At 29.5% G+C, this 143,539-nt stretch overlaps 3 protein-coding genes and 1 long non-coding RNA gene across 4 annotated transcripts; all 4 read left to right on the top strand.

Moving 5' to 3' along the window:
* Positions 1-41,779: 41,779 nt before the first annotated feature.
* On the top strand, positions 41,780-43,520 carry LOC136985660 (uncharacterized). Its single transcript, XM_067282984.1, has 3 exons — positions 41,780-41,842; positions 42,347-43,461; positions 43,514-43,520. Exons 1-3 carry the CDS (start codon positions 41,780-41,782, stop codon positions 43,518-43,520), a joined length of 1,185 nt encoding a protein of 394 aa, XP_067139085.1.
* Positions 43,521-71,710: 28,190 nt separating this feature from the next.
* Positions 71,711-94,753, top strand: LOC136985689 (GPN-loop GTPase 1). Its single transcript, XM_067283019.1, has 13 exons — positions 71,711-71,793; positions 76,405-76,604; positions 78,520-78,613; positions 79,987-80,030; positions 82,584-82,646; positions 84,437-84,474; positions 85,619-85,697; positions 88,848-88,988; positions 89,714-89,943; positions 91,479-91,518; positions 91,626-91,710; positions 91,794-91,892; positions 94,604-94,753. Exons 2-13 carry the CDS (start codon positions 76,431-76,433, stop codon positions 94,675-94,677), a joined length of 1,161 nt encoding a protein of 386 aa, XP_067139120.1. The 5' UTR covers positions 71,711-71,793; positions 76,405-76,430; the 3' UTR covers positions 94,678-94,753.
* Positions 94,754-99,700: 4,947 nt separating this feature from the next.
* Positions 99,701-101,282, top strand: LOC136985692 (uncharacterized). The gene is made up of 3 exons (XR_010882371.1): positions 99,701-99,800; positions 100,039-101,032; positions 101,106-101,282. It is a non-coding gene; the product is annotated as an uncharacterized lncRNA (long non-coding RNA).
* A 12,386-nt stretch (positions 101,283-113,668) lies between these two features.
* Positions 113,669-142,235, top strand: LOC136985701 (S-adenosylmethionine synthase-like). Its single transcript, XM_067283033.1, has 9 exons — positions 113,669-113,948; positions 126,803-126,880; positions 133,629-133,751; positions 133,825-133,937; positions 136,584-136,727; positions 138,162-138,380; positions 139,199-139,381; positions 140,313-140,446; positions 141,407-142,235. The coding sequence occupies exons 1-9, from the start codon at positions 113,843-113,845 to the stop codon at positions 141,507-141,509; spliced, it is 1,203 nt and encodes a 400-aa protein (XP_067139134.1). The 5' UTR covers positions 113,669-113,842; the 3' UTR covers positions 141,510-142,235.
* Positions 142,236-143,539: the final 1,304 nt, after the last annotated feature.

The following is a 143,539-nucleotide window of genomic DNA, read 5'->3' as shown; positions in this document are numbered from 1 at the left end:
GGTTGATCCAGAAGACAATCGTGTTTTATGCAATGAAAACAGTAATCTCTTCCAGAAAATTATTAACATCTTAAAATGTGTCCAAGGCTTGTAATTTCTTCTTCGAGAACTGAACAAGAAGAACCATTTTTTCCATTTTTACAGTTTCTAATAATTACGTATTTGAATAAAACAGCAATATACTCTTTATAATGGTTAACTGACTCGGGCTAAACAATAGATATAATATATTTTCTATTCTAAAAATAATATATATAGATGATATAACGTAATTAGAATATTAATATCAATTTATTTGTTTTAAAAAGAATTTTATTAATTTTTTCTTTTTGGATTTTGCCAAAAAATTAAATGGATATTTTGTGGTGTTTACATCTATAAAAATTTCTTGAGAAATAAATTAAGAAATATTTTTTTTATTTAAAAATCATTTTAAAATTTAAAAAATAATTGTGAAATAAACTTTCATAAATGTTTAAGGGGCCACATTTCGTAATTTTTATTAGTTAAAAAAATTTGTTTAATTATCTCTATAATATTCAATTAAAAATATTTTTATATAATTATTAATAAAAATTACAAGTAATGTTATTATAATTGTGAAACCGTATTTAAGTGAATTTTTAAAATTTTATTTTATGAAAAATTATTTATTTCAAAAAAAAAAAAATAATAATAATAATTAACATAAATATACGGAATTTATTTTAATATTTATCTTTATATTTTTAAAATAAAATAAATGTTTTAAATTTTATTAAATTAAACTAATTTTTTAATTTATTACAAATAAAACAAGTTAATAATAAAAGGTAGCTAAAATAAAATTTTATATCCCAATTTATCATGCATATAAAAGAATATATATTATTATTTTTTAATATATTGAAATAGCATCTTTATAATAAAATACATTAAAATTACTTTTATAATATATTTAATTAAATTTTAATATATTATTATTAATTATATATGTAGAGAGGAATCCAAAAGTTCGTTAACCTGTTTTGTTAGGCGTGTAGAAATTGTGTTTGGTGTGGGTAGAAATATAATTATAATAAAAAACACAATTGAATTAATTGTGTTTTTTTAATTAATTTAGTTAATTAATTGCAATCTAATCATTGAAGCTGTTAATTGATTTCTAAACCATTCTGTATATATGAAAATTATATTTTCTATATTAAAAATAAATAAATAAACTCTTTAGTATAATTAAACTTAATTATTTAATTTTTTCACTATATAATTTATTAGAAGATATCATGTATTAAAATTCTAAAAAATTTAAAAGCTTATACTCAAAACATTATAATTTTTTAATAAATTATATATATATATATATATAACTATTTACATAATTAACTAATTTATAACTGAAACATATTTTATATCATTTAAATATTTTGATGATCTTGCCATAAAAGTAATGGAATTTACATTCATTCCTTTGCTTTTATGGCAAGATCATCAACAAAGTTATTGACACCAATGCATTTTGTTTATATCTAATGTTAAATATCAATAAAATGCATCTAAATAAATTTTAAGAGTTGAAATTTCGTGAAAATTTTTTAAAATTACAAAAATATTAAAGAAATCAATTATTTATTCAAATGTAATCTAAAATTTATATTTTTCTACTTATAAAGTAACTGAAAATACTTGTTTGTACAGAAGAATAACTTGAATATATTATTTAAATTAATTCATTTGTAAATAAATAATTTATAAATTAGAAAAATGTAAAATAATTTGCATTTTTTAAGAAAATTTTCTTGAAATTTGTAAGTTTCTTACATTAAAAAAAATCAATTTTCGTGACCAAATGCATTATTAATTCGTAATTTTGTTACAAATGTGTCGGATTTTGGAATGATTTCATTATATATATCAAATTTTATATTAAAAAAATGTACTAAAATTAAAGTTTTTCTTCTTTCAGAAAAATATTTATTAAGTAGTGAACTTGTTTGTACCCCACACGCATTTACCTCTACCTTCAGTTGAATGACATTACAGAAAATATGTTAGTTAAGTGTCGCCATCTCTTGAATTGAAATATAATTTATTTTTACAAATAAAAATTTAATAAATTTTCAAATAAAACGGTACATGCATCTACAACTCACATTTTATATGCGACTTTTAAATCATTTATTAAATATTTAATAAAATATTAAATTCACTTTGTATCACATCATAAATTTAAAAGACTTTTTAAACGCTGTTTACAGTTTCATTGGTTTTTTTTTTATTATTATTATTATTTAAAATTTATTAATTCTTTTAAAAAAGTTAAAGATAAAATTATTTTATTGATTTCATCATATAAATTAATACTGTAAAAATAACATTAGTACTGTATATTAAACTGTGTTAATTAAATGGAATAAACAATAAAATCGCGCCTCCCATCGGGCTGATCACGTAGTTAATCAAGCTTTCTTCACCTGTCTAACGTCTAAATAGGGCCACTTTCTCATAGAAAACATCCCTTCAGAATGCACTTGTGATATGTTACCATACCCATCAATACTATATCAAGTAATAAAATTATATTAATTTTTTAAACTATTTATTTGCTCTTTTTAAAAGTAAATGATTAATTATATTAAATTTTATGAGAATTTTTCTATATTTTAAAGAATTTTTAATTTCCACTGCTTAATTAGTCCATATTGAAATTTTGTAATTTATAAATATTTGTAATAAAAGATATAGTTCATCACAATGTAAATTTCTTTCTAATGATAACAACATTGTACGTAATCCTATATTAAATTGTTTTAATGTCAAATTTACGTGAAAAAATTGAAAATATCTTGGCATCTTCTCACAAATTCGTTATAGAAATTGTGATTCTTTAATCAGAAAACGTTTGTTGCACGTCTTAATGTATGCAAACAGATGGTGAAGTGCAACATGATCCTCAGGTGTGGTTTAACTATATCATAAATAATGTCACGGTCTTCTAGAATGCTAAAAGGAAAATACCAGTTTACAAAAATATTGAGAAATATTATTATATGTTATAGATAAGGAAACGTTTGAATGAATAGTAATAAAAAAAATAGTTTATTTAAATGAAGATTCCATTGTTAGATGAGCAAGAATGCATAGATATTAATATAAAGAATAGAGTAATTTGCATATTTAAAAAGAGCTTGTGCGGTTTCCGGAACCAAAGCGGATCGAATCAATTTGTTAAGGTCGAACAAAATTCTAAGACTAACATTAGGGTCAGAAAACAAGCTAAATAGTAAATACGTAATTTTCGTGGTTTGAAATTGTCTTCTGGGTTACTGTTTATATAAATATGTAATTTTCTCTTTTATTTATTCTATACGCATATATTGTGCTAAAGTATTTACATAAGTGTTAAAGTGTATATTGTGTTACAGTATTTACATATACATACATTATGAATTAAGGAACGGCCGGATGGCCGAGGCGGTAAGATATCAGACTATCACTCTGGGGAATCCGGGATCAAATTCGAGCGGTCGAAAGGTTAGGAAATTTTCACAAATTCTCTGTCCTAAATGTGTTAGATCCCCTCCCTCATCACCCGGTCTCTCCATTGTGAATCTGACCGATTCCACGGTGGGCTTGATAAAAGAAATAAGTCTTCTTAGTGTCCACAGAGCAGAAAAAGTAATAAAAAAAAAATATATATATATATATATATTAATTTTAATTTAAAATTTATGAAATATATATTATTTAAAAATCATTTGTGGTTGAAAATATGCGAAATATCAACATACACTCATTGACAAAAAAATTACGCATCAAGAAGAAGGCATTGGAATCTAATGTAGCTATTAGTGCAACCTAATGACAAGGATAATTAGGGATTACAATATCATAACATAGGCGCAATTTCCCGTGGAACAATAAAACAAGTTAAAAGAACTTTTAGTAGGCCTACTTTGTCAAATTCCTCTTTCTTGTCTGGATGCATGCTGCGATACGTTTGGTCATAGAGACACGCATGCACCATATGCTATCTTGTGACAGATTTGCCCATATATGTTGCAAATACCCATTTCTCATACTTTAGAATGCCAAAGTTGGAGTCCCATCTGGTCCCACAAATGTTCGTGGGCGACAAACCTGTAGACTAAATAAGCTAAGGATGTGTAGCAACGAGACAGAGGCATTTCTGGGAAACTCTAGCTGTGTGTGACCAAGCATTTTCTTACTGGAAATGGTTGTTTACATTCTTACCACGAAACACAGAGGATAGGATTTCCTGTATATATTCATGGCGCATATATATATTATATATGCGCCAGAATAAAGACGAAAAGGGTGACACCTAAGGCTTCGTAAATTTGGTAGTATATTTTGATATTTTGATAGGTAGGCCTAAATAATCAAGTTAGCAATTATTGAAACTATAATTCTACCGACATCCATTGCATTTTTAGGATTATTTTAACGATCAACGATCATCAGAACGATCATTTTCAAAGTTAAACTTGAACTAAGTGTACCGATCAACAATGTGTCAAGTGAGATGAGACTTTTCACTTTTGGTCACGTCCATTGAAAGAGATATTTCTGCAGATTGGACTTTTTCTGTGGAATTAATGAATTCAGTGTTGCTAAAATCAGGAGCAGTTTTATAGGTGAATTTATATATACATATTAAATTTTTCAATTCATTGTAAAACTATTGTACACATTTTTATTAACTTTATTGCGTGATTATACTGTCTACTTCTATATTTATAATATTCATATTATTGTAGATCTAAATAAGTCTAATCGCTGTCTCTATCGCTCTTTCAATGGGCTTCAAAAATAAATTTTTCTTAGGGCCTCCTATAGATGATACTGCTTTCGTGCCACTATTGGAGATGGCCCTGAATCATACGAGATGACTTCACAGTCTAGTATACAAGTATTTAAAGAAATGTACAGCTCAAAAAGTCGAGATTGGCGCTTTCACTAGTGGCCCTGCACGTGGTAACGTGGTGTTTGTCCGTTTCCAAATAGAACCAGATTTCGCCGGTAAAGATAATACGATGTTAGTTCGTAGCAGTCCGTGCTTCTCTGTCACGATATTTTTTATAACTTTTTTCACCGTGTAGTCATTAATTAAGAGATATTTTTAATCAACACATCATGGGTTTCGCAATAGGGCGGCCGGGAGAGGAACGGAGCGTACATATCCGGGACGGACCACCCCTTTAGTCCATTGTTAAGGCTTTTATTAAACCCCGTCAGCTGTGCTTAATGCATTTGACTGCGTCGTGCAGGCCTGTCTGGCATCCGAATGCCTCCAAACTAGTATACTGAAAATTGTGAACGTAACCAGTCTACGAGCCCTTTTATAGAATATTGGGATCAGGGACGGATTTACATAGGGACTAATAGGGCTTAAGCCCTGGGCCCCGAGAGGCAAGGGCCGAGAAAAATTGAAGTGTTATCATAAATTTTTAATACTTTTTCATCAACAATGAGCACTTATCGTATAGTAAAAATAATTAATAGGTTAGGTTAGGTTAGGCTTGGTAAAAATGGGGTCCCATTGGACTTCAGTAAGCCCTATGCCCCGAAAAATCTAGATCCGCTCCTGATTGGGATAGCAATTTTAAGATATTCTGGTGGCATTTCTTGGTGCACAATTGGACCATAAGTATAATCATTTACATATCTGTTTAAGACATTGTTGCAAGTCGAGTTTTTTCAATAATCGGACAATTCTATTTTGGTGCGTAATTTTTTGTCAATGAGTGAACATTGATTATAACCATTGTTATACTTGTAGAGAAACTTATTTGGTTTCGACTATATTATGGTGTAACTCTTAAAATATAATAAAATTGTTTTTACTTATTGATAAATCTGATAAGTCAACAAATAATCTCATATTTTGAATTATTCATATTGATTAAATCATTTCTTATATTTTATAAATTTGAATTTCATCGTTTGTATTCAAGAAATTTCAATATAAACGATAATTTTGATCCATCATTATAAGTAATAAATGGAAAAGCTATACCTATGTTGTAATTGTATGATAAATTATTGATATTCTGCATCAGATTGGAATCTGGATTCCTTAAGTTGACTAGAAAAATGAATGTTTAACTGAATAACTATTTGTCCAAGCAAATTTATTGATTTATACTCTAAATTATGCACATGAAAATTTTTAAATTCATTTGAAAATGTCTAAAAATGAAGCAAAATACCTTAATGAAATCTTTCAATTATTAATTTGAATGAATTTTACTTTCTTCAATAAACATTTCTTTTTTTCTCTATTTATTAAACATAATTTATAAACTTCTTGAAAATTACTAAGAACTAAAATCAAAATAAGATTTTAAAAAGCAAGAAGACATCTAAATAATTTTATTTTAAGAATTAACGTGAAAAGTTAGTTTAAATTTAAATACAAAAGACAAAATTTAAAATCCTGTTAAACGTGTTCTTTATGGTAACATTAGGAAGTTAAATTACTATTATTTTCCCAATTAAATTCAGAAATATTCGTGTTATTTTGATGACACAAACCATAAAATAAATTCGAACTTAAAGACGTAAAGTGGTTCAAGATTTTATGAGTTTCCATTGTGCTGTAGTCATTAATGCTTGTAATAAGGAAACTCATAAAGCTCATTTTATTATGTAGTATCAAATATCCTAAATGTCAAACAAAATTTTAAGGTTATATTACTTTATTTACGTATAAAATTACTTAGTAATCTGAAATTTCTTACGATTTATTTATGATTTTAGAATCTATTTTATATATTTATTCAAGAATAAAACTCCTCTAAGCATAACTTTTTAAAATATAATCATCACCTGTAGCTTTGTAGAGTATAAAATTTTTCCGAAATTAAATTAATATTTATTTCTTAAACATCTCAATATAATCACATAATCAAATATCTTTATTTAATACGATAAGTCAACGAATTTGCTGTTTAATTTTTTGAAAAATAAGACGGTTGTTCATTTAAATACTAATATATACAGTCTTCCTTTTTTATAGAATTGATTAATTATATTTTAATTATAGATATTTGTATCCTTTCTTCTAAATGATGTAGGTGAGATACTGGATTCTACACTTGAAACAAAGTAATTGAGATACTAGATTCCTCGTGTATTCCACAAAAATATGCTGAAATTAATCCCTGTAATTATACTAAAGAACATTCTTAGTTTTTAAATAAAAGAACAGCATGCATTTCTCAAGACACTTTAAAACATGGCGTCAAACACGCAACAATAGCAATATGTGAAGGATTTTAACAACGTACTAATGGTAGAATACAAGTTTCTGCCGTTAGTAGATTTCCTTTAAAGAAATCCTATTAGAAAAGTTTGAATTCAAACTGGCGTAGTAATTGCAATGAGAACTTAAATATGTAGTTGACAGAAAGTTTAAATAAGCCACCTTGATTTCATTCTTAAAACGTGTATTGATATACAGCCTATATATTTTTTTCATTCATGGTTTATGCTCAATTGATTTTATTATACTATAAAATGTCAATTATTGCGATAATGTTATTATTTGGTATCAAATGTTTGAATGCTCTCAATTATTTATTTTTAACATTAAAAACGATAATCAAATTTCAAAAATTTTAATTTTACGGCCATGTTCTATTGAGATTTTATGTACTCTTGTATTTTATGTATGTAATCGTTTTGAGCATTCGGTATATAAAAACACTGTTAAAATTTATTACATATTTTATAATAAAATTTGATTTAAAAATAATACTTTTTTCTTAGCATACAAGATATGCAATTTGTAATAAATGTTATTGAAACTTCCGCCAAAGTGAGGGTCTGGCTAAAAAAGCCCTGCTAGGCCGCCTTGTGATAAATTTGCTTAAAATTCATTAGTTGATAATTTAAGCAGAATTATTTTCTTAATATAAAAAATTCGAATTACATATAATTCATTTCTCGTGCTATAAAACCACCAAAAGTTTCGCGTAGTGCAATACAATGCAACATATAAATAATATATAACATATACACATCAATATTTATTATAATAGCAGACCGCTGATGCTAATTGATATTAATGTTTAAAGTAGTTTAATATTATAATATATTATACATTTACAGTAGTAGTATAACATATTATATTATATTAATGTTATATTATGCTATTTCCAATGTTAAGAACAACTACCGTTTACACTATTCTTTTTATAATAAATTTAGAACATCTCAAGACAATATTTTTCTCAAATTCCGGAATTCTACTTAATGAAGAATGTAAATAAATATTTTACATTTCGAAATGAAGCAATAATCACAAAATCTTTCGTCTCGGTCCATCAGATATGAAGAAACGTGTTACACTTGTTTTGTATTGTGGACGAGTACAAGTTACAACTGGATACATTTCTACAAATTATGGTCATGACAAAATCATAAAACCAAACATCTTGATTTATAGAGTATGAAAATCATCAAATTATTTCATATTCTCTTTATATTCTTCGTGGTAACAAAATTCAAATAACGAGGTGGCAGGGGAAAAGAAGCTTGCCCTCTCAAATTAGAGCCAAACAGTGCGAAAAATTCGGTCAAAAATGAGAGAAAAAGAAAATTCGGACAGAAAAAGCAAAAGGATTAGCAAATAATCAGTAAATTAAAAGTTGGTACAGTAAAAACCGTTCAAAACGGAACTCGAATAAATCGGAAACGTCCTACGGAAAAAAATTCTTCAAAACGGAGCGATTTTTTTGTGCTTTTTAAAAAGAAAAAAAAAACTGTTTAAAACGGAAACCTGCCAAACCGGTACTGTGCGATTCCGGTTTATGCAGATTTTACTGTACTTTTATTTTTATTTAGGTAAAATTTCGAGAAAATCAATCCTTTCTTCTTTTTCTTAACCAGTGTTCTACCATTATGCCCAGTGTTCTTAGTAATTTAAAATGTTTTAAAAAGTAGATTTAACCACTTTAATTGATTATTTCTTTTATTATAGAGCTAAAACAGACAAAATTAAATTCATAATTTGTTAAAATTAATATTTTGGTTTATAATATTTTAATTGTTAAAATTGCTAAAAGATGGCAGCACCGACGAATTTTACGTTATGTATATTATTTAAGATTTTTTATAGAGCATAATCAGGGCCTCTCAGAGGTTGAGAACGGTCAGGGTCACTTACCCTTTTGAGGCCTCCGGTACATTAAAAGAAACAAAACGACTTTAAGAACTGTATTATATTTTTAAATAATAAAATTTGTCAAAAAATGAAGATTAAAGAAATATAATGAAATAAATCATTTTAACGAATATTTTTGAGGTCCTCGTAAATTTAAAGCTCTCTTTCTTTTATTATAAAACTGAACAGGCGCTATCACATGATCTTGTCTTTCTGTGGAAGAACATGATTCTGCGATAAGACCTGATCGTGATTACTCTGTATGCATTGAATCAAATTATTTATTGCTGCTATAAATAATTTTTAAAATAATTCCTTGCTTAATTGAAGATTTATAGAATAATAAAAACGTGTGTAAAACTAGATTTAAATTGTTTAGTAAATTATAACGGAGATATCTTTTTGACAAGTGCTACAGCTTGACAACTGATGAGTAAGTGTCTTACTTATACCTGATATTTAGTAAATAGGAAGTAACGCCTTCTCTGTCTAAATTGAATGCTGTATGACATATGTTTACATCAGTTATTAATATTTATTACAGTGGGTGATCGGTTAACGAAAATAATCCATTCCAAGACTTTGTTCGCTATCCGAATTGCTCGTTAACCGATTATCGATTTACCATAGGTTTTTATGGGAATTTAATTAATTCGTTCTGGAGACCCCCAAAAATAAAAAGCATTTACTTTCTTACTACGTTTATTTATATGTAATAATAAAAATGCATATACACACAGTCTTGCATTTTTATTAGTCGTGTTCTTTCCGTTTGTGGGGTTTAAAAAATCTGTCTAATGTCGATTGCTTTTCTTTTCTTCAGGATTTTTCAGAAGTAATTAATAGCATTGTAATTGTAGAGATCCCTAAGCCTATTAACCTCAACCTGGTTTGGATACCATTCTAAGACTGTTGTTCTGACATCCTCCCATTTCAAAAGATCTTTAATAGCAGATATCGGCATTAATCCTCTTTTTCAGAAGAAAACATATCTCGCCGAATTTCTTGGCGTTCTTCATTCAAGAGTTCTTGGTGTTCTTCTGTTATCAGATCAGTTTCAGACTCCATTATGAGCTCTTCAATGTTCTTTATTTCTCAGATATAATTTTTGTTACTCCTTAAGCTGCTTCAGTCTTCTTGATTATATTGTATCTTTCTTAGATAAGATTGAACTGCGGCCTACTGTAGACATGTTCAAGCCATACTACCCAGCAACATCAGACATCTGCCCACTTTCTACCTTTGCTGTTACACCCTCACCTTTCGAAAATAAAAACCGACGCAAAACTTAACGAGTGCCCGCCCGACAGTTTCGCGAATACTATAAAAGAATTGTTTCTGTCAGAAAAATAAAAGGCTGGAACTACAAGGGAGAGTTTCAAAGTTCGGAGGAATACTATCCGATCAGTATTTACCGGGTTAAGCGTCGATATCGACGTCTCCCGCGCTCCGAAAAGTTTCGAATTACTGCCTGAAGACAAGGGAAGACCATTCGATATTCATTATTTTACGTCGCTTCTACTTGTGTTTGTTCTGTGAGGTGTTAGTTATCCGAACATAAAAAGCTTTCGCAAAAGTGTTCTTTATCCGATTTGCTCGTTAACCGAATTGTACGTTAACTGATCACCCACTGTAAATATATATGTACTGTACAGTACCTGTAACAAACATTTATTGTGACAACAAAATGTTTAGATTAGCATCAATATACACTATAACGTGGGCTTGGCTAATCCCTGATAGGCCCTGAAATTTAAAAAATATATATGTAAAACGGTTATATGAAGTGTTATAAGATTAATTTTTATTGTCTCTATTCATTTTATTCATTTTCATTACATTTTTATGACTTTCGGAGAGAGTAAGCTCCATATTTGTAACAAGCCCAAGAGCTGAAAGAAGGGAGATGGGGCCCAGTCCTTTTTTCACTTCTTTCAATTCATGATTGTTAATAAGATATGGGATTATAATATTTTTAGAAAGTTAAATTTTTGAAATACATTCTCTTGCTTTATGAAATCTGTGCAAGAATTAAGTGAGAGCCAAAAGAAGGATAGTATTTAGTCATAAATTAAAGTGAATCCACGAGTATTTTAGCTTGTCGAATATATCGCTAGACCCTACTATAGGAGGACCAATAAGGCCATTTGATTCGGACTTCGTATTTACGGAGGCCTCAAAAACATTTGTTATAAATTAGTCATTCCGTCGCATTTCTTGTGCATTAAGGAAAATACGAGGGTTATTTTTTTTCAACCTCCACCGACCCAGAATAAAGAAACAAGAATGAAGAACAAAATCACTTTATTTGTAGAAGGTAGTAACAGTCTTCAGCTATTTTTTTACATAATTGTCTTTTCGATTCAGACAGACATGGTACCATGACACCAGCTTTTGTATACTCATGTCGACAAAAAAGTTTTCATCAGGCCATTCAGCCAACCTTTAACACTGTCAGTCAGCGGTGTATAGCGGGACTTTGAAATTTGAGGAAAGTCCACAGACTTTCCTCAAATTTCAAAGTCCACACTGTACACCGCTGACTGACGGTGTTAGGTTGGCTGAATGGCCTGATGAAAATGTTTATCGACATGGGTATACAAAAGCTGGTGTCATGGTACCATGTCTGTCTGAATCGAAAAGGCAATTATGTGGAAAAATAGCTGAAGACTGTGACTACCCTCTACAAATAAAATGGTTTTCTTCTTCATTCTTATGTTTTTTTTTTTTTTTTTTATTCTGGATCGGCGGAGATTGAAAAAAATAACCCTCGTACATTTCCTTTTTTGTCAAATTTTATTGTTAAAAATTTAGTATGGTTTTTTAACGATGTTTAATGTACAGGGGCCTCAAAAAGGTAAATAGCTTGGCCTTTTCTGACCTCTCGGAGGCCCTGTACCTTCCTCTCCAAGTTCATTTTGTAAAACACGGTTCATAGTTTAGATGTTTGTTAACGAAATCCCCTACTCATTTTATTCGTGAAGTAATGGACAAGCATGAAAAGTAGCAGATTTTTTTCTTTTTATTTCATAAATATCTGATAGAGATTTACAGATTACTAAATCTGAACGTTTGATTTGTAAAACATAATTTATAGAAAATATAAATTGTATATTTTCTGCGTCTCTCCCGATATATAACAATAAAAGGATCCTCTAAATAGAAACAATTACACCACATTAAAAAGTAATAAAATGCAATAAATAAACAGTAAAATTAACATTACGGGAGTCGAGCTTTTTTCTTTTTAGGTTGTTTTTTTGTCCACAGAAATACTTCATCATTCATTTTCTAATTTATATTGATATTTTAATAAAAAATATTCTTGAAGAATTCAGCACTTGAAGGGCTTTTAATCGTTTTTACATCCGTTTCTTTTCTTTCGAAGACACAATGTAGTGACGTAAACTTAAACACTGGGCGAATTTTTCATCCTTTTTATTCGGTTGGTTTTTCGTTTTTACATATTAGTAAGCGGAGAAGAACTAAAAAGAAAGGTTGGCTCCATTGTGAAGATCTTTATAATTGACTTCAATGCATATTTATGTCATTGTTATTAATTTTTTATTGAACATAATGAATGTTACTGGTGATTAAATAACACGTTATTAATCAAAATTACATTCGTGTTATATCAACGGGTAAGCCGATAGTGAAGATCACTATTTTCACGTCTCCCGGAAAAAAGTGAATAAACACTAAAATAACAACACAAATGGATTCTCTTATCTTAATTTATTAATACATCGTAATTTAATAGTTATAATTATGGAATCATCAGACATTTGTGGAAATGAAATACACAAATCATAAATTTTTCTTAGTTTAACTTTAACAAGGTTTTAGAATTAACATTTTCCTTTATATTTGGCTCCAAAATAGTCGAGTAAACCGTAGATCGATACGTTATACTTTGTAAAGGATTTGTCAGATTTATAAAGTGTGTATATATACATAAATTTTCGATTCTTTGAAAAAAGTTTTCTGAATACTTAAAAGATGCCAAATAATAATATGCTCCCAAAAATTTCGGTTGACACGTGAGAAAATTTTGCTTTATATATTGGCAATTTTGGCCATCCACATTTAAAATGGTTGCCCACTCCTACTAAAGGTCATCTGTTATATTTTAATTCACATAGCGTGGGATAAAATCATTTCTTATGGAAAGATTTAACGAAGTACGAACATATGGATTTTGTATTATTTTTACATGTTTTCTATGCATTTTTTAACCGCCTTCCATAATTCAATTCCGCAAAGTAAATTATAATGGCATAAAGTTATATATACATATTTGCGTAATCGTTACTCAATAAGCATCTAATAAACTTTAAATTATGCAAACATAATCAGTCAATTCTAGTCAAGTTCAACTTATTATCAATAATCAATCTTAAAAATTCGATGTTTTAATTGCTATTGTAGAGTTATCAATATGAATGAATATTCGATCAGATAATATTAATTGATTTTTATTTTTATAAATTATCCCGTAAATTTTACTACAGTATATTAATTAGCAGAGCATGGGAGTTTATATATTTTTGTATATTAACTAATAATTTCTGATGCAAGTAATCTAGTTAATAATATTTGGAGAGGCTGTAGTTATAATAGCGTCATAGGCGTAAATAATTATATTTCTATTTTTCTACCAGAAAACATATCATTAACATATATCAAACAATTTGTTCCAGGATAGAACCTTGTAGCGCGCTCCATTTTATTTTAATACTCTGTGAAAAACAATTATTGTTACCATATAGATTCTATTATAATGCATTCATAGTTAAGTTTCGAGCTTTCAAGCTTGAAACAAGTCCAGAGAGACAGTTAATATAATATTTGATTTATTTAATTGTTGTCTTTAATAGTATATTAATGTGTTTTTAGTTCCTGCTTTTGGGATAAATCCAAATATTAAAGAGGAGAACGTCTTAGACCATATGCGATGAAAGTTACGTTCGTCGCATCTGAACAAAACATGTTATATAATAGTGAAAATATATTTAATTATTATACCTTAAGAAATTTTCGTGACGTTCTATCTAACAAAGTTTTGAAGTGAAAAACAATACAGATTAGTGTAAAACCGTAATTTATATTGACAAAACCCTGAAAGATATTGCAAAAAGAAACTCTATACAATCAGAAGCTTTCAAATCAATTTAAACAGACGTTTTGATTGAATAAGCCATTATTCATTATGAAATGCTTCACTTCGCGACAAGTAAACAAAATGTCTGATGTTTCAATTTCTCTTACTTAAGCCGAAAGTAAGTCGTTTGCCGTCTAAAATCATTTATCTTCGTGATAAATAGTTTGGGATTCTGATAAACATTCATTTTAAAGATAAATTGTATTCAGAAAAATTGGTAAATCTTCAATTTCGTAATGCCAAGATAGATTTTTTTTTCTATATCTACATTACGTGAACAATATTGACTTTAATGAGAATCTGTAAAAAGGCCGAGCGGTATATAATAGTGAATATTTAATTCTCGATTAGATATTTATGATTACAAGAGATTACGGATTTAAGTATAATTTGTTTATTCCTTTAACTTTACTCACCACATTCTGGAAGTAATCAGTCCAGTAGGTCATGATAAAATTTTATGTCAAGACCACTAACCCGTTTAGTAAAAACTGATCACTAGATGATACTTGACCATATCAACAGTATTAATTAAAATTAAGTAAATCTCTGGTATTGAAACTTGCATATTTCTCTTAAGTCTATCTTATTCCCAATTATTTACATGGTATAAATCTAGATTACTGGCATGTTTTTCTCAGCATCAAAAGTAAATTTAACTTCTCAAATAACTTTTTTAAAGATTCAAAAAACCAAAATTTTAATTTATAAAGTTGACATCTTTTTAAAATTATATTGTCAAAAATAGGATTATCGAAAGCTTGTATGGCGCTTTGCTGAGAAAAATTTAATAAACAACAAACGTTTTCAGCCAAATCTGTTGGCCATCATCAGGTTAAACAAATTCGAATGCGAATGCAAACATAAAATGGAACAAAAAATTTAAATACAAATAAATAAAATAACGGATAAAAATATACATATAAGAAAGTAAAAATTAAATATAAATAACAAAAATATATAAAAAATATGTATAGGTTAAATAATAAACTACACGAAACTCTAATAAATGCAAGAAGTGCATTTATCAATAAAATTATATGAAATTCTGACATATACAAGATATGCAGTGATAACAAAATCAAGGCATTAAATTAAGAGGTATCAAACCTCTTAATTAAATATTTCCATGCCGAAGGCAACCCTTCAGCATCCCTGGCATTAATGCAGGCATTATGTAATCTGCTCTTAAATATTTCAATTTTTTCGGCGCAAAGCGCTAAAGTCGGTGAGTGTACAGGTTTAATGATGTCTGCTTCACCCCACTTGACTACCGAGCCTTCAACCTGTGCCATCTGAGATAGAATTGTGGCGTTAGATCTTTTGCTGATGTTGTATTTGTGCTCCCTCAATCTAATCCCTAAGCTTCTATTAGTAACTCCAATGTAGTTTTTATTAATGCCTAGTTCTTGGTTTTCATAAGGAATTTTGTACACTCCAGCCATTCTTTCTTTATCAATACGGTCTTTGTCGTTCCTTAATAATTTGTACAAGTTGGGAGCCCTCTTGAAAATTAACTTGGTATTTTTGCGGGCTGAGATTTCCTTCATGATAGCTTCTTTCTTTCTGTCATACGTGAACTTTGTGAATTTGCGGAAATCCCCTCCTTGAGCTTTTGTTTTGTTATTCTTGTAGTTTTTGATTAGTGTGGTTAACATATCCGCCCTGTACCCTAGAGTTCTAGCGATATGCGATATCCTGTAGATTTCTTTTTGTCTATCAACCACACTACTGCAGTAGAGAAAAGCCCTGCGAACAAGGGCACGGAAAGCAGCCATTTTGTATTGGTAAGGATCATTCGAACGCGATGGAATGTACAAAGGGCTATGCGTTGGTTTTACGTACACTTTAGTAATCAAATGTCCTTCCTTGAATTCGATGTCAATGTCTAAAAAATGTATCCGTGAGGAACACGTCTGTTCAATCTTTAGCATGAGGCCGTCATCGTTGTTGTTGATTCTATTAATAAATTCCTCGATTTTCCGGTCATTCTTCCATATTACAAGGACATCGTCCACGTATCTTTTAAAATACATAATGTCATTTATGAAGCCACAAATAACACTCTTTTCTAACCTTCTCAATACAAGTTCACACAACAATCCTGACATAGGACTTCCCATTGGGACTCCCCTTTTTTGTTTGTATTGACGGCCATTAAAAGCGAAAAAAGATTCATAGCAGACAAGGTTAGCTAGCTCTATCAAATCATTACTGTAATTTGCCAAATCTGGGCTTTTGCTGCGCATGAAATCCAAAAGCGCTACCTTGCATGACTCAATTTTTATAGAGGGGTATAAGCTCTCGTAGTCCATTACGGTTCCAACCTCATTATCCATTAAAATTAGATCTTGTATCTCATTAACCACATCCCTTGGATCCTTTGCCACATATACGTTATTTTCGAGCTGAGAGGTGAGAAACCTATGTAATTTCTTTTCAAGAAAAAAGGTTGGTCCTCTGCATCTTTCAACTATGGGTCTTACTTCCTTGCCCTCTTTATGGGTTTTGGCAAACGCAAATAATCTCGGCATACCTGGCCTAGGATTCCGACAATTTTTGAGAAAAGGTAATAAACTAGTGATTTTAGCTTTTTCAAGTTTCTTAACTCTTCTGTCGACGCTATCAATAATTTGCGTTTGCCATAACCCAAAAGGGCAAGGAAGTAAGACCCATAGTTGAAAGATGCAGAGGACCAACCTTTTTTCTTGAAAAGAAATTACATAGGTTTCTCACCTCTCAGCTCGAAAATAACGTATATGTGGCAAAGGATCCAAGGGATGTGGTTAATGAGATACAAGATCTAATTTTAATGGATAATGAGGTTGGAACCGTAATGGACTACGAGAGCTTATACCCCTCTATAAAAATTGAGTCATGCAAGGTAGCGCTTTTGGATTTCATGCGCAGCAAAAGCCCAGATTTGGCAAATTACAGTAATGATTTGATAGAGCTAGCTAACCTTGTCTGCTATGAATCTTTTTTCGCTTTTAATGGCCGTCAATACAAACAAAAAAGGGGAGTCCCAATGGGAAGTCCTATGTCAGGATTGTTGTGTGAACTTGTATTGAGAAGGTTAGAAAAGAGTGTTATTTGTGGCTTCATAAATGACATTATGTATTTTAAAAGATACGTGGACGATGTCCTTGTAATATGGAAGAATGACCGGAAAATCGAGGAATTTATTAATAGAATCAACAACAACGATGACGGCCTCATGCTAAAGATTGAACAGACGTGTTCCTCACGGATACATTTTTTAGACATTGACATCGAATTCAAGGAAGGACATTTGATTACTAAAGTGTACGTAAAACCAACGCATAGCCCTTTGTACATTCCATCGCGTTCGAATGATCCTTACCAATACAAAATGGCTGCTTTCCGTGCCCTTGTTCGCAGGGCTTTTCTCTACTGCAGTAGTGTGGTTGATAGACAAAAAGAAATCTACAGGATATCGCATATCGCTAGAACTCTAGGGTACAGGGCGGATATGTTAACCACACTAATCAAAAACTACAAGAATAACAAAACAAAAGCTCAAGGAGGGGATTTCCGCAAATTCACAAAGTTCACGTATGACAGAAAGAAAGAAGCTATCATGAAGGAAATCTCAGCCCGCAAAAATACCAAGTTAATTTTCAAGAGGGCTCCCAACTTGTACAAATTATTAAGGAACGACAAAGACCGTATTGATAAAGAAAGAATGGCTGGAGTGTACAAAATTCCTTATGAAAACCAAGAACTAGGCATTAATAAAAACTACATTGGAGTTACTAATAGAAGCTTAGGGATTAGATTGAGGGAGCACAAATACAACATCAGCAAAAGATCTAACGCCACAATTCTATCTCAGATGGCACAGGTTGAAGGCTCGGTAGTCAAGTGGGGTGAAGCAGACATCATTAAACCTGTACACTCACCGACTTTAGCGCTTTGCGCCGAAAAAATTGAAATATTTAAGAGCAGATTACATAATGCCTGCATTAATGCCAGGGATGCTGAAGGGTTGCCTTCGGCATGGAAATATTTAATTAAGAGGTTTGATACCTCTTAATTTAATGCCTTGATTTTGTTATCACTGCATATCTTGTATATGTCAGAATTTCATATAATTTTATTGATAAATGCACTTCTTGCATTTATTAGAGTTTCGTGTAGTTTATTATTTAACCTATACATATTTTTTTATATATTTTTGTTATTTATATTTAATTTTTACTTTCTTATATGTATATTTTTATCCGTTATTTTATTTATTTGTATTTAAATTTTTTGTTCCATTTTATGTTTGCATTCGCATTCGAATTTGTTTAACCTGATGATGGCCAACAGATTTGGCTGAAAACGTTTGTTGTTTATTAAATTTTTCTCAGCAACTTAAGGTGTTTGGCTTTTTTAAAGATTCAAAAAACCAAAATTTTAATTTATAAAGTTGACATCTTTTTAAAATTATATTGTCAAAAATAGGATTATCGAAAGCTTGTATGGCGCTTTGCTAATGAACAAATTAAATATGTACAGGTACAATGTTTTTTTTTATCAATAAAAACAGGCTTAAAGATATTTTTTGTTTAAGTCTTGAAAAAAAAACCAGTCTTATTTTTTATTAGTAAAAATAACATTAATTTACAGAGATAGGAACCAGTACGGGAGCTTTAAAATAATTGTCTAGTTCATAAATTTTTGTAATATTTTAAATAAACTTTTTGTGTAATTAAAAAATGATTTAAGTATACTATTTAAACAAAAGTAATTTATTTGGAAGAACAATCGTATCCGCGATCTTCATCTTTCAAGATTTAGCACTTTAATTTTAATTAAAATATCATTTATATTTTATTATAATTACTTTTAGTATACTAATATATATTTTATTGGAGTTTCAGAATAATAAAAAAATAAATGGTTATTTTCCAGTCACGTTTATTTCGTAACTGTTTCAAAGATAAAGAAAAGCTATCAGATTCTATTCTTGATGATGACACCTTTCATTTGCTTCAGGTAATTTTTTTGATTTAAAAATTCTTTATACATTCGCTTCGCTTCACTCTATATTCACTTAACTATTCACAATAACAAATAATATCTCAATTCACGTATCGATTTTATAAAAAATAAAAATAAGAAAACCGAAAAATAACTAAAAATAAAATTAATATGAATTATTTTTCCTCGTATACGGATTTCTTAATCTTGATATACATGTACTTCAAATCCTAATAATTACATATAAATATAATATTTCAAAATTTCTTAATTAAAATTTTTAAAGTTTATTTTTTAAAATAACGAATAAATTATATGTAATTCTATGTAAATTAGGTGGTAGTGAACAAAATAAATTCTACAGAAAGCTGTGAAGTCAAATCTCGATTTAGCGCGGGTCGTTCGTTTGACATTGGCACTAAATCGAGTATGGTGCTAAATTGAAAAACTTCAAATAATAAGAATTGCATACAGTAATATTGTGGCATACAGTAATGAGGTAATAAGGAGTTTAAAAATTTGAAAGTCACATGGTAACAATGCAAATTCTCAGTTCGATGTTACTTCCTTCACGAGTATTCCTTGATGGTTTTCCAGGGTGCACCATTTAAGAGGGTGCTATAACATAAAGTAATTTTAATATATTTTCATGTTCAATAATAGAAATTCAGTAATAATTAAATTTTTTTAAGTCAAAGTTATTAAAGATTTGAAAGTTTAAAATTAAATCTTTCAAGAAGATTCAAACGTTCAACTACAGTATTCGTATAATAAGATTGACATTTTAAACATAGAAAGAAATAAGAATTTTTAAGAATTAAGAAACATTTCAAGAAAAATAAGAATATTTATTCTTTTTTTAAGCTAGATGACATTAAACATAGCTTAAAACTAAATATTTTAGTTTTACTTTTTGTAATAATATTAGTAAATTTTTATTAAAGTTTTTTAAAATTACAAATTATGTTTAAATTATTTTAAAATTATTTAAAATATTTGAATTAACTGAATAGATTTTTATTCTCGTAATTTTTTAAATATATAAACGTGTATATATTATAAGAAAATATTTTTAAATAAAATTTTTAAATTGATATACGAGGTAATAAATTATCCCAACGATTTTTATTTCATTTTTATGGATTATACAGTTAATATCTGTTAAAATTATATTTAAAAAATTCAAAATTAGGTTATAGTTATGTATATATAACATTTATAATTTCAAATTTACAAGTTGTAACTGATAACTGACAAAAGTGACTTCCGTCGTTTGCTTCCAGCTCAATTAGATTTTTAACTTTAAATCATATTAAATTTTGAAGAATTTTTTATTTAATAAGTAAGCAACATATCTTATGTTTATATTAAAATAAAAAGTTAATAATAAGTAGGTATTTAAAATATAACTTTAACCTTTATTTACATCTTCAGTTACAATCTTGAAGTATGATTTCAAACTGAAAACATTTAAGTTAATTTTTACAAAATTTTTAATATAACAAAAAATGTAATCTTTAACTTATATTAATTTTGACTTTTAGATGATTCTTTTCATAGTATTTATATAAATAGACTTCCGCTTCACGACAGATTACTTCACAGCCCTCGCATTTATGTTTCGTAAATTTTCTATTATAACTTATTAATATTCTTTCTTATTATGTCCTTGTGATATTACATATTTAAAACTCTACCTCTAGTAACATAATCACAATTTACGACACTAATACTATATCTTGCTTTACGATAGATCGCTTAAAATCTGCTTTTCTAAGAACTAAGTCGTAAAAGGTAAAATCTATTATAATTATTTTCAAACTTTGTTTAAAATTGTGCTTTTAATTCCTATTTTAAATAATATATAAACTTATTAACAGCGAAATATAATTAATATTTAAATTTTATATTATTCTTTTACATATTTTACATTGGAATGCCATACTTGACAATTTCGTAGAATTGTTCTAAGAATGAATACCAGATGTCAGAGTGACAAAGGTCAAACATTGTTATTTCTATATTATATATCGCATGAATGTGCATTGCATAAGTGATTGAACAGAAATGTTAAAGTATGCTAAAGCTTTACTTGCTTGAAATTTTGCGATTTTCAAATGCTATATAAGCGCTCAAAAAAGGTCAAAATTCTTTGTTTCTACAGATTACAAGTTAACAAAATAGAATTGTTCGTTTAAATTTATTTTTTCTTCATATATATTTTAATAAATTACGTTAAAATAATTTAATTTTATTGAGTTAAATTTTGAACTTATCTAGAAGAGCGAACATAACTTTGGCCACGTTTGATCTATAATAAATTTGCTTAAATGATTTAAGTTCTAGGTCAATGGGTATTATTGTTATTCAGCACATCACTTAATTTGTGGAGACTAGTTATTTTTGATGTTATATGAAAAAATATTCAATAAAATTACTATTATTTACTGTTTAAAGTTACATAAATCAATGTTTATATGGGTTAAATCATTAAATCAACTTTTTTTTTGTCTCGTGGTCTTTTTTTGGTTCATAAGAACTCAGCTCTATGTTCCCGTCATTCGAAAAGTTAATTTTTACTGAACGGTAAGCAAGAATTGGATTGTAAACTCTAAAATGATAACTAAACTAGAAGATAATGAAACTAAAAATTTAATTTTCAAGTCGATGAATTCGCTTTAGGAATATTCAGTTCATTTAAAATTTAATAAAAATCACAATTTTATAGGACTTAAAATGCAAAAAAAGAAATGAATAATTATAAACTAGAAAGAATTTTGTAAAAATCGTATTAAGTGTTATTAAAATAAAATCAATTTTCAAATAGATAAATGTTTAAAAAGTCTTAATTTTGAACTAAGACATAAAAGTCTTACGTTAAAGTTAAAAACTGTGTGTCTTGCGGCTGACGTCAAGAAGCAAGTTTTTACATGTTTAACTAATTTCCAGCTACATAATAGATCTTCCTGTTCTCAATATTTAATCTGTTTCGAGCTTTTGATATCAGACACTACTAAAACCGATTCAATCAAATAGAAACTTGGAAAACCCATAGAAAAAGAGATATTTTTGCCTTGTCTTAAAGATAAAGATTTTTTGTTTTTCAATTTTTGCACTAATTCAGAAATTATCTCCGTATTTCCTGAATCTTACTTGAAGTGCTGAATCGCTATACAGATTTACAAGACATTCTTGTAGTCCCAGATTTCTATTAGCCATATTTACTCAAAATAGATCCACCACCCATTCTGAGACTTCTATTTTGGATTTCTAAACATTAGTTTCATTTCATCACATAGGCCTATGCTAAATTTTCTTTCCAAACTGTGTTTTCTTTGCTATTGAATTTTCAATTAAAACTCTTGTAATGTGACAGAATTAATTTGCATAAAATAAAAAATAAATTTTTGTATTTTAGTTTGTAAATTAGTATGACTCCCTTAGAGCTCCATGGCCTACTTGACAGTTCCTGTGTTACCCTCTCCATCTTTTATATTTTTTCTGTGGTTTCTCTGAAATGTTTCCGTTGAGAATCACTGGGTTAGATAGTCTTTAATTCAGTTTTTAGTTCTTAATCCCTTATAGAATTTTTTAGTCTAATTACTAATCCTTAATACTCATTAATTGAAGTATATCACATTAGTTTGTTACTTCGAACAAAGTTACTCAACATTAGTTTTAGCATAAAGGAATAAATTAATTAATAAAAATCTTACTATTTGAATCATATAAGAAAACCATTACTTTATTTTAATAACATTTTTAAAATAAGAAAAATAATCAAATATTGCTAACATCAGCATAATGTTAAATACAACCGTATAAATAGTAAACATCATAAATTACACAAATGACATTGTTATACAAATTGCCTATTTCATTTTGAATATTTTATGAGTTATAAATTTGAAAAATTTCACTCTTCTTATAAAACAGTAGCGAGTATCTTTTGAAGAGGGAGTTGTTTTTTTAATGTTCAGTTGAGATATTCTGTCAAAATGCAACTGTATGCTGGCATCTTTCGAGTGATATTTGGCATCCCTTTATTTTTCGAAAAACACGATAAAACTTGCAAAACAGGACCACCCGCAGCTTGCGAAAAACAATTTTTTTCAGATTATGTAAGCCAGTTGAATAGAAATCTCCAAATTAAGAACATCAAAAGTGTTTACCCTACAGAATTACAATTATAAAAATATCTTTTAAACAGTTCTTATTCTTCACTTTTGCTTCTTGATGCTTACTTTATTCTTTAGTTCTTTAATTTAATTTTAAAGCCAAAGTTAACTTTTTAAAATGTTTTAATGAATATAGAATTTTTTTTTAATTCTCTAATTCATAAAACTGTTAAGATGCAAATAAATTATGAAAAACTAATTAAAAATCAGTTAAGTTTGTGTATTTTTTAATTATTTGTTTACATAACGTCTATAATTTATGATGATAAATAGTAAAATTCAAAGGCAAGTTTTTCTAATTCAAGTTTTAAACTTGCTTATAATAATAAATCTTCAGCTTGAGAGAGAAAATTTGTTTTTAAGTTTGTGTGGTATTTATAATATCATAAAATTATAAAGTAAATGAACTACTTTAATTATTATAATCTTCATTAAGATTACTATAATGAGTGATAATTACAATCAAGTAGTATTAAGTTATAATTATTTCAAATATTAAAGAACTTCTGTAATGAAATTCTAAACGTGTTTCTTATATGATTTTCATTTTCATATTCGAAGATTTATAGAGGAAATTTCTGATCTACAAGAATTTACAGAGGAAATTTTTAAACTAGAAAATGTATACAGGGGAATTTACTGATCCAGAAGATTGTGCAGATAAATGTTTTGATCCAGAGAAGAAAAAATTTTGATCCTTCTCTACGTCTTGAGATTTGTATGATTGTTTCTATAAATAGCATCATAAAACTTTTAACATTTTAGATAAAAATTATATTCAATAGATAAAAACCTTCCCTTTTATATTACTCATTTCTATTTATTTAGTAAAGTTTAACAGGAAAAATGTATACAGTACATTATTATAACATATTTTTTATAAGTTTAATAACTACTTGATAGTGATATTATGAATAAAAGAATTCATTGTGGTGTAACTTATAAAAATTAATAATTAAATGTAATTAATGTTATCTTTTAAATATATTTATAAACTTAATTAGATAATATCTTAATTAGTGTTATTAATTTTAGTGTTTCTTTAAAATTAAAAAAAAATTATTGTTTTTGTGTTAAATTTAATAATAATAAAAAAATAGTTAATTATGTTCTTGTAAAGCTATTTTAAAACATATTAAAAGAATCTTTTGTGTTGTTATAAATATAGGCCTATTTGAATTTCTTTATGCATTATCTACGGTCTGTACCATACTTTAAGTGTGATAAAATAAAAAGTATTAAATATCATGGGTTTTTTCATGAAAAAGTAATTAATGTGTTTACAACATAGAAAATATGCCAAAAAATAGAAAAAAAAATTTATTTTATATTAAATAAATCTCTGTAAAGTTGAAACAGTAAAATGAACTTGACAGAGAATTTTAAAAAGGAAAACATGCAAAACAATACTAAGAATGCATTGTTTGAAGCTATGTTCTGAGCTGTGTAGGAAGAGGATAAGTTGTTGAATACTAAAAATATAGGTTGGGTGTAGGAATCAAGGGTAAGATAAGACAATATGAAGATCCCTTGATACCTACTTTATAGAGTGAGAGGTATACTAAAACAATGAGAGTATGTAAGCCTTAATAGCAAACATGAAATGAATGTAAGAATATTAAAATAAATATCAAATTGTTTATTGGTTTATAACAAGATAATAGATATACTTACATCATGGAAATTATGTCAGACAATAGAAAAAAATTAATTTTCTGTTATATGTATCTCTATAAAGTTGAAGCATTGAGGATCACTTGACAGATAAGTGACAGAAAAGTTAAAAAGGAAAACATGCAAAACAATACAGAATATATTTTCTGCGATATAAAGGTGAAGGATAAGTCGTTAAGCACTAGAATATAGGTTGGATGTAGGAGTGACAAGGATGGGTAGGATCAAGGATTAAGTGAACAAGCGATTGTAAAGACTCTCTTGTACAGTACCTGACTTATAGACCGAGGGAAGTATACTAAGGTAATGGGGGCATGTACGTAGCAGAAATGAAACGCACTTAGTATTGAAAATTATTGGATGTAGTTGAGGGGAAGAAGATGCGAAACAAACAAAAAACAAAATAGCGGAGAATTGAAGAGGATACGAAGGAGGCGGTACTGACGCTGCGGGAAATCGTGGATAAAACAACAAACAGGCGGAAGAGTCATGTTTCTGACCCCAAATAATTGAGAAAACATCAAGAGAAAATATATGCTTCTACAGAACTAAAGACTAAGTCAACGTTATTAAACATAGACGTAACATATAGAATGTACTTCTGGTTTATGTGTTTTTTAACTTTGACTTTTATATATTTGTAAACACAAAATCCTAAATATTTACTGGATTTATATGTAATTTAATTATTTTATCATTTACAATAAATGCTATTCCCAATTCTTTTCCAACACTCTGAATTATTTTCTAATTATTTTTATTCAATAAAATACTTAAAAATTTCAAAGAAAAATTTTCCAACAGCTTAAATGTTCTATTGTTAAATTCGACTACCAATGGGTTGGAACATTTGTGTCCACACCTTATAATTACTACATCTCCGTTTGTTCAGTATCTTATTGAATACGTACAGTACGAGATGATAATGTTCATATGTCAAGAAGAGTGACAAGAATTGACAAGATAAGGAAGAGCGCTCACACTACGAAGCGTCACTCCCTTATCATCTAGTATAACATTATGACAGATAAAATTCAACTGCTAAAAGTATAAGAGATAGTGAGATCGAATATAATTCGTGTATTCTTTAAATAAAAGCTGAAAATAAGAAGAGATAAAGTATAAATTTAGGGATTTGTAGAGATTTAATGTTCAACTGTGCATAGAAAATTTATTTTATTATGTATATAAGTATGTAGGCGCATAAAACATTAATTAATTAATACAAAACACAATAAGTTAAACAAGTCTTCTTGAACTCACGAGAATCATTCAGTTATTGTGTATCATGTTTAATTATCAATACATTCAGTATGGCCCAAAAGCTAGTTAAGCCGTGTTTTTGAAAGAAATTTAGCAAGTTTTCCAAGAAAGTCATCAAGCTATACAGATGTCAAAATGTCGAATTTATGTATTAACAACGAGGATTTCATTTTCAGTAACTTTTATAACCTAAGTAATGAAGTACTGTACTTAAGTCTTTTAGGTCATCCTGTATTTAAATAAATTATCGACATTTTACGAAGTTCTAAATACAGAAATATCTCTTATTATTTTTTAATGAAATTTATCAAATAATTCAGAAAAATAAGTGAAAAAATCATGTTCTTAAATCAATTATTATTTTATTAAATAATAAATTGTTTAACAAAAAAGTTAAATGTTATTTTACAAAATAAATAACAAAAATCTTCAATTTTCTTCACGTTAAAAATAAAAAAAATAAAAAATAACCAGTTTAGCAATTTTACTAAAAATATTTGAAATTCGTATGCAGTTGAATATTTATTTACGAGGAAAATCGAAAATAATCATAATAATATACCTTGAAATTTATTCGTGACCTTTTTTTGTCATTAGGTTCAAAATATTATTTTTCAAACAGCATGAAAATGCTTAAATCAGATTAAAACTTGATCCTGTTTATCAAATAAAAGTTCACTTGTTTGACATGATTTTTTTTAGTTTATCGCTTTTTTCTAATCTCTTATTATGTGTAAACAAATTAAATCATAATTATTTAGCTTAATACACTATTAATCTAATAAAGAATAATTTATGTTTATTTTTGTTTACGTTAAATATAAAATTAATATTTTATAGTTTTTCTTCTTTCATTGAAATACATATTATTTTTATTATTATATGTAATCATTTTCACGTCTGTTTGTCTGTCTTGTTTTCTTTCTTAGAACTAAATTTTTCGTATATTGTATACTAATTTTGATAAGAGTATAAGTATTAAGTATTTTAAAAATATTTATTATTAATTTAATCAATTATCACACATTATAATATTAACTCGAAAATAATAAAGAATCAATTGGGCTATTAAATTAAAAAATATATTGTGATAAAAATACATTTTTTTAATGTTTAATTACAATTATTAATTTCTATTTTATAATGTGAAAAACATATATAAACATAACAAAATAAACATTATATATTTATGTATATGACACAGAAGACATTTGTAAACATACAAAAACATTCATGTGTGTCTTATAATTGTGTTGTATATCATGTATTACATATAAAACATAATACTATAAATACACATCTCGTATTACGTGTTTACGTGTTATTATGTTTATTGTGCTATGTTCTATACGAGATGTACAGTACAACACACAATACAAGATTTTAGTGTGTTACATTTGTATAGTCAAAATTGCTGATTTGTCAGTTAAAAATTTCATTATAAATTATAAATTTGATCTTAATTAATTAATTAATAATAATTAAATGAAAAATAAGACAAACTTAAATAAGTTAGTTGAATTTTCTCATTTAATAGTTTTAGATACGTGAATAAAATTGTGGAATCGCAATAAAAAATTGTGTCATTTTTTTGTATCATTTGATAAACTTAGGTTAAAGGTTGCTCATAATTTCTCCGAGTTTTTCTTTCCTCTTTGTTTTAATTCTTGGATTATATAAAATAACATAATTTAATTTTAACTAATAAAAAATAATAATAAATTTAGTTCTAGAGAAAACTTGGATGACAGACAAACAGACAAGCAAATGACCTTACCTATGAAACATTACTATATTAATATAATTTTGAATTTTACATAAAATTAATAGCGATTGGGGTAACATTTTAAATTTCCTTAAACATTAATGTATATTTTTAAAAAATTAATCTACTTTTTCTTCCTTCACCCATTTCCAGTTATAAACGGGTCGGATAATGTCTTTCACCCTTATTTATTTTCTATATTATTTCTGAATTAACAAAAAATCCAGCAATTTAATTATATAATTACGGATAAACAACAACAGAAGTATATTTATTGCATTTAATAATTAATTAGTGAACATATTGCTGCAATATAACCTGTAAATTTCCATAATAATTTTGTTTTCATTAAATTATCTCCATTATAGATTTATCTGTAACAATAAAAGTGATAGGACATTTGAAAGTTTTCCCCATTCATTAAGGAAAATTAATGTTTTTTTAAATGATTTTCTACAATTGATTAATTACTAATTATTATTGCTTTTTTCCTGGTTAAAGGCGTGCTTCGAATGTTACAAACAGTTTTATTTTATTTTAAATTCTTGAGAAATATCATAAATTTTTATTATTTCTTTATTCATTTTATCGACATGAGCAATTTACACTAATTTTCGTAAGGGGAAATTAAATATTTTCGTATGAAATAAGTAATTTACATAACTTTTCTTCACTAAAAGTCATTGTCAATTGAATATTTTACCGTTAAAAAAGGTACAACTTACTCAATTTCTTTAATAAAAACTAATATAAATAGAATATTTACATAGAAAATAAACAATTTTCACTCATTTTCTTGAATGAAAATTGGTGTCAATTGTTCATTTTCTGTATAAGTATCGAACTGGAATTGTTTCTAAAGGTGAAAAAACCTATTTGAAAATATAGGTGATAGAAAGAATAATTTTTAATGTGTTACATTTCTACAAGTATTACGAATTGCATATATTAATATAAAAGTTATCATTTATATTTAAAAAATAAATAAATAAATTCTAGTTCTGGAGGAATTCAAAAATTGAAGGTCAATCCTTAAAGTAGAGGGTGGATATTGAAAACGTGTAAGAAGCTTTACTATTGGCTACAATACGTAGTATAAATGCAAGGTTAAACGAAAGGTCAATTATAACATTAGAAAGAAGGAAATATTGGTGGAGTAACGCTGACATAATTCGGTCACTGGATCAAGATCAAGTAAATTTCCTCTACTCATTGCGTGAATCAATTTAGGTCTAGGTTCAAGGTAGAGCTTTGTCCTTCTCACTCATCTTGTCAACAACCTTAATCATTTTACAGTAAAATTTTTGAAAATTATTATATAAATTTATTCAGCAATGATTACATTATATAATGAACAGCCTTAAAAGTCTTTCGAATAGGAGGAAGCTCAAATATTCTCTATTTTGTTACGTCAAATCTTAAAAATTCTAAGTTTTAGAGACTTTAAATTACTATTTTCTTTGATAAAATATAAATTATATTTTGTATAATTTAATGCATTTATTTTTAAAAAAAATGATGCATTATTTGCATAAAAATCTCATCGTTTATTAAATAAATAGCGTATTTTAATATAATTCGTCACGCACATACGTGAAAAAAATGGCCTGGTTCCGTGAAATTTTGAGTAAAATTTAAAGTTGACGATAACTCCGGCCAGGTCATCACACTATTAACATAATTATGATTTACACGGTAATTGTCATCATGTAATTTATTTAAATTCAGTAAAGTTCTTCATAAAATATTCATCTTTTTAATTACGGTCGTCTTCTCCACACGATGCTGCATTTCTTTAAATATTCAAATAATTTTAATGTTTTTATACTTTATTTATAAATAAATAAACTTATTAATAGTTGAATAACCTTAAAACTTACTTTAAAAGTGCTTATATAGTGATTTAAAGTAGTTATTTTACTTTAAAAACTAATTTAAAATAATATATCGTCACATTTACATTTAAATTTAAATTATAATTAAACTATCCATTCCAATACAAGAATTTATTAAGAAGATTGCTCAATTTACTTTTATTAACGGCTAAAAATTGAAATAATCGTTTATTCAGCATAAATTATGGCTCAGATTCGCCTTCATGTCAGTTGCAACTACTTAATTCCTTCATTTTTCATGAAATTACATCTAGAACTTGCAGAAGTTCTAGCATTGCATTCAACTACTTGACTACTTTATTTTTTAGTAATTTAACAGGGTGTTCACCAGATTACATTATTTTATTTCATAAAAAACGGATCGTGAGTGTGTTCATAACGATTGATTCTTTTACGGTCATATGTCAAACAACCGTATTCTTCCTGAATATGCATATCGCAATATTTTTAGTCGTTCGACAACTGTAATTTGTAAGCTATTAGAAGGAGGAGAGATCACGAATCAGGAAATTTTCTATTCGTATTGCTCGTTTAACCAGTTTTTGACTTTTTTATATTCAAGAATTAAAAAAATTAAGAGCATTGAAAAGAGAAACAATGACATTTTAAGTGTCATCAGTCATTAGAATAATTATTTATTTCAGTTCTTATAGGCTTATTTTTTTAAATTTTATTCTTTAATTCTCCCTCCAAGTTGTTAATTTATAATATCATGGAAAAGTGCAATTAAATGCTCTTAATTTCTTAATCGAGAAGATGTAATAGATTGGAAGTTATAAGATTTGAAGCAATCGAATGAAGATAACTTGAAGATAAAGGATGAAGCGATTAAAGGAAGAAGGTAGTGTATAATCTGAAGTAATTGAATGCAGAAGATATAAGATGAAACAATTGAATGTCAGGGCCTCTCAAAGGTCAAGACAGGCCCAAGCTACTTACCTTTTTAAAGGCCTCAGTATATTACAAAATAATAATAAAAGAGCGTTGAAAAATTATATTATATTTAAATAATACAATTTAATTTAGAAAAGGGTTGTACAGTACACTTGAAATATAAATGAAATGAATAAATTGTAACATATTTTTACGTTCATTTAAATATGAAACCAAGACCAAATAATCTTGCGAAGGTTATTCAACTTTAAGAATTGTCAAATTGTGTTTTCTGAAACCAATAAGCTCTGTTGCAGTGCCTCTTCAATGAGAGAGACACAGTGTGAAAGCAAGATGTAAAATAAAACAATTAAATTTTAAAAATATACGATTAAGTGCAGAAAATATAATTAGACAGGAAAATACAATTGAAAAAGAAATACAATTTAATGATTTTTTCATGGATTATGTCTTTTCACAAGGAACTAAAAGTGGAGGAAGAAACTTCATTACCCCCTGTAGTATTAGACATACGGAGAATGACATGTTATGAATTATACATTCCTTCCTTACATAATCTTCAGAAAACTACAATCAATCAAACATGCCCAGATTTTACTTTATTTAACACCCGCATGTGAATAGTTTTTTCCGATGTCACGATGAATATGTAAAGTACATGAAAACTTTTTCTCTTTGTCAACGTTAACATCATTAATAACAATATTCTTCGTTAATGTACGTGCAGAAAACTAATTAATATTTTGTTAGTTCATCTTTATTTATATCTTAGTTAATCTATAAAGCTTCGTTAAAGATGGATTATTTGTAATAAATTTTTCTCTTCAAACGATGGTTTATATCAGTTTTATGCAGCATTATTGTGAATGTATTATTTTAAATAAAATATTTTTGTAATTAAATTTTTAGTTAAATTTATCAATTTTTTAAACTTTAAAAAAAAAATAAATATATTAAGTTATAAATATTCTACCTTATTAAACAATAAAAATCCAACACCCGAATCGTTCGCAAAACGTCACATAATCATATTTAATCCGCTTGTTAAAATAATAAATTTATTTAATTTATATAGATGTTTCTTAATAAAGTAAATATTACTTTTAAAAAATAACAAATACGTTAGTTTAATTAAATACATTTTATCAGTTAACTGTGTTTGTGTATCCCAGGCATACACGTGAATATAAATCGTAAATTGAATTATAACATGTTTTTCATTTATTAAATTCATAAAAACACGATAAAATACAATCAAATTAATTGTATTTAAAGTTAATTAATAGCAATTTAATCTTTATAATGATTAACTGACTTTTGAATCACACTGTATATAGGATTATGTTATAAAATAATGTTTTTTTTTAACTGTTTAAACTTAATATTGTTTTAAAAATTCGATTAGAAAATAAAAATATGTAATTAAATATATAACTAAAATTTATAATGTAAATAAACTTTTAAACTTATTAATATGGATGTTTAGTAACGATTTTCGTAACGTTTAAGGTTATTCAACTTTAAATATTGTTATTATATATTAATTTTTCTTTCCTCCCTTTTTTTATAAATCTTTGTTCTAAATTAAATATGAATAACATATCAATTCGTGTTTTTTCTTTTTTAAAACTTATATCACCTATTGAAATGTTAATTATAATGAATTTCGTGCCGAAGTTTGATGTATTTTTCTAAACTAAAAATAAAACAGTAGTTTGATGAATATGACCTAAAATTAAAACTTAATAAATAATATTCTTTTAAAAAAATTCATTAAAATAAAATAAATAAGTCATTATCTGATTTTCATTTATTTATTTTAAATATTTAACAATTTATATACTAATTAACAATACAAAGGAAATATCACAAGTACCAAACAAAATAACTTATTTATAATTAATTTTTATTATTTATAAATTTATAATTCAAAAAATACTTTTATATCACATGCAAAACAACAATAATAAATGTTGGTTTAATATTTTAAAAATGCTTAAACATTTGATTTATTATTATTATTTATTTATTTATAAAATTCGAGGTTTTTTTATATATGAAAACGTTAATATAAACGTTAAAGTAACGACAGGACAATTATTTTTATTAAATTGTGCGACTCGTGTTTAAATTTGTGTTCATTTCACATCAATTCTCGTGTTAATTTATGTGGAAATATATATAAATTTACATAAATTAATCCGAAAAACAATTGTTTTCAGGTTGAAAAATTTGTCAGTAGTGTTAAATGATTAAAGAAATTTCATTGGAAATGTTGAAGAAGACAACTTGACACGTGTTTTTCTTATTGTTATTATTCATTTTTTTTTTGTTTGTTTGACAGTTAATAAATTGCAAAGGGATTAATTTAATCCAATAAAAAAATGAATATTTATAGAATTATTTTTAAGATATTTATAAAAATATACTAAAATAATTCATGGAATATTCTTAAAAACGGGACAAAATTTATGTATTTTTGTGAAATAAATATTAAATTATTACGAGTGAATCTTGCCGTAATTCGGTTTTAAAGTTTATTTATTTATTTAAGTATTTAAGCAAAATAATAATAATTTATACACAGTGACCCGTTGTAAAGACTAAATTGAATAAGTCAGCTATCTAGCTTTTACAAACGGTTAATTGACTGTTGAACCATCCTGTATATAAATTATTATTACTTATAAGTAATAAAGTTTTTCATTTATTACTCAAACACTTTGCAAACATTGTTCAGATTGATATCCTTCTTGTTTAATACGCAAATTACAATGCATTGACACCCTGCCACGAAATTCTGAATTTCTTAAAAAACACGGTTAACCATCCTGTATATTAAAGTAAAACTATTAAGTAATTTTGTGTCACTTTTAGGAAAAATGGTGAAAGTAGTGTTACAAAAACCGAATTATTTTCTAAATTATAATATATTTTTATGCTTTGCAGGATGCAAAACATAATATTTTAACTTCCCTATTATAATTCATGCAATCTTCACGATAAGGTTTTCAGATTAAGTTTTCAGCATATAAACTAAAATAAAATTTTAAAAAAGTATATTTATATCACCGAATTTTGGATCACTATATAAACAGTGTGGCCCAAAATACTATGTAATTTTATAATTATGAAAACATTCGTTAAAACTCATAATCAAAAGTACTGTACTTATTATAGTAGAGATTCACTAATAAGTGATAATTTTTAATTAAAGAAATCAATTTATATCAATATTTAAATAGAAATTTTTATATTTAATTTTATTATGTAATTTATCTTAAAATAATATTTAAACAAAGCAGAAGTGTTTACAAGAATCTGATACGTAGATTTATCATTACCTTTTTCAAAAACTTGTTTTAGCTGTAAAATAATTCTAAGTTTGACTTTAAGTAAACCTCTTAAAGAAGGAACCACCCGCAGTTCTTTAGAAGACAAGTTTACATACTTCCTGCAGATTTCAGTTTATCCCTTGACCATTTAAAACCTAATTTTAAACATAATCAACAGGATAATGACAAAATTATCATTAATTAAATTTATTAAAGCCATAAATCAAGTTAATTTACAGTTTTATTTTTGTCTTCTTGTTTAATATAATATTAAATTTTTTGTAATATGTAGTTTTTCTATTCAAATTACATTTTAATCGCTTTCTTTTCTTTTCCTGCTTTTAGAAATGTCAAACTTAATTAATCTAATATGAATTTTTTACATATTTTAAGGGAAAAAATAGGGATTAATAAAAATATTGTACTGTTGTCTAATAGCAGTAATGTTTTTGCATAATTTATTTAACTTTACTCGCTTACTTACATTAAAATTTTTCTCATAAGGTTAAATAAAGTATAAAACACATTTGAAGAATAAATTGCTGGTTATAGTTGTTTCCTCATCTACGATTGTTGTTCTTTTCTTTTGCCTTAAGATAGAAAACAATTATCCCTTAATGGATCTAGAAATTATAATAGAATTATCAGGTACATGATAAATAAAACAGTTTTTTTTTCTATCGAATGGAGCAGAATATTAATCTCTATTTATATATTATAATGTTTATATTGAACATTAACATAAAGCTAAGTTCAGCTATTAAAACTATAATATTATGCTTTAATTTTTAAAAAATTGCTTAAACTTGAACAAATTAAGCATTTCTATATATTTTAAATGTTCAGTTAAGAAATTAAAGTGATTATTCCATATTAATTAAAAATTAAAGTTTTAGAAATTAAATTGTTAATTATATTAATAGCTCTCTGGTTTAATAATTTGGAGATAATTTAATACAAAGGATCAACAATAAATTTGGCAGAAATCAACAATAAGATAGTTTAATTCTTTAATAATCAACAACTCTTCAATTCGGCAAAGCGCAATAAAGATTTAAATCTGTAGAGATTAACAATAGCTTAATTGGCAAAGAGCAAATATAGCTTAATGCTGTAGTTATCAAACAGTGATTTTATTCCGCGGAGATTAACAATAGTTCAATTGTGCAATGATCAATAATGACTCAATTGGGTGAAGTTCAATAACGATTTAATTTGCAGAGATCAGCTATATTTCCATTGTGCAGAGATAAACAATAAATTCCTTTTCCTTTAATTTATCCTTAAAGTATTTTTAAAATGTATCATCCTTTAATTATATCATTCATTTTTATGTAGTTCATATATAAAGATGGATTAAATGTCAGCAACATTCTGAATGCTATGAAGATCAACGCTGATTCAAAACTGTAGTACCGTAAAATTCTACAAGATTAACAATAGTTTAATCCGACAAACAACAATTTAACACTTTTCAATAATATATAGAGTGATTATATTTACTTAGGGATGTATATTAAACTTATAAGTAATGATTACAACTCCAACTTTTATAAAGATTTGCCAATAAAACTTTAAATATGGTTTTAGATAGTGTTTTGTACTTCCAAATAAACAAAATATTATTCAATTTTCTATTAACATATTTAAAAAAAAATCTAATTATGAAAAAGTTTTATTTGGAATTGTTTTAGTCTTATGCTGCATTATTTATTTATAAAAATAAAATTAACGAAGAGGGAAAATTGTATCTATTTTTTAAGAAATATTCTAAAATAAACTAAAATTTAAAAAGTATTTTTATTACTTTAAACTTTATAAGCATATATTTAAATTTCAAGTTATTTTCATCGTTCGTCTAGTATTACAAGTTCTTCCCTTCCTTTTCCATTATAAATAAAGAAAAAGATGAAATTCGTACAACTCGAATTTATATTCCCCTTGTAATACTTTGTTTAGTATCTTATTTTTTACTTTTTCATTATAAATTATGAGAAGATACATAATTTGTAGTACTTTAGTTTTACAGTACTTTATAGTGTCTTACTTATCTTGTTTAATACTTCATCTCTTATTTTTCCATTATAAAGAATGCCATTTATAGTATTTTTTAGTGTGTTGCTGTAGCTTTTTAAGTGTCTCGGCTCTTCCGTTTTCCATTAGAAATAACGTAAAAGATATAATACTCGATAGTATTTAGTAATAGTCAAGTTTACAATACTGTACTTCCTACAACTGTATAATACAGAATTCTTTTCCTCCTTTTCTATTATTTATAACGGAAAATATGAAATTTGTAATACCCTAAATTACAGCATCTTGTAGTATATTTTCTAGTGTTTCAAGCCCAATTTTTCTGTTATTTATAATGAAAAACATAAGAATTAAAGTACAGGATACTGTAAACAATTTTTATAAAAATTGTAATTGTAATGTAATAATTGCAAGCTCTTATAGATATGTACAGATCAATATATATTTATAATGTAAAGATGTTAAATATAGTACCTTATGGGAATATATTAAGTCATTTAGCGAAACGTTTTCTGATAGTGATGAGTATATTTGTAATAGAGTGGGACAATTAACAAACAATGAGATTTTAAACTTTATTAAAAGCCCCCCTATCGCGAATAAGGAAATATCTGTTAATTTTATATCATTATAGGTCAAACATTAATTATTCTAACGATATTATCTATATTAAACAAGAGTTATTGTTAGTCGGTCTGTATGTCTGATAACATAAAAAGAAACGATAACGAATTATTGTTTCCCGTGAAAAATCTATTAGTTATATCTGCTTTGTATTAAATTATAATGAAAATTTTATATGATTTATGTAAATTATAGCCTATATTTGTAATAAATGATATAAAGTATACAATATATGACCATTTCGAAGTTTCGTTTCATTTATTAAATTAGTTATCTAATACCGTAATGGAAATAATCATGCTAAAATGTTTAAAAAAATAATATATTTTATAATTTAATGATGTTTAAATCTTTATTTTTTATAAAATAAATTTAATTTAATGTTTAATATTAGTTATTAAACCTTTAAAATATTAAATAAGTTTATGTAGTTTTATATATACTTTAATTATGTTTTATTTAAGAAAATTATTTATATTAAATATAAAATTTCATTTAAAAAGCTTCAAAAAATTTATTTATAATTAGTTTATAAATGAAAATTTATTTAAATAATTTTCATTTATTTAATAACCTACTCTCGGTACTTTAATTTATAATTTTAATTTCCTATAAACTATTTTATAACATTTCCTATAAATTTTAAGAGTTTTTCCTATTTGTAATATATGGAACTAGGTTTTTTAATAACACTTTTCTCAATTTTTTAAAGATTTTATACATGTTATTTTTATAAAATTTTATAATTTAATACGTTGTACATAGAAAAATATAAAATTTTATTATTTAATATATTAAAACATTAATTATATTCATTTAATTCTTAGTATTTACAATAATTATAATAAAAACTATGCAAATTTATTTAATAAATATAATAGAAATATTTTATATTTTAAAATTTTGCATTTCTTTGTCCTGCATCATCTTTCTCACTCCTTTCTTATACTTTAAAAACTTCAAATAAACATTTAACAGGATTATTTAGATTATTAATTATAAAAATAGGACTTACATTTAATAATTTCTAATTTTATAATTAATTATTTACTTAAAAAGAAACTATATATTTTTTTAATTTTTTAATAATAAAACAGAAACGGTAGTTTTCACCAATGAGGCGAGTATCTGTAAAGAAGCAGTACGATTGGGGAAGATGCGAACCAATGTTCTACTAACCTGTGTTCTTTTATCTACACCCGTTACTTCGTATAGGTCAAGGGTGATCTCTGTTGGAAAAAAAGACCATGATGTTTCTTTCCCTTTCTGGGTCGGTCCTTTAGGCGAAATCCCAAAGGAGAAGCAGACACTATTTAAAGATGCTGTGAGAAAGAAGTTTCAGTTGTATCACTCGTTTTGTTAGTTGTATTGGAGTTCCGGATAAGACACTGAGATGGTGAGTATCTCCCTCAATAATTACCATTTTATACCATTAATAATACACTAATTCAAGTTACTATTAATTTAAAGACTACTATAGAAAGTAATTTGTGCATTTAACATTTAAATACTCTTTTCTAATTTAATTAAAATTAACTTAATATTTATTTAAACTCGCTGTATAATTAATTAATATAAATAAATTTATTTTTAGGAAATTAAATTTATAATTATTTTAAATGTAAATAAAAAATTTTACCTTCTTAATAGAAAATTTTAGTGTAAATGTTCAAAATTTTCAAAATTATTTTTCATATTTAAATAATTATAATAATTGATAAAAGTGTATAAAATTTGCTTAACATTTTTTTAAAATAAAATATTTTAAGTTATTTTTTAAACGGGAAATAAATATTCATATATAAATACAAATTATTTAAAGAATTATTTAAATTAAATATAAATTTTAAAAATTAATAAAAATTGTATTAAAAATAATTGTAAATACTTTACTATTAATTAAAATCCAATTATTGGATCCTAAAAGAAAACAAACATCAATTACTACTTAAGTTCTATATGCAGAGTGATTAACTGTGTTTTGTATTTTAGAGACTTAAAAACTTAGTATTTAATTTGTTAAAGCGTTGTAATTTGGGTATCGAACAATAAAGATCTCTTATTCTTTAAACAATTTTTAAAGTTTATAAATGATAAAGTTTTCAAATAAAATAGAAAACTCCAATGAAAACTTGATATATTTATTCTTCAGTGATAGAAGCATCTAATTCTTTCTCCTCGCAATTTAAATATATTTGCTGTTTATAAAATTAAATAAATAATTTTTAATTTATTTAATTATATTTTAAAAATTACATAAATTACAGTAAACTGTTAAAAAAAACTTATATAAAATTGTTATATAAAGTTTGATTTTAAAAGGCGAAAAATTATCGATTTGCTTCAATAAAACAACATCAATAGGGCTAAATTAAATTTGTTTCATTTATAAATTTAAATTTTTACAAATAAAACAAAATAAATATAATATACTTATTTTAAAAAATGTAATTTATAAATATTATTATTTTTAAATAAATTGCCAATGTAGAAATTAAATGAATTAAAACAATTAATTGTTTCAGTTAACTTTAATAAAACATTTAATTTCTTTAATATTTAAAAAAATCCAAAACTTAATTAATAGATTTAATTAAATTTTAAATTAAGTTTTCTTTATATTAATTTCGTTTTCTTAATGGCAATTTATTATAAAGTATCTTAATGATGTTACTCATTATATTTAAATCTTTAAAGTTAAATATATTCAAAAAATTATTATAATAAATATTTTTTTAATATTATAATTAATTTTAAATAAACTAAAAATAACATTTTTAAGCAACTATGAAAATTGCAACACAATTTAATTTTAACATGAAAACTGAGTTACATTACTTCTAATTCAGTTTACAAGTAGTAAAATTCTGTAATTAGCTTATTTAAAATTAATTAATTATTATTAATTTAGTACGAAATTATAATATACTTATTTCTTTTGTAAAATTTTTAAATATATATATTTATTTCTTGAAATTATTGAATTATTCATTTTAAACCCTTGCATTAAAGGAAAATATATTTTTTATTTAAAACTTAGCCTAATAAAAATATATATTTTTCATATTTAAGCGCTTTATTTTTGTATTTTACACCATTTTTATCACTTTATGTATTTGTTTAACATGTAAAAATACTTGTGTAAAAAATTACATGTGTAAAAATACTTGCAAGACATAAAACTGTTAGAATTTTAGAGCATTTTAACATTTTATTATGTAATAAATCATCTCATAAAAAGCTAAATAACGTCTAAAAATTGATAAAAAATTTGGCCTAATATATAAAATCCAAGAAACTTTTCGATAAAATTTAACGAAAAACAGTACTATACTGCCATTTTGTATTATCATAAGTAAGGGGAAAAGATAAACTTATTGTTAATTATATTTTTTTAAATTTAAGCAAATAAATATTTATCTTGATAAACAAGGCAAGACAAAAAGCAAAGTAAATTCTATGCGCTCGTAGCTGGGCAATAAACAATCAACTTGCGTGTTTAGAGGGAACAAAAAAAAAACAAAAATAAAAAAACTAAAGAATATATTTGAAATTTTGAACGGGTCACGCACTAAAGCAGTCAAGTAAACCACTCACGAAACCCTGTTTGAGAGATTTGAATTTAGTTATAAAATTAAATTCAAAACCTCTTTAAAAATTAAAGAAAAAATTATATAAAATTTAAATTAAATAATTCAAAAAATTAATTAAGATACTTAATATATTTTTTTAATTTCTAAGCAATTTTTTGTTAATAAAATTCAAAAAGGGAAAAAGTAAATTTCTCAACATGCGTCCTTTTTTTAAAATGTTACTTTCTTAAATGCGGTGTTTGTAATTGTTTTTTTATGATTTATTGTTGTTAATAAAGAATGTCATCGTTTGAAGAGGAACATAATACAAACAATGGAGTCTTTTTTTCCTTAAAATGTCTCGAACAAAGAGGCCTCGAGTTAGATTCTTTAAACAACTTTTATCTGTTACAAATAGCTTTAACATAAATAAATATAGTGAAATTTATTGCAGTTTTCTTTAAATTGTAAAAATGACAATTTGATGATTATAAAATTGTGTAAAAATTGATAATTTTTAACGCAATATTTTACTGCTTTTACTGCTATTTATAACTTAAATGCTAACTTATGCTATTTACTAGCATTTTTATATTGTCTGCTGATGTTATTAATGTATAATGAGTTAAATAGATAATTAAGCATTAAAACTGGAGAATTTATATATATTAAACGTGATTAAAAGCATTATTTCTTAATATCTAATTAATCTATTTTTCGATATTGCTGATTTATTATAAAATAAGTAAAAACTTCAAATGTTAATTTTCACATTCCGAATCTAGTAAAATCTTGACAAAGAGCTGTGATCAAAATTACAAAATTGTTTGCATTAATATTAAAATTCTGCTTATTTTATTAAAAATCTTAAAGTTTAAATACCATTTTCAATAATATTAAAACGATAAGTTTGTTTACATAATAAATATTCAAAATTACATAAAGAACTTTAAGAATCTGGTTGATAAACAGTAATCAGGCTAGTAAGCAAGCTTTCATAGGTCCTTTATGGTTGATGGTCATTCTGATAAAATACCCGCATATATAAGAATAATCATGTAGTAAAGAGCATCTGGTGTGTTATTTACATTACTGCGAATAAAAAATAGAGAACTTTACTTCTTGTATTATTATTAATATTTAAATTGGTACTCTTTTGGGCATATCAAACATATTTAGACTTAAAACTACAGAAAAATTCTGTAAAAATTGTAATAACCTTTGTAATGACCTTTGTTACTTCCTGTCCTCCTGTTCCATTTCCGGGATTACTAGGACGATCCTTACTGGTGCAAAAATTTATCTTCGTGTTTCCTTCACCTCTATCACAAATGAAACCCGAATACTTTTTGACCTTGGGTTCATTGCGGTAATCATTTCGTGACCAGAAATGAGATCAGAATATTTCGTGATTCCAGCGAAATTTAATTGGTTATGCTTAGATATTTACGACATTTAATATTAAAGATGATGAATAAAATGCTTCCAAAATATTTTTATTGAGATCGATTTAAAAATAGATAAATCGATGGTAATATTAATTATTTCCTTCTGTACTACTTTAAAGGATCGCTTACTTTACTTATTCCACTTGTTGTTTTTGTCTACATAACGTTAAAATGACCGTTACGTTGTTAAGGAAAACCATAAAAATTTAAATTGTGATTCACCTTTTTTAATTCTACATAAAAATATTGTTGCTGTAATTGGTTTACATTAATTAATTTAGTTATACTTAATTTTATATTGTTTAGGTATATCAAATGAATTAACTTCTTTTAATTTATTTTCAGAGATTATTGCTGCTTACGCTCTTCGTGAGCTGCACATATGCAGTTTGGCCGAATGATAATCAAAAGCATAAAATAATTGTACGAACAGTGTACATACCTTTATACAAAGGAGGTTCTGGTACAACATCTACCGGAACGCCGTACGTGAAAAGCTCATCTTCAAGTCGTACAAAATCTACTAATATACTATCAAATAGTATTCTATCCAATGATAATCGATATAATTATCAAACAAATACAAATAAATATTATGGACAAAATGAGCAAGACGATGGTTTGTCATCAATTATTGGTTCCCTGTATTCGAAAAAGAATTATGGAATTAAAGACCCCTATTCTTATCAAGTACCACAACCTCAAAGTTATGCACTTCCACCATCTCATGCTGAAGATAATCAAGATTTTTCTATAAATTCGAAGCCAATGACAAATTCTTATTCTCAAACGCAACAACATGATCACGGTCTTCAAAATACGTATCAAACTCCACCTCCAACAAGTAGTTACGTAGAACCACCGAATTTTCAATCACCTATCCAATCTTATCCGCAACAATCTTACTCTCAAACATCTGATCAAAATTATCCAACGCAAACATCCTATTCTTCACCACAATCCTATAATCAGCAATCTATTCAACAACCATCTCAACAAACTTATTTTCCCGAATCAATTCAACAACCATATTCTCAATCGTTCTCTCAACAATCTCAACAATCTTATACTCAACCACCGCAGCAAGCTTACTCTCAACAACCATCCCAACAAAGTTACTCTCCATCTACTCAGCAATTGTATCCTCAATCCTACTCACAACCGAATCAGCAATCTTATTCTCAACAATCGCAGCAGTCTTATTCACAACCATCGCAGCAACCTTATTCTCAACAATCGCAACCAACATATTCCCAACCAACTCAACAAATCTATTCACAACCATCTCAACAATCCTACTCACAATCATCTCAACAAACCTACTCACAACCATCTCAACAAACCTACTCACAACAACAACAACAACAACAATCGTATCCTCAACACTCTCAACAATCCTACGTTCAGATGCCTCAAACATCTTCCCAATCATATTCCCAACAATCCTACCCAACTGAAATGCAACAAGGATTTTCTCCTACAAGTGGGCAGAACTCTTACGCAAACCAACAGCAACTAACCACTCAACAAACAAACAACAGTCCTTACAACTACAATCCCACAACACAGAATAATCCTAATTATCAAGCAAACTCTGTACCCAACGTACAATACGATCAAGTCCAAGAGGGATACCAGCAACAACCAAACAGTTATCAATCTTCTGGTCAGCAGATGTATCCAGCATCTCAAGACAGTATCAGTAACTATAATTACCCCTCTACATCGACACAAACTAGTCAACAGAGTTATAAACCAAGTGCTGAATATGGAAGACCATCAGTAGCTGAAGCAGGTTACCAGCAACCACCAACGCAATCATCAAGTTACCAGCAACCATCTTATAGTCTGTACCAAACTCCCTATCAGAGCAACACGAATCAAAATTATCCTATAAACTATTCATTAAACTATAGACCGTCACAAGAACAAAAATATTCGTTTAGATATTAATTTTATTCTGTAAAATATTACAAACTTGTAATAACTCAGGCAAAAACTTTTTTGTATTCGACTCTTGAATATATGTTAAAGTATTTTTTATATTATAAAAAATATGTTTAAAATATTAATAAACAAATAAAGATATATTATTTTTTTTCCATGGATTAAAGCGTTAAAGTTTATTTACAATTATAATAAATTAATTTTAAGAAGAGACTTTGAAAGTTTTAATTGTAAAGTATTATATGAAAGTTCTTTTTTATTAAAACAAAGTACATGTTATTTTAATAATTGATAAATAAATAATTTTATTTAGTTAAATGTTGAAATTTTGTTTAGTTGTTTTAATTTTATAATTAAAATTTAATTAAACGTCATAAGCATGTTTAAGTGTCTAAAAATATAAAAAATATATCTACAAAATTTTAATGTAAAGTTTATTAAAATAAAATATTTTTTACTGCTATTTTATGAAAAATTGATGTTCTTATACAAAGCTCTAATTAAAATAAATTAAAAAAACTAAAAATAACTAAATAAAAAAACTAAATTAATACTAAAAATAATATATTTTTAGTATTAATATTAATATTAAATAAGTAGAATATTAATTGTTTAAAAAATAATTATACGATACAATAAGCTATTCTTTCGTATGTACTGTGACTGCAGTACATGCACATTTTAAAAATTTCATTTAAATTAATAAAAATAAATAAAATTCATCATCAATCAAATACGTAAAAACGTAAAAAAATGAACAATTCAATTCGTAAAAATGTCACCAATTATTATTTACCATCAATTAAATTCGTGTAAATGTATGAAAAAATCATTAATATTGTAGAAGCGTATGAAAAAAAATCGTTTAAATTAGTAAAATTTCAAAAAAATTTGTAAAAATTGGATATAATGTAATTTATTTTTCTATATATTTTACAATTTTTCAAATTAGAAGTAAATATTTTTACGTTTTGTATTATTCTATAATTTGATTTTCCTGACTTCCATTTATTCGTGACTTACAATTTGTTCCATATGTTTTCACGTTAACTAAATTATATATTGGTAAAAGAGTTGAGAGGGCTGTCCTTCTTGTGAACCGAAGGACTTAGCCCTAGAGTGTGAAGTGGAAGGAAGAGGGAAGAAGGTTAGGGAATAAGAGGGAAGAAGAAATAAAGCAAGACAGGAGAGTGTGAAGAGAAGCTGCCAAAGGGTCCTATGGGACCCCAGGGTCATCTGCCTGGCCTTTATTGAATTAAAAAGCAGAACACATTTAGATACATTTGAAAAAGTAATCAGTATACAAAACAAAATTGCTTTTGATGGGAGTACTTGTCCCTCACAATAAAACAAGGTTCGCACAGTAAGAATTGTAAAAGTGTGTGAAACAAGAAAACAATTTTTTTTTTCGTTTTACAAAAGTAGCATTAATGCTAACAAGTTTTTTTTAAATACAATAACAGTAATACTCTATTTACATTTATATACATTATTTACAATGGTCTTCTCAATCGGCTACAGATTATGTGAATCTTGCGCCTAGATCACTTGTTTTCGTCTTCCGATGTTTCCTAGGCGGATGTTTGATCGGCGTCTTCTTCCTCGCTTGTTTCGTCACTGTAATTATGATTGCTGCTTTTTTGTGTGTCGTTGAGAGACGTTTGGTTTGCTGCTTGCCGGTACGGGTTGATGAGAATTTTTGTGTCTTTGATGTATTGATTGAGAGCAATAAAGAGGGTTTTATTACCCACAATGTCTTTTTCGTCCGGGGCCAGTTGAATCCTGCGTAGAGTGTTTTCATTTGGAAGTTCTCCAGTTCTGTCGTGAATTTCGTGCACTCAAATAGGTTAACTAAATTATAGTAATAAATGTTTTAAAAATATTTTATATAGAAATAAAATCAAATTTGCATAATTACTTTTATACATTTTCTTTTCTAAATAACTATAATTATTTACTAATTCGATTTCTCGTTAAATCAGAGAAAAACTTTTGTAAACAGCAATTTTGTAAGTAAATTTATATTAAAAGAAAAGTATTTGTATGAATTATCGAGTAAATAATTATCTAAAAGTTATAGGAAGAATATAAAAACCAACAAATTTAAATTCTCTTTATAAATGAAAGACATTTTCTCGTGTTATTAGACTAAAATGCGTGTACTGACGAGGTTGTAGCTGCATTAGAAAGCGCATCTTCAAGAGAAGGAAGACACTATCGAGTCTTAAATTTGTATACAAAGTAAGTATTTTAATAAATATGTTTAAATACAATTAAAATTGTATTTATAAAGGGAATTTTAATACATTTTTAGGTCATTTACAATTATTTTCTAACGTAAATCTCGAAGATGGGTCGAAAATTTCAAGTTACTATCATCCCTGTAATTACTTATTTTTAGTTGTTTTTGGATAATTTAATACTTAATTACTCGTATAATTAATACGTAAATTTATTGTTTTAGTTTCAACGTTTTTTTATAAATTATTTTTTCTTCAAAAATTCTCCTCATTATACCAGAGATCCTGAGTTTAACTTGTTAGAAACTTTCAGAGAAAGATTAAATTTTAGGTATTTATATTATATCATTATTTATTAATAGTTAAATAATTTTATACGAATAATTTTTTAAATATTTAATAATTTGATAAATATAAATAACTTTAGAATTATGAATTTCAAATATATCTACTAGTAAATATTCAAGAATATTTTTAAGCATTTATGATAATTGTAAGTTAGACATTTACTAAGCTTTATCATAGAATTTTATTGTAAAGTTTTAATTCAATCAGATACGGAGAAAAGAGCTTAGTTAAGTCACATGAATATGCAATATGAACACGTTAAATTAAATTATTGATAGGTTAGTTTATTGAATCTCATCAATTAATAAACTTTATATCTAAATATTTATTTAATTACACGATAAATTACAATTTAAACCGAATGGAAAGAATCTTTATCTATGACAGATAATGGACATATATATAGAGTTCGCTTCTCTATAAATCCATCTGTTTGCAAAATACACTCAGATAAATTTCTCAGACTTCAAAACCAACATGGAAATTCATTAACGATTCCTTCATATAAAATTCCATCTAAGGTAGTAAAAAAAATGTTCAAAAATTCCATTTATCTTCGTCTGAATTTAAGACCGTTAACGTCGAGTATCAAAGTAAACGTATCCGGAAGCCATAGAAATTTATTAAAAATCACGCAAATAGTTAATGATACACATATTTTGATTCTTGAAATCAGGAATTTCCTTACTCAAAGCATCGCATAAGCTAAATTTTAGAAAGTCAAAATACTGTATAAACATTTAACCGGATGTAGTCTCAGAGTATCACATGAACCGGATTAACTTCATCTTTTACATCGTCGATGTAACCCTTTATGACAAGTTTAGCTACTTGGATAATGCTTCATCCGGTTTGAATCTCTAAACTGGTCCTAGACGAAGGTTGTTGATAATTTATAATCTATTCTATACATTTACAAAAAATCAGAATATTACTAATTGCATACTTCTTTATGATTATTATAATTTTCATGATTAACAAATATCGAATTTGATCAATTCTTAAAAATCATTTTTTGAATGATTTCTTATAAAATTGTTAGAAATCATGTTCAAGAACGTGTTTAATTTTATATTATTTGCAAATAAACGTGCTTTCTAGCATGTAATCCTTTGTAGAAATGTATGCAAGATTGTTGAAATTCGATTTTAATTGTAATTGTAAATTTATTGAAAAAATTATATAAAAGATAATTGGTTCGAATAATTACATAAAAGAAACTTATCCTAATATTTAGATTTAGTACACTGCAATAAGCTTGGATATTGACATCGCAGCTTCCCTCGCAATACATATATTATTAATTTAAATTTATTATGAATTATTAATTATTATGCTTATTCTTTAAAATTTAAGTGACAAAATAATATATTTATTACATTTTAATTATTAAAGTTTCTTGTTTCTTTGTTAAAATAAAAACTAAAACTATATACAGTATTGTTAATGAGATTGTGTTACAAAGGAAATTTAACTTTTTCAAATAGAAATAATATAAATATTAATAATTTTTTGAATAATTTTTGTTAAAGAGCGCATGTTCCATTTATCAGAATCAATATCGATGTTTTTGAACCAAATAACTGTGACATGAATAAATATGAACATTACATAGAAGTGTGTTTAAAGTGAGAACATACATAGACCGCTGATATGAGAGAAATGCGCATTAGCTCATTTCCTTCAATTATTCAACGAATTAAACAATATACAATTAGGCAACGCAGAATCATTGGATGCGTCTAGGTGATAAGCGGCTTAGCCTATGACGTGGTCTGTTTCGCATGGAACGAATCGTGTCATTGGCTTATCTGCTTGATTGTTTATTACTTTTAAGGGGCATTCGTTTTGTCAGAATAGTGCACACCCGTACTTTGGGCACTTGGGGCACGTACTGCACCTCTCCCTTTGTCGTCGGGTTGGCCTTTTCTTAATTAATTTTCAAGGAGCTCTAAGGTTTCATTTTATTTTTAGTTACTCATTTTTTATCACAGAAAACTTTTTTTACTGATGACGAAATTAAAATAAAAATACTTGTTATTAACCGAAAATTTGTTCTAGCGGGTTGTGATTGTTCGGTCGAGTACCGAGGTGCCACGATATTTGATTAACGCAATTTTCATATATGCGGTAGCATCTAAGGATTAATTAACTGCTTTAATCAAAGGATATATATATATATATATATATATTATATATGGGATATATATATAAATGGGATATATATATTCCATTATATATCCTGAATAGATATATATAACGTACGATAGCCTTTTTTATAGTCTGCGGGCGCCGCTGGCACACACCTTTTACGACAGTTTGAAGTCATTTATAAGTTATATATTTGTAACGCGAAAGTGTAAAATGAATCAAATTCATGTAATAGTAGCCTACAGGTCTACGCTATTTTAACAAAACGAATGCATCTGTAGACAAGTATGACCGTGCAACCAGCAAATATGCAAATTTCTATACGGCATAATCAAACTGCGGGAAGTAATGGTTTCGTTTTCGAATAAAACAATTGATTTTAATCGAATTATTTAATATTTTTCTCAAGTGAGAATTATTATTTTTGCAAATCCAGCCAATTCAATTCTAAACATCAGAATTATTGATGTTAGTCGTATACATTTGCCAATTTTTAAATTTTAAATGGATAATGCTTATATTCAAATTTAAATATTTTAAACTGAATTTTTAATTAACGTTCTTTTAGGCCTGTAGTTTTAAACAAAGTATAATTGGAAATTTACAAGTTCTGCAAAATGCCGTTGATGATATAATTCTGAATAATGCTGGAATGATTGAAACAACGACTTTTTAAAAATATTTTCTAGAGTTAATATTATACAGATATAAGAAAAACAGAAAGTATATCATTTATATAATTTAAACATTACATTTGATTTATTTTAAGCAGTTATTTGTTAACTATATATATATATATTTATATCAGATTGTAACTTTAAACATCTCCTCATCCATTCTTCAAAATGCAAACCATTAAAGAATCGCGATTTCTCCAAATATAAAATTTACAGAATTTATATTTATTTTATAAAATGTAAATGTATTAATTTTGTAGATTAAATTTTTTAAATTATTTTTTTCTGTAATTTTATCGTAACGAAACATATTCAATAATGATAATGATTTTAAACCATTGGTAATTTTTAAATCAATTTTAATAAAATGAATTATAACTTGCAGTAAAAAGTTATAAAATTATAAATTAATCTCAATTAAGTTTTAATTTTTTAGATACATTAGTTTCTAATTAATAATTAAAATGAAGACGTATCAAATAAAAGCCATTTATAAGCCAAAATCTAAATTATATATATTTATATAATTTATCTATTTATTAGATGGCCTAATAAATAGGATTTTAACAATTTGGAGGGCTTATCACACCAAGTCCGACTAAAAAATAGACCAAATGTTTATTAAAGACTAAACTTTTTTGTAAAACATTTAGTCTATTTTTCAGTCAGACTTGGTGATAAGCCCTCCAAATTGTTAAAATCCTATTTATTACGCTATCTAACTATCTAAATTAAAGTCGTGGGTTAAAAGCGTCGTTTATTGTTATTAGTCAAAATCTACATGATATTTTAAAGAATAATATCAATACTTTTAAATTATAATATTCAGAAATGGTTATTATCAGTTCAATCTAAAATGAGTAAATTCGTAAAGAATAATTTTAAAAAATCCGAAAAGAATTTTTTTCTATTATAAAGAAATTAAAGAATTCAATAATCATTTATAGCATTTTCGATTCTAGTGCCTGAAATATCATACAGATTTTAAAGATTTCAGATAAACTCGTAAAATTCCATATTGTTAATCTTCAATTCTTAAAACTCTTGATTTGGCTATTGTTGTTAACAATAAGTGAATTTCATTGTTATAATTGTTTTTATGGAAAAATCAATTTTAAATAATGAAAAATGCTATTTTTATGATAAATTTTTAATTTGAATAATGAAAAATAAACATTTTATGCTAGAGTTTTATTTTGAATGCTTAAAAATGTGATATTTCATTCAGAGCCGGATTTTAGGCGATTGGAGCGATTGGTGCCAATCGGGCCCCGCGCTTGAAGGAGCCCCTCATCACGTCAAAATTTATATATTTAAAAATAGTACATGTTACAAAAATAAATATCTAGGTATATTATTATTAAAAATAAAACAACATATTTCAATATGTAAATTAACAGTTAATTAATTTTGTTATTTAAAGTTTGAGGGGCCCCGCAAAAAAAAAATTCAATCGGGCCTCGCACCTATTGGATCCGGCGCTGATTTCATCATAAAAAAGGAGTAATAACCTTTCCAATATTTCGTATTTCTGCACACGTTTGTTAGTGCTGCTATCTGGTGAGAATAAATAAAAACTATTTTGGAGAAAAAATTTTCTGTAGCCAACAGTTTAAGAACTTATTACTCCACTATTAATGCCTATGTCTGAATAAAATATTTTTAATTTTGCCTATTAATGCGCCGAGCTTTCGCGAGTACTTTAATATTATTATTCTACTTGTACTGTAATTATAAATTAGAAAATTTTGTATTATTAAAATAGCAAAATTTGTAATAAATTATCAAACACTTAAATTGATTTTTATTCTAATTATTACTATTTTATATTCAAAATAGTGCAAATATTCGTGCCAAAGATAGTTTTAATAATTTTTGAAACATTTTGTACGAAAAATTGCTTATATCTTTAAAAAAAAATAACTAAAATTTTTCAATTTACCATTTTTTTAAACATAGTTTTCCTTTTCTGGAGTTTTTTAAATTAAATTTTTAGATTCCGCTTTACATTTCCGATGGACGATACTTGGGGAAGTTTAGATGAAGATGGTAAGTGGGGCGGTATGGTTGGTCAACTGATCGAACAAGTAAGTTTGCAAAATTGTAATATTTAATAATTTAATACTGTAGAATAATTAAAAGAAATTCTAGTTTCTCTTCTATTGTGTATTTCCTATTTGGAAAATGTCTACGTAATTTAAAAATTTTAGAATAAAATAAGCAAATCAATATTGTCGTGTTACATTATGATTAACTAAGGACCTTATGCTGAAACTAACTGAGCACGTTTGGTTCGGATCTCACATTTAAGGGGGCAAAGCGTAATTTATAATGATGTTTTGTTTCTCTAATGTAATGAGACATCAAAATGTTAAATAGTTCGATCTTTCTTTATATCTACAAGGTCCTATAATGACATTTGTTAAAATTTTTATTATTTTTTTAAAATTAAAAACATTTAAAGGTAAATGAAAATTAATTTTTAAAATTATTTCTTCTATATCTACCATACGTAATAAGTATTTCGACATCAGATATATAGCCTACATAAAGAAAAAGATCAAATTCAAGCAGAAAAATCTTATTTTTCCCTTTTGGCTTTGATCTTTCACGTGTACCAATCGACATGAAAAACACCGGTAGGATCGCTATATGGTCAAGCGGTTATGGTGGCAGCTTACTACTGTGGAAGACTCGGCCTCAAATGCAGACGGAGCAAAGAAACCAAGCAATTTTTCGGGAGTGGTCCGTTACTTCCCACAAGACAGAAAGAATTAAAGAAAATCACTCGGCAGTCATAGTTTCTACAAACTGATCCAGAATTATATTTATACGAATTTATGCTGGTTCAGAATCTAAATGTTATGAATTTAAATTATATCCTCTAATAGTAAATACAGTATCATAATTACATTTATAAGAGATGATCAATAAACATGTAGGCGACAATAATAAAAAAGTATTGTATGAGTATTATTTTACACGTAATCTCCCTGATTGTGAAAAGTTTGAATTACATTGCGAACTTTGCGATGGAAGCTTTAACGTACACGTTCACTGCACTTGGATCTTACTGCTTGTGGCCTGTCCTCATGCAACATTCATGTCAGATGAGCTAAAAAAAAAAAAAAAAAAAAAAAAACACTGAATGGAAGACGATTTCAATTCGACCAAGATACAGTACCTTCTGCACATGAATTCCCTGGTGTCTCGTAACATTTTTATTTTTCCTGCTTTTATATGTAACAGAGGGAAAGTATGATAATGAGTCAAAAATGACCCCGCCTCAAGATTTTCACATTTTGGACTTGGGTCCTTGAAGCGTCGAGAAATGAAAAAAAAAGTCAACGTAAAAAGCTGATTTTTTCTATCCATACAGAAAAGTATGTCAAGAATCGTGCACCCCATACACACACTAATATGTGTAGGCCTATATGTGGAGCACGATTTTGTTCATCTACGTTGAAGCTTAAAAACTTCTGTGACTTTTATCAAATTTCTGAAATTTTTAGGAAGTTTGTGTATTAGGGAATTAATTTATTAAATTTTGATGGTTAAAGATTAAGGGATGGAAATATAGACAAGGTCGTGTGTCATATCTCGAGTGAGATCGGAGTTTATGAATATTTTACGCGTTATTAACATTTTCAATTATTGTATTTATAAAACTCATCTCTATCCTCAAAATTAAGCTTCTTGCCATTTTACAATAATTAATAATATAAAAAGTTTATAAAATAAAATCTCATAACAGATAGCGTCATATACAATTTTAAAGTTCGGCCGGCAAAGTTACTCCACTCGTTGTTGAATTTTTTGTCGGAATCATGAGGTTGGTGAAACAATAGGATAATGTCTCAATAACCAGAGTGATTACGTGTAAAATAAAATCGATTGAATACATCTTGTTGTCGGCTGGTTATTTATTAATCAATTTTATATATTTGGTTTAAAAGTTAGGATAACAGATACCATTTTTTGTTTTTCTTTAAATTTAGGAAGCAGATTTCGGAATTAGTTATCTTACCTTAACATATGATAGGTTTTCTGCTGTAAATTTTACAAAACCATACTTTAGCAGTAGATTAACATTCTTTACCAAAGCCGCAACATATAATCCTCCCGATTTAAATACCATAATACGCCCATTTTCTCTGAAGGTAAATCATCGTTGCATTTTTATATTTATGTATTGAATCTATAAATCATTTCTAAACGTGTTTACTTTTTTAGATATGGTTAGCAATTATAATATCATTCGGAATGCTTAGTTTATTCGTTTATTTTTTGGCAAAATATCGAGCTCCTCCTAGAGATACTCCTTTTCTTAATGATATCATTTGGTTTCTCTTCGGATTAACTATTTATCAAAGTAAGTAACTTTTATTTATCTGATAATATAATCACAAACTTCTTTTTTTTCGTGAAGCATTTCACAATCGATTCTCCCTTAAAGCAAAATGTATGATTTTACAGGTGGAAATATTCTTCAAATTGATAAAACAAGATGCCGAATTTTAATTTCTGGCTGGTTATTGGCAATTTTGGTGTTAACACCAACATATAGTGGCATTTTAACCTCATTGTTAACCATACCAATACCTTCGTTAGTGGCTGAAAACATAAAAGAATTAAACGAAGCCGTCAGATTAGGGAAAGTTAAAGTAGGAACAGCAATATCATCGACTTACTATGACATTATAGCTGTAAATATCTTGTGAATTTTATAGGCTATTCATTACTTAATTACATTAACAAATATTAATTCACTATACAGCACTCTGAAGTGGAGCAATGGAAGTACATCAGGGAATCAGTCATAAAGGAGAAAAATGAATTTGATGATGGAATGGAAAGAGTTCTAACTGATGACAATTATGTCTTTATATGTTCTGAAGAACATGGTATATATTTTGCAACTAAAAATGGTTTAGAAAATTATTTTATTTCCAAAGATACGTTTTTAGAGACACATAATGCCATAGCCGTAGCTAAAGATTTTCCTCTTACTGCAGAATTTAATAAAATGTAAGGATTCTTTTTAATTCTTCTGTTTCATTTCTGAATTATTTTATTAAATTTTCTCTTTACTTCCAAAGTATTTCTAGACTTTCTCAAGGAGGTTTCTTCAACATCTGGTATCGACAATTAATGGAGAGAGAATATTTTGTAGAATTATGTAAATCAGGGATGAAAGGCTCTGAAAAAATAAAAGAAGACGGATTTGGTGTCATGAAAGGTCCTTTTATTATCCTAATTTCAGGTCATATACTTGCTACAACTGTATTTTTTATGGAAATAATTCTTTCGCGATTTATTAAAACTTCGTGACTTTATTCAGCACATAAAATTTAAGTAAGATTATTCAAATCTCCAATGTATCTAGATTAATTTTGATTAAATAATTAGAGAAAATAATGTATTATGCTGCTTTTAAATGTTTTTTTCGCTACTTCGGCTTGTCCAAAATTCAGTTAACCGATATATATATATATATTAAAAACAGTTAGAATTGGTTTACAACAGCTGTACACTATTATTTATAATTCATCAGCTCTTCTTTTAGCCATTCTAAAAATAAGCTGTCATATGTCGGTTAATTGACTTTTAAACCATATTACAGTAGAGCGTCGTTTATCCGAATCAATTTGCATCTGGGGGTTGTTCGGATAACCGGTTATGTACGAAAAATATATTAATCTATCCGATGTTGAAATTTTTCTTCGTTGCGTGTCGCTTCGTGTTGAATTTTCGTCGATTTTAAGCCTAACAAAAATTTTTATATAATTGTATCGTTAAAAATTATTTCTTTATTTTGTACAAACAAAATAAATGTATTGAAAAATATAAAAACAAAAAAATTATACTTTAGAAGTTAATCAAAAAATCTTTCGGTTAACCGGCTTTCGGATAAACGACACTCTACTGTATATATGTTGGTCGTATATAAGTTACCTTATATGTATATGAAACAACTTGTTTCATAATTCTACAATATTAAAAAATGAATTACTAAAATAAAAATAAATTCAAAATCCATAAAATTGGGAGATGCAGCAGCAATTAATACTAATATATTCTTAATTCTAATCAAATTATGTAGTTAGATGCATTTAACGTGATGTATATTATGCGTATATATGTGCGTAGAAGATGGCTGTTTTAGTATATAGTGTATCTGTACACAGAAGATGGAGTATTTATATCAAACATTAACTACAAAATGCAAAAGGAATTCTCTACATTTTCCCTCAATTTTCTCAATAGAATGCGACAAATCTCACTTCCTTCAATAATATTGAGCAACACTTCAATCATCTCATTGCCTATTAAGTTTTAAAAGGCCTTTGTGAAATTTAGTCGAGATCCAAAAAGTTCGTATGTATGTATTTTTATATGTAATAGTTTTAAATTTGTATAATGTACAGAGAAAACTGTGTTGCATTGTTTAAGGCTACTTTAAATTGATACTATAACTATCATAAACGTTTTTGGTAGAATTTGTCTAAAACTCTTCTTTATCTTTATATCTATGTCTTCAAAGCAGTTTGAAAAAATTAACTTATAAAGCATTGTTTTGTCTATATATTGCAATATTCTGGCATTAACTAATGAACGTTTTCTTAATGAAAATAAAAAATATTTAAATCCTGCAAGTTTTTAATTTTTTATGTAATTTCACATAACTTTATATGGTGGGCTTCTCAGAACATTCATGACCAATGAGAGGAGCGGCTGTAGCTCTGATTCCCGGCTTATAGAGGATTTCAGACTGGAATATGTATAAAAAAAAACTTTGATTTTGACGTCTAGAAAATAAATTTGTATAGTTTCAAGTGCATAAAAGAGAGGAAAAGAAAATATAAACTGAGAGCGAGAAGATTGTAGAGATACATGGTCTCTACAATCTCCTGTGAATAATATACGTTTATATCATAGTATAATCTTTGTAATTTGTGAATATTCGTAAATTTGGTCTCACGTTTCAAATACAGAGTGGTTATATCAATAATTAAACAGCTATTTAGAGCTCGGTGTAGGAAGGATTAATGGATCAATGCAATTAAATTTGTTGTTCCTACTTGTCTGAACATTGAACTTCGATTTCGAGAGTAAAAAATCAAGCAAAGGGTGGCTTAATTTTCCAGGAACATTTAAAATTTTGGTGGCGCCATCTGTTATGATATTTTATTCAAAAACTTTTATATTTTTAATTATTATAAAATGGCGTTTAATTTTGACGGTAGGAATGGGTTTTATAAAAAAAAAAAAACTGTAAATATGCTAATAACGAGTAAAGTCGTCATTAAATCCGACCCTACTGGAGATATGACACACGACCCCTTTTATCTTTCCACTCCTTCGATCTTTAACCACCAAAATTTAATAGCATCAATCCGCTAATACGCAAACCTCCCTGGAAATGTTCAGAAATTTTCGACAAAAAGCACAGGAGCTATTACGCTTCAAACAGGATGAACAAAATTGTCCCACATAAATATCCACACACAAAGAAAAATCCCCGAATAGTTTTTTTTATTGTTTTTTGCATTTCCCGACGTTTTTGAGTCAGAAAATGTAAAAATCTAGGAGAGGGTTATTTTTTGGCCGATCGTTACACTTTCCCTTTGAGCCAGAAAAGTAAAAGTTTGGTTTATAAATCTTCCGATTGAGAAAATTTGGCACTAATGTCAACGCAAATGTATGTTAAATAGGCTGTCAAAGAAACTCCGGCAATACAGAGAAGTTGAGACACAAGATGCGATGATTTATTGCAATTTATTAGGACAATTACAGATTTCATGAATTGTAACTCTCCATTGGTTGCTATGTCGTGTATAGTAATTTTACACGTGTTTTTGAATTGTACACATGGAATTGTTGAAGTATCCAATAAATCAGACATGGTTCTAAAGCCCTCCATCTCTCATTTGTAAAATATACATTCTATTAACAACGTATCGACAGATAAACTTACTGACTTGGGTAACTGGCGGCTAATTACAGAACGATTCCGTAGCCATAGTTCTGGTTTTTACCACGAGATGCCGCTAGAGTCGTGACGTTCAGGTAGCGTATACTTCGTACTGTACGGCGTGCTTGGAATTTTGTCGATATTTTAGCTTTAAAACCATACTTTATCATTGATAATTGATTTTCTGCTACGTTTCCAAGAAATCGTTATGGAGAATATTGCATCAGAAAATACTTGTTATTGCGATAAGCACTTCTCCTCAAAAGGAAATATTAACAAGATTGTAAGATTAGTACAGCACATAAGCAAGTCTTGGTGGAGGAAAAGACTATATTCTGTCGTGAGACTTCTTGTTATGAAAGATTTTCTACTCCCCTTCGATTACGAGAACATTTGGAGAAAGTACATGGATTCGCCTGTGAAATAGAAAAGCTGGAATTCAAAAATATAAATTCTGTTCTGAAATTTTAAAAATGGTGTATTTACCGTATTTTACGGACTATAAGACGCTACGGACTATAAGACGCACCTGAATTTTGGAGGCAATTTTTCGAAGAAAACGTGCGTCTTATAGTCCGTAAAATACGGTAATTAATACAGTATATCTTAAAATAATTGTTTTCATGAATATTAATTGGAATTGCCCCATCTGGTCCTATCACCCATTTAAGTAAAGCATGTGGAGGTAGGACATCTGACAAAGCTATATCTGAGGAATAAAATTTGTTAAATTTACTTGATCCTTATGCAGATCAAGTAATGACGGATAAAGGTTTGCATATAGAAGATGGTTGTTTTGCTAGAGCTATTGGTTCAGTACGCCACCATTTGTAAGAAAGCAAAATCAGTTAAGCAAGCACGATGCACTGGAAACTGCAGAAATAGCAAAGGTCTGGTACATGTTGACAGAGAATAAAACTATTTGCTGTTTTAAAACAAAAATTAGACTGGACTTTACTGCCACATATTGACAATATTCTAACCATTATTTGTGGTGTGGTAAATTTATCTAGACCAATATTGGGCGATAAGAAATTTTGAAGAGTGGTGTGAGCATTTTCATTTTGACTCTATATAATGAATGAAGCAGTATTAAACAGGAATTTAATACTTTTTCATAATCTCATAGTTAATAAGGCTTACTCATTTTTGTTTTTCAATTTTTGTATGATGAAGAACTCAAACACAAGTTAGGACAAAACATTTTTATTCCAAAATAAAAAATGATATGTTTTATAAAATTATTAGTGCTTAACTCTATAATTATTTTGCATAAATCTGTAAGAAAATATTTCTTTGTGAATTATAAATAAAATACTGAATAAAAGAAAATGACTTTATTTTAATTTGTTGCATCATTCATTTTGTATTATTTACATAAACATTATGGGTGTTAATTTACAAGCTCCGTATCTATCACACCTGCTTGACATTTTGCTCCAATACTGCTCAAGATCAGTACAGCTCAGATCTTCCAAAGTACCACCTGCAGGAGAAAAGTACTTATTTACATTTTCTTCATATCAATACAACTAACACCTATTGGTTATATAAGTGTTTTATCTGTTTACATGAAGCAGTGCCCCTATTGAATGCTTACAGTATCCTGCTTCTCCTGCTATGCAAGTACACCGAATAGATGTTATCAAAAATATTTATTAGAGAGGTTGCGGCCGAAGTTCAAATGTTAAACTTGTACGGCAAGCAGAAGTTTGACGTTTGACGTTTGAACTCCAAGTAAAACGCGTTGCGCCACACGTTCACGTCGCGCACTGATTTATGGGATATTGTTGGAAAATGGCAAAACACGTTTAACAACGACGAATGTTACTAGCGAAGGTAAGTAAACAAATTAAACTATTTTAAAGTATTTATGGGATGTTTAATAACACTAATTAAAAATAATTATTTAGCGTCGTGTCTCCTACCATACGATAGAACGATAGGACTACTTCATATTTTTGTTGAGGAAAGTAAATCCGAAGTGGCTTATGTAAATCCGAAAGCAGCTTGGGAAATTATTTTTAGAAAATTTACAGTTGTATTACGCTGTTGATGGTAGAAAATGCTGTGAAAGAACAAACCTAATGCTACAGAATTATGATAAGCTATTATGAAGACAAATATATTTAAATTAGACACTTCACATCATTTGCTAAAAAATTGAATAATTAAATAATTTCTGGATTAAAATCGTCTGATTCTTTACGATATTATTCATAAATGCTTAAATAATCATTATTTTAAAAAATACGTCATAATTTTACCCCCAAACACAAGAAATGAAGAAGTTTAAACTGATCTTGCTAGACGTAGCGAACGCCATTATCAACCATCTACAATTGCCAAATGGCGGCGCTCGAACGTCCGACGTTCATGTTTTGGGCTGAGTACGTGCATCTCAACCTCTATTGTTGTAAACGTGCGCCGCAACGTATTTTACTTGGAATTCAAACGTCAAACGTGTACTTCTGCTTGCCGTACAAGTTTAACGTTTGAACTTCGGCCCAACCTCTCTAATGTTACATGCAAACATATACTTTCTACGTCCGTCTTGTTGAAAAGGTCGAACTGCCCTCTAAAGTTCATTTCAAATAACTAGACTAAGATGAAACATGAAATTACTTGACTGCGATGTATTACTTCATGTTCTAACATTTTATGTAAATCATATTCACTGCAGGGCTGCATCAAAACAACTATACATCAGTTATGTTCATGTTCTTTTTTATGACACTAAAGTATACTTGCGTTTTACAAATGAGGAACACAATGAATTTGTTTAAAATATAGAATTTAGAACAGCGACCACGTGCTGACCATTTAGCCGTTGTGGAGTACATAGTTCTGAGTGGCCCAGCAGCTCGGATCTAACATTAGCCTATTATTTTTGAGAGCGGGATTATCGATAGGTTAATTATACCGTTAAGGTATAAGCCTGCTGCTTTGGAGTATCTGGGAACGAATCAGGATTGACCGAAAACTTTAGGAATTTATCGGAAATGATCCGTCGGGTTCTATCTCTCAGTATCTGGACTTCATATTGGCCTGGCCGAATCCACGATGAGGCTTGATAAAAAGCCCTCTTACACTCTATAGAGCGGAAGTCCAAAAAGTACCTAAATTGCTTTTTTTTTTAACTCTTTCCGCCCTGTGGGCACTAAGAGGGCCTCTTCTAGTAGGCCCATTATGGGTTCGGCCAGGCCCACAATGGGGCGACCGGGTGGTGAGGGACAGGGCCCGACATATCCGAACGGACCACCCCCGAAAAATTCCTGGGGATTATTCGACCCGTTCGGATTCGATCTCGGGTCCCCCAGAGCGGTAGGCTGCCACCTTTAGGGTAGAGTTATAAACTCCGTAACGTAACCGTATCCGTATTCGTAAATGTTTGCTACACTGGATATCTATAGCAATAGTTATAAACTACCGTAAGTCCTTTTCCGTATACGTAAAGGAACAAACTTTTTTTACGATTTACAAAGTAGTCCATCGTGAGCATGCGCAAAATCATCGGTAGTTACTGCCAGATCTAACACTATAATTATTTATTCATTTTATTATTTTTCTACTTTTTTATGACTAAAGTAATTCTTATCTTAAAATTTTATATTATTCAGAAGCAGCATTTTCGGGCAAAAGTTACGTTTTAACCAATTTGTGAAAGTTTCGTCGGTTGCTACCGGCAGAACTTCCGATTGTATATCTACTGACGGCGACCTACCGCATGCGCAGTTGGTCAATTCTCCGTATCCCTGCCGTAAAAGTTTGATCGATCCAAACTTTTCTTACGGAATACGGTACGGACATACGGATACGATACGGAGTTTATAACCACGCTATACGGATACGCTTACAGCTACGGATACGGTTACGTTACGGAGTTTATAACTCGACCCTTACCGCTCGGCCATCCGGCCGTTACCTAAATTGCTTAATAAAAATTATTCGTAATATTTACAAAGAAATAATTTTGTATTTCTACTCTCCCGGCTGTTATCTGTTATATATAACAGAGGAAAAGTATGGCGATTGATCAAAAAATGATAACCTCAAGATTTTTATATTTTTGGACTCAGGACCAGTCGCGTAGCTAGCATGGGTGACACCCGGAGCGGATATCGTGGTGTCACCCTTTTTAACTGTTTTAAAAAATACTGTTGAATTGTAATATCTTCGCACTCGAGCAACTTGAACGCTATGTTGAATATGCGATGTTGCGACGTATGAGTTTAGATTTATATAATAAATCATAGCAAGATTTTCAGCAGGTGCGAGCTCTCGTGGCGTCTCCTCATAGCGAAGAAACTATCTTGGGAGGCGAGCCGTTGACTTTTTTTTTTTCTTTTTTAGGTATAGGCCTACCGGGTGTCACCCCTACACGGGTGACACCCGAGGCGGGCCGCTCCCACCGCCCCCCTAGCTACGCCTCTGCTCAGGACACCTTGAAACGCCGAGAAATGCAAAAAATTCGGAAGGTTGTTTTGTATATATGGATGTTAAAGTGTGTGTGTGTGTGTGTGTAACACGATTTTGTTCACCTTCTTTGAACTTATAACTCCTGTGATTTTTGTCGAAGATTTCTGAAATTTTGCAGGGAGATGTTTTTATTAGGGGAATTGGTACTATTAAATTTTGGTGATTAAAAGTCGAAGAGATGAGGAGATAGAGGGGGTCGTGTGTATTTCCAGTAGGGTCAGACTTAATGACGATTTTACTGGTTATTAGCATTTACAATTTTTTTTTTTTATAAAACTCATCCCTACCCTCAAAATCAAGCTTTCTGTCATTTTATAATATAAAAATATAAAAAAAAATTTCGATAAAATATGATAACAGATGGTGCCACCAAATGTTGCCGGGAAAGTTAAGCAACTCGGCGCTGGACTTTTTAACAAGACCACATAGAAATTTTGAAAATTATTTATTTCCAATTTAACTTATTAAAAAATAATCGACCATATTAATACAATTAAAAATTATTTATAAATTAATTTTGTTTTCGATTAAGCATACTACTTCAAAAATTTCATTAATGAATAAAGTTTCCTCTTTAGAAAAAAAATTTCCTTTAGAATAAAAATTCTCAATTGTGTCCAGTGTGATCTCTGTATTTTCTCTTCTTAACTGACGATCCGTTGATTATTCTTCGAGACCAGATTATTGTTTCGATTTTGTGAATCCATTTGCTTCTTCACGAAATTTTCCTCCATTAATTTTTTGTTTGCTTTATCCAAACTGGCGTAAAATTTTACTCTAGATTTTTCGATTTCTTCGCCAGTCGATCCGCTTAAAGCAACGTAATTTATTTTAAAATCTTTAAATTAAGACTACGATCTCTAGATGATTTCTTGTACGTATCTCCTGAGTGCGTAATGTAGTTGGAATTTTTTAAGCTTTCATTTTTTACTTGGAGAATCGATGGTAAATTGGTATGTTTGATGGTATGAACTGTGTACAGATCGTGCACTTGATCGTTTAATAAAAAATTGTTAATTTGGTGTTTTTCCAGCCCACATTCCTTATTGAAATTATCGATTTTCCGTGTTTTTATGTCCTGAAATGCATTATCATCCCGATTCGTCTTTGTGACGGCAGGCGAGCGTTTTTCGTCTTTCGATGGCATTCCGGAAGATTTTAGAAAATAAAAAATCTCATCTTCGTATAAATTGTTTGCATTTTGGTGTTTAGAAAATTTGGCATTGGTGTCTAATTCGGTTTCTTTCTCTTTTTGGGACGAGCTACTGGAAGAATAAGATACGGAGCTATATTTGGTTTCTATATCATCAAAAATAGGACTTTTATCATTGGATTCTGTAATTTTGACCATCATTTGTACGGTTTCGGTTCCAGTTGAGGAATGATACCTATCCTTTTTAATTTTTTGTGATATTGATTTAGGAAGTAATAAAGGAGACGTTTCTTCAATATCTTTGTCCTCCGGTGTTTCTTCTAATGGTGAAACTGTTTCTTTCTGTGCCTCTTCTGAACTGACGGAAAAAACTGACCCAGATTTCTGTTTTTCGCTCTCATCACGCAGAGATGAATCAATATCAACGAAGAAGATCGACTTCGGTCGTTGAGGTGTTTCGTATTCATCTTGTTTAGTTGGTTTCTCATGAAATATTTTAGAGAAAATGTGTACGAGCGCAGTAGCCACAAGATACACTAACGACACTATAACGAAAACAACCAATACTATCGAAATCGCACGACCTATTTTTTAGATATGATGTTTTTATCGTACTCAGTAAGCTTTCTATTCAATCCAGTTCTGTCTTTTAATATTTTATTTTTATTACCTTTCTTCCTGATTGGACCAATTAGCATTCTATTAAAACGACTTTGGTCACCACCTTCCTCCGAAAACTTAAAATTTTTCTTCAATTTTCTTGCTTGGTCCATTCCGCCTTTTTTCTCGATCTTTTTATTTGTATATTTTTGCTTAAAATACCACTCCCTGTACTTTTGGTAATTTTCTATAAATGGAGAAACCTTCGTAACTTCGTGTCTTGAAGTTTTTAATATTCTCTGTTTAGATATATCTTGTTTTTACTCAAATTCATCGTAATCTTCATCCATGTTCATTTGTAATTCTTTACTTTTCTGTTTATGTTTATTCGGTCTTACGACCCAGTCAAATTTCCGAAATTTCGAGCTACTTCGTGGAAAAAATATACCAATGTATTTTTTAAAGTGTGGTGACGATAACACATTCTTGAACTGTTCACTGTTTTCTGCATTTTTATTAGTTGACGAACTGAAGAACGACAAGCTTGGTTTACTCGGGGGTTTGGGTTTCATTTTCTGCCGTATCTTATAGTTTTGTAGTATCCCCACAGGAGCATTCATTAAAATAATTAACGGCAAAATTACTATTGATATATCACTGATATTCATTTTCATTGACGATTTTTACTTTATAGCAAACTTTAAGCACTTCTTTAACTATTTACTTTTGAAAATATTGTTAGAAAATCTTACTTTGTTCGCATTATTAAAATAGCAATAATAAAATCATTTACGTAAATCCATGTCTATTATTTATAGCTTACTTCTTTTACAATTCATATAAATAGATTTACCATAATCATAATTATATCGCCTATTTCTGTAGGCCGAATTTCTAGGAATTATTACATCCACAGACGCCGTAATTACTAGCTCCTTCAAAACTATATATAATTTTAAAATATTACGAAGTTGTAAAAAATTCAGATATATAAAATAAGAAAGATATTAATTAAACAGAATTATATCATATAATTTATTCTACGTGCTTTGATTTCAGCGAAATCCTTTAATTACATCGTCAAAATCGAATTTTTCGGATATTGTGTGTTCTATTGACAACAGATTCGGAAAGGAATCGTGCAGTTTAGACAGTACATTTCAACTTTGTAATGGAATCGCATGTTATATTATTGCAGCATACGGCACAAAATATTTTACTTCATCGAGTAAATCGCTATCACTTACATCCCGGTTATCACCATTCTTCAGCGTTAAATCTAAATCCATACAATGATTCATAAAGTCATCCTCGTTCATTGTCTTTAACGTATACAAAACTCTGATCAAGCTGCCAATACCAGAAATTACTTTAATAGCTCATTCAGTAGTAGATAATATTATGTATTTGACAGATTTCTACGAATGGAAAGCCACAGAGGAGTTGAGAACCAACTAATGTTAACTGTGTCGTACTGTCTAAAAAAAACCATGGAATTTATAAATTGTACTCGTGCGGCTCTGGCACATGGGATCATGACTACACTCAATTCAGAAATGTACCTACAAAGATAAAACATTCATATCAGATTGTGTATATAAAAATGTTGCAAATGTATTATTTTCAATAAATCTTTTTCATAAAGAAAACATTTCTTATGAATAACTTTTTTTTTTTCTTAGCTAACATTCAAATAAATCATTGCAGATCTGTTAAATGAGACTCCAAGAAGTTTACTAATATTTTACTGATGATTATAATTTGTTGATGGATTTAAAGTACCAATTCAAAAGACTTTACTGATTCTATTCTATTCAATAGCATTAGTATGAAAAAATAATAAAATTTTTGGATTTGTAATAATGTTAATTGATAGCATCAAAATAACTTTGAAACAAAGTAAAAACAAATGGACATTTATTAAATTATTTTACATATACATATTTGTTTACTTTTCTTTATCATATATACAGTGGTACCTCGGTATACGTCTGCTTTAAAATACGTTCTGTTTGGACGAAACAAATTTTGCTCGGTATACGACTTAATTCAATTATACGCACCATCTACGAACAAGTAGCACTTTCGGTTTACTAGACCAGACTAGACGTTTGCGGTGCCACGGTCTATAACTTTGTTAAATTTCTTCTGATTTTAATTTGTAAGTAAAACATTATTAATTATAACAATGTAAAACACGTAAACAGATAATAAAAATATCTTCTTTACTCGCCATGTCCAATCACCAGGAACAAACTATTCTTCACAGTAGATGACCTTTCTTTAGAGGCTACGCCTCTGCCAAATTATGTAAAACAGACAAATTATGGACATTTTAGACTGTTTTACATAATATGGCAGAGGCGTAGCCTCTAAAGAAAGATCGTCTCTGCTATGGAGAATAGTTTGTTCCTGGTGATTGAACATGGCGAGAAAAGAAGATATTTTTATTATCTGTTTACGTGTTTTACGTTGTTATTACTGTATTACCGCCAGCCCTATTTTACAAAGAAAACTTTATTATTTTTATAAATCATGAATTGCAAAAAGGCAAATGAAAAGCAACAGAAAACTAAAAAACATGACTAGAATCACAATGCAATGAAAAAAGAGATTGTTGAGAAATATGAAGGTGGCATGCGTGTTCGAGATTTAACTGTGCATACCGTATTCCGAAAACAACGATATCGACAATGGTGAAAAATAAAGACATTACTAAATCTGCTAACGTTGCGAAAGGGGTTAAAGCTACAATATAAACAATAAATATTAGACAAAAGACAAGTTTGCCCTTCAAGAAACGAACAGTAGCAAATTTTGTTTGTAATAAATTAACTTTGTCCCTTCTGTTTCACTTATATTTTTTCAATTCGACAATGATAAAACAAAATGACCACAAAATACCAAGCCCCTATTCGCTTTCCAACCGTGGCGTATTTACACCGATTGCGTTCCGTCACGTGATTCAGTGACGTCACAACCAACCGTAAATTAGAATTATGCTTGTCTCTAGCTTCTTGACGTCACGAAGTAGCGACATCTCGTGGTAAAAACAGAACTATGGCTACGGAATCGTTCTGTAATTAGCCGCCAGTGTTCCGTAGTGGCGACCGCGCGAACTAGTGACATCTAGCGGTTTGAGTAAAACACTAACACCGCAGACTTTTTAAAGTCTAACAAAACTTGCAAAAATGCAACGAAATAAATATTTTATCACCTTTTTGTCTTTATTATCTTAAAACATGAATTACAGTATAATTTTATTTAGTAGGAAACGTGGATGGATAATAAGAAAGGAAGGAATAACAGCAATAAAACAAATCAAATGCAATAAGAGTCAGATGTTTTAAATTAAAATCTGAGGTTTTAATTTAAATTTATTAAATTGAAGCAGTTTTTTAAAATAAAACATTTTTAAATTAAATTAAAACACACTGAACACAAATATATCATGTATATCAAAACATGATGTATGACAGGGGTGGGCAAGCAAGAGTTCAGTGGGAGCCGAAATGTAGGTTTTGCAAAATGCATGGGAGCCGCAGTTCTGTACTGTCGTGGCGGATAGTATGGTAAGGCGCGCGATTTTATTATATAATATAAATATAATATAAAACAAATATTGAATTTTTTTAATAAACATATTTTCACAAAATTATAAAAATAAAATTGTAAAAATAATAATAAAAAACAGAAATGAACACTTTCAGCAAAGAGCCGCATGTAACTCAAAAAGAGCCGCATTTGTCCATGCCTGATATATAACATTTCTACATTTGAAGGTTCTTCTAGTTTTCTTTTTTGGGGGCTATTTCTCATCGTGGTCTGTTTGCCATTATAAATTAATAGTGAGGGTATTGCATCAGGCCAGATCCTGTAACATTTTTTCATGTAACAAAGTTTTTAGTCAAGTGCAGTGAGAGGAAACTAAATAAAATCTGTGTGGGCAATTAGTGATAAGTTCAATATTAGATCGTAAACTTCTAATTCGGTGAGAGGAACTAAAAAATAGGTAAAGAACAACATTAAATTATATTAAGTGAACAAATAATAAACAATTTTACATACCCTTGGCTTAAGAGATTTTTGTTTCTAAAATCTTTTTCTGTAAAATGGTTGGAACAGAAGACATAATTTCTATTTAAATATTCTGGCTCTTTTTTCAAAATCTCGTCTAAATCGGTCCTTCTGCTCTTAATAACCCACTCAGTGCATTTGAAAATCAATATAAACACATACGTTGAATGATAACAATATTTTAAAAGAGGAATGTTGATATAAATGAAAACAATCAAATTGCTTATTAATTTACTTACACTTGTTTGTTTTTAGAGAATCTGTAAAACGACATGCGATCACTTTGTATCTTATAATTACATAGCGCAAATAACACCTCTTCCGGCCATTCTAATTATTGTGAGATAAAATAAGTTCAAAACTTTGTGTTGATACCGAAAAACGTCACCTTATACACGCGGTACAAGTGGAGTGAAGTGTAGTTATCTCCTCGAACCACTAGATGGCGGGCAAAAGCTTGTCGCCAATTTCCAGCGGAAATTTCCACGATAAACTAGTACAGTCAAACCTGTTTTTGTGCGGGGGATAGGGACCGCATAAAAGAAAATGCATTAAAAAAATCGCGCGAAACTTCACGAGTGGCTATAAAAAATAGTTTTCGCAACACAATTAAAAAAATATTTTTATGCGATAAACAGGGACCGCATAAAAAAAGTCTCACGTAGAAAATAACTCGAAATCGTATGAAATAACTGGGAATTGCTTTTTTAACTCCTTGGGCCTTTTTCTGCAACACCTAATGGGGAAAAAATCCTCTAAGAATTTTAATTTTTATATTAATTAATTATTTCCACTTAAATACGAATCTAACATTAAAAAGTTAAAAATAATCGTTAAATAATGATTTTATTTGATAAATATAGCTGCAGGAAGTGTTATTTCATTTAACAAGGCGTGAAATTTTACACCTGCAGTTTAAAGCTGGAGGGGAGCTAACTTACCGCATCTGTTCAAATATAACATAATATTTATGGTTTTTATGCTATTAAAATAAGAGGGGACCGAAATAAACGTATGAGAAAAAAATTTTTCTGAATAAAAAATGAAAAAACCTTCTGATGTCATAGAAAACAACCAATAGAGTTTTTAAAAATTTTACAGGAGTCAATTATGTTCCAATTTGATTGAAATTTTCATATACCACACAAAAAAAAAATCGCACCAAACAAATCGCACAGAAAAAGACCGCACAAAAACAGGTTTGACTGTATTTGGTGTAAGGTTCTCCTCGTTGCAATGTTGCCACGTCTACCGAATTTTCGGTAGAATCACCGATTTTGGGTCCGGTCTACCGATCTACCGATTGAAGCACCAAATCTACCGAAAAGTTGACGATAATTCAAAAAAGAAATTTTTTATTTTCAATGTATCTAAAAATTGTCAATAAAACATTTCTTTGTACCTTCATTTCTTATATACAGTATTGTAAAAGACTTTATTGCAATACAAAGTTATTTCTGCTGATCTGTTTAGGGCCCTCTATTATGTAGTAACATAATCACTGGTTACATTATAACAGAAATCGCCAGAAATGTACTCTTTTTAAACGCGCAATAATTAAAAGATTTTTTTAATGAACCAGAAAAACTCTGTAAATCTCCGAAAAATTTCAGCACCCGAGGCTATAGAAGCAGTACAGATTATTTTGACGTCATTCTATAATTCGTTGAGTGAACTATTGCAAGAGTTGGTGTGAATAATTAAAAAATATATTAGAAATCCAAAAATGAGTGATCAAGAGTACGATAGTGGTGGTGAAGGTTTGGTACTACCGGTGTTACTAAAATAAAATATGAACAATTTTAACAAACACGAGTGGGAAGCCCTGCCAGAGTTCAAAGGGTGGTTAACCCAAAGTAAAAATGGGCGACAATTTGCACTTTGCAAGCCTTGTGGCAAAGACATAAAAATTTCAAGTGGAAAAGACGCTTTATTTAAACATAGTGTCGGGAAATTTCGTATAAAAAAAGTGGAGACAATCTCAAGTAAACAAGTCTCAATAATGAAGACTTTTGCTATATCCGGACAAAAATAATTGGACTCATCAATTAAAAAAGGTACGTTTTTGTGACAGTTAAAAAATAAAAAATAAAACAAATTGATTCATTGCTGTTTTATATTTAGTATTATTAATGTTATTTGTTATTCGGGGAAAATTCGCCTTTCAGGATTCGTAGCAGAGCACAACCTGCGTTTCTTGGTCATGGAGCTTCTGCCGAAATTAATTATGTACATTTGTCCCGACTCAAAGATTGCTCAAGGATTGGCGTGGAGCAGAACCAAAACAACAGCCATTCTGAAGTACGTTACTGGTAACGAGGGTTTTCTTCAGGTTTGTGAAGATTTACGAAATAAGAAATTTTCCCTTATCGTGGATGAATCAACGGATCGGAGCACAATAAAACACTTATGCTTAGGTTAGGTTCGGTTTGAAGCTGCTAAATTGCGAATACTTTTAAGACATATAAGTTGTCCTGAGTTACACTCTTCTTAGCTCTCAAACCACTTCAAGGCGACATCTAAGCACCGAAAAACTTCAGAATGTGTAGGACCAATATCTCTTACTTCGCAAATCTCTTCGTCTTCTCGATCTTGTTCATCTGTGGCAGATATTTCTTTAATTGTTTCCTCATCATTCAAAATTTGGAATCCAGGATCGTTTGCATCGCAATTTAACCACTCAGTTACATCTTCTTCGTCACATTTGGCACATATTGAAATTTGTGCTATTGCTTCCGCACTGTCTCCTATACCACTTTCTACTGTTACTGGAATTTACTAATGGTCTTTTCAAAATTTTGTTCCATGCATTCCATCACGTACGTACTGTATATAAACAGTGTTGCAATTCGCCAAGTACAATTTTTGTTTATTTTGAACAATCCGGATAATCGAAACTCCGGATAGTAGAGGTTCGGATAATCGAGGTTCTACTGTATTACTGTCATATAACTTTAGATTTTAAAATTAGAAAGATTAGTTATATAAAATGTTTGTAAATTTAGATATTAAACTTAGTTACATTTAATCTGAATTTTAAAGTAATTCGATTTTTTATTATTTCATTTGTTCTGTTTTTGCGGAGATAACATCGAAGAATAAATCGTCGATGTCAAACATTAACTGGGATTTGGATATAGAACGTTACGATGTTACGGAAGCGTAACTAGGCAAAGTTGTAAAACTGGAGTCCGCGAGCTGTTCGAAATGACAAGAGTTAATCACGTGTTAATAATAAGACGTCGTTTGCTCTATGACATGATTAGTGCAAAAAGATCAGATTTTTCCGCGAGAAGAAAAGCTGCCCAGAAACGTGTCAGAGACCTAGTCACGTGACAGATTGACATTGAAATTTGGTCACGTGACACGGTTTGTGTGCATCCGCCGTCCAGCGTGTACCTCCACGACGGCGGCAAGCTTAAGTAATGGCGTCTCGAACGGGGCACAATCGGTAAGTAGTCCTATGATTTTTTTGTTTATAGCACTTTATATACGGGTCGCCTGGAAAAATGTTATGCGTTTTCCGGATGACTATTAAATATACATTCTTTTAATATAACATAATTTAAAAAATTCATGTTTCCTTAATCTGCATAATTACCACGACGATTATTATTTTAAAAAAAATTTTGTTAGGCTTAACATCGATGAAAATTCAACGCAAAGTAGATTAATATCGATATACTAATATACTAATTACATGGGATATACTAATATACTATACTAGTAATGTATTTTTTCATACTTTTCGGTTATCCGTTTTTTCAGTTATCCGACCAACCCCAGCCCCAATTGATTCGGATAATCGATGCTCTACTGTACTTAATTAGTAAATTATTATTTTTTACGTAAGTGTTTTGTGTTAGATTTTTATTTTTTATTGTTTTATAGTTTATAATAAAATAAATGACGAAAAAAACACGTTATTATTTATGTTGAACCCCTTTTCTGCCACAAAAAGTCGATCTACCGAAATCTACCGAAAATTCCCTAAGGAATCTACCGATGGCAAGCAAATCGGCGTGGCAACAGTGCCTTGTGGGATTATTTGGCTTCGTACCTGTAACGAATCGGTCGTGTTACAATCAACTGTCTGACTTCGTTGTAACGTGTGTTGACAACTTTTACTTAATTCATAAAAATAGGTAAGAATTTACGAACTTTTACCCTCAATGTAAAGGTAGAAAGTATCGGCGATTTGAAAACTGTCTTATTTTTATACGAATTGATTGTGTTGAGCTTCGATCATACACAACCATCATTTCGCTGCCATGTTTGAAGTTATAATCGTAAATATCTACTTGCCTCGTTACGTCTGACGTCTTGCCTGTTAACACGATTTTCGTCGGGTATATTAAATACAACTTATGTACATTTAATTCATATAAGCAAATACATTGGTACTAGCGCACGTGTTTAATGTTACTTACGGTTCCAAGATGGCTGCTCGTCTGATTCCAGTAAGGAAACAGTGGGGACGCACGTTCTAACCTAACCTAACCTATTCTAATAATTTTGTTGGTATTCTAATAATTATGGTAATTTATTAGAATAGGTTAGGCTAGAACGTGCGTCCCCACTGTTTCCCTTCTTCTATTTGCTGGAATCAGAGATGAGCCGCCATCTTGGAACCGTAGGTAACATTAACCGCGCAGGTAATAAGCAGTCGTATTTTTTATTTCAAATATGGCGTCGAAATGATGGTAGAGTGAGCTTAAAATCGTTGTTCTGTCAGAGAAAGTTATACATTCAATGGTCAATAATTTCGAATTATACTCAATAAGACATAATTTTACCTTAGACAGCACCATTGGCAATATGGTAGGTTGGAGACATTGTTTATAATAAAAAATTAAACTAAAAGGAACTGTGCAATGTTCCCTCTAATTTTTTTTGTAGATGAGTGGAAATATACTTCTCTGAGCAAAAAAAATTTTTGTTAAGCAGATTCTGAGCAAAAAATTTTTCTGAGCATATATATATAAAATAATAACAGTAGAAATAATTACAGTAGAACCTTGATTATCCGGACCTCTATTATCCGGATTGTTCAAAATAAACAAAAATTGTGCGAATTTGCTGATTTTCACTTGGCGAATTGCACCACTGTTTATGTACAGTATGTACGTGATGGAATGCATGGAACAAAATTTTGAAAAGACCATTAGTAAATTCCAGTAACAGTAGAAAATGGTATAGGAGACATTGCGGAAGCAATAGCACAAATTTTAATATGTGCCAAATGTGATGAATATGATGTAGAAAGTGGTTAAACTGCGGTGCAAACGATCATGGATTCCAAATTTTGAATGATGAGGAAATAATTAAAGAAATATCTGCCTCAGATGAACAAGATCGAGAAGACGAAGAGATTTGCGAAATAAGAGATATTGGTCCTACACATTCTGAAGCTTTTCAGTGCTTAGATGTCGCCATTTGAGAACTAAGAAGAGTGTAACTCAGGACAACTTATATGTCTTAAAAGTATTTGCAATTTAGCAGCTTCAAAAAGGACAGCTAGCTTTAAACAAGAATCGTTAATTGAATTTCTTAATAAAAAATAATTTAATATTGAAGTTATATGTAAATCTAGACAAATAAAAATTATTCATACTATATGTACTGTCAATTATTATTTTTTTCGATTATCCAGACTATCTTCATCCCCAATTAGTCCGGATAATAGAGATTCTTCTGTAATTATAAAGTAGAGATTAAAATTCATTTTAAAACATACTTCCATACAAAATATTATCTTTTGTCAATGATTTAATGTATTTAATCGAAATATACGTAACAATAATCATGTTGCAGATAGAGTGAGAAATAAGTAAACAACAATTCAAATCAGTGTGCATGCTCGCCTGTGCGGCACAAATTCTCGTGTGCGGCAACAATTTGAGCAGTGCGCAGTCACACAGCTTAGAGGGAACATTGACTGTGTTCAGTGGTGTCTCTATGTGAGATGAAACCTGAAATTGCATATCTGTCAATATTGGAAACCATCAAAAAAAAGGGGGTAAAATTTAAAAGTGAAAAATTTTTCAGAATGATGCTGAAGATAAAAGTGTTCTCATGCTTATGATATATTCTTTTATGAAAAGTGATTAGAATTGGTTGTGTGCTCTTTAAGCCTATTGTGCATTTAAAAAGGAGCCGATTGGCAATTCCAATAATATTATTTCCTAAAGTCCTTTGGCCAACTATTAATTCCTAAAGAATACTGACCAACTATTCAAGCCTTCTTTTACTGAAATTGGGTTCACTCACTTCTGCCTTATAAATAGTTTGTGCTGATCATTGTTTTTATATTTTTCCTAATATGTCCACTTGTATTCTATGTAAACAATAAACTGTACACTTTCCTTAGTTAAAGCATCCCGTACTTAAATAGGCCTACCTCCATTATGCACTTATTTATATTTCTAAACACCACCAACAGCTTAATAGCTTTTTTGGGTTTTGATTCTGTTTCTTAGTTTGGATTGAACAAGCCAAAAGAACAAAAAAGTCATTCACTTCTGACTTATATGACTACAGTCAGGGCCGGATTTACCAATCCAGGGGCCCTGGGCACAAATTTGGTGGGACCCCCCTTTAAAAGTAGGCAAATTTGATGATTTAGAAAATTTACAGAAAATACTGTAATTTCAACTAAGAAGTTGTAAATTTCATTTAAAAATAAGGTTATTGTAAACATACATATATTTTATTGTGTAAAACTAATTTTAATTTAATTGAAAAATACCTATGTATAATTTTTTTTCCCGAAATTTTCCAATGGTTCATAGGTTTTTTCCCAGGTTTGGTTTTCTTTGCCTGTGGCCCTTATGATTAGGCAACACTAGGCTGTTGCAGTAATAGAAAAAAAAAAAAAATTATATTTAAACATAGTTTTGTGGGGGCCCTGGGCACCGACCCCAAATGTCCTTATGTAAATCAGGCCCTGACTATAGTTGTGTAATGAGAACAACAGTTTCTGGATTCAAGTGTTGCAAGGAAAGCCACCAGTTTAGAGGCTTAAAGGATATAGTAAGAACTCTCCCAAAGAGAGAATTTTTGAAAGGTCCTGCTTGCTCTTGCTTGATAGTTAATAATAATGGGCATGGATTGAGAATGAAGACTATTAGCATATTTCAAGGCTCATCGGTCTGCTTGCTGGATAGTTTTTCATCAGTAAACCATGGATCAACTAGGTTTGTTAGATGGATAACAGAAATGGCTCATCTTCAACTTTGAAAATTGAGACATTTTTATTATGATAATTGCTAGTTCAGAAGTGATAAACTTTTTAAATTTATTGTATTTGACATATTATGATGCTATGGTGGTAGCAAGTAATCATTATTCAAGTACTTATTTCCCAGTTTTGTAAAAATCGTAAATACAAAACATTAAAAAAATGGTATATCAAATAATAACAATAAATGGAATACTATTTATTCTGCAAGCTGAGAATTACCTAAGTCTTGGTCAAAAATGCTGATTAAATATTCTTTATAATAACCAGAACTTTAGCAGTCATTGTTGTTATAATGATACCAAGTTTCATTAGATTTCATGACAACAAATCAAAGTTTGAAATGCTATTTAAAATTTAAAAAAACCAGTGATTCCTTTTTTTTCTTTTTGCAACCTTGCTTACTGAGAAAGTCATAGCTAGTCATAAAGTTTTGTCTTGCACTGTATATACACAAGAATAAATACAGATCGATAAATTTCAATATTTTTATTTCTTTGTTGTTTACTATTTCATCCTATGGACAGTAAAAGGATTTTTTTAAACATACCCATCATATGTTTGGCCAGGACACAAAATGAGGGTGACCATTGGTGAGGGATGAGATGAGACATATTGGGGACACATCACAAATGAAAAATTTCTGGATTTTCACTTGAATTTGATAGTGGGTTCTTCAGAACAGCATTCTAATATCTTTGCTGCTGTGGTTATTTGACTATCATATTTATATTTTTTGACAGCCTTTTAAAGTTTAAATATTTCAATACATACATTTATTTTTCAAATAATTTTTCTTAAAGTATGGCATGCTAAATAGCTGAGTGGATAAAACATACTAAATACTTGCAGTTGTTTACACAGGTTACACGTTCATGTGTCATCAATAAACTAGCCATGTTCTGGGTTTTCTTCATGTGTCTAACATCTAAACAGAGGTCTTTTTCAATTAGAAAGCCCTCTTGTGTACCTAGCCTTGAGTTATGTAAGTAGTAACAAATGTGTTGAGATGATCATGTGATACCAACTTGCTCTGTGAGGTTTGTTACACATGATACGCCCAATATATTTGTGTTGCTGCTCATATAACTTGAGACTAAGTATCTTGAGAGGCCACCTCTTGGTAAATGCCAGTGTTGCACAGCTTTATCCTATCAGCTATTCATTCCATATAATCTCACTCAATTTCTTTATTTAAAATAATGAACAAGTTTTATTATTGTAAATAACGGAAGCTGCTCTCTTACTTGTTAAGGCAAGCTTGCATTATGATGTATAAATTAAGAAATAAGTAAATTTAAATTTTAACAAATTATCCTATATTTTTAACTTCTTTATAATTCTCTTCAAACTAAACAGTGAATAAGACCAACAGTTCTAAACTATTTATATTGTTTTACATTAAGAATAATAAGATCAACTTATTAGACAAAGACATTCATTTATTATATATCAATAATTTTTAAGTAAATTTTGCTGACTTTAAAATTAATTTAAATTTATTTTATTATTTCAGAAATACTTTTGTGTAAAATCAAAGAAATGGATAAGGAAAAGATAACAGTTGAAGATGACAAACAAGAAGAATTAGACAAAATGGAATCAGAAACTGTAGAAAGTTCAGTTCCTCTATCTGGTGTACCAAATGAAGGAAAGAAACCAACTTGCATAATTGTACTTGGAATGGCAGGTTCAGGAAAAACTACATGGGTTCAGGTATTGCTTTTCCAAATTTAGATTAGTATTTATTAAATACTAAATCAAATGATTGGTGTTTAGTATCAATGCTTCGAGATTTTTATTATAATTATTAAATGATTTTATAATTGAAATGGAATATATTTTAAAATTTAACATAAGATAACGGATTACATTTACTTTCATCTGTTTTATTTTAGTATTCAGAAATTTTCTTAATACAGTTTTAATATTTTTATGAATTTTTGTTTGCATCTTCAGATATCTAAAATTCATTAAAAGTTAAATAAGAAATGTAACAATTACATTCAATATAAATATACACTCAAAAATGAAATTGTAACACCACAAAGGAATGTGCTTAGCTACATGCACATTGCAGGACCAGTACAAGTAAGACAGATATATAAATGATTAAAGAACAGACAAAGATATGCAACAGATACCTGTTTATTCAGTAACAAATATGGCCTTCATGGCATACTATCTATGAGGCAATTAATGGTTTCCTGAGGTATCCCTTGTCAAGCTGCATCTACTGCTATGTACACAGGCCTATGGTATAAGGCAGTGGTCCCTTATGCACCTTGCATCAGACAAGGTCCCACAAGTGTTCAGTGGAAGAAAGTTACAGCAAGGCTGCCTGCTGGCCAGGGAAGGATATGAATTCTGTTTTGGCTGGAAAGAGTTTGCCATGTGACATGTGGTCAGCATTTCTTGCTGGATCACCATGTCAGTTGTGGCCTATACCAGTAGTCAAACCACAGGTCCCACAATTCATGTGACCTACTGGTCCACTGTCAGAGTACTGGAAATGTGCATCAGAGCTGTCTACTGATCAAACACGATACCTCCCCAACCATGTTGCCTGGTGTGGAGCCGGTATGACACTTGGCATAAGTAGCTGTCACAGCATTCCCCTGGATACTACCCCCACCTGTCCATAACTATTGTTCCTCCACAGAGAGAAACAGGATTCATCTGTAAACAACACCTGATGCCATCCAATGGTCCAATTGTAATGAAAATGACACCAAGCCCAGGCCAGGTGTGTTGCCCTGTGTTGAGTGGTTAATTGCACCCTTGTTGTTGGTTAGTGTTTACAGCCTGACTTCATGCACCCTGTTGTGAATGGTTTGGATGGACACAGATGCACCCAAACTATATTAAACCTGAACCTTCAGATGTTGCAGGCTGTGGCGAATGGGTTCCAATAGGCCATTTGGCAAATCTGCCAGTCCGTGCGTTCTGTTGTGCTGGTGCAGTCCACTCCCTCTTCAGTATATTTGCAATGTTCCTGCATCCATCATGTCATACATTGCTGGATGGTACTCACATCATGCCAATACATGTGGCAACTGCATGCATCGACAAACAGAGGTTGCACAGCTCTAGGATATAGTTTCATCCCCCAGATGTTAACTGGTATTATTCAGCTCACTGTCATCTCCAAGGCATTTTCTATACTTCTTCAAAAGTTCAGCTGCCATAAACCATTGCTAATAGCATTTATAGCCTGAGCTGGCTGCGGTTCTTTATAGCCTGAAACTGGGTAACATATGACCCAATGCATATGCAAACCATAAAGGAATGCACATAGCCATGTGTAAATTGCAGGACCAGTAGAAGTGCCAGAGATATGCAAATAATTATTTGCATATCTCTGGCACTTCTACTCGTCCTGCATTCCTTTATGGTGTTGCAATTTCATTTTTGAAGAGTGCATGTACAGATTATTTTATTAAATATGAGACTTGTTTGCATAATTTACTAGAATTGAATAAAGTTGCAAGCATTTATTCACTTTTAGTCTATTTTTTATAAGCTGATTTTTGATTAAATTATATTTTTTCTCATAAAAAAACATGGATGTTTTGTCACAGATTAAAGTTGTTTCTGAAATAATTTAATATGGTGTATTAATATGTTTTAGAGAATTACTGCTCATCTACATTCTAGAAAATGTATGCCATATGTTGTTAATCTCGATCCGGCATGTTTAGAAGTACCATATCCTGTGAATATTGGTAAGTTTATGTAAATTTTTTTGTATATTTATATAAGTTATGGCAGTGATTCTCAATCTTTTTGAAGTCAGGGAACACTAAACTTTGACATTTTTTTTCCACGGAACACTTACAATACATCAGCTTTAAAGCAGAGGTGGCAAACCTTTTTGAAATCAAGCTCACTTGGTCTAGTAGATGACAACATTGGTATTTGTTGATTAAATTCCTATGCAAAAATTATTTTACATTGTATTGACTTTTCTTTTGCAACAATTTTTAATTATATATTTGATTTTTTCGCGGAACATCTGAAGTGGCTTCATGGAGCACCCATGTTCTGCAGACCATGGATTGAGAACCATGGAGTTATGGAACAGAAATTAAGTAAAAACTGATGAAAAACATGTTATAATTTTTAATATTCAAAATTGAATGTGTTATAATATATAAATAGCTCTACATTTTTATATCAAGAAATGCTTGTAACTACATAGTTATAATTCATTTAAGTCTTTCTCAAAAAAACAAAAAAAAAATAATTATGAATTGATATGATTCACAAACATTGATATAAATATAGTTTTGGTTACTTTGGAATTGTTTTGAAACTTAAGTTGCTTTTTAAAAAACATAATGTAATGTATTTAGAAAATGCTTGATCATTCAACATTCATTATCATCTATTCCTGCTGATACCCAGAAGGTGTACAGGTCAACATGATGAACAATCAGACTTTTATACTACCATCCACTACTTTTCTCCAAACTCTCCTGTAGACAGATAAGTCTTTAGTGTAGAATACAGTTAAATTCCTTTCCTCTAAGGCCTGCTTAACACTATTCAATCCATTTTTGTCTAGGATGTCCTTTGATTTTTTCTGTCTGAATTTAACCCATTCAACATCCTTTATTCAATAATTTCTTACATCTGTCAAAACATGTTTCAAGCACTTATTTCTTTTCATCAGTTGACACTGTAACACTGTACATCATTTTACTTCAGATGATATTCTCATTATTAAATGTTTTTTGAACTATACCAACTCCAATCTCTTTGATGTAATAAACTTTTCCTGATTTACTTTACTACAGATAGAATAAACCATCACAAAAGTTAATAACTTTAAAAATAATTTTTATAGTTTAAAAATTATTAAAAACCCACAGTTTAAAAAGCCCTGACCAAGAATATGAATATATATAAAATTGATTAATATTTTTAATGTTTATTTTTTTTTATTTTTCTGTTAAAATAATAATAATTTTATTTTATAAAATAAGTAATGAGCAAATTAGTTTATAGTCTAATTATTTTGTATCTCTGTATTTGCATATAATATCATTGAAAGTAATTAGTAATACTTACTTATTTTAATGTGTTTTATTTACAGATATACGAGACACTGTGAATTATAAGGAAGTCATGAAACAGTATCCTTTTTTAATTTGTACTTAAAAATATTTTTTCAGTGATAGTTTAAAATTAACTGGATAGTAATAATCGGTACAACGATTAAAAGTTTTCTTTACAATTTCATTAAATTTTATTAATTTAAAATTTGTCATTTAAGTAAAACAACAGATAAAATGATAAGTGTAGAAAAAGAAAATGCTTATGTTAGAACTTCTGGATATAAGTTGAAAATTGCTTGAGATGAAACACTGAATTTTCAGATATTTAATTAACTTTATATCAATAAATGATAATTTTACAAAGCTAAAGATATATTCTTATGAACAATTCAAAAGTATTATTACCAAACACAATAAAATGCTAACCTTTTGTAAAGCATGCAACAATTTTTCCCGAAAGAAAGCATGTGTTGTACTTTTTGTATAAAATTCTGACTTTTCTATTTTATTTGGTAAATTTAATATGTTTATATGAATTTACATTTGCATTTATTTTTTTAAACTCTTTCTTAATTATTGCACAATTATAGAGTGCATGAGTGAATAGAATAAAGAAATAGATTTCATAAATAAGGTAATCACACACATGTAATGAATATAATACCTAGCACATTAAATACTTAAAGTTGCAAGTCACATAAACACATATTTAGGAATATGTACAGTACATATGAATTTAACATTATAACAAATACTGTACGTTAAATAGTATGTAAAATACCATATTTACTCGCATATAAGATGAGGTTTTTATTCATTTATATATCATTTATTACAGCTTCAAATTCCTAGATTGTCCTATACATGCCAGTGAAAGATTCTTTGCATGTTTGCAAATAATTTTTGTCAACTGTGTATTTTCATTTTTTACCGGATGCAACATAAGTATTTTATCTGGGTCGTTTGAATCATTCTTGTATATTATCAGGAGTAAAGATAAATATCAATAGGAAAAGCAAAGCTTTTGAATTGATTTTCAGATTGAAATTCCAAAATCACACAGGATCCCTATACAAGTTTTAATCCATTTCTACGTGAAAACATGATTATTCAGAATTCAGAGAAACTCATAAGTGTAATCGATGGAGAGTGAATTTGATTGTTAAGAATTGGCAAAAAAGATTCTCGATTGTCCAGCTTTACATGAATAAATTAAGGAAAAATCTTGTAAAATCGACAACATAAAGTTTAAAATGCCAGTAATTTTTGTGAGACAATGTCTACATTTATGTTCATTTGATATTTTACTTGTGATTAAATGAAATAAAATTAGAATTGTATTAATAAATCTAATTTTCTTTATTTTGATCTTTAAAGTCACACCTCGTCCTATATGCAAGTAAATACAGTACTTTCCTATTTGATGATCATACTCTATTCCTCAATGCTCTAAGTTCTTTTCTTGAAGGACAATCAGGTTGCATAAAGCAAACACCCGTGAAGATCACCAATATCAGCATTTACTTTACAAACAAAAGTTTGAAGTTTCTTTTACATCCAAAACGTCCATTTCATTTCTTTCTTTTTCAGATAATACTTACTTTAGCACTTTGGTATTTCATTCACTTGAATATCTTGATGTCTAGACATTAGTCATAAATTTGTTTTTGTGTGGTCTTTATGACCACAAAACAACAGAAAGTAGAACCGATATGCAAAGGAAAATTTTACATAAGCATGTGTGTGTGTAGAAACTACACCACCTACCTCCTAGTTTAGGAACTTGGAGGGGGTGATGAAAATGCCTTGCATATATTTAAAGGTAAAGTTGATGCAAGAATAAAAGAGGTGAAGTAGCCTAACCCTACCTCTACAGAAACAATTTTAAAAAAAGACATTTTTGTCTTTTTGCAACAGCATAAGTGCTGAAAAGTTAATATCAAAATTAAGTGAGAAGTTAAAGTTCTTTCTAAATATAAATGCTTTATTTGCCATTGTACATTTTTTATGGGGATATTGAATAACTTAAAATAAATTTTTATTGATGGTTAATAAACAAAACTTGATAAATCTATTTCATATAGAGTAAGTTAATAATAATTAAAATAATCTCTTCCAAAATGTATACAAAAAATGATGAGACTTGATTTTAAAATGTATGTTTTGAGATAATTTATTCATGTATATTTTACTTCTGTTTGCTCTTTCTGCCCTGTGGGTGCTAAGAAGGTAGTTTATGTTATCTATTAAAGCATCATAAAGATTCTTAAGATTCTATGTAAAAATTACTTTAATAATATTGATTAAATAATTCAGGAAAAATATATTTCATATTATCCATCATAAGAAGACTACTAATTATTTTCTTTTTTACTTTTTAAGAATCAAATCTTATTTCTTTTATAATCATTTTAATGATTTTAACCAACAAATAACATTAAAGAATTAAGGTTTATTTATTATTCTGCCGAATTCTTTTAAAATTGAACTTTTGTCTTCAGTGGTTTAAAATAAGTGCATTATTTTCTAAATATTTAAATTGTTAAGCATGAACTGTTAATTTATTGCAAGAATATTAAATTTCCATATGTTAATCCTAATATAAATCAATACTTCCTTAACATGTTTTATGTATAAATTAGGTCCAAATGGAGGAATAATCACTTCATTAAATTTATTTTCTACAAAATTTGATCAAGTGAGTATTAATTTTAAATATTTATATATGAAAATTAATCAATATTATAATATAAACTAGTCATAAGCAACCCATAATACGTGAGGTCCTAATATATGGACCCCAAGCGGCCGGATGGCCGAGCGGTCAAGGTTAGCAGCCTGCCGCCCTGGGGGACCCGGGATCGAATCCGGACGGGTCGAAAAATCCCCAGGAATTTTTCGGGGGTGGTTTGTCCGGATATGTCGGTCCCCGTCTCTCACCATTTGGCCGCCCCATTGTGGGCCTGGCCGAACCCATAATGGGCTTGCTATAAGAGACCCTCTTAGTGCCCATTGGGCGGAAAGAGTTACAAAAAAAAAAAAAAAATATATGGACCCTAGGGCTTTGACAATATAATTTTATTTTCCTGTTTTCTACGTTGTGACTTTATGCAACTCGAATTAAACTTGACCAATTTCCAGTTTCGTCACTCATAAGTAATTTTTAATTTAAGTTTTACTGTTCTTATTTTACTAATTTACAAAATAATGAGAAGCTGCATTAATAATGAAGTTTGTTCGATTAAAATGAAAATAGCAAAACAGTAATGTAATTTATTCAGCTAACAAGAGTGATGAAAGCAGAAACTATAACCAGGAAAATGTCATCTGTAACTCCCATTCCTATGTCATACATACTGATCAAATTTCATGGCAGCATATATATACTGTATTAAGGTTGTAGAATATGTTAACTTCTTAACAGTGAGGGATGTTTATAATCGTCCAAGGCGATTGTGTGGCAGTAGTGAGGGACGACTATACTCACTAAATTCTTTTGGGGGTATCGCCAAAAACTACCGCAAAAAAGAAATTCACATAAAAAATGAATTATGTAACAATAAAAAAATACTTTTCTTTACAGACAGAACTGTTTACAAAATCTTTTTCCGAAACGGTAATGAGAAAAAACACTTGAAAATATACTTTAAAAATTTCCCACATTTCTTCTCCACAACTAAGTGGGAGCCCCACACCTGACTGTTCCACTGTTGAAAGGTTAATACTTAGCAGGCATAAAGCTTTCAACTCCATAAGAAAATATGCTTGCAGTTCACCAGATGCTTACAAAGTTCACATTCAGAAAAGGTTGCTCATCACTAATTTAAACTATTTTAATTAAAATGAACTGTATTTTTTTTAAATGTATTTCACTTTATTTCTATATTTGAATTTTTTGTCCTTTATTATGTGTTGTATTAATTTTTTTCTATTATCTATAATATAAATCTATAAATTTTTTTATAATCTATTATATAACTACATTAAATATTCTTGAAACTAATAATTCAGACAAGAATGCAAGATTCAATAGCTTTCTATTTGAATAGAAGTGTATAACAGCATTTACATTTTTATCATTTCTTTCAATGTAGTTTAATCACCTTTAATCTAACTATTAATTTTTTGTGTTTTTAAGAAAATATCAAGCTTTCTTATAAAATATCAAAACTGCAGTATATAGTCTTTAAATTAATAATATTACAAGAATAATACATTTTTTGAGGAGAAAATTATAATAATTAGATTGTGATAAAATTTTATGTTAAGAATTTTGTAAGAATAAGAGATGAAAATCTCAGCAAGAGTCTGAAATAAAGAATTTAAACTTTTAATTGTAAGTCTTTAGAATTTTTAATATATGTTGAGTTGAAGGTGAAATGAAACAAATGATAAGAAAGTTTAGTCATCATTCAAATTTTTTTTAAGTATTTTAAATTAGAAAATTATAAACACATTTAATATAATTATATTTCATTAAAATTATAGGTTCTAAAATTTATTGAGAGAAGAAGTGCTCAACAAGAGTAAGTCAAAAACTAAATAATACTTATTTACTTATCAGGGATAGTACTTATCTAATCGATTTAGACATATTGTAGTGTTAAGTTATAATATATAAGAAGCCTTTCTCCTCCACCAAAGTAATGAATTTAAAAATGTAAAGCCTTAAACTGTGTTCTCATAATGTGTTAATGTGTTCCTCTGTGTTGTTGCTTATTTAAATTTCTATGTTATTATTATAGATCCAGATATCTTTGTAAATGTTTGATTGTTATGCATTGACAGAAGTAAATTAAATTCATGGATCATAACTGAACTTTATCATAGCCATGATTTATATCTATATTAATGTAAAAAGTGAGAAAGTTTGTTTGCTGGAGGTAATCTTGGAATCTACTGAATCGATTTTAAAATTCTTTTGATATTGGAAAGCTTATTTTTTCCAGATGAACATAAACTATATACTATTTTCATATTAAAAAAAGGAAAATGCACAAAAAAGGTGTTTTGCCATGGCATTTGTCTCAGTCTCAGGTATTCTACAGGAAACATGGACTATCATAAAACTCGGACCCCTCACTCCTTTCTGATTTCATCTCCCGACTCCCAAAGTTTGAGAGATCTAGATAAATTTTGAATAGTTACTCTCTACAATCCTCCAAAAAATATATGCTACTTTAAAATTCATATCCTCATCTTTCCCCCTGAATTCATTCCGCACAAATTGCCAAACCGTTTGACTGACTTGGACCAAATTATGCGTAGTTACTCTGCCACCTTGTGGAAAACATGTGCTACTTATAACAAAGACAACTCAACTCTCTCCAAATAAATAAGAGACAGTTACATTAAAACTGTCATAAATTAATATATCTCAACTGTATATTAGGAAGTGAGACCTCTTATATACATAAATTGAATCTAAATACAAAACTTGACTTATAGCTGCAGAACAATCTTAATTTTATCCTTCTTCAGTTAATCTTCTAATTTTCCTATCTTAAGGTCATCAAAATATTTATATAACAATTGGACTTGTATAAGTTAACTTAAGTGAATTTAAAAATACAGTACATTATAAGAAATTTATTGAAATTTAAGATTTCTATATATATATATATATCTATATATATAGATAATAATATATATTATTTTCAAAAACTTTAGATTTGTCATCTTTGATACACCAGGACAAATTGAAGTATTTACATGGTCTGCTTCAGGAACTATCATAACAGAGTCACTTGTAAGTACATTAAATTAAATTCATATCTCATTTTAATAACTTAAAATAAGCTTAGTTTCTCTAAATTAAACTTAAATTTATTATAAGTAAACCTTGACTTTTTGTATCATAAAAATAAATAGAAAAATGTGTGCTTATGTTAAATAAAGTAAAATAATATAGTCTTAACAGTTGAAATATGTTTTATTTATTTTGCAAAGTGTACATTGCTAAAATCACTTCACTTTTATTAAAGTTTTATTTATTTTATATAATGTTATCTTTGTAAAGACTGCTACAAAATATTTTTCAAAGTTTTCTCATAAAAAAAGAAAGAAACTACATCTGTTGTCTTAAAAGATATGTCTAAATGCAAGAAAGACAAATGTCTTTCTCTACATCACATAATGTCAAAGAATAAAATCTTAAAAAGCTATTTCTGTAAATTATAGAGCAATTTCATGATCAACAAATTCACTGGAAAAAATTTTGCCAATATTTTCAGAAGTTTTAAGTACAGGATCCTTCTGGAGAACTTGTTAACTTCTTCCTAATTTTTGGTAATTTTTGTATTTCAGTTACAACTTCAGAAACTACTACCAGAGAATCTGTTTTCTGTAGTCCAAATTCTTTCAGTTCCTGTGTATTTTTAGGAATACAGGGAAAAAGGGTTTAAATTTTGGGGATGTTAATTTGGTAAGTCTGTTTAAATCTTGAACCAAGCGTCTAATGAGAATTAAACTAGGACATTGTGTGACTTTGTCATATCACGATAGTATTGAAGTGGAATCAGAAGGAAAGAAGCGATCCCTGCTCCTGTTAGGCACAGAAGAGGCAATTTATAGTACCTGACAGATGCATATAGGTAAAGTTTGCACTTGCCATCACAAAAGAGGCTATCCTTATACCTGCAACCCACAGGAGACACGATCCTTGCACTGGCCAGATAAGGAGAGACAATCCATGAACAAAGCAATCAATGAAGATTGCTTTGTTCTTGTGTTTTGTTTGTTTTTTGCACCTATTTTCCATTAGGTGCATGTAATACTGTTTTTGTTTTTGACCCCTAGGCCTAAATTCTGTTAGGTGCACTTATTGCATCAGAGAGCATGGACATTGTTTTCGATATACAAAAGTATTACAGTGACAAAGTCATGGACTCCTAGTTTTACTTTCCTGGATCTGTTATAGAATAACATGAAAAGTATAGTAATTGGTCAAAAAATGACCCCCCCAAGATTTTTACATTTTTGGATTTAGGAGACCTTGAAACATTGAGAAATGCAAAAACATTCAGAATTTTTTTCCTCTATGTATATGTTAATATTTGTATGTGGCATGAATTTTTTTACCTTCTTTGTAGCTTAATAACTCCTGTGCTTTCAGAAATTTCTGAAATTTTGCAGGAAGATTTGTGTATTAGAAAGATTCATGCTATTACATTTTGGTGGTTTAAGGTTGACAAGGTGAGGAGATAATGGAGGGTCATGTGTCATATCTCAAGTAGGGTCGGACTTAATGACAATTTTACTTGTTATTAGCATTTAAAATTTTTTATAAAACCCATTCCTATTCTGAAAATTAAGCTTTTAGCCATTTTATAATAATTAAAAATGTAAACAGTTATTTTTTTAAAGAAATAACAGATAGCACCCCAGAATTTTAAATGATGCCGGGAAAGTTAAGCGATTTATTGCTGGATTTTTTACACTTAAATGGACTCACATTTCATTTCTGGATTTCTCGTCTCAATTAAAGAAAAGTGACAAAGTTTTATCAAAATCAATCCATTAAATTTTGAGAATGAACTTGATTTTATAAGGTCATACAAGATGTGCTAGCAATCATGCACATCTTGCAACGCTGCACAATTCATGTGATATTGCTTTGTTGTGTGTACTTGTGAAACAACCTTATATCTCAAAAACAAAGTCATGGACCCCCATTTTTTATTTGCTGTTTTGGATTTTGCATCACAATTAATGGAAGATGGCAAAGTTTAATCAAAATCTATTGAACAGATTTTGAGAATGAACACAATTCTGTAAGCCTCATAGAAGAAGCTTTGCTAATGCTCTACTTCAATTAGGATATACAGTCTGTAGAACCTTAATAATTCCTGCTGCTTTTAGCATGTAAGGAGTAGCATTAGTAACTATTAGTAAAATTAGTGTCCTCTCTTCATTGATTGGTTATACAGCTTATCTAAGTTTAAAGAAAAACAGAGTGTTTTGTCAGTCACATAGTGAAGAAGGAAAAAGAATTTACTGAGTGAATTGTGGACTAATTAGTTTTCTTCTATTCTGAAGTGGAAATCATATGTGATTTGTAAGTTTTATTCCTTGTCAAGCTTACCAACTAAACAACTTGCCATGTACTGTACCTTTCTTCTACATTGGTGGTTTTGTCTATGCTAATTCAAATATAGTAGAGCATCGATTATCCAACCCCTGTCACATTCAGTTATCCGACCAACCCCAGTCCCCCAATTGAGTCGGATAATTGATGCTGTACGGTATAAGAATCTGCTATGTTTTCTAGGAACTTTTTGAAAATAATACAACTTCACAAATGGAATGTTGACAGCTAAAAGAGAGTAACAGAGCTCAAAGGAAAAACCATCCTTGTGTGTGGAAGGTTCTCTTACCAATGTCTTGTTGATTTTTGTTGGACTTTTTTTCATTTGATATTTTTGACATATAATCTTTTCATTGTGCTGTTTAAGTTGAACTCAAGATTAATTCTTTTCATATTCCAGAAATACAAGTTGCATGTTTTAAGCAATTTTATGTATTTAGGCAAAGAGCATAAAGAAAAATCATTTCCATCATGTGACTTTGAATTCCTGTGGCATGAAAGGATGAACCATTTTTAACAAAATTTTATCCTGGTTCATTATTTATGTTAATTTACATTCAAATATATAAAATGAGACAAATAAAATTTTTTAGTTTAACTATATCAAATTTAGAAGACTTTTTCCAAAGTTTAAAAGTTATAATTAATGTTTAGATAATAGAATTTTGCTGTACTAATATATGCATACTTATTTATTTATTTTAAAATTTGTAATGATAAAATCTATTTCTAATGCTTAAATACTTATAAAAATTAATTAATTAAATAAAATTATGTAATTAACTATATTTATAAGACATTATTATTTTCTAGGCTTCTCTGTTTCCTACAGTTATTGTATATGTTATGGACATTAACAGAAATGTCAGCCCTGTAACATTTATGGCAAATATGTTATATGCCTGTAGTATTGTATATAAAACTAAACTACCATTTGTGGTTGCAATGAACAAGGTAATTAATTTCTTTAAGTAAATTTTAATGCATGTATATGAAACTTTTTGAAAATCATAAAAATATATTTTTAGAAATATTTAAGTTTAATTGTATAGTAAAGTTTGTTTCATTTATAAAACTGATTCTAGTGCCAAAACATTTTAAGTTGAATTCAATATGTTTTAAAAGATGCTAAAAGTATACATACTTTTACTACATATATAATCACAAATAATCGAAATAAGTAAAATTTAGAAACAAATTTGATACTGATTTAAATTTTATTTTTCATGTTTAAATTAATCAAACTTATATTAATATTTTTATTTTTATAAAATAAAATAAGATAAAGTTAACATGTGATGGATTAAAAAGTCTTTGTGTCAAGTTCCTGTTATATAAAATAAACAAATGCTACTTTCACTTTTGTACCACAGACTATTATCCTGTATTTGCTTCTTATCATAATCATACATCCATTTTATGCATTTATCTTATTGTGTTGCCAGCTTGTTTATTATGCTTCATAAAATAATGCATATCAAAATATTCTGAGTATTAGTTTCTAAAGCAAACCAATACCAATATGTCGAGAACATTCCAATATGTCAATATATCAGTATTGGTTACATGCTGCAAGAATGTACAATGAAAATAAAATTTTTAACATATTTCTACAGTAAAATTTTTCATAATCATATATCAATAACCATATCCAATATATTTTGCTTTATTTTGTTTAGATTGATGTTGTGGATCATCATTTTGCTCTTGATTGGATGCAAAATTTTGAATCATTTCAAGAAGCATTGCAGAATGAAACATCTTATATCTCAAATTTAACGAGATCGATGAGTTTGGTCTTGGACGAGTTTTATAGTACTTTACAAGCTGTTGGTGTATCGGCTGTTACTGGAGCTGGAACAGAAGAATTCTTCAAAGCTGTGTTAATTGCAAGAAATGAATATGAAACGTATGATTTGCTGTTTTTAGAGCTATGTAGCTTTAGTTTTTTCATTCAAAGACAAATCCAATATAAAATTTTACTATTTTTTTATTATATTTTAATATTGTGTGTAGAAACAGTTTTCGTTTTCTTTCTTTGAAATTCATTAAATTTGGCACTATATTGATAAACAAATAAATCAAACAACAATTAAATCGTTTTATCATTCTCAGCTTAAAACAATGTTCATTTAGCAGATTAGAATGATGTAGAGACTGTGTCATTCCAATCTGTTAAATGTTCTAAGATAAAGATAGTCAGATATTTGATCAGAAACACATATTAAAAGTATTGCTATTCAAATTTAAACAGTTATGTGATTTATTAATTTTTCTCTCTCATTTTTTTATGCCAGTCTGTTAATGAAGACATTTTAATTGTTCATAAATCTTAATTGTTCTGATAACTGCTAAAGATATTTAAATATTAAATCAGCAAATGAACACAAAGCAGACTTGATCTTCTGGTACATTAATTAATGCACAACTGTTTTAATTACTGAAGATTAGAGAAAAATTGAAATTATAAAATTTTATACATAATCAACACACACAAGTATAATATTATGGCTAGTTATTGATTGATTGATAATTATATTAACAGCCAAATGAACAGATACAATAATTGGATGAATAGGTCTTTTAAAGTCTCAATCAAAACTAGGAATGGCAGTGCAGTTTATTGCAACAGACATACTGAAGTATACATATGTTTAGTGCTGATTTTTTATCATAAGAACAACATAGTTAACATGTTTATAGTTGAGACTTTGTCAACTTCAAGCAGTAAAGATAAAGAAATTGTAATTTTTAATTATGATTAAATACTTATATTTATACTACATTAATAAATTTTTTCTGCTGCACATAAAAATTTGAACAAGAACAGTTTGAGCAGGATCAAATGCATAAATTCATATTGAGAAAATTTATTACTAGTCTTAATAATTATTTGGCATATTTGCTTTCTATTTTTTCAAATATTGGCATAGTATGAGTTTATTTTATTTCAAATTTTAATCTTTTCTTTTACAATATGTTCTAATTGTATTATTATCTGCAGTTTATCCTATAGTATCCTAGCTATAATAATTAATGCTAACTCAAACTATATTCAGAATCAAGTTATTGTTATAAAAGATAATTATATTGATCTAAAGCATTATGCATTTAAGAAAATGGAAATAAATAGTTATAATGAAACAGAATGAAAATTAATACATATCTTTATTAAATATAATAAAAGTTTTGATGATGAATTTAAATTATTTTTAATAACAATTTTAATTTAGTAAGTGATTTAAAAAAATGCTTACCTGCAAGATGTGGACTTGGCAATGCTATCAGCATATTATAGAAATTACATATCTTTAGCATTTATTACAATGGATTATGAGAATAATAATTGAAATTTCTTGCTAGCATTGTCATATCTACTTCTTGCAAGTAAACATTTTGTTTAATCTGTTTAACAAAATTTATTATTTTTTTTTTCTAATACAGAATTTATAAGACTGAATATGAACAGTTACTTAAGGAAAGGGTAAGTTTTCAGCCTGAAATTTAAACATGTAAATCTTAAAATAGTTGTTTTGCTTTTTAAAAGGATAAATTATATTAAATTTAATTAGATTTAATATTTTATTTTAGGAAGAAGCAAGAAAAGCAGAACAAGAACAACAATTAGCTAATTTAAAAAGGGATTTGGGAAAAGGAAAAGACATAACTTCTATGTGTAAGTTTTTTCTCTATAAAATTATTTAAAATATTAATTTTGAATTAGATGCCCTTTATGGAATTATTGCCTTTATCTTTTAGTTTTTACAGAACCCAGATCTTCAGAAATATATTTATGTGCTGGATCAGACCAGGAAGATACTTCTGATGAAGAAAAAAGGCCAGATTACGATAGTAATGGTAATGTCTATTTTTTGTCTAGCTTCACAAAGTGAATTGATAGTGTAAAATATATTAAAGATTTATATGATGATTTATTGGGTTAATCTGAGAATCAGTCTCTAATGATCAACAATGAAAAGTGATGAGTTGACAATGTACTAAGCTCATCCAGAAAGTACGTACCGTTTGGTATTAAAAAAGATTTGCAATTTGTTTTTATTTATATTTTATTACAGAAAAATCTACATACCTTAAACTATTTTTCGACATATTCACCATGCAAATTAAGGCATGTGTTATATCTTGGCACTAATTGCAACATACCCGCTTTGTAGAATTCGGCTGCTTGCGACCTGAACTAGTTCTGGACGTTTACCTTGATCTCATCATCACTTGCAAAGTGGTGGCCGGCAAGAAATTTCTTGAGATGAGAAAACAAATTGAAGTCAGATGGAGCTAGGTCTGGACTATAAGGAGGGTGACAGAATTGTTCCCAGCGAAATGAATCAAGCAGTGTCGCCGTTACGTGTGCGGTATGCAGTTGCGCGTTGTCATGCAAGAACACAATGCCAGAAGTCAGTAGTCCACACCTTTTGTTCTGTAACTTCTTCAATGTCTTGCAGTAAGTTGTAGCATTGATTGTTGTGCCTCATTCCATCCAGTCCACTAACAAAATTCCTTGACAGTCCCAAAACATGGTGCATATGATTTTTCTTGAAGAAAGAGGTGGCTTTGCTTTCTTAGATTTTGGGGAATCAGTATGCTGCCATTCCAGTGACTGTTGTTTCATTTCAGGTGTCTCATAACAATTCCATATTTCATCGATGACCTGTGACAATCCTTTTCAAAAAATCACTTCCTTCTGTCACATAACGCTGCAAAAACTCCAAGACTGCTCTCATGCGTTTCCATTTTTGAACATCCATTAGTGTTTTCGGTACCCATCGCGCGTGCAATTTGTTTGTAGTGCAAATGTTCAGTCACAATTTCGTGTAATAAAAATTGTGAAATGTTTTGAAAAAGCATTGACAAATCAGAAATCATGAATCGCCTATTGGAACAAATTTGTTTGTTGATGCAGTGCACCAATTCTTCAGTGATCAACAACGGGTGTCCACTGCGCTCCTTGTCGTGGACATTTTCCCTTCCTTCGTTAAACATCCTAACCCACTTTTGCACCATACCTTCACTCATTGCATTCTCTCCATAAGTTTCACTTATCTGACGATAAATTTCACGAGGTTGAACATTTCTTGCACTCAAAAACTTGACAACTCTTATTTCACAGCTGGCAGGCCGATCGATTGTTTTAAACATAGTGAAGATCCTTACGTAATCCGTTACGATCTTTACAATGATCCGTCTCCAGTTGGTTTTTACGACTTGAGAATGTCCGTACGATGGTTCGAGGAAAGCTACACCTTCACACTCAGTCCAGTGAATATTTACAGTTTATTTACACAACAAATATTTACAGAATGTACAAGTTCGACAACATTACATACACTATGCAACAAAGATGTGGTATCTCATGTCGGCTTGTCTATTGGGGACTGTTAGGCTCCGGGGAACTCAGGTCGCTTTTCGGAGTTGGCTCAACTGCGTGGCCGTCCGATCTCTGCACTAACCCTTCTCAGAGGAATTCCTAAGAGGAGAACGCTCTCTCTACACCTCAAGGGCTTTCCTAGTGTCAGAGACTACCACATATCCGGTCTCTCGCCCTTCTCCCCGTTTCTCTCACCGCCCTTACAATTTAAGGGATTCCACGGCGACCACTTGCAACCAATCGGGTCCTTCTTTTCCCCTGGGAGCTTCCAAAGACATCCGCCCTCCTCCGGACGACGTAGCTTACAATCGCGTCTGTCCCTTGTTTACGTTTTTCAAGTCGACCAACACGTGGCAAACACATTGACGTGTACTCATAAATGGAGATGCTACTCCCTTTGTTCTTTCCGGCCGTTTATAGCCCCAACACCAGGTGGGACTAATTATCTCGGTCGCGTGGCTTTTCGACCTCCGACGCTAAAAGCGGACCTTTACAAACATGATTACCAACAGACAATGACTTCAAACGTTAGCCATTTTGTTTTGATTATGTTATGATAATTTGTTATGGAGTTGAAGGATGCTTGTTATTTGTTATGGAGTTGAAGGATAAAAACTACACATGCGCAACCTTTGTGCTGTCAGATGTGCAGGAGATAGCACAAACAGTACTTACTTTCTGGATCAGCTTAGTAAGTTTTGTCTGGGAAAGGGATAAGTTTTGTCTAATAATAATGAATCCAAGACAACCAGTTGGCTAAGACAGTAAAATGTCAGCCTGCTTCTTTGTGACTTGAATTTAAGTTGAGTCAGAACCTAATAAATTTTCTATACAAACTTCTAGTAATAAACAACAATTTAGCCAACATCAATCCTTTCAGGTCAAGATCCTTTAGACTTGGCCTTCCACTTGTACAATACATTCTTCAACATTCTGTTAATTTGAAATATGTTGTTGGCTTGCATCTAATGTTACCCCCTTCAATCTATTTTTATTTTAAAAACTTTTGGTAATCAGAAATTTATTATTTTATTTCAGTAGAGTTTATATGAGTTGTTAGTAAATGAACTGAAAATTATATTGATATTATACAATTTTTATATCAATTGTTATTCTACATCATTCAATGAATTAATAAAATTAAAAATTTAGGTTTATTCACTTACATATTTTTATTTTTCAGAGGAACAGGAGGAAGAAGAATCATTTAGAAATTTTGTTGCTAATTGGAAAAGTAGAAAAACACCAAATACATAGTTAATAACAGCATTTTATGTAAATAATATGTTACAAAAAGTTTAAGTACAAATAAATTTTATTTTTAATATTATAATTAATTATTTCCTTATTTGGTCTGTAACATTTAAAATAAATTTTATACAGATACTCCTTGATAACATGCTTTTGGTTAATGCAGTTCATTAATTATCAATAGCTTTTGTACCACAGTGCTTTTTATCATTTTTATCAGTTCCAAAGAATGTCGCTACTAGGAGCTCTACGAAGAGTTGCTTAATGCAATACTTTCAAAGAATGTATCCATACACTAACTGAAGGCTATCTGAATATAATTTAAGGATTGAAAATTTCTAAATTTATAAATTCTAATATAAAGATACAGATAATTTGAGAAATTGAATCTAATTTCCAATAAGAAGCTTGCATACAAATACGTTTTCATGGTAATTTTATTAACCATAATTTATCAAATTCTAGAACAATCTAAAGAAAACAAACTTGGTCAAGCCAATCTAATAGCACACTCCACAAAAGCGAATCAAATATTAATTTTGTTTAAAATAAATTTTATAATAACAGAGAGTGCTCAGCAAACCATTAAATAGATACAAAACACCTTTTTTCGTTGCCGAGATATATTTAATTTAGAAACAAACGTTTTTGGCCTCATCCATAGGCCATCATCAGGTCGAAAGAAGAACGAAATTGGAACACTTACATTCCAATTTTGTTCTTTCGACCTGATGATAGTATTAAGGGAGTATTAGTAGTAAGGGATAAGAGAGATAGTATTAAGGGAGAAGAGAAGGCAGGGGTCTATAGAACTACCTATGAAAATATGCAACTGGGTATTGAAAAGGACTACATCGGTGTTACAACCAAGAGTTTGGGGCTGCGGCTCAAGGAGCATATGTATAGTATCGGAAAGCAGTCTAATGCAACGATGTTGTCCCAAATGGCATAGACCCAAGGCTCTATAGTGAACTGGGATGAGGCATCTATTATCAAACCTATCTCTTCCCCAACATTGGCAATAACTGCAGAGAAGATTGAGATATATAAGAGCAGGCTGGAAGAAGGGTGTTTGAATGCAAGGGATGCTGAAAGCCTACCATCCCATCGGCATGGGAGTTCATGGTTAAGAAGTTTGCAAGAAACTTCTTGCAACTTGCAAACTTATCATTTTTATTTATATTAGTGTTATTTGAATATTTATGTTATTTTATTAATTTGTTACTGTTATCTTTATTTATTTTTCTATTATCTCATTCTAAGTTTATTTTCCGTTATTTTGTTCCGTTGTAAAAACGTTTAGTTTGAACTTTGTATTCCATTCATGGAACGTAAGCGTTCTAATTTCGTTCTTCTTTCGACCTGATGATGGCCTATGGATGAGGCCGAAAACGTTTGTTTCGAAATTAAATATATCTCCGCAACGAAAAAAGGAGTTTTGTATCTATTAAATTTTATAAATTCTTGGAATCAAGTAGTTGTTGCGCATGCGCGTGGACATTCACACTAATCAAACATAACACTTAAGGCGCGTTTGGAAATTGTAACCGGTGTTACCGGTAACTGCCGGTAGTTACTAAGGCGTTTGGAAAATACGATCTAAATAACCGCGTTTAAAAATTACTGTTATGAGTCATAACTGATTTACCGAGTAACTACCGGTAACACCGGTTATAATTTCCAAACGCGCTCTTAGGTAACTTCTAAAGCCTAACGTTGGAAATTTCTAGCTGACCGAGTTTAGGCCTAACTACTAAACCTAACTTTGGACATTAATTAATTATCATCCAAAAATTATGCCGCCACTTTGAAATTAAATCCGAAATCAGATGCATACGTCGTTTGAAATTTTTCTGACATTTGACAAAAAATGTTTCTGTTAATAATAATCAAATTTTTCATAATGTCGAATAAGGATAATTTTTAACTGATTTGTTAGAAGTTTTGGCTCGAACACATCGCCATTTTTTAAATTTAAACGTTCCTTTCTAAAACGTTTACAAAACCAAACGGTTCTACGTTCTATCGATTTCGAAACAAAACAATTTCAAATAAATCAACTTTTCGGAATCATTACTGGATATCAGCGGCGTGCCGTCATTGGAAGCGCCGCTTCCTTTATATTTTCTAAAATACCACATCTACTTGACTTAAATACCGGTTAACTTAATACACACTCACTTCGTTTAACCTTAATATCCGGTATTTCTTGATCGTCCAAACAAACGTTTTCGTCCTCTCCGAGGACTGCCTCAGGTTATTCGAACAAAAGAATAAATTAGAGCAGGATTCCAATTTTTTTGAATTAATTTCTCGAGGAACTTTCAAAATATTCGAATATAATTTGACTATACGCGTGCGCTATGACGCGTTGCCTTTTTCGTATTTGTCACACACGTAACGCCACGCGTGCGACAGAGTGTTGCCGTCTTTGGTGTTTATGCATTTTCCAGTGCGTCCGGCCCTGTATATTTCTAGGGCCTCTAGGGCCCTGATGTCATCCGTTTGCAATGCTGAGTTTATCAATCTGGCGTTGTTCAGGTCAGCGTGTATTTCTGGATCTGTGGCGTAGGTTGACAAGGCGGTGGTACACCGTTGATGGCTTATATCATACCTATGTTCTTTGACCCTTTGTTGGATTGATCTTTTCGTGGAGCCGATGTATACCAGTTCTTGCCCAACTCTGTCATCTCTTACTGGGATACTGTATACCCCCGGTGCTCTAAGAGGGTTCAGTTTGTCTTTGGCGTTGCGCAACAATTTGTAAACATCTTGTGACCTTTTGTATGCCACCTTGGTACCCGTTTTGGTTGCGATTTCTTTGTATAAGGTCTTTAATCGCTGGTTGTACTCGACTACTGCGTATCGGCTGGTCTGTTCCTGCAACCGATTACCGTGTGTATTTTGCGTATTTCTTGGTCTAGCATAGGTTCCTGCTAGCTTTCGTATTAGACTTTTCTCGTATCCATGTGCTATCGCGATGCGCTCTATCCTCCGTAGCTCCCTCTTAGTATCTCTCATCTTGGAAGGGTGTGTATATGCCCTTCTAAGGCACGGTATACACACGGTAATCGGTTGCAGGAACAGACCAGCCGATACGCAGTAGTCGAGTACAACCAGCGATTAAAGACCTTATACAAAGAAATCGCAACCAAAACGGGTACCAAGGTGGCATACAAAAGGTCACAAGATGTTTACAAATTGTTGCGCAACGCCAAAGACAAACTGAACCCTCTTAGAGCACCGGGGGTATACAGTATCCCAGTAAGAGATGACAGAGTTGGGCAAGAACTGGTATACATCGGCTCCACGAAAAGATCAATCCAACAAAGGGTCAAAGAACATAGGTATGATATAAGCCATCAACGGTGTACCACCGCCTTGTCAACCTACGCCACAGATCCAGAAATACACGCTGACCTGAACAACGCCAGATTGATAAACTCAGCATTGCAAACGGATGACATCAGGGCCCTAGAGGCCCTAGAAATATACAGGGCCGGACGCACTGGAAAATGCATAAACACCAAAGACGGCAACACTCTGTCGCACGCGTGGCGTTACGTGTGTGACGAATACGAAAAAGGCAACGCGTCATAGCGCACGCGTATAGTCAAATTATATTCGAATATTTTGAAAGTTCCTCGAGAAATTAATTCAAAAAAATTGGAATCCTGCTCTAATTTATTCTTTTGTTCGAATAACCTGAGGCAGTCCTCGGAGAGGACGAAAACGTTTGTTTGGACGATCAAGAAATACCGGATATTAAGGTTAAACGAAGTGAGTGTGTATTTTCTAAAATATAAATTCATATTGCCGTCACAACGCCGGGGATGCAAATTTTAATCATATTTTTAAATCATTTAATTTAAAATATGTGCTTTCCACCTCAAATTAGTAGTGGCTTGCCTCTGTACATCATACGTTTTCTTTAACAATAGAGTTAATAGGTCATCTATTAACTGCTTTCGGGAGATGGAGTTTTGAATTGAGAAAACGTAACTTCCGGTTTGCATCGGAAGTTCTTATATAGTTAATTGGACCTACCGTTCCCAAGGTTTCCATATCTGGTCTCGGATTTCATCTAACTCCGTTCTCGAGATTAAGACAGACAGTGGGAATTTAGAGGTCTACAATTTTTTCCAATTGCAGTCCGCTGAGGTCACGGGTCGACACGAACTAACGGATTGCAATGCCGATGGGAAATATCCAGCTTTGACTCTGATTCTCGTAGACATGACAAAATTTGGAAATAAATGTAGATTCCTTAGAAAGCAAAATTGTCGCGTTGTAAGTAACGAAGGCAAAAAAAAAAAAAAAAAAAAACTTAGCCGTCAAAAAATAAAATATCATGTCGAGCGGAAGTGTCAAATTGATTAACCGATCAAATTAAGAATTTAGGGGACAGATCCTTTAAAAAGCTAGAAATTCAAGGAGAAAGAATGGTGGCTTCTCCCCGGCTCAGTCTGTTTTCCTCCGCGTCGGTTTCCCCGTTGTCTAGGACTTCATTTTCGTTCATTATAAAGGTTTTTCGTTATTTTTAATATTAACTTTATCCAGTTTGACGTTGCATTAATACGCGAAACCCGCAACCCCGACGGCGACCGATGAATCTTTCCGTAAAGCGAAATAATATTGGGCGAAATAAATCGAAATTCTAAGAATTTGATTGATTTCATCCGATGGCCGAAAACGGACGAAAAAAGATATTTATCAACGTATTCAAACGAATTTCGGGCAATTTTCGGAGATGGTCAAGCCTCGAGACGTAAAATTTCAAAAGATCGTCTTTCACCTCTCCACGGTGGCCATTCTACACCATGTAAATACAGAAGATAATTTATTTATTAAATTCCAAACACAAGAAAATGGTTGAAGCAAAATTTAAAAAGAAAAAAAATTATAAATTAATTTTAAATAAATAAAATTGATTTTTTTAATTCGAATTTTACGTAATTCGAACATTGTTGACGCGTCTTTTAACGTTTGTTCGAAATTCGTCACGCATGACGATTCGCAGTTCGATTGTGTTTCTGGTTGTGGTCGGACGTGCTTTTGTTGTGCTCTTCGATTGCGTGCTGTTTTTTGCGGTTTGAAGACTTTTGCAGAGAAGATTAAAGATTTTTCAGGTAAGTCTTAGTCCATATTGACTTTAGACGTAAGAATTTATTTAATATTACTTGAAGGATCGGTCCCAGAAGACATCTCGGCACATCGTTCGATGGTCGGCCGTTTGCGCTTCGGATTCGAATCTTTTAGATTTAAAAAGGCAGCTGCGGTCAGCATTTTGCTTTTCTCGGAAGAATTTAAGCATTAATTTAAGCTTTTGTTTTCACCGGACTAATTGCAAATTTTCTTTTTTTACAGAATGACGACGTTGGTGCGGCTTTGGAGGCGGTTCCGGCGGAGGCAGACGGTGGCGCCGGAGGGAGGGGGTTCCTCGGACGACGCGGAACGAGTCTGTCGTTCCGTGCCGTTGGAGGAGCGGGGGCTCGACGAGCGAGAGGCAGCGGGTGAAGAAGACCTTCCCCAAGTGCGCGTGGCGTGGCATCCTCCCGGAGTCGGGATGATGCGACGCTACACCCTGGGTCCAGTGCACTTGGCCAAGGTCTTCGGGGGTCATCCGGCCACAGACCTTGCTGTGGCGGATGTAGAAAATGACAGCTCGTCCGAGTTGACATTTTCTGGTTGGTCGCGTTCTGCCCGTTCGTCCGCGACGGCGACGCCACCGCCTTGCCGAAGTCAGAACGGGGAGGAATCGGAGGAGAGAGCCGCCGAAGTTGAGGGACCGTGCTGTCCGTGGTTTCGTTGCTGCGGACGGCTGCGGTTCCCTTGGCCTAGGCGGTGATCCTCTTCGATTTCCTCTTCTTCACCCGGATGCGACTTTCTTACCGGATTCGACACTTTTCACCCGGACTCGACACCTTTTCCCGGACGTGACTTCTCTTACTCGGTCGTGACCCACGGACTTGTCTCCCGAACGTGACACTCGGTCGACGACAACGGATTTGACTCCCGATTGTGACCACCCGGACGTGACACTTCTACTCACCGGACGCGACATTCGGCCGACCTTTCTTCCCAAACAGCTGTTATGAGGATTGAGCTTCCGGTTAGGGTAGGTTAGATTAGGTAGCTAGGCTAGGTCAGGTTTTTCGCTCTTCTCATAACACTGTTCGGGAAGAAAGACTGTCTGATAAAGGTAATAATATTAACCTTAGGTAATAAATGAATGAACTTCTCGTTTTCTCACTGTCTTTGTGTTTTCTAGGAACATTTGGGAGGGAGAAGAATCTCCCTCCCCAACTTTACCACCAAGAGGACCAAGTGGACAAGTGAATATTTTCCGAAATCTCCGATGGTAAGAACTCTTTCGTTTCATTTTTTAACACATCTTATTCTCGTATTGTAATTTACTGTTTTTCTGTTTATAGACATGCCGAAGATGTTCTTCGATTACACACACACACACACACACGCACAAGGACATAACATCACTGTACACGAAGATATACACCGTTTAACCTTTACTCGAATTCTCGCACTCACGCACTTATACGCCAAGCGCCTCGTTCTGTGTAATTCCACACAATGAAACAACCCGAACACTCGCTTCCCACAAATCCAACCCCTGGGTCCTCGTCCCGGGAAGTGGAAACGCCAATTTTAAAGATTAAAAGACTTTAAATTGGCGGCCGAAGGGGCTCTGGTAATTACGCATCTTGCATGGATTAAACAGAATTTTACACATTAGCATCAATAATCGTTTTGTGATGAATTTTTCTGTTAAATTTAGTGTGGTAAGAAAAGATTCACGATGTGGGCAGCCGAACTGTATGGAACGGGACTTGACAGACCGCCCAGGGTTCTTTAACAGCCCGAATCGATGTCAGAACGGTAGACCGAAGTCTTAACCGCTCAAACATCTGGCCGTCACCTTGTTATACTAGGTATAACAAGTAGCGACACTTCTATATAAACAGTTTCTCATTGTACACTAGACACTTGCACATAAATTGTTTTTAGTTAGTCAGCAATGTACCATATATTATTTCGGTGAGAAATTGATATTCGATGTACACCATTTCATTCACGACGCGTTTTAGGAACTTAATCCTCGGGGTGCCTGGTGAAGAAAATTGCGTCGTGAGCCTGGTGGGGTTCAGAAGACCCTGAAATAAAACACTACATTATATGGCCTGTAAAAACAATTTGAATATTATGTTCGTATATATACATTTAATAGATTTATAAAGACATATTTAAAATAAAACAATCATTGATTTACGTGAAATATTTATTCACACCACTACATAATAAAAAACATTAACGTTTTCTGTTATAACAAAAATAGAAACTTTTTTCTTTGGAAATCATGACGTAATCTAATCATAACCTAAGTATTTTGGCTACAATTTAATGGCACATAATATAATTATCTGTTAAGGCATAAAAATTAATCTTCTTCAGTTAAAATTTGAAATCGAGAATTCAGGCATTTTTCACACAGTAATTTTGCATGGACCGCCGGATGGCCGAGCGGTCAAGGTGGCAGCCTACCGCTCTGGGGGACCCAGGATCGAATCCGAACGGTCGAATAATCCCCAGGAATTTTTCGGGGGGTGGTCCGTTCGGATATGTCGGGCCCCGTCCCTCACCACCCGGTCGCCCCATTGTGGGCCTGGCCGAACCCATAATGGGCCTTCTAAAAGAGGCCCTCTTAGTGCCCACAGGGCGGAAAGAGTTAAAAATAAAAAAAAGTAATTTTGCATGCAAATAGGTCTGGATCATTCTTTACGGATGCTTAGCAGCTGCCTAAACGTTTATCTACTAACACCATGAACGTGTTAAAAATGAAACAAACACAAAAAATATTACTTACAATTTTGCAACGCAGCGAGCCTGGTGGGGTCTGTGACGCCCAGCACTCACGCAAATACGTGTTGTTCGCACGATATCGCGTGATGCACTAAAAATTTGGTGGGGATCGCCAGCGCATGAAGACAACCGGAGCTACTAATAACGCAACTATTAAAATAGTTGTGAACTTTTAAAAGTAAGTCGTGCTTCTGAGACCCCACCAGGCGCCCCGAAAGTTAAGTATGACGTATATCGAGGACGTTCTGTATTTAACAATAACGGATGAAATTTGATCCAATAATCTAGTGTCTTATATCAGGAGTCATGGTAATGACTAGTGACTCTCTGGCAAGTAAACTACATATACAGGATTCAGAGTTGCCGATTTTCGGGGGTCGATTTCTCCGTCTCTCAAACACTTACAGTAATTCTGTCGTTCGAAGGAAAATTGTTCTCTTAGCTAGGGTGCAAAATTTCAAGATTTTGTATAAAGCGATTGCCGAAATATAAGCAATCAAAAAGTGCAAAAAAGCGGTATTTTCTTCACCCGGCACTGCAGACAATCGTAGAGAGAAACCACTGGGTCCAGAAAGCTCAAATTTTAAACTTAAGCCTTTCTCGTTATCAGCAAAACTTCCAGGTCTATAGGTCAAAGTTCACGGGGGTTTCCCATGGAGCTAATTCAGTTTTACGGCTTCATTTTATGCATATAAAATGCATTTAATTCAAAATGTTACAAAAGCTCAAATTTATGCCAAATAAAACTTTTTATAACGATTTTACTAAACGGCGTTCAGTAACGTAATGATAATTTAAAGTATATTTTGTAACAAAACGATGATGTCATCTAATTTTATATCAACATTGTTTATAACGGCAATTTTTTCTACAGCGATTTTGCTAAATTGTGTCATAATAGGCCTGCAGTAACATATAAATGGACTATGTATGCTCACGCTGTCCTTATTTCAAACGGTTTGTAGATATCTATCCTTTTCAAATGTTTCATCCCAGGCAGTTCTATCACACGGTGTGGTAGTCACATACCACAAGGCCCTCTGTTCCATCTATAAAGAGATAGAATTCTGTGCTTACTACATCGGGCTAAGAACTGAGGAAATTATAGAGTTTTAGAAGAACCCTACAGTTTCCTCACTCCTTAGAAAGCAAAAGGACGCCATCGAGAGAAAATAGTGCCTCGGCCGAAACAACTTGAAAGCTTAAAAATGTACAAAGCCTTCGGGAGATAGGCGGTAGTTAACTTCGAGGAGACAGACTCTATTTCGTTAGGCTGGAGAACATATAAAAAGTTATAAGTGAAGCTTTCTTCTTCCAATTGTCAGACTAGTAATATTTATCACGTCTTTCTTAATATTTTATTATAACCGCATTATGTATCTTATTACAAATTTTTATACTACATGTGAAAAAAACGATAAGATTTCTATTGTATATTCGAATATCAGTGGCGGAATGGAAGCGCTATATTGTCGAAACCGTGTCAGCTTCCACGGCGAAAATAACTGAATGGTGTAAAGCAGCCAGATTTTTTTGACTTTCCGCTCTAGTCCAGCAGTGGCCTGGTGGACAAAACTACCAGTGGTTTTGTCCACTAGGGTCGCGGGTTCGCGTCTCGCAAACAGGCTGGCTATATGGAGTTTTCTGGGTTTTCTTCACGTTTGTGATACCTAAATTGGAGTCAGTTTTCCTTGGAAAGTCCTCACGGCGGCATCTTCCCTTGACCGATCACCCAAGTGAATGTACAAACTAATAAGAAAACAGTCGCATAGAGTAAAAATATGAGAAATGATTTACTTTATACAATTTTTCGACATTTTTTTGGGGGGGAGGAACGCGCACACTGCTAACACATGACACCATGTTTACCATTTAATAATAGCTTCTCCTCAAAGATTGATGAATAAGTCATTTTTAAAAATTGCTTAAAATTTTTAACTGTTAAATAATTTAAATTCGTAGAACTTATATAAATAATTTACTATTTTTATATTTTAAAACGTGATATAAATTCTTACATTAATAAAAAAAAATCAATCTCGAAACATTTTCCAATAAAATGCATGCGTTATAAAATTCATATAAAATAATAACTTAAAATCGATATTTCATGAAATTTTAAATCAAATTTCTCCAAATATAATTCTATAAACTCGAAAACATTATTCAAAATGATTTTACTATTTTTAAAATCATTAATTCTTGATTTCTAATCATGAATTTGCAAGATTTTTCCAAAATATTTATGAAGCTAAAAATATATTTTAAAAGTATTTAGGCAGAACGAGTTATAAAATTATTAATTATAAATCATAAAATTAACATTAAAATAGTGAATTTTTATTTGGAATTTTTTAAGAATGTAATTTCAATAGAATAATTCAAGGTTTTCATTGTTTAATATAAAATAAAAACATTATTTTTACTAATTTTACATTTAGAAAAATAAATGTAAAAAACCAAATCTATAGTCGAGTCCACTGAACGGAGCATCGGATAAGAGACCAGTTTCCTTAACAGATTTTAAGAAAGATTTATAAGAGTATATCTTTAACCTTACGATATATCATCACCCATGGCACACGGCGACAGGAATTTCTTCAATAAGGTAAATGTGTTTGTGGAAATTTGGCAAACCTCCATTGGTTAGTTTTCTAATACATGGACAGTCAACAGATTTCTTACAGAATCATAATAAACAGGTGTGAACACATATGTGAGAAGCAATTACATATTTAAAATACAGTAGTGAACCGAAAATCGGAATCAATTGGGGACTGGGGTTGTTCAGATTAGGGATTTGTTCCGATTACGGTTTATGTACGAAAAAATATATTAACCTGTCCGATGTTCAAATTTTTCTCCGTTGCGTGTCGCTTCCTGTTGAATTTTTCTCCGTTGCGTGTCGCTTCGTGTTGAATTTTCGTCGATTTTAAGCCTAACGAAAATTTTTATAATAATAATCGAGGCTATCGTATCGTTAAAAATTATTTCTGCATTTTGTACAAACAAAATAAATATATTGAAGAATATAAAAACATGAAAATTATACTTTAGAAGTAAATTTAGTATCAAAAACGTTCGATTCAGCACGACACAGTCCGACTGAAAATTGTGCCGATTACCGGCGATTCTGATTACTGGGGTGCCGATTTACGAGTCTCTACTGTATATCATAAAATATATACAAACAACGCAGATCGCATGCAGGTCCTCATTTCGAGTGCACAAGGCAAGAAGTGATTTACGATCAGATTTCGGAGGTCATACAATCTTATTCTAAGACGCATTGTTCTTATTTGTTTTTATATTGTACTGTACGTCCCATTAGACAGCATTCAGCAATTTTTGAGCAACGTTCACATCTTTTCGGCCAGACCACTTACTGTATTTCTGGAAAAAAGTGAAAGTAATGTGACTAGTAAATATACTGTACCTATTAATTACTCGATAGAACAATAAGATTGATGATATTCAAAGGCGGTTATAGCTACAGGGACTTAAGCTTTCTTCATTGACAAATTAAAAATAAAAATTCATTTGTTCGAACGTTCTTCTTAAAAATATTTACGATCGATTCGGTCTCTGGAAATTCGGATAAAATATTCTCAACCTGCACAATTAGTAACGTGTCATTAACAATGTTGTTATTACATAGAATAAATAATTTTTAAATTATAAAATTTAAAATTATTTAATCATATTTTATTCAATGAATACGATTTGAAAAACAAAATTTATATATCAGGATTCAGCAGAACGAACCTTTCGAATTCGTAAAAACGATTACGTTTTCCGTGGAACGTTACGCGAAGCCCAAAGCTTCTTTTTAAACATAGTTTCGTGACTGAATTCGGATGAAAGATACTGTAATTTCGATAGAATTCTAATGTGGAGAGAATGCCATTTAGTAAGAAAAAGTCACCTATTACAGGTAAGAGACAAACGTATTCAAAAAGTAGACTATGGTCTTTCCGCCCTGTGGGTGGAGAGTAATGATGGGCTTAATGAATTCACATTTTTGTCTCGATATACACGATACTTGCCATCTACAGTTTTTCATTCGATACTGTCGATCATCGACAGTTTATGTGCAATGTATCAAATACGATGATTTCTGCGTTTATTCGACTAAATATCTAGTATTTGAATAAAATACTAATTGGGTTACAATTTGAAAAAACTGTAGACCCATAAATTTCCATTGTCGTTCGTTTGTCCGTCCGTCTTTCCTTAATCGAAAATGGAGTTCAATAGATGAAAGCCAAGACCAGATTTGGAAACCTTAGGGACAGGAGCCCCGATTAACTATATATAAACTTCTGTTACAAACCGAAAGTCATGTTATTTCAATTCAAAAATGTTCCACTGAAGGGTGTTAGACAGATGACATGAATCTATTGTTTAAGAAATGTACAGGGGCAAGCCACTACTAATTTGAAATGGAGAACATACATTTTTAATTAAATAAATTAAAAATATGATTAAAGATTTCAGCCCGGCATTGTGACGATGTCACAATAAATAATTGTTTATTACTAATTAGTTATGAAACTAGATAATAATAAATTTTTACGCGTTAATAAAAATATTGTAATTAATGTGTAAAAATTAATAATAATGCATTTTTACACATCATATTACCAAAGTAATTTTTATACTGCATTTATTATCATACTATCTGGAAAATATTGCTACTTATTTATACTGTATGTGTACACATGTAAAATATCTATAATAAATCTTTATGTTAATGTGGTGGAGTAAGTTTGCTTTTTGAATTAAAATATTTTAAGTTTAAATTATAAATTTCAAACGAAATACTCGTCCTGTGTAATTTCTAATTTTAAAGCATAAAGTTTTGAAATAAAAATCGTAAACTAGAAATAATTAAACGATTTTAAAGCAAGAAAATAGTAAAAGTGTATAAATTAGACATGAATAGAACATTAAATTACGAAAAGAACTAATCATTTCTTAAAATTTTTCGTAATAATTTGCAAACCTCACATAGTTATCGTTTATTTCAATATATTTTAGATACTGATGAATATATATATATATATATAGCATGTAAAAAAACCATGTATAGCATGTATTTGCTTTTACATGCTTCATTACTTAACCCACTATTTTGTGGTATATTGAGTGTCTTTTGTTTAGCTTTAATGAAAGTTATTAATTTTAATGTTGTCGTCTGTTATCTTAGCCAATTGGTGTGCTCCCAGTGAGCTAGAGACACATCACTTACCGAAAGCTCTGCGATACCGAAAAATGCAGAGATACAGAAAAGAAGATTGTAGAGAAAGAATAAAAATTATGCATACAAAAAAGCAAAATTTTTCTATGTTGGCTTCCATATTTTCTGAATTCATACGAGAAAAAAGTAAATTAAAATCAATTTTAAAAAGAGCGAAAGTGCCAACCAACTCAAAAACACAAATCGTTGAAATTTGGCGTCAAAAGACCCAATCTGGCAATTCTGCAATTGTGGCCAGACAACGGTGAATGACAATTGTAGACATTTCTTTAGGGTAATAACCTAAAATAGCCAATTTCAATTATTAAATATCCAAAAATGTAATCAAGTGTTAATGTTTTCTTTTATAAAATTTCAAAATATAACAGATAAATTTTTACGAATTTTTTTAAAATGATATATCAAAAAAATCTATGACGATTATTTCATCAAACATTCCGGCAAGCGTACTCTTGCATACGTTTGTGCGTTTCAGTCTGCACACTTGCAATTTGTGTTGTCAATTTAGGTTTTAACCTCTAAATCTAGAGGGAAGAAATTATGTTTCCCTCTCTGCATGAATTCTAGTCTTTTCTCACCAGTTACCAAATGGAAGAATTTTTAGTGGCTGCATTTTTAGACATTGGATAAAGGTATTTTAAATGTGTGTTACTATATTACTGTACTTATAAAATATATTTCCATTCTGTTTTTATTTTGTATTGTAAATAAATCATTGTTTATGCATTAATTATTATTTTATTATCTTTTAATTAACATAATTAAGGTTTTGAATGAGAAAAATTAACTATTAAAAACAGAATATGTTCACTACGTTTAAATTTTTCAACTGATTATTGATACTGATTATCGAACAAAATAATGTATCGATAACAGGACTATCGATAGTTATGCGGTCGATACCCATCTCTAGTGGAAAGTGAAAAACAAATAAATAAATAAGAACTACTATTCCAATCACTTCTGATAAATTAATTAATAACAGAATATTCAAGTACCAAAAAACCAGACAATTCAGTATTCTGTAACAAATGTACATGAAAATTCTGAAATAATATATCAATAATTCTGCACAGTTACACAGTTATATTATTTCAGGCTAATGTAACTAACATCGTGTAATGCAAATAAGAATTAACTAATATAATAGAAACAGGTCAACGAGTGTAGGCATTACAGAGAACCCGATGTGCTATAAAAACGAATAACCTTAATATTTATAAAATTATAAAAATTTTAGTAGAAAGATTTGCCAATTGTTTTATCTATTTATACACTTGAAGACTGGAGAAAAAGAAAGAATACTGCCGGATATAAGTCTTTATAAAAGACAGTTTACACTTATAGTAAATACAATAATCAGTAACCTGATAACTTAATGCAGTTTCAATTTATTTATTCATGTAAAATACCTGAACAAATAATTCAAATTAATTGATACAATTTTTTATCGAATGGCTTATTAATTTTAAACAGAATAATAACATTTTAAATAAAATTAATTGTTTAATTAAAATATTTAAGAATATGTTCGAGGATGACATAATTTAAATGTCAAATAAATAATATAAATGTTACCTTTCCTCTAAAACGTTAATAAAAATATTATAAGGAAAGTGAAAATAAAAATATGTTGACAAAATATAAACAGGAACTTGGCTAGACTATAGTAATAACAATTGGCATTGACGAATATTTGAATGAATCCTAACTTATAAAAAAGTTTATAAAAATTAACATTCCATTCACAAAGTTTATGTAACAATTGAAATTTCTGCTTATATATAAATTTCGTCATTTCGGGGATTCCCTGAAGAATGACGTTATTTCCTCAAATTCTGGAAAATCAATTATTTGTTTCAGTTAATTTGTTTATTAAAATGTGTTTGTTAAATCAAGTTACAGTAGAACCTCTATTATCCGGATTTTCGATTATCCGGATTGTTCAAAATAAACAAAAATTGTACGAATTTGCTGATTTGCACTTTGCGAATTGCGACACTATTTATGTACTGTACATATGTGATGGAATGCATGGAACAAAATTTTGAAAAGACCATTAGTAAATTCCAGTAACAGTAGAAAGTGGTATAGGAGACAGTGCGGAAGCAATAGCACAAATTTCAATATGTGCCGAATGTGACGAAGAAGATGTAACTGAGTGGTTAAATTGCGATGCGAACGATCCTGGATTCCAAATTTTGAATAATGAGGAAATAATTAAAGAAATATCTGCCTCAGATGAACAAGATCGAGAAGACGAAGAAGAGATTTGCAAAGTAAGAGATATTGGTCCTAAACATTCTGAAGCTTTTCAGTGCTTAGATGTCGCCATGAAGTGGTTTGAGAGCTAAGAAGAGTGTAACTCAGGACAACTTATATGTCTTAAAAGTATTCGCGATTTAGCAGCTTCAAAAAGAACAGCTAGCTTTAAACAAAATTCGTTAATTGAATTTCTTAATAAAAAATAATTTAATATTGAAGTTATATGTAAATCTAGACAAATAAAAATTATTCATACTATATGCATTGTCAATTATTACTTTTTCGATTATCCGGATTTTCCTTATCCGGACTACCTTCATCCCCAATTAGTCCGGATAATAGAGGTTCTACTGTATTTATTAAACTATTTTTTTTTAATCAAGCTATTTATCTGCCAGGGATAAATTAAAGGCTAAAATACGTATTACCTGTATATATTTTTAAGGCTGATTGTAACCTCTGATTATATGTGATCTCTAGCAGATGGTGTTATAAATATAATGCTTTTCCAAAAATTACCGAAAACAGAAGCAGATAAGACCAAACAATTTTGCAAAGAGGCTTGGTATTAAGAGAATTAATGCTATTAAATTTTGATGGTTAAAGATCGAGGGAGGTGGTAAGATATAGGAAGTCGTGTGTCATATCTCGAGAAGAGTTTGATCTAATAAAGATTTTATTTATTATTAGCATTTACAATTTTTTAAATCTCATCCCTATTCTCAAAATTAAGCTTTTTGCCATTTTTATAATAATTAATTATATAAAAAGATTTAAATAAAATATCTTAACAGATGGCGCCACTCGCAGTTTTAAACGTTGCCGGGAAAGTTGAGCAATTCGTTGCTAGATTTTTTTCATGGGTTGTTTGTCCTGGATACGTCGGATCTCGTTTCCTACCAACTTCTCCTCTTCACTGTGGGCTGACCGAACGAACACATGATGACATGGAGAAAAAAAAAGGTTTTTTTAGTGCCTAATTATCACAAAGAGACCTAAAATTAAAAAAAAAAAATAAAATTAGAAAAAATTAAGTTTGCAAATAAGTTTTTTTAAACATTATTACGCATTTTCATTTTGTAGAACCCTTAACTACTTTATGGAAACTCGAAGTTCCCGGGAAAGTCCAGCTTGAGAAATACGTTACTGGTTTAATACAGGCAAACAACAATTGATGGGCATGTTAGAAATTTAAGCTTAGAAAGGTCTTTCTAAAATTAGAGAAATTATAGGCAATGTCTTCTAGTGAAAAGAAATATCTCACATACTTATAAAGATACTTGAAATTTGCCCATAGTTAAACCGATGTCCAGTGTATTTGCATGACTACATTGGACAGCCGTTTCGAAGCGTATGATTCCTAATGATTCCGTTAACGTTTTATGCATCACAAATGAATAAATAAATAAATTTAATTTCGATCCTATAAGAAAAATTTATATTTAATGTTATTTCCTTATCAATTTTCACTACTTGATAGTAAAAGCTTAAAAAGGTGTAAAATGTAAATCCTATAATTGCATAAACTTGTTTATAAAATTGTCTTAAATATATATAAAATATCGCCTTTTAAACTTCACATTATTAAAAAAAAGCCATTCGTAGAAAGAAAATCAGAGAGATCCCTAAAAGAATCGAACCCCGGTTATCTTCTCAAAAGTACAATAGTTTGAGCCGCTATCTTTAAGTAAATAAAGATAAATTAATCTCTTAGATTAAATAAATTTTCTATTTAAATTCATAGTACTAAATGAGAAATACATTAAGTATCTTATGAATATAAAGTTTCAAATTAAAATTATTCATGAAATTAAATATATTCAATATATAAAAATAGAAAGTACTTATACAAATTATTATTTAATTACGCAGGTATGCATAATTAAATAAGCCCGCAGATGATATTCAGCGGGTTCGCACTGGTTCGGCCGAACCCGTTGTTAAAATTTTCAGTTTTCCGAACCTTGTTAAACACACGTAACATTTCTCAGTGGTTTTGTTTTTTTTTTTTTTTAAATATATTAAAATATACGTATTATACTCTGTAATACTACTAAACTAGAGCCTTATACCCAATATACCCCGTTCGCACCGAGCATTTCAATCTAGATTGTGAGCAAGGTCGGAGACTATGTCTTGGTGCGATCTCTCTCGACCGTTTCAATCTCGACCGAAACGAGGTTTAATCGCAATCGATTCGAGAGAGTTCTTGAAACTAGACCCAGTCATAAGAGAGATCCCACAATCTGATGCGCGCGAGATAATACAAGATGGCTGTGGAACACGTGTCGGGCTATGGACAGCGAAATAAAAAGGATATTGTATTTCGAGAGATGATGACATCTATTATCCGCAGTGCCATTCGGGGTGAAAAATTTCTCTGCCTGAAAAAAAAAAATCGACAGCACTAATATACTATTGTTACCTGGTCTTCGCCCAGGGCTCGTTACGTTCCAAATACGCCACTGATTATTAGATATATCGCAAGAAAAGGTATTGTATTTATTTCCAGCCAAAACTTCCATTTTATTTGTCGGTGATTGTTAGGGAAAAATTTTCTGCTAGCGAACCCTTTGTTAACTATTTCGAATATCACCACTGTGCATAAAAGTTATTAAAAACTTACAATATATTAATCTTTTTTTTTTTTTTTTCTAACTCTTTCCGCCCTGTGGGCACTAAGAGGGCCTCTTGTAGCAAGCCCATTATGGGTTCGGCCAGGCCCACAATGGGGCGGCCGGGTGGTGAGGGCGGGGACCGACATATCCGGACGGACCACCCCCGAAAAATTCCTGGGGATTTTTCTTCCCGTCCGGATTCGATCCCGGGTCCCCCAGGGCGGCAGGCTGCTAACCTTGACCGCTCGGCCATCCGGCCGCTACAATATATTAATCAATGAATAATAAGTATTAATAAAATTTGTTTTTGAATTTGTGAAATAAATTTATACTTATTACTACATAAATTTAGATTTAAGATTTTATATATTTGAGAAGGTCCTTTATACATATAATGGTCCATTCTCAGAGCATCAATCCCAAAAAGGCTACATAATGGCTCTGTTGGCTCCTTGCTAGATCTAATTATTTGTATTTTATACAAATTCAGTCATATATGGAATAATAGAGGATATACTACACTTGATCCTTCGGTCCTAGATGTTATTTTAGAAATTGCATACCAACCCTCTTATGGTGAAGAAAAGAACATATAAATTTGATCATTTAGTTAGGATAGTACGTAATGAAACGTCATACGACGTCATTTTCAAATTTGCTCATTATAAAACCAAGACATGACGTCAAACTCGTTTATTCTCTCACCATACTTATAATAATAAATCATTCGATCATTCTCAAACTTCTAAATTATTTATTCAAAATAATTAATTAATAATACTAAAATAACAACATCAACAAAAGCTTTCATTTTTATTAAACCTAACATTTCTTAAACTTAAAAGAAAATATTAATATCTCTAAAAAATATAAATAAATTAAAATAATATATTATCCCATGATTGGCAGCGTAAAATTGGAAAAGATGAAGTTAAGGACGAGTAATAATTTTATAAAAATCATCGGAGCTGCAGGCGGCCATTATCAATTCCGTCTGCTGTGGCAGACAAAGCAAAGGAAGAACTTAACCAATGAAAGCGCCGGAGCACATGTGTGTGGTCGACCGACTATCCTATTAAAAAGCTCAGTATCCGCCGTAACGTTTCTCTTTTCCATTCGGTCTGCTTCCAGATTGGTACGGACATTCCCAATGTCTCTTAAAAGGAGTATTATGCAAGTGGATGGAGTTGACGGTTGTGAAAATGGACACGATACATTCTTATTTACTTCTGAATCAGTTGGAGAAGGTCATCCCGGTAAGTATCTAACGCTATATATATATACATATATATCACCTAATCTACTGATATACACTTTAAACAAAACGCGATAAATTATACAATTTCACTTTCGCGACGTTAAGCGATGCTTAATTGTAATTTTCTATGATTAATTATAATCTTAAAATTGAATTTCGTAGTTAGGCCTAATGTTAGGCTTATATCGTGTAAGGTTAATGATCAATGAATGGTGTGTTTTTGTTTTTATTGAACTTGATCAGAAAAAATTGATCAAATGGAAGATAAATTGATTCAGATCGCGATCATTATTGATAATTGCCTACGTTGGATGTTGTAAGAGAAGTTTTTGTTACAGTTTTAATGTAAATATAAATTATACGTTCATCTGTGCGTTGTTTCGGGGAAAGTTTATATAATTTAATGAAAAAGAATTTAATTTTCAATCAAAAAATTATACTATCTTCCTTCTGATCATCTGGAGATGATTGTTTCGATCATTTGAATATATGTGATGTTAATGTAAATTTCTTGATATTTGTGTAGAAGTAATGTTATTTTAGATTTTCTAGAAAATTCTAGAACATTAGTAGGATTTAATTATATTTTTTTTATATGTTTATGTTTTTTATGAAGTAATATAATTTGTTTGTGTAATAATGTAGACATGTGTTTTTGAATTTTAATAATGACTAATGCTGTTTTGTTATATAAAATATTTTAATGTAGTTTAAATATAATGTAAAATAATTAAGATAAGTCAATGAGCATTTATTTTAATTTAAGCATTTTTTTAATATTTTTTGTTGTTATTAAATGATGGATAAGTTAGTTATATTACAATGTAATCGAAGATTGATTTTTGCTAAGATATTATTTTACAATTACATTTATATATACATTTATTACAAAACATTATAAGATATTAAAGTGTTGATTCTTGGCAATTACAATAATATATCATTTCTGAAAACTGTGTAATAAACTTTGCAAAGTAGTTTATAAACTTCATTTGTTTTAACAGTTCTTATATTTTTGTAACAAGTTTCTCATCCTAATAAGTTTTCTTTTTGTTTTTCCCATTGACATTTAAGGAAAAGTGATCTATTCCAAGTATTTACGAGATGATATTATCCAAACAAAAACGTCCAGGTGTGAAATAATTGTGCCAAGTAAAAATTTACGATAATTTAGATGGCAGTCAAATTTTTTTTTCTTTAGAGTTTTTCCTTGGTAAAGATAAGCTGTGAAGTGGTACCCACAAGATGTTTACCTGTGTAATTGTTTTTTACGTTTTGTTTCAAAGTGCCAAGCTTATCTTTACCAAGGAAAAACTCCAAAGGAAAAACATCTGACTGCCATCTAAATTGTTGTAAATCTTTACTTGGAACAATTATTTTTACATCTAACAAGTAAGATGTTGTTGGTGCTCAACACTGGCTGCCAACTGAATGCTTTCAATGCACATTTAATAAATCATTATAAAAAGTTGTAATTTGCAAAAATTTGAGTTTGTTATTCTGGAAACATTTTGAATAAAAATAATTTGTTTTCATGCAATTTTATCTTTATAAGTATGAAAGTAAGCAATAAAAATAAAAGGCTCTGTGAGGATGAACTTTGACCTAACAATCCAGAATTTTCACTGATAACAAAAGGTGCTTAAAATTAAAATTTGAGCTTTCTAGACCAAGTAGTTTTTCTTAAGAGCATCTGCAGTGCTGGAGGAATATAAAAAAAAAGATACAACTTTTTAGACGATTTTTTCTCTTTTTAATTGCTTATAGTTTAACAATTCCTATATAGAAAAATCCTGAAATTTTGGACATTATGTAAGAAAATAATTATTTTTCAAATGACTTAGATGGAGGTAGATTCACCACCTCCAAATGCCAGAATTACTTCAGTCATTTGGAGGTGGAGAATCTACCCCTCCTGAAAATCAGCAACTCTATTCCTGTATATATAGTTGGTCAGGAGTTTTTACTTGATGTGGAGTCATTGCTGTGACTATTATACTTATTCTGAAATCTCAGATACTTCAGTGAAATCACTTAGATAGATAATCATCTTAGATAGATAATATAAGATATAATTGTTTTCAGAAATCAGTTTCATTGGTTAATATGTTTATTGAAAAATTGCTATATTGATTCGAACATATACCTAAGCACTAATTTTCCAGCAAATAAATGTAAACAAACTTACGCTTCAAACGTTTTCTGCCACCATTTTATTGGCCTTCTTCAGGAAAACAACGGAAACAACTTGTTTATGTTTATTTGCTGGAAAATTAGTGCTTAGGTATATGTTCGAATCTATATGTACTGTTCCAGTTTTTTGAGGAAGTTATATTCACAATTGCTATATTTTTAAATGATTTGTTAAAAAAGTTTTTCTTTTGAAAAATTTTTTAGTTTATATAAAAACTAAATATTAGCTTTTCAATATAACATGATATATCTAGAATTATATAATGCAATCAGAGATCTCTAAAACAAAAATTTTAAATACCAATTAATCTGTCTATATTTATCATGTGAAAAATAATAATACTTGCTAATAATTTGTAAATTGAAAATTAAGTGTTTTTATAAGTGAATAAAACAAAAATGAGTACTTGTGTTTCACATTTTAGTAAATATTCATTTTTCAATTAATAATTCTTACAAGTTTTTATTTATTCTGCTTCTAAAATAAAAAAATACATTATTAAAAAGTGTAATGTTACATTTCTTATTTTTTCTTTTATTTTAGACACATATATACAGTGTGTGTATATATTTGTTTCACATAAGGTGTTTTAAAGTCAGTAACTCAGAAAATATGCTTATAATATTAAAAAAATGATAAGAATAAAGTTACTTTTACAATACTTTTGAGATGTGAGTTCTTTTATTTTTAATTCTGTAAATCTGTGCCATCCCACTTCTTGATGCAGAAAGGAGAAACTTCAAAATTTCAAATTGAATTCTCTACTTAATTATTTTTTAATGATGAATAAACAAATATTCTTTTATTGGGAATATTTTTAAAACAAATAATTGATTTCAAAAATTGAGTCTAGGGATTGTCCATAAATTACATCTGTATTTTTCTTGAAATTTTTACTCCTCCTTTCCCTCTGATCCTAGTTTGTTCAAGTTTCTGTAACCTCCTCCCTTTGGATATCCAGCAAAACTCAACCACCCTCAGAATCTTTATCACTTTATGTATAATAAAATATATTAATTGTGTAAAAATTAATGAAATAAAATGAACATCCATTGAAATTCAACCTTTCCCCCTCCTTTGATTTCATCTGACTTTTCATAGCCCCCCTCCTTTCCAGTGTGGATGTCATTTATGGACAAGTGCCTATGTATTGCAATGTTTTGAAAGACAAAGGTCTAATAAAAATTAAATTTTTTTTTTATGAGCTAATTAATTTCTATTCTTTTTTTTCTTTTTTTTAAATATTTAACAGATGTTCAAAGAGATTCCCATTTTTTATCTAAGCATTTCAGTTCAGTATTCAAGTAATGGAGTTTTTACTGAATGCACTATAACATTTTTGGTGTTTATTTTAGCATAGACATTCCTTATTCTTTGCTTCACATCTTGAATCATGGTCAGTTGTTGAAACAAATTTTGGTTCTTTATGAAACTCATAGGAAGTAATCAATTGGTATCAAGTCAAGTAACCTAGGTAACCATGAAATTGGTCCCCTCACATCCATTGTTGAATTATTGGCTTTACACATATAGTTATATATAGTAAGACCTCATTTAGCATTTCCTCAATTGACATTGATTCAGTCTACTTGAAGCCTAAAAAAAAAGCTCAAAATTTATGCTGATTCAAATTATTGCAGCATTTCATTAATTTGTATATAATAAGATTATTATACAATAAGAAATCTTGGATCACTAGAGACATTTTTCAAAATTGGTTTACCACATATTTTTGTCAATCTGTAAAACATTACTGTGAATTTAAAAAAAAATGAACAAAAGGCTCTATTACTGATGGATAATGCTTTAAGCCAATTCCACCAACTTGTCCCTTAAACACTTGCATTCTGGTTGAAGTAGCTTTCCTACCACCCAACACTATGTTGTTAATTCGGCCACTGAATCAGGGAGTCATATCAAATTTTAAGGCATATTATCTTTGTTGCATATTTCAACATATTGGTAAAACAGATGATGAAAATAAAGAATTAATTGTGCAATTGTGGAAAAATATATAGAATTGGAAAATAGTGATTCTGAAAACAAAGAACCCAAAGAACTGGCTACAGGTTTCCTTAGTAAAAATTTGGTAACAATAACTGAAATTGTTGATCAAATTGTAGCTATTGATCCAGATTTTGAAAAGAGCTTTGCACGAAAGTGAGATGAGGCATTTTGGACGCGATCTCCTGCTATTGACATTTGCTTAACGAAGGAAAAAGAAAGCAACAAATGACACTAGACGACTTCATCACAAAAAAAATCAAGAATTTCAGAAGAGCATTTATCACAAAAATGAACTTTATAGTTCTGTGTGCATATGTTTGTTATGTAACACATATTATTATGCAAATTAATATAAAAATAACTTAAGATTAAAGTAAAATTTGTTTATTTTTGGTCGTGTGTTCTCCTTTCCCTATCTACTCATTAACACTGTTTTATTTAGTGCTTTGTTGTCTAGGAACACATCCTATCTGCTAAATGAGGTCTTACTATAGTTTGTTATTTTTCTGATATAGATGAAAAAGTTGAGTAAAATCTGTAAGCATTATTTGTTATTTTTTACTTATTCAAATTAAATATTTGACCCACCTTCAGAAAAAGGTTTACCATCACTGTATTAGATCATTATCTTTCAAAAATATAAAAATGTATTGGTACATGCTCATAATTTTTGAAATTATCATTTATTTTTAATGAATAATTCAAAAATGTAAAAAAAAAAAACAAAAATCCAGCTACGAGTTGCTTAACTTTCCCAGCAACATTTGATGCCATCTGTTATAAAAACTTTTTAGAATAAAATACAGTAATATATTTTTAACTATTATAAAATGGCAAAAGGCTTAATTTTGAGGGTAGGGGTGGGTTTTATAAAAAATTGTAAATTCTAATAATGTGTAAAGTCTCTACTAAGTCTGGCCCTACTGGAGATACACACAACCTTCTTTATCTTTTCACCCCTTCGACCTTTAATCACCAAAATCAATCATACTAATATGCAAACCTCCCTGCAAAATTTCAGAAATTTTCAACAAAAAACACAAGTTATTCTTTAAAGAGGATGAACAAAAAATAATACCCCCCACACACACCCAATAACATCCATATATACAGAAAAAATCTCCCAAATTTTTTTGCATTTCTTGACATTTCAAGGTCTCCTGAGTCCAAAAATGAAAAAATCTGGGGGATGTCATTTTTTGACCAATTGCCATACTTTCCATGTTTATATATAACAGCCAGGAAAGTAAAACTGGATGGTTCCATTTAAAATTTCAGTTTTCTTTGCCCCACCCAGATGGAGTGGGAAGGGCCTTATTTTTATGGCATTGAAAAGGCCTGTTAGAAATATTAACTTAGATTATTTTTTTTAAAATCTAATAATAAGTATATTTTCAAGTTGTTTCAAATAAAGTGTTAAAAGAGGACCATAGAGGAATGTGGTGGAAAGTTATTTCCATTTGGCACAGTAACATTTAGTTGTGTGGTTCAGATTTACAGAATTACCTTAGATGTTGGTCCAGATAACATCAAAAGCAAAAAAAATTTTCTGATTATGTCTAGCCAAAATATAGCTCAAAAAATTCCAAGTCATGTTTGGTTAAATATTATCTATGAGTATCAACTATATTACTATATTAAATCATTTTGTATATTCTAAAATTAACTTGTTAAATTTAATAAAATTATAAATAAGAGATGGCAGTCTGACCACCTACCTGCTCCAAATTAGTAATTATTGTATTTAGCCTTAATAGCCTGATAAAGGAATTCAGCATTAGTTTGATATTTATTGTAAGTTTCATTATATTTCATTAAACCAGTGAAAAAAATGTAGAAACAATTAAATTTATTTCAATATATGCAATATTTGATTGATTAATGAATACCAAAAATAAAATGTTAGTACACCTATTTTGAGAGAAATTGATTTTTTTTTACTAAAAACAGAAATCAATTTATAATAATTTGTTAAACTGTTAAAGCAGTTTTTTTACTTAGAAACAATATAATTGGCTTTTGCTGCATGATCGAACAGATTGTTGAGTTATGGCCAATTAACAAGCTAAATTTCAGAAAAAAACTAAAACTAAAATGCTGGCAGTTTCAATGATATATATAACCTGAATCAATTTCTTATTATACAGTTGTAATTGAGAATCATACAGAAAAAGAAATATGCTAAAAATTTAGATTAGATATGACAATCTAATCTAATCTTATGACTTAAGTAAATTTCAATGATGATATAATTATCTTAAATATCCTAGATTTCTGTTGTGCTAGCTATAAAACTCTGATAAATTGCATTTGTAGAATAAATGATGCCATAAAGAATTCGCATTGGCTGGATACTAACAGAAAATTTTTTATATTATTCACTAGATCAAAATTTCTACTTGTTTTCAATTCTGAAAGTTTTTGCTGAAATTATAGAAAATATAGGTAATTGAATTGGATAAAGTACATTTGAGAGAATAGGAAATGAACTGCTATTATGAGAAATTTTGAATTATAAGCCACAAAGAAACATTGATAGGAAGATTGAAAAGAGTGAGTGAAACTGTAAAAGACCACATGGCATGAAAATAAGGCAGGTTTTTTTTTCTGAATACAATTTTACTATATTTTACTCATGTATTCTTAGCTTTTCTTGATTAAAAGTAATGTTATTCAATTTATGTATTTATTCAAATTTAAAAAATAAAACAGCATTTACAGTTCTTTAGAAATAGATTAACAATATCACAGTTTAATTTCATCAAGCATTTTATAATTATTTTGCTTCATTTTTTATCAAATTAAGTTTTATCTATTAAACAAACAGGAAACAATATACATTTATAATTTATTGTATACAATAATTATAATTATAAATGTGCATAAGCAGTTTCCTGTTATTACATGAAAATATCTTGTTACTTAGTTGATTATGTTACATAATTATAAATTGTTACAGTAGAATTTCAATTATCAAAATGTATGTCATCCAAACCTGCAGTTATCTGAATTGAGTGTCTTTTTTTCTCCTTCAAAGAAAATTTCTAACAGGTGCACCAGGCCATGGTAAGAGTAGATGAGCACTTCTATATAACCAATCATATCTGTAAACAAAGAGTGTGCCAAACAAAATTATCACTCGCCCACAAAGGGTAATTAAATAGTCTTAACTTTAGACATGCGAGATAGGCCAGACACTTTTGGCACCTAACTATATTTTAGACACGATAGCACCATTATTTTATTCCTATCTGATACTATCATCTGTATGTGGACTGATGAAACAGTTTTTTTTCTGCCAATTTTTATAAGTCATTTGGAAACATTCATTTTAGTTAGACTTGTTGCATTAATTTGCATCATGTTCGCCTCTTGCAGGACAATGCGCCAGTGTATATGGCTGCCATTGCCAAGGCTGCTGTTAAGGAGTGTGGATTCAAGGCTTGACCATCCATCCTGCAGCCTGGACCTGGCTCCCAGTGATTATTATCTGTTTCAAAAACTCAAAAAAGACTTGAAAAAGTGATGAAAAGTTGCAGGAGGCAGTTTGAATATTTTGCAGACAAAACAAACTTCTACCAACAAATTCAAGAAAAGGTTCATGAAATTTGTGGAAATCAAGGGTATCCTAAAGATATCTGCAATGTTGATGAAATTGGGACAAACTGGAAGGTACTGCCTGGAAAGCCATTGCAATTCCTAGCTTTGAAGCAAGCAAAGAGCAAATCACCATATTGGTTTGTGCAAATGCTAGTAGTACTCAAGCATTGTCATTGATGATGATTGGAGAGTTTAAAATATTTAAAAATATCTCATTGTTTCAAAAAAATGTTACTTGCATACCTAACATTTAAAAGGTGCAAAAAATGCTGATTGATTTCCAATATGATTTGTTATACCGAACATTAGAAAGCATTCTTGAATGCAAAGGAAAACAGTAAAAAGTATTTCCGCTGCTCAATTAATATACCATGATATTTATCAGGTAATATGATAAATGTGATTGAAGATGTCTTTGAGGTGCTACATCTCCCAAATGTTAGTGTTAGTTCAACTAATGGATCAAGGCATCATCAGAAACTAAAGAGGAAACAAATTCTATGTCACTTCCTGTTGGTTTTTCTAAAGCTAATATAAAGAATTGCTGCTGCATGTTTCTTGACGCTTGGAAATCATTGATGACAAACCATCTGAAAAACAGACAGAATAAGCTCATTTCAGATCTGGAAGACTCAGAAGAAACTGTTCAGAATGAGGTACATAAATTTATGAACTTATTTCCTGAAGATATTAAATACAATTTTCAAAGTCTTAACTGACAATGAGATTGGGAGAAACTAGTAAACCTATTGTCCTCTTCATCCATTTTATTTTAGAGAGTATTTGTCAGACTTGTACTTGTTTTGCTTTGTAGTCTGACAAATGTTGAAGTATTTGCTGCATTAGAGACAGCAATGATGTGGCATGAACAGCAATCAGTATTCTACTCATCTGCTTCTCAAACAGATCTAACAGCAAAGAAACAAAGTTCTACTTTTTGTCAAAAGAAAGTAAGCAATTATTTCTTTCAATAAAGGTAAAGTATTGCTCTATAACACTCATTTGTGAGTTTTTATTTTATTATCCTGACATGATGCATTCATGTCATTTTTTTCTAGCAGATAAAATTTGATTATCTGAATCACTTCTGGTCCTAATTAGTTTGGATAATCTGCATGTTAATAAATAATTTCATATATAAAATGATTTATAAATATATTTAATAATTAATAATCAAGGACTTAATTAACTTACATAGAAAATGCTAGATATCCTTTTATTTCAAGATCATGCAAAATATGAATTTAATATAATTTTAGTTTTTTTTTTTTTTATTGATAAAAAACTTGTTTAAGGATTATAATAATTTTTGTTTTCTTTTGAGTAAACTAATTTAAAAGTTTTGACAATGAAGCTTGCCCATGCTGGCCCTCGACATGGCTAACAGATGACAACTATACTGAGGTGAAACACATCGATTCAAAAAAAAACATTGGAATACTGTAACTAAAATAGCATTTCATATGGATAAGTTATGAATTAGCATTTGCCATAGTCCATGATGACCTTTGTTATTCAAGGTCTGTACAACATGTATAATGTGACAACTCATGAAAGTACACAGAACTATTTGAGAATATCTGAAATGTTTTTAGAGATTCAAGCAAATATGGAAATGACTTGTAAAGAATTATCATAGGTGACAGGACATGGATTGTTTCTGCACTCCATATTTGACTGCTTTGAGTAGAGTTCAAAAAGATGAACTCATGTTTCCAAAAATGAACAGTTCAAAACTCAGATATTTGCAGATAGTGATACTGTTGCTCTTCTTGGATTGCAATGGTTTGATACTGGAACACTGCTAAGCAAAAAGCTTCAATGACCTTAGCCTTCTGCAGTAAAACCAGCAATTTGCTTGAAGCTTAGAGGTCTCCTTTTAAGGTATTCTGCTCTATGATGATGATTGTCCATATTTGGCAGTAGCATCCATTGAAACTCTAAGGCATTTTAACTTTTCTCAATTTCAATCTCTAACCCTGACCATGCTCCTTCATATTAACATTTGTTTGGACAATTAAGGAAGCCCCGTATGGCTGGCAGTATGTCAGTGACAAAGTTTAAGAAAGCAACAATTTTTTTGCTAGGCAATTACAATTGAACCTATCTGTCTCAAACATATTTATCTTGAAAACCTCATTATCTCAAAATTTATTTTTCCTGGCATTTTCAGTTTAAATTCAATATATTTTCCAATATATTTCAAATAATTGGAGAGATTGCGGTCAAAGTTTTCATCTCTAAAATATGAACATTAAACATTGAGTGCCACCGTCTTGTAAGCCTAGAAGTTTAACAGTGGTGTTTGGAACGTTGAGCATGATTTCAATATTCCAATGATATTTCAAATGCTGTTGGCAAACTAGGCTTACAAGATGGCGGTGCTTCGATGTTCATGTTTTAGGGATGAAAACTTTGGCCTCAACCTCTCAACCTCCCAAAATCTCTATATTTCACATTTATCAAATTATGAACTGAAGTGTCAATTTACAAATTTGAAGCTCAGTAACTGTTTTGATAGCATAAATTGCAGTTGAGAAACATCTTGCAATACAATACATATTATAGTTGCAATTAATGCTGCTTTTTTGTGATTAGCTTGCTTCTTATTGGTTGAAGAAAGCCAGGCATCAAAAACTATTGACAAGCTATTTTTGTTAAGATAGGTATAAATAAAACATTGGCATAATACATGTATTTACTGTACAGTGGAACCGCGCTTAACGAGCACCTCGCACAACGAGTATTTCGCATAACGAGCAAAACAAATTGTAAAAATTTGCCTTGCTTAACGAGCAATAATTTGCATAACGTGTGATGAGGAGAGGGAAAGTCCCAAATAGTGCACATGCAGCATGCTCCATTAGTCTGTGTTTAGCACTTCTGCTAGCATCTTAGTGTCGCTTGTGATCATATATTTTTCCAAACTTGTGTTCACACATATTACTTATAAACATCAACAACCATAGCCCATTATATAATAAACATGCCAAACGATATGTCAAATTTTTGGGTCATTAAATTTCAAATTAAATTTTAGAAATGTCTGAATTAAAAATTAACTATTTATAGTTATTAAATTTAATACGAGATGGAAACATAACTGCCTACCTCTAGTCAAATTAATTAATTTCTAATATTTAATTATAGCATTTACATTACCCAAGAATATGGCATAATGTTTGGAGTGTTTATCAAACATATTAGCTGTGAATTTTTTTTTTTTTTTTTTTTGTTTCTGCAAATCGAATTCTCATTTCAAGATGGTTCATTCTGTGCTAGAAGAAAAGATGATGATGATGATTCACGCTTCTTAGCAATGTATATTGTACAATTTTTTTTTTTGAATAAGTGTTATACATAAAACATTTGAGCATTTTTACGGTGTGAAATGCATTATTGTATTTTACACTAATTTCTATGGGAAAAATTGTTTCGCTTAACGAGTGTTTCGCATTACGAGTAAGACTCTGGAACAAATTATGCTCATTAAGCGAGGTTCCACTATACTTGATATTTGTATTAATAAAATGCCACACTTCCAATTAAACCTATTACCATTTACTGTGTAGAGACTTCTATATCTCAACCTGTCTATATCAAAATTTGTTTTTCTAGTTCCCATGAGATTTCAGATAGAGAAGTTCAACTGTATATTGAGAAGTAATGTATATACAGTAGAGCATTGATTATCTGACTTAATTGGGGACTGAGGTTGGTTGGATAACTGAAAAGTATGAAAAAATACATTATTAGTATAGTGTATTAGTATATCCCATGTAATAAGCATATTAGTATATCGCTATTAACCTACTTTGCGTTGAATTTTCATTGATGTTAAGCCTAACAATTATTTTTTTTAAAATAATAATCATTGTTAAATTATTTCTTTATTTTGCACAAAATAAATATAGAAATAAATAAAAAATAGAAAATTAAGCCTGACTTAAATACCTGCCTCCCTTTCATGGTTGAGCCAGTGTTTCCAGCTAAAACACGCAAAAATTTAACAAAAATAATATGAAAGTAGCCAAGACATAGCCAAATATTGTAGCGCCACATCACTAGCGGACATTTGAATTTGCCGACTAGTCGGTTAACGGATGTGACGGTTGATTGGGGGTCGGATAATCGATGCTCTACTGTACTTTGCTAATTTATATTGTATATGAGGAATGAATTCAATTTACTCTAATCTTTTTTTCCTTTATATTTTCACCTTTATTTTAAATTAATGCTGTTGCTATAATAGTGTTTTTAGTATTTGTAATCTTTGTTGTAAAAGTCTTTTTGATTTTAAAAAAAAAATTCTGATAGAATTTATGTTGTGGACCATTTCATAAGTTTATATATAATGCAAGGTTGTTATTAACATAGTTTTAAGTTTGATTTATTATTTCCATACAGTCACTTTCTTTAAAACAAACACAGATAAATTGAATTCTTACATTAAAGTGAATTTTGCTGTTGTCCTGGCAAATTTACATTGTGACATTGGTGTATTGCCAGGACAACAGCAAAATTTGCTTTAATGTAAATTCAATTTATCTGTGTTTGTTTTTAAGGCAATGGAAATAATAAATCAAAGTTAGTAATATTATTAACAGTTTTAATATTTTTGACTCTGTCTTTATACAGTATATGTATGTGCAAAAGCAATATGTATATGTTTGTTTTTTTCTAGTAAAATTATCTTTGTATGCAAATTCTATTTCAAAAACTATATATATTAAAGCTTTGCTGAAATGGAAGATATATCTAATTTCAAAAAGACAAGTTCTTTTAATATTACTAAATTATATTATTTTTATTTATTTAATTTATGATAGTGTTGTATTTACATCATATATATAAATTCTTGTGTAAATTTATATTTTCTATTTGTTGTTATATTATAAAGTATAGATTGATTTTATAAAATTAGATCTGTTTTTAATACTTTGATTGTAAAAAACGAATAAAATTCAAAAAATAAGAGCTTATTACAATAATGTTTCTCAAATATTTTATTTATTTTTTAAATATGTATTTATTTTTGTTTTTTACAAAAGATAAAATATGTGATCAAATCAGTGATGCCATATTAGATGCCCATTTAGAACAAGATCCAAATGCCAAAGTAGCTTGTGGTAAGTATTAAAATTTTATATTCTGTTGTTTCTTATGATATCTTAAATAAAACTTTTTGCTTTATTGACTGTTTTTATTAGCCTTAGCATTTTATGAAACCTTGTCCTTTTCGTATTTGACATATTAAGCACTAACTTTATAGTGTATTTTGAAGACACATGGCAATTTCCATCTTTATCTTTATTTAGTTGGCTTGAACTCTCTCTTCAAAGTTCTTTTCAACTTTCCCTCATGGTACTTGTTTGCTATCAGTCTCACGACCACATTTAGTCTTAGGTGGAGTTTACCACCTGCTTAGGGCTGCACTCCCAAACAACCCTACTCTTGAGAGGTCGAATCCCGAATTGACAGTGGCAGCTAAGGGCCTTGCACCCACTCTGGGCCAGAGCCCCGGTCAAGGGGACTTGCACTGCAGTTTGCAACGTGGAAACTGACCTCCCTAATGCCACATTTCTGATATTGGAAACATTTATCTGTACAATACTCAATTTTCATGTGTGTGGGCTTTATTTTTATGTATTGTTCTATAATGTTATTTGGACTTGTTTTAGAGATAAAGATAAAATGAAAAAATTGTAAACTGCACTATAGCTTTTAAATTTGTATTTTTATGTATGCATTACAGTCAAAACCCGTTTTTAGTTAGAACACGTTTTAACTAGTTGAAACTAGTTTATACTGGATGTCTTTGTTAAAACCTGTTTTGTCTAGTTAATTTACTGCTGTACATGTTTTGATTTTAGATAAAACTAGTTTTAACTTTTAACATTAGTTAAAATTAATTTTAGCTACATAAATATGTTTGAGGGAAATAAATAAAGTTATGTATAGTGATTCAGGGAAAGATGCCTAACATTTTGCTTATGAAAAAAATTATAATGATAATTTGGAGGCCTCTAACAAGACTATCATATTTTTGAGCATGTTTTTCAAATAAAACTTTGAGGTATATGAAAAATAATTGTATATTGTGTTTGCAATGACAACTTTTTTACTGTCTGGCATTTTAGGCATCTCACCCTAAGTATCCGAGTGAGATGCCAAATGCCATTAGGGTAAGATAACAAATATAATTGCATAAAATTAATTTTCGAATATCTTAACCAAATTTAATTTATTGCATATGTAGTACGAAGTACTTCATAGTAAGTATAACAGCGCAGTATAAATATTGTTAAGTTTCCACCCGTTCTAACGTGCTCTATTGCTAGCTGAAAGCTCTTTTCAGTCCTAAAATCTTTTTAGAAGTCCTTATATAATTTCTATGCATATCCTGCGATAAAACAAGAAAACAAAAATTTATTAAAAATAGGCATATTGGAATTCAGTTAACAAAAAATAGGCATGTTACCCCAAGAAAAATGTGGCACCTTTCCCATGTGTCGGGATAAGATGCCTAGCAGAGTCACATGTTCTAGCATGTCCGATCGGGATCAACAGTAGCTCACAATGGAAACTTTAGAACCTTAACTACATCACACATTAATTGTTTTTTGCAATTTTTAATAAATTCTATTTTAACTTTTAGTTTTAAAATGATTCTAGAAACATTTCACAACAAGAACTTCATTCTTATCTTGCTTTTATTCTTCTCAGATGTAAAAAATGAGGTAACGGTAGCCAACTACAGCTTTCTGCACTCAATATTGGTCCAACGATTCATCATACAAACATATGACAATATCTGACATCACCATTTGAAAATATCAAAAAGTAGGCATCTTCCTTCGCTTACCATCTTACCCCGAATCACTCTATATGTTGCAGTCAAAACCAGTTTTTAGTTAGAATGCGTTTTAACTAGTTGAAACTAGTTTATACTGGATGTCTTTGTTATAACTAGAATTTACTGTTAGTCAAAAATGAATTTGAGTTAAAACTAGTTTTAACTAGACAAAATGGGTTTTAAAAAAGACTTCCAATATAAACTAGTTTCAACTAGTTAAAATGCGTTCTAACTAAAAACGGGTTTTGACTGTAACATATGAAATATATAGTACATCGATGAATTTATTCAAAATAATGATGTACTTATCAATATTATTAGTAGATTTTTTTCTGACCATAGCTGTTTTTCATAATTGAGTGGGTTCGGAAAATGTACATAAGATGGCATTAGCACTATCAGAAATTTAAGAATTCAACTTTTGTATTGATAATGTCTAAAAAGTATATAAATTGTGTAATATCATAAACTATACAGGTTTAAAATAATAACGAAGTTACGTGGCTTATTTGTATTTTTTTTATCTCAGTTAGGCCTAAATCATAATCACAACATTCTGTCAGATAAATCAATATAATTGGCACTGTATTTTGTTGATTTCTTTTTATTAATGAATTCAAACAATTATTAGTTAGTATGTTAATGTGCCATATCTAAATGTAATTTATATATAAAAAACTAGCTGACCCGGCCACGCGTTGTTGTGGCTCAAAATGTATCTATTATAAATGTATCACACTTCCCCCGTGGGGAGAATTTCAAAAAATCCCTTCTTAGTGTACATTCTCTTGACGTACCCTATTAAAACGCAATCAAAAACGCATCTAAAATAGTATAATAAAAACCGAGTTCTTCACAGTAAGTCTTAATCCCGTCACTTTTCCCGCTGGGGAATATCGAAAAATCTCTTTTTAGTGTATATTCTGTTGACGTAACCTATTAAAACGCAATTAAAAACGCAAAAAACCGCATGTAAAATAGTATAATAGAAGCCGAGTTCTTCACGGTAAGCCTTAATCCCGTCCATCTCCCCCCACTGGGGGAATTTCGACATGTATATTATATAAAAACACGTGCGTATTCGAATGCAACGTTGTGTCAAAATTTCAAAGGAATCGGTAGGAACAAACGAACGTTATATTTTATTTATATAGATAGATAGAAAATGATCTGCTTCAGTCCATTCTCACAGAAAAGCAGAATGCCTGACAGAAAAGCAAACTTAGGTCGTCGGAAGTTAGCGCCATCTGTTGGACATAAAAGCCTTAATCCATATATAAATATATTTTTGAAAGGGGGAAATGGTGTAGGGGTATGAAAAATAGATAGTAGCCGATTCTCAGACCTACTGAATATGCATATAAAATTTGGTAAAAATCGGTAAAGCCGTTTCGGAGGAGTACGGTAACTAACATTGTGACACGAGAATTTTATATATAAGATAAAACGACTTGATATTCGCTTGCAAAATATGGCAATGAAACTCTGAATCAGATGATGATCGTGATTGGACAAAATCGCTGATATTTCAAATTTATGAATAAATAGTGCCCACTATTTATTAGCAGACACACTAAAATACACAAAGAAATCATATTTTCATTGCTGAAAACGTATTGTTGCATTTTGAAGCTAGAAATTACAGGATATATCGACAAACGTAATATTATGTTTTTCGCATTTTGCGAAGGAATGCATAAAACATAATAAGTTTCTAGCACAGTAAGTGTTAAGGAATTACTTTCTGAAAAAATCATTTGAAATGCATCATTTTGAAAACATATGGATGATATATATCATCTAATATCAAGATGGTATGTAATGGGAAAACTACATTTTTATTCTATGGCATTTGAACTCAAATAATAGTATGAGATAGTGGAATAATGAAGTAAAGTAATGAGAGTATTTTTTATTTTAAATAATAAGTAATGTTCAAAATATACACTCAGTCGGTTTAACGAATCACAAAATTTATATTTACAGTAAAAATGTACAAAATAATACAAATTAGAGTCACAATTAAATATGCACAAACACTAATCCAACGACAACCGACTATTCCCGTACAAATTCGTCGAAAGAACTCCTTACGATCAAACAGACTTGTAATTAATAACACCTCCGAGTCAGGAACAAGTTCGTACTAAACCACTGGAGACTACTTTATCCAGATTTCCGTAACGTCCGACGAGAGAGTTAGTTAGCACTTCGATAACGACAATCCTAATCCGATCCGATCTTCCCGATACGGACCCAGCCGATCCCGATACAAACTCACGATACCAGCTCACGATACCAACTCCCGTTCCCACCGAAACTACTGCTTAAATAGTCCCAACGTTCGAATCGTCCGCCAATCAAATTTGAATGTTTCCACAACGGCCGCCAACGGTCATTTCCCGCCGGCCAATCGTCCGTCTGTCATCGATTTGAAACACAACGGATCTTCTAACGGTCGTTGCTAACGGCCGATCCCAACGGCTTTTCCGTTATGAAAGTTTGTTGTAATAAAACAGGGCAGAAATCGCTTGCCTAGTGATTCCAAACCCTACATAATATATTAAAAATTTGCATTTACTTTTATTAAAATATCTGGTCTTCTATTATAATTAAAACAGTAGAGAAAAATTACATATATTCATTAACTTCAACAATCATTATAAAATATTCTTTTTTTTACTTGTCTTCAGATCAATATTAGCAAAAATATTATCAATAAAACTTACTGTAACACACAGATTAGTTTTGGATATAACATTTCTGCAATTTTGCTTAAAATGCTTCAAGTTAATAGAGATTATTTAGTGATAATATTAGCTATTCAAATGTAACATTGTGGGCATTTTATCTTATCTTAGCTACTATATCTAATAATCAGAAACTTAAAACGTAACATTTTATTTGTGTTGTATCATATATGCAATGCTTCATTTTATCATTTAAAGTTTGAACGTTACTAATTATAAAATGGAATGGAGATAAGATATAGGTAGTGTATTTAAATGTTTTACATTTTATTTTTAGAAATTATTTTTTTATACTGCTTAATATTTTATTTTTACTTCATTTAAGTTAAGTTAAATTTTAATTAAAACAAACTATTTTTTTTCTTTTGTAGAAATTTTGATGTTTAACTTTTTTTTACTCATTAAGTTTAAAAATATTTTAAAAACTATTTATGTAAAATTATTTATAAATAAATATATTTATTTAAAACAATTTGTGACAGACTACAAAATATTGAATTAAATTCCAATTTTAAAATTAATAATAATTTTATTTGCTGTTTTTGTTCAAACTAAAGTGTTTAATTGATTCAAGACTCAAAACTTTGCTAATTCTTAATCTTTCAAATATAATTTGAAATGTTTATTTTTTATATTATTTAGAAGTCTGATATCAATATTTTTAATTCTCATCCAAACATGGAGTACAACAACTCTGAAAATTGTTTACCCAGTTATACTTTAGGAATCAATATCAAATTATACTTCTATAATTTGATATTGATTCGTAGAAAATTATAGAAGCATAATTTAATAAAGATGTAATTAAATATGTTTTAGTATATATTGAAGTAAAATATTATATTAATAAATTATGTATTGTAATTACAAATAAAATTGTTATATAAAAATATATACAATGTTATAAATATGTATGTAAAACTATTCTAATTTAATATAATAATAATAGTCTTATAGAAAAAGAATAGAACCATATTTACTCATATAACCCATGCACTTTTTTTTGAAAAGTTAGGATGTGCAGTTTATTTAAAAGAAATTTGGTAACATGTCAGCAAAGCCCAGGGTGCTTCCAGTTACTGTGTTTCACTTAATTTGCTAGTTGTAAATTTCACATATCTATTTGATGAGTTTGCTTAATAAAATGGTTAGCTGTAAATAATCTTTTATACCTATATTATCTATTAGTTTAAGCTATTTGTCAATTACCAGTTTTTCACTTTGATTTGAATTAAACACAGTAAAGAAATCTTATTTTTAATTAGTAGGTTAATTCATTATAAAATACATTATCTGCAAATTATAGTATACATCTTCATTGGCTGTATAAATACTGTAATTTTTTTCTTGGTATTTTTATCTTTTAATACTAAATGTGAATTGAGTACCACTATTATAGAATGCTACAGAATAGCAAGAGTGAAGATTGCTAAGTTATTGTTTTACTACCATAAATTAATAAAATTTATTTTATATATAAACTGGTAAAGTTTTTCCTTTATGAAAGTTTTTAACCAGTATCTTAAAAATGGGTGTGTGGTAATACAGATTGACATCTTGCATATATTTTACTGTGTATTTTATTTATCTATCCTATTCCCTACATTCCAGTAATCTGGCACTAGCTGGTTTTTAATGCCAGATTAGTGAGGGATTCTATTGTATTTCTGTAACTACAGTGTTTTTACTAACCATTTCACATCAGTTTCATTCTTGTTAAATTTTTTAAATCATAGGTTCATTAAATAGTCTGACAAATTCTTGATAGTTACCCAAATAAAACTTTTGATAAATTTGCATTAATAATCTCAAATATTCACACATTTTCTTTTATCAGAATAGCTTGATATTGTTATGATAATTTTATTTTTTAATATAATTTTTCTTTTCTATTTGGATAATGGAGATTGTTAAGAAGGTTTAAAAATGGAGAAATTACATAACCTGCATCACCTACTTTTGTGAAATCTAATAAAATAAATGTAAAAATTTTTTATTATATTAATTCTTCTTCATATTATGATAACATGGCCAACAAATATCACCAGGACATGATTGGACAAATTAAAACCAGCTTACAAATATTTATTGAAATATCTCTTCTAATTTCATTTGTCATAAGTATTTTTAGTTATACTTTTCAATATTGATTTTATAGATTAAAATTTGAAATTTAAGAATTTCATATGTTTGCTATCTTAAGTTATATAAAATAATTAGTTTTAATAATTTAAACTATGCCATATTTATTAATATTTTTTAAAAATTTAGAAACTGCTACCAAAACTGGTATGATTATGGTTTTTGGTGAAATTACCTCTAAGGCAGTTGTTGATTACCAAAAAATTATTAGAGAAACTGTTAAAAGAATTGGTTATGATAACTGTACAAAAGGTTTGTTGCTTTTTATCAAAAAATCTACTAGTTCATTTAACTATTATATAATTAATTAAAAATTTCCTTGTAGGATTTGATTATAAAACATGTAATGTACTTGTGGCTATAGAACAACAAAATCCAGAAATTGCTCTTGGAGTACATGTCAATAAAGCAGAAGCAGACATAGGAGCTGGAGATCAGGTAAAACTTCCCATTTGTTTTAACTCTTTCCTATAAACAAAACTACTTAAGATTTACTGCAATTTATAAATTTTATATTCAACAATTTGATAGATTTTAATTATCAATATAATCATGAGATTACTTGTTTTAAAATTATATATTATTATATTATCTGTAAAATGTGATCATTTTTGCTAATGTTAATTTTTAGTCTTTTTATACATTACTGAGTTATTTAATAAATTTATTTATTCAGATTTTTATATTACCTTAAGACATTCATTTTTCTTATATAACTCAAGTGAATATTAATTATACATTATCTATTTATCTGTGTAATAATCATTCAGTTCTTAAACCAGAAAAGGAATTAATTTATTTTAAATTTATCTAAATATTCTGAATGACTTATACAACAATAGTTTTTTAATTTTACAGATATTATTAAGTGTTGAAATTTATTTACTAATGATATATTAGATTTTACTTTTGGTTATTTTCAAAATTGAAAATTTAAAAGTTACAAAATGATAAAAAGTAACTACAGATTCAGGTGTGATTCTGCAGTACCTCTATTTTGAAAGCCTGTGTGTAGTTTTATAGTCTTAATTCAATGTGAAAAATAGGAATTGAAATAAACTTTTCTTTGTTGTAATCATTCAATTTGAAGGCATTTTAACTGTTTTTGTACTATGGAAAATAGAATTCAACCTCATGCTAGATAATGAATATAGAGTTTAAAAAATTTTAAATATAATTGATGATGAAACAACTGAATAAACTAAGCATTAGAGAAAAAGCTTGCATAATATCAAACACAACATAGTAATTGAAGACCTGGTAATTAAAAAACACTAGAATATTGCTTTAATGTTAACTATTTATTAAAATAAATATATTATAAGTGCAAAACTAATGGAAATTTAAATATGGATGAATTTTATTGTAGCTCTGAAGGATTACTAGTACGTACTTCAAAGATGTTACAGAAAAATTATCATTAATTCTTTGGAAGCAAATTGTATTTGTTGTATTTGGGTGATTAACAAATGAAAAAGAACAATATTCAGATTCAGAAAAATTCATTGCTATTTTATATGACATAACAAAGGGAAAAAACAAAAAAATATAACAAAAATTGCCAGAATTTTATAAAGCAACATTTTGCAAACATTTTTCATCTTTGCAGTGTTCTAATTAACATTTTTTCAGAATAATATAAATTGTTTCACTTTAACAAATGAAAGTCATTGAGATTTAGGAAATTAAATTAGACACAGGTTTTCATAAAAATTTGCTTGTTATTGAAAATTAATTTATAACATTTAGTTAGTTTATGTACAGTAGATTCTTACTTTTATGACCAATTTGTTCCTAGTAAATTATCATTAAGCAAGTCATTTTACTTTTCATAAACTTAATGTCATAGATTGATTACATCTCTGGAAATACACTATATTGTTACCTGAATCTAACAAGTTCTTGAAACCAATTTCAAATATTTTGAGGCACTTTCCTATCATTCCTTTTATAAGAAAATTTTAACTCAATCTATCAAAATAACTAACAAATACCTTCAAATAATGAAATACTTCAAAGTACCTGTTTATTTATCATTATACTGTTTGGCAAGATATTAAATGATACAAACTTCATTGTTACTAACAAATGCTTAATAAGGTCATTGAAAGATGTTTGCAATCATTAATGTGGCAAATTTGTATACAATTCCTATTAGGAATTGTATATTTAGGGTGTGACTATGCATATATGAATTTAGTAGCGAGAGAAAGGTTGTGAGCGATATAGTTCTTGCAAAGGAAAACATGCACAAGTGAGAAATCTCAATTGCATGAGCAAATTTCTGGTTCTCGCACATCTGACAGGGTTTGATATTTATCACGTCTCGCCACATATTTTCGTTCGCTTGCATCTGCATGATTGCACCCTTACTGTTTTATTTAAAATGCAGTATACAAAATTAAAATGTAATGATACTGTACATTTTATATTTAAAATTTTTAAATAGAAATAATAATAGTAATAATGTTTATATTAATATACAAAGCAGAACGACAGAAAAAAATAAATGAGGTTATGAAACTATTAATGAACTGTTAAGAATAAGCTCATAAAATAGTGATTTTTATCAGTTATAAATGCCATATTTGTGTTAGAACTTAGATTAAAGTAGATGCTTTTGTTGCTTCAGTTAGGTTTTTGTATATATTGTATATCAGAAAGAACCTTCTTCAAAGCGTAAAATCATAGTGATCAAAGATTTTAACTGTCTCATATTCACTATATTTGTTTTTAAATGCAATTTTTACAAATGCTCTTTAGATACATTTATAATGCCAGAGTTTTTTTTTATTTAGTTATCACATTGGATTCTAAAAGATATCATTTGTTGTAGCATAAATTCAGTTAAAGTTTAAATATTGGGTTTGGCTGTAGTTCTAAATATACATCATCACACAAAGATGTCCATAAAAAAAATGTAGCAATATATAGTCATAATAAGAAATTTGCCAACTGTAAAAAGATATACTGTAATAATTGATTACATAAAGATGAAATTGATTAAATAAAAATGTACTATAACAGAGCTTTTATTTAAAAATGTTTTATTCATATTGCTTTTATATAATCTGTTTCTTTTAGGGTCTAATGTTTGGTTATGCCACTGATGAAACAGAAGAATGTATGCCATTGACTGTTGTTTTGGCTCATAAATTAAATGCCAAATTAGCTGAACTTAGGCGTGATGGTACATTTTGGTGGGCTGGACCAGATTCTAAAACTCAAGTAAGATTCATTGCAGTATTATATATATATATTTTTAAAAACATATTCATGGTGATTTTTACTTTTTCACCTTAAATAGTTTTATTGTTTGAGAAAATTATGTAATAGTGTTCAAAAAAAATAATAATAATAATTCTTAAATTATTATAATTCCTCAGAAGATAAAAAAATGAGAATTTAATTTGTAATGAATGGAATTCAATTGAAAACAATTTATGATCATTATAAATATTTTAGTTTTGTAATTATATTGAAAATGGTAATGCTCAGTATAATAATATAGCATAAAACTAACTTGTAGTAATTAAGCTGTTTTGATTTAAGAGAGAATTGGCTGTTACAAAAGAAATGTGACATATATTACATTTTTTTGAATTTTATCAATATGCTTGTCATGTTTATTCTTAATGTTGGTTTTCAACTGGAATATGCTGAATAATAAAAAACTGCAAAATTATATCTAATGTCAAAACTTAGTAAAATTTTTGCCTACAAAATAAATTTAAAATAGCTTTTAAAGAAATCAGATTTATTAGAGATTGTAAAATTTCTATATATTTTGAAACATGATTTTATTTACTACTTACACTATATTTTTACAAATAAAATAAATTTGTATTTGCTTGAATGTGACATACACTTTTTTCAGATTTTAGTATGTATGAAAATAGGGTATATCTTATATTTGATGTAATTTCATGTCTTTTATTTCTCTGTCACTAATTTCATTGTGTCATTTTAATGATTTTAATAAAATCATTAATATTTCGAATAAAAAAATATTTGCGATCAACTTAGCTCAGTGTTGTTAGTCTAACTTGGATGAAGTCCCTAACAAAAATGTGCAGCATTCTTTCAAGAAATGTTGTATTCTTTATGCTTTAAATGGCACTGAGGATAATTTGCATGTGGGAAGATGTGAGTATAGAATCCAGTGTTGATTCAGAAGAACCTAACACAGAAGGTGAATAGATTCAGACTTCAATGCCACAAAAGATATATATATATATATCACTATCACTATCTATCTATATATTTGTTTTGGAAAAAATGAACAACTTCAGGCAATTTCTGTCAATACTTTTACTTTTGAGAATACTTTTATTGACATAAATCTGAACAAATTTATGTCAATAAAAGTATTCTCAAAAGTAAAAGTATTGACATAAATTGCCTGAAGTTGTTCATTTTTTCCAAAACAAATCCTTGGGTGAGCATGAAGAAATTAAGATGTCTTATATTCAAGTAAATGTGTTTTTTTTATATATTTTTTATATGAAAAATAAACTTAATTTATACTTTATCTTTATACTACAAAATATAAAACAATGTTAATTTCCTAAATATATTTAACTTCACATTTTTGTTTTTATGTTTCAAAACAATCAGCAGTAAGTAATGTTGCTAATGCTATTTAAAAATTTTTTTTTTCAGATTACTTGTGAATACTATTTTGATAATGGTGCTGCCGTGCCAGTTAGAGTTCATACTGTAGTTGTATCAACGCAGCATTCTGAGAAAATTGCACTGAAAGATGTACGAAGTGAAGTTATGGAAAAAGTTATTCGAGCAGTAATTCCTCACAGATATTTAGATTGCAATACTATTTATCATATTAATCCATGTGGAAACTTCATCATGGGAGGGCCTATTGTAAGACTTTATAATATATACATATATATTATTAATTAATTAATTAATGTTCAAAACATTTTAAATGACTTGGATTTTTGCATTTGTTATAATTTTCAGTCATTAATGCTTTATTTCATTGAACTTTTATAATTAATAATGTAAGAATTTGAGAATATTAAGTCTTTGTTTTGAGAAAAATTATTTATACAAATATTAGAAGAAAACTTTACAAGTAAAAATTTTTAGGGAAAAATTAAAAGAAATTAATATGAATTTATTTTATATATATATCAAAAAGACATGGCAAATTTTCAAAGGGTATGATTTTTCAGCATGATAATGCTTGCCTTCAGACAGTTGAGTGCTTTGAAAGCTTCATATTTGAGATTCTTGAGAATGTCAAACATCCACCCTCTAGTCCTGATCTGGCATCAAACAATTTCAATGCTTCTTTCAGCAGACCAAAGAGATAGTAAGATCAAAAATTCTCCTTAGATGAGAAATTTATTGAGGAAAACCAATTATACATTCCAAAATTAGTTACTCTAAATAACAAAAGTGATGTGAAGTACAAGGAGATTATGTTAATGATTTTTGTTTTTCATTTTTTAAGTTTGTAATATATATTTTTTTTTAATATCTTACTTTCTGATTTTTCTTCATAATTCTATTACAATATAATTTATGATTAATTTTCTGATTAGTAAATATTTTGATTACGAAATTTTTATTAATGCTTCAAAGGGAATGAAAAATTTCATGATGCACTACAATTTCCAAAAAAAAACTTAAATAAAATTACTATATTTTAAAAACATATATAATTTTATTTTTAGGGAGATGCTGGTTTAACTGGAAGAAAAATAATAGTTGATACATATGGTGGTTGGGGTGCTCATGGTGGTGGTGCATTTTCTGGTAAAGATCCTACAAAAGTTGATCGTTCTGCTGCTTATGCTGCTCGGTGGGTTGCTAAGTCACTGGTTAAAGCTCGTCTTTGTAGAAGATGTCTAGTGCAGGTAAAATATTAGTGTATAACAAATTGATGATATAATTATGCTAAAAGTATTAACTTAAGATTTATTAAACAGTCATCATATTAAAAATTTGCTTGCTAACTTACAGAATAACTAATATACATATTACATATTACAAATACATATGTAATTTTGCTTATTATATATATTTTATTTATTAATAACATAAATTTATATGTTAAATAATGAAGTTAAATGAATAAATTGTAATTGGGCGTAATTTAATTTTATTAAATTACGCCCAATTACAATTTATATGTAAACATATTAACTGTACATATTTTTGGGCGTACATATAAATAAACATATTAACTGTAATGTAATTTAATTTTATTAAATTAAATTACAGTTAATATGTTTACATATTTTAACCACAGAACATGCTCGGTTACATTTTCTCAATTTACCTTATGCAATGTACTGTACCATAGGAAAAAAATTGTCTAGAGACTTGCTTGTTATATGCTTGTTCAAAGATGTGATGTGTACAAACTGACCATGGTTACAGAGTGGTTTTTTTAAGTATATTTTAAGGAATTGAAGAAAAATTGAATTTGCTTTACAAAGTTTGATGCATGTAGAATCTATATCATATTGAATAAAATGCAGAATTTAAGTGTTGTTTAAGAGTGTTTATATTTCAATATAGAAATTGAAAAATCAATTTCACATTTTTTTTTCCAGTATTTTTTTAATCTGAATTCTCTAAAGAAAGATTGCTGTCCTTTTTCAAATTAAATTTTGATGATGATTATTTTAAAGTTATTTGAATAAAAAATCTTATAATTTAACATTATAATGCCAGTACATATTTTTTTTGCAGTTTAAAATCTGTACACACCAAATTTTTATATAAAAAGTTTGTTAGATTATGATGATTATAATTATAAATTTTTTTTTTACTAATTTTTAGCTGTCTTATGCAATTGGAATTGCAGAACCATTATCAATTACTGTGTTTGCTTATGGAACATCTACAAAGTCTCCTCAAGAATTACTTGAAATTGTTAAAAGGAATTTTGATCTTAGACCTGGAATTATCATGAAGTATGTATTTATATTTAATATTTTAAAATTGATTTTAATTAAATACCAATTTAGAATTGTGATAATTTTACATAAATATGATGTATAAAAATTATTAAATAATAATTAAAACTCTTAATTTACATAATAATTGAGGAAAATTTGACAGTCTAAAATAATAATTGAAATCAGTTCTTAAATTTTTGAACCAGTCGGAGCAAGTTTATTAAATTACAAATAATAAAGTGTTTCAATAGTTTTGACATAGCCAACTGGCTATGTTGAATGGAATACGTTTTTGGTCGAATGTAAGCTTTTAATTCATTTCACAGATTATGTTTTTATGCATTTAATATTTAACTGAAACTAAAATTAAAAATCATACTTAAAAATTTTCTAGGAACATTGAAAAAGATAGAGATATTAATATAAATTGATATTGGTAACTAGATAATGATAGTCTGTACTGATACCTTGCCAATAAAATTGAATTTTGGCTTCTTTCTCATTAGTATATTTTACAAAATTTCTTCTTGGCTACTTTTCTAACTCCATTTTATGGCTTAGATCTTTTTGGGTATTTATTTTTCCAGTTTCTGTCATTATATATGAATTTTTTATCCCTTTGCATGCATATTTAACGTTTTCATTCTGTTTCTTCTGTATAATTAGTTTTCATAAATGTGTGTATTTGTCGTTTGATCAGTATCTCTTATTCTCTCATCTTGATCCCTGTGCATGTACAGTACATTTACTATATTTGGTTTTTAAGAGCAAAACTTTTTACCATATGACTATAGTAAAATTCTTTATTATTCAATAGCATTATTTTAAATTGTGTTTGTAGCACATTTATATAAAAAATATGCATCAACATTACTCAGAATAATAATACACTTTATAAACCAATAAGTACAAAATGTTTAAATTTTTCATACTATATTAAAATACTCTCTTAAATTTAATAATTTTACATTTCAGAGTGTTGAACCTCAAAAGACCAATATATCAACAGACAAGTGTCTACGGCCATTTCGGACGTCCAGAATTTCCATGGGAAATTCCCAAGAAGCTTATAATTTGATATATAATAGACATTTGAATGTTTAGTAAGCAAAGTGAAAAACAAGATGGGTTAGGGACAAATCACAGCAAAACAATGAAGGACAAATGCCTATTAAATATCTTTTTGGCATAAGATTCTTAGTGAAAAAAATCAAAACACCTTCCTATTTTGTCAATGAATTTTTTTTTAAACTTTAGGAAGTCGTGCAGTCAGTTTGCTGCAAGTGTGGGGAAAATGTTACTATTAAAATTTTATCTTACACACTTGTCTTGTGTTTATGAAAATTGATAAGGAAAAGGGCACTTTTCTTAAACACTCGGATTTGTTCTTTAACCCATTTATATACAGTCTGACGGGCAATTGTATATAGTAAAAAAGGAAGTCTAGATCATAGTGTTATTTCATTTTAACAGAATTTGATGTGAATTTAGAAAATTTCCTAACAAAACAGACAGTAAAAAACAACGTTTTTCTTTTGCTCTTGCTATTATTTTTGTATGTTTTATGTTTTCTTATAAGCATATGTATTTGAATTTTCTGTACTTACTATCAGTTTAACTTATCGCTCATTTGCTCATTCCAAAAAAACGCTTTCATATTTCATTTTAATTCTGAGGGACCCTTTGAACTTCAGATTGTCTTAACCATACATAGAAATGATGTAATAAGACCAAAGATTTGATTTGACATGAAAATCATTGGCATGACATTTTATGTGCAACATTCAATAAATGTCATATGAATGAAAATTAAATATATCTATATTTTTGGTATTTTATTATATTTATAATATTTCAGATGACATTAAATAAAATAATAATAATAGTACTTCAACATAATAGTGCAATGTATAGTTAACTTTAATATTCATAAATGTGAAAAATGTACTGATTTAATTATAATTAAGTATAAAATCCATCAATAAAGTTTTATCACTTAATTTTGTTTTAAAAATATAAATTCAATCAAAGATGCAGAATGAATAACAGCAATAACAAAGCACTAGGACATGGTGCAACTTTTCATATCCCCATAGAATTGAAGAGCTGAAAGAACAAAGCAATCCCTCCATCTGTTAGGCACAGAAGAGGCGATTCTTGTACAGTACCTGACGGCAAAGACAGAGGAACTTTGCACTTTCCGCCACAAAAGAGGGTATCCTCTTACCTGTAGGCCATGGGGGAGGCTATTCTTGCATTGGCCGTATAAAGAAAGACGACCCAAGAACAAAGCAATTGCTTTATTCTTTGGTCGTCTTTCTTAATCTGGCGATGGATGGCGATTGCTTTGTTCTTGTGTTTTGTTCATTTTTTGCGCCTATTTTCCGTTAGGCGCAAGTAGTATTATTTTTATTTTTGACCCCTAGGCCTAAATTCTGTTGGGTGCGCTCGTCGTATCGGAGAGCACGGACATTGTCACTGTAATACTTTTGTATATCGAAAATGGAAGTCATGGACTCCTATTTTTACTGGCTGTGTTATATATAACAGAGGAAAAGTATGTCCATCGGACAAAAAATGACCCCAAGATTTACACTTTTGGATTTAGGGCATCTTGAAACATCAAGAAGTGCAAAAATATTCATAGTTTTTCTCTGTGTATGGCGGTCAATTTGTGTGGCACGATTTTGTTTACCCTCTTTGAAGCTTTTTTTTTTTTTTTTTTTTTTTAAAACTCTCCGCCCTGTGGGCACTAAGAGGACCTCTTTTAGTAGGCCCATTATGAGTTCGGCCAGGCCCACAATGGGGCGACCGGGTGGTGAGGGACGGGGCCCGACATATCCGAACGGACCACCCCCCGAAAAATTCCTGGGTATTATTCGACCCGTTCGGATTCGATTCTGGGTCCCCCAGAGCAGTAGGCTGCCACCTTGACCACTCGGCCATCCGGCCGCTTCTCTTTGAAGCTTAATAACTTGTGCTTTCGAAAATTTCTGAAATTTTGTAGAAAGGTTTGTTTATTAGAAAGATTCGTGCTATTATATTTTGATGGTTTAAGGTCGACCGGGTGGGGGAGATAATGGGGTGCGTCATATGTGGAGTAGAGTC

The sequence above is a fragment of the Centruroides vittatus genome, unplaced genomic scaffold (assembly GCF_030686945.1).
Source record: "Centruroides vittatus isolate TY-2023 unplaced genomic scaffold, ASM3068694v2 contig_975, whole genome shotgun sequence".
NCBI lineage: Eukaryota > Metazoa > Arthropoda > Arachnida > Scorpiones > Buthidae > Centruroides > Centruroides vittatus.
This window is presented reverse-complemented; position numbering and strand designations above follow the sequence as displayed.

Bases quoted from the DNA above. Each gene is read 5' to 3' on its own strand.
- LOC136985660 (XM_067282984.1), top strand. From the start codon at position 41,780: ATGACCTTTGTTACTTCCTGTCCTCCTGTTCCATTTCCGGGATTACTA. The intron at 41,843-42,346 runs GTGCAAAAATTT...ATTTATTTTCAG, and splicing joins TACTAGGACGATCCTTACTG to AGATTATTGCTGCTTACGCT.
- LOC136985701 (XM_067283033.1), top strand. From the start codon at position 113,843: ATGTCTCTTAAAAGGAGTATTATGCAAGTGGATGGAGTTGACGGTTGT. The intron at 133,752-133,824 runs GTTTGTTGCTTT...ATTTCCTTGTAG, and splicing joins TTATGATAACTGTACAAAAG to GATTTGATTATAAAACATGT. The intron at 140,447-141,406 runs GTATGTATTTAT...TTTACATTTCAG, and splicing joins AGACCTGGAATTATCATGAA to AGTGTTGAACCTCAAAAGAC.
- LOC136985689 (XM_067283019.1), top strand. From the start codon at position 76,431: ATGGATAAGGAAAAGATAACAGTTGAAGATGACAAACAAGAAGAATTA. The intron at 88,989-89,713 runs GTAATTAATTTC...TATTTTGTTTAG, and splicing joins TTGTGGTTGCAATGAACAAG to ATTGATGTTGTGGATCATCA. The intron at 91,711-91,793 runs GTAAGTTTTTTC...TTTATCTTTTAG, and splicing joins AAAAGACATAACTTCTATGT to TTTTTACAGAACCCAGATCT.